The 127,733-nt window shown below is 46.6% G+C and overlaps 1 protein-coding gene and 1 pseudogene across 1 annotated transcript, besides 67 other annotated features; one reads left to right on the top strand and one right to left on the bottom strand.

Annotated features, from left to right (window-relative positions):
* Window positions 36,903–53,674: a promoter, noted in NCBI's record as "16 kb promoter; BamHI/EagI fragment". NCBI's record gives the evidence for it as "EXISTENCE:reporter gene assay evidence [ECO:0000049][PMID:8577713]".
* Window positions 36,903–54,009: a biological region, named in NCBI's record as "NOS2 5' regulatory region". NCBI's record gives its function as "regulatory_interactions: NOS2".
* Window positions 40,967–43,767: a DNaseI hypersensitive site, noted in NCBI's record as "-10.1 kb, -11.0 kb, -11.5 kb HS cluster (HS VIII, IX in A459 cells; HS VII, VIII, IX in AKN-1 cells); the nucleotide coordinates are approximate for this feature". NCBI's record gives the evidence for it as "EXISTENCE:in vivo cleavage assay evidence [ECO:0001075][PMID:11159021]".
* Window positions 43,310–45,355: an enhancer, noted in NCBI's record as "-10.7 kb to -8.7 kb; SmaI/SpeI fragment". NCBI's record gives its function as "cytokine-responsive enhancer" and the evidence as "EXISTENCE:reporter gene assay evidence [ECO:0000049][PMID:9227487]".
* Window positions 43,391–43,412: a protein binding site, noted in NCBI's record as "-10.2 Oct-1 site". NCBI's record gives its function as "positive regulation of transcription" and the evidence as "EXISTENCE:protein binding evidence [ECO:0000024][PMID:19467240]".
* Window positions 43,553–43,882: an enhancer, noted in NCBI's record as "active region_11913". NCBI's record gives its function as "activates an Ori minimal core promoter by ATAC-STARR-seq in GM12878 lymphoblastoid cells {active_cell/tissue: GM12878}" and the evidence as "EXISTENCE:reporter gene assay evidence [ECO:0000049][PMID:35858748]".
* Window positions 45,130–46,130: a DNaseI hypersensitive site, noted in NCBI's record as "-7.6 kb to -8.2 kb HS cluster (HS VI, VII in A459 cells; HS V, VII in AKN-1 cells); the nucleotide coordinates are approximate for this feature". NCBI's record gives the evidence for it as "EXISTENCE:in vivo cleavage assay evidence [ECO:0001075][PMID:11159021]".
* Window positions 45,271–45,433: a silencer, noted in NCBI's record as "fragment chr17:26135760-26135922 (GRCh37/hg19 assembly coordinates)". NCBI's record gives its function as "represses an EF-1alpha promoter that drives an FKBP-Casp9 reporter gene in an ReSE screen in K562 erythroleukemia cells {active_cell/tissue: K562}" and the evidence as "EXISTENCE:reporter gene assay evidence [ECO:0000049][PMID:32094911]".
* Window positions 45,350–53,805: a promoter, noted in NCBI's record as "-8296/+168 promoter fragment". NCBI's record gives its function as "drives expression in lung, intestine, spleen, kidney, liver" and the evidence as "EXISTENCE:reporter gene assay evidence [ECO:0000049][PMID:9704020]" and "EXISTENCE:transgenic organism evidence [ECO:0001131][PMID:15507544]".
* Window positions 45,359–45,376: a protein binding site, noted in NCBI's record as "NF-kBu". NCBI's record gives the evidence for it as "EXISTENCE:protein binding evidence [ECO:0000024][PMID:9712833]".
* Window positions 45,969–46,088: an enhancer, noted in NCBI's record as "active region_11912". NCBI's record gives its function as "activates an Ori minimal core promoter by ATAC-STARR-seq in GM12878 lymphoblastoid cells {active_cell/tissue: GM12878}" and the evidence as "EXISTENCE:reporter gene assay evidence [ECO:0000049][PMID:35858748]".
* Window positions 46,895–46,905: a protein binding site, noted in NCBI's record as "-6.7 NRE". NCBI's record gives its function as "negative regulation of transcription" and the evidence as "EXISTENCE:protein binding evidence [ECO:0000024][PMID:12381793]".
* Window positions 47,498–47,517: a protein binding site, noted in NCBI's record as "TBE2". NCBI's record gives the evidence for it as "EXISTENCE:protein binding evidence [ECO:0000024][PMID:16849547]".
* Window positions 47,635–48,682: an enhancer, noted in NCBI's record as "-5 kb to -6 kb enhancer; -4556 Eco47III site to -6006". NCBI's record gives the evidence for it as "EXISTENCE:reporter gene assay evidence [ECO:0000049][PMID:17158780]".
* Window positions 47,770–48,009: an enhancer, noted in NCBI's record as "active region_11911". NCBI's record gives its function as "activates an Ori minimal core promoter by ATAC-STARR-seq in GM12878 lymphoblastoid cells {active_cell/tissue: GM12878}" and the evidence as "EXISTENCE:reporter gene assay evidence [ECO:0000049][PMID:35858748]".
* Window positions 47,834–47,853: an enhancer, noted in NCBI's record as "-5.8 STAT1 site". NCBI's record gives its function as "enhancer when multimerized" and the evidence as "EXISTENCE:reporter gene assay evidence [ECO:0000049][PMID:17158780]".
* Window positions 47,834–47,853: a protein binding site, noted in NCBI's record as "-5.8 NF-kB site". NCBI's record gives the evidence for it as "EXISTENCE:protein binding evidence [ECO:0000024][PMID:11438703]".
* Window positions 47,834–47,853: a protein binding site, noted in NCBI's record as "-5.8 NF-kB site". NCBI's record gives the evidence for it as "EXISTENCE:protein binding evidence [ECO:0000024][PMID:9614127, PMID:11438703]".
* Window positions 48,040–48,099: an enhancer, noted in NCBI's record as "active region_11910". NCBI's record gives its function as "activates an Ori minimal core promoter by ATAC-STARR-seq in GM12878 lymphoblastoid cells {active_cell/tissue: GM12878}" and the evidence as "EXISTENCE:reporter gene assay evidence [ECO:0000049][PMID:35858748]".
* Window positions 48,227–48,827: a DNaseI hypersensitive site, noted in NCBI's record as "-5.0 kb to -5.3 kb HS cluster (HS II, III, IV, V in A459 cells): the nucleotide coordinates are approximate for this feature". NCBI's record gives the evidence for it as "EXISTENCE:in vivo cleavage assay evidence [ECO:0001075][PMID:11159021]".
* Window positions 48,340–48,357: a protein binding site, noted in NCBI's record as "AP-1u-GAS". NCBI's record gives the evidence for it as "EXISTENCE:protein binding evidence [ECO:0000024][PMID:9712833, PMID:12788789]".
* Window positions 48,410–48,704: an enhancer, noted in NCBI's record as "tiled region #4166; K562 Activating DNase matched - State 4:PromP, and HepG2 Activating DNase unmatched - State 4:PromP". NCBI's record gives its function as "activates a minimal TATA promoter and a strong SV40 promoter by Sharpr-MPRA in K562 cells, with weaker activity in HepG2 cells {active_cell/tissue: K562 | HepG2}" and the evidence as "EXISTENCE:reporter gene assay evidence [ECO:0000049][PMID:27701403]".
* Window positions 48,423–48,443: an enhancer, noted in NCBI's record as "-5.2 NF-kB/STAT1 site". NCBI's record gives its function as "enhancer when multimerized" and the evidence as "EXISTENCE:reporter gene assay evidence [ECO:0000049][PMID:17158780]".
* Window positions 48,423–48,443: a protein binding site, noted in NCBI's record as "-5.2 NF-kB/STAT1 site". NCBI's record gives the evidence for it as "EXISTENCE:protein binding evidence [ECO:0000024][PMID:11438703, PMID:12788789]".
* Window positions 48,425–48,445: a protein binding site, noted in NCBI's record as "GAS site". NCBI's record gives the evidence for it as "EXISTENCE:protein binding evidence [ECO:0000024][PMID:12788789]".
* Window positions 48,526–48,543: a protein binding site, noted in NCBI's record as "AP-1d". NCBI's record gives the evidence for it as "EXISTENCE:protein binding evidence [ECO:0000024][PMID:9712833]".
* Window positions 49,717–49,742: a protein binding site, noted in NCBI's record as "NF-kB site 4". NCBI's record gives its function as "mediates induction of transcription by histamine" and the evidence as "EXISTENCE:protein binding evidence [ECO:0000024][PMID:17478759]".
* Window positions 49,800–49,819: a protein binding site, noted in NCBI's record as "TBE1". NCBI's record gives the evidence for it as "EXISTENCE:protein binding evidence [ECO:0000024][PMID:16849547]".
* Window positions 50,072–50,101: a protein binding site, noted in NCBI's record as "HMGA1 site 1". NCBI's record gives the evidence for it as "EXISTENCE:protein binding evidence [ECO:0000024][PMID:18279675]".
* Window positions 50,141–50,280: a transcriptional cis regulatory region, noted in NCBI's record as "-3506 to -3375 regulatory region". NCBI's record gives its function as "postive regulation of promoter activity by Hmga1" and the evidence as "EXISTENCE:deletion mutation evidence [ECO:0005510][PMID:18279675]".
* Window positions 50,142–50,178: a protein binding site, noted in NCBI's record as "HMGA1 site 2". NCBI's record gives the evidence for it as "EXISTENCE:protein binding evidence [ECO:0000024][PMID:18279675]".
* Window positions 50,180–50,208: a protein binding site, noted in NCBI's record as "HMGA1 site 3". NCBI's record gives the evidence for it as "EXISTENCE:protein binding evidence [ECO:0000024][PMID:18279675]".
* Window positions 50,212–50,236: a protein binding site, noted in NCBI's record as "HMGA1 site 4". NCBI's record gives the evidence for it as "EXISTENCE:protein binding evidence [ECO:0000024][PMID:18279675]".
* Window positions 50,239–50,263: a protein binding site, noted in NCBI's record as "HMGA1 site 5". NCBI's record gives the evidence for it as "EXISTENCE:protein binding evidence [ECO:0000024][PMID:18279675]".
* Window positions 50,265–50,289: a protein binding site, noted in NCBI's record as "HMGA1 site 6". NCBI's record gives the evidence for it as "EXISTENCE:protein binding evidence [ECO:0000024][PMID:18279675]".
* Window positions 50,939–51,074: a transcriptional cis regulatory region, noted in NCBI's record as "CCTTT microsatellite region". NCBI's record gives its function as "length of microsatellite is correlated with promoter activity" and the evidence as "EXISTENCE:reporter gene assay evidence [ECO:0000049][PMID:10506586]".
* Window positions 50,939–51,074: a tandem repeat, noted in NCBI's record as "CCTTT microsatellite region". NCBI's record gives the evidence for it as "COORDINATES:sequence alignment evidence [ECO:0000200][PMID:9434180]".
* Window positions 52,097–52,117: a protein binding site, noted in NCBI's record as "-1532 FKHRL1 site". NCBI's record gives the evidence for it as "EXISTENCE:protein binding evidence [ECO:0000024][PMID:16687394]".
* Window positions 52,118–52,135: a protein binding site, noted in NCBI's record as "DR4". NCBI's record gives the evidence for it as "EXISTENCE:protein binding evidence [ECO:0000024][PMID:11891851]".
* Window positions 52,118–52,135: a protein binding site, noted in NCBI's record as "DR4". NCBI's record gives the evidence for it as "EXISTENCE:protein binding evidence [ECO:0000024][PMID:11891851]".
* Window positions 52,118–52,135: a protein binding site, noted in NCBI's record as "DR4". NCBI's record gives the evidence for it as "EXISTENCE:protein binding evidence [ECO:0000024][PMID:11891851]".
* Window positions 52,118–52,135: a protein binding site, noted in NCBI's record as "DR4". NCBI's record gives the evidence for it as "EXISTENCE:protein binding evidence [ECO:0000024][PMID:11891851]".
* Window positions 52,606–52,621: a protein binding site, noted in NCBI's record as "-1026C/A AP1 site". NCBI's record gives the evidence for it as "EXISTENCE:protein binding evidence [ECO:0000024][PMID:20430007]".
* Window positions 52,606–52,621: a protein binding site, noted in NCBI's record as "-1026 YY1 site; binding is increased with C allele at rs2779249". NCBI's record gives the evidence for it as "EXISTENCE:protein binding evidence [ECO:0000024][PMID:19402223]".
* Window positions 52,606–52,621: a protein binding site, noted in NCBI's record as "-1026C/A NFI site". NCBI's record gives the evidence for it as "EXISTENCE:protein binding evidence [ECO:0000024][PMID:20430007]".
* Window positions 52,608–53,725: a promoter, noted in NCBI's record as "-1034/+88 promoter". NCBI's record gives the evidence for it as "EXISTENCE:reporter gene assay evidence [ECO:0000049][PMID:8607810]".
* Window positions 52,675–52,698: a protein binding site, noted in NCBI's record as "rs1800482 Ku70 site". NCBI's record gives the evidence for it as "EXISTENCE:protein binding evidence [ECO:0000024][PMID:16105645]".
* Window positions 53,101–53,123: a transcriptional cis regulatory region, noted in NCBI's record as "AP-1 site". NCBI's record gives its function as "negative regulation of promoter activity" and the evidence as "EXISTENCE:site-directed mutagenesis evidence [ECO:0005528][PMID:11919177]".
* Window positions 53,209–54,009: a DNaseI hypersensitive site, noted in NCBI's record as "HS I; the nucleotide coordinates are approximate for this feature". NCBI's record gives the evidence for it as "EXISTENCE:in vivo cleavage assay evidence [ECO:0001075][PMID:11159021]".
* Window positions 53,298–53,328: a protein binding site, noted in NCBI's record as "TCF11/MafG site". NCBI's record gives the evidence for it as "EXISTENCE:protein binding evidence [ECO:0000024][PMID:17928287]".
* Window positions 53,366–53,387: a protein binding site, noted in NCBI's record as "KLF distal site". NCBI's record gives the evidence for it as "EXISTENCE:protein binding evidence [ECO:0000024][PMID:12590140]".
* Window positions 53,433–53,725: a promoter, noted in NCBI's record as "-205/+88 core promoter". NCBI's record gives the evidence for it as "EXISTENCE:reporter gene assay evidence [ECO:0000049][PMID:8607810]".
* Window positions 53,436–53,464: an enhancer, noted in NCBI's record as "AABS". NCBI's record gives its function as "enhancer when multimerized" and the evidence as "EXISTENCE:reporter gene assay evidence [ECO:0000049][PMID:12958187]".
* Window positions 53,437–53,464: a protein binding site, noted in NCBI's record as "XBE". NCBI's record gives the evidence for it as "EXISTENCE:protein binding evidence [ECO:0000024][PMID:20637858]".
* Window positions 53,441–53,461: a protein binding site, noted in NCBI's record as "C/EBP site 4; AABS". NCBI's record gives the evidence for it as "EXISTENCE:protein binding evidence [ECO:0000024][PMID:9685183, PMID:11474579]".
* Window positions 53,458–53,486: a protein binding site, noted in NCBI's record as "RARE". NCBI's record gives the evidence for it as "EXISTENCE:protein binding evidence [ECO:0000024][PMID:17306764]".
* Window positions 53,461–53,481: a protein binding site, noted in NCBI's record as "KLF proximal site". NCBI's record gives the evidence for it as "EXISTENCE:protein binding evidence [ECO:0000024][PMID:12590140]".
* Window positions 53,490–53,514: a protein binding site, noted in NCBI's record as "STAT site NOS-1". NCBI's record gives the evidence for it as "EXISTENCE:protein binding evidence [ECO:0000024][PMID:15950906]".
* Window positions 53,519–53,536: a protein binding site, noted in NCBI's record as "NF-kBd". NCBI's record gives the evidence for it as "EXISTENCE:protein binding evidence [ECO:0000024][PMID:9712833]".
* Window positions 53,560–53,586: a protein binding site, noted in NCBI's record as "STAT site NOS-2". NCBI's record gives the evidence for it as "EXISTENCE:protein binding evidence [ECO:0000024][PMID:15950906]".
* Window positions 53,573–53,580: a protein binding site, noted in NCBI's record as "P-Oct". NCBI's record gives the evidence for it as "EXISTENCE:protein binding evidence [ECO:0000024][PMID:22349263]".
* Window positions 53,573–53,580: a protein binding site, noted in NCBI's record as "P-Oct". NCBI's record gives the evidence for it as "EXISTENCE:protein binding evidence [ECO:0000024][PMID:26271992]".
* Window positions 53,608–53,613: a TATA box. NCBI's record gives the evidence for it as "COORDINATES:motif similarity evidence [ECO:0000028][PMID:22349263]".
* Window positions 53,638–97,401, top strand: NOS2 (nitric oxide synthase 2). Its single transcript, NM_000625.4, has 27 exons — window positions 53,638–53,828; window positions 55,285–55,467; window positions 64,479–64,563; window positions 65,236–65,358; window positions 66,341–66,489; window positions 71,061–71,223; window positions 72,061–72,152; window positions 72,990–73,131; window positions 73,261–73,400; window positions 75,111–75,285; window positions 75,376–75,477; window positions 79,716–79,910; window positions 80,924–81,006; window positions 81,715–81,859; window positions 83,150–83,254; window positions 84,583–84,632; window positions 85,016–85,190; window positions 86,330–86,462; window positions 87,579–87,657; window positions 88,451–88,632; window positions 90,023–90,186; window positions 91,162–91,369; window positions 92,936–93,023; window positions 93,423–93,544; window positions 93,989–94,137; window positions 95,092–95,286; window positions 96,814–97,401. Exons 2-27 carry the CDS (start codon window positions 55,358–55,360, stop codon window positions 96,919–96,921), a joined length of 3,462 nt encoding a protein of 1,153 aa, NP_000616.3. The 5' UTR covers window positions 53,638–53,828; window positions 55,285–55,357; the 3' UTR covers window positions 96,922–97,401.
* Window positions 70,661–71,160: an enhancer, noted in NCBI's record as "H3K4me1 hESC enhancer chr17:26110033-26110532 (GRCh37/hg19 assembly coordinates)". NCBI's record gives its function as "activates a minimal SCP1, AML or CMV promoter by ChIP-STARR-seq in naive H9 embryonic stem cells {active_cell/tissue: H9 hESC(naive)}" and the evidence as "EXISTENCE:reporter gene assay evidence [ECO:0000049][PMID:30033119]".
* Window positions 97,751–98,251: an enhancer, noted in NCBI's record as "H3K4me1 hESC enhancer chr17:26082942-26083442 (GRCh37/hg19 assembly coordinates)". NCBI's record gives its function as "activates a minimal SCP1, AML or CMV promoter by ChIP-STARR-seq in primed H9 embryonic stem cells {active_cell/tissue: H9 hESC(primed)}" and the evidence as "EXISTENCE:reporter gene assay evidence [ECO:0000049][PMID:30033119]".
* On the bottom strand, window positions 98,888–108,127 carry LGALS9DP (galectin 9D, pseudogene; annotated as a pseudogene).
* Window positions 107,641–108,184: an enhancer, noted in NCBI's record as "H3K27ac-H3K4me1 hESC enhancer chr17:26073009-26073552 (GRCh37/hg19 assembly coordinates)". NCBI's record gives its function as "activates a minimal SCP1, AML or CMV promoter by ChIP-STARR-seq in primed H9 embryonic stem cells {active_cell/tissue: H9 hESC(primed)}" and the evidence as "EXISTENCE:reporter gene assay evidence [ECO:0000049][PMID:30033119]".
* Window positions 108,185–108,728: an enhancer, noted in NCBI's record as "H3K27ac-H3K4me1 hESC enhancer chr17:26072465-26073008 (GRCh37/hg19 assembly coordinates)". NCBI's record gives its function as "activates a minimal SCP1, AML or CMV promoter by ChIP-STARR-seq in primed H9 embryonic stem cells {active_cell/tissue: H9 hESC(primed)}" and the evidence as "EXISTENCE:reporter gene assay evidence [ECO:0000049][PMID:30033119]".

Here is a 127,733-nt window from a genome sequence, read left to right as displayed (position 1 = left end):
AACACTGTTCTGAGAATGGAAAGACATAAATAATTGCAAGTTACATAACTGATAAATGACATGTGTCTTAGAATATACAAAGTGCTCTCAAAATCCAACAATCAGAAAGCAAGCACATTTAAAAAGGGCAAAAGCACTCACAAAAGACAAATACTGTACGATTCCACTTATATGAGGTATACTTAGAGTAGTCAAAATCACAGAGACAGTAGAAGGGTGGCTGCCAGGGGCGAGGGGGATGGGGAAATGGGGAGTTATTGTTCAACGGGTGCAGAGCTTTAGTTTCACAAGAGGGAAAGAGTTATGAAGATGGATAGTGGGGATAGTTTCACAATATCATGAATATATTTAGAACCACTAAACTGTAAACTTAAAAACATTAAGATGATAAATCTTTTGGTATGTGTGTTTTAACACAGTAAAAAATTTTGAGGGAAAAAAGGGCAAAAGACATGAACAGATGTTTCACCACAGAAGATATATGGATGACCAAGAGGCACATGAAAAGATGCTCAGCATCATTGGTAATTAGTAAAATGCAAGTTAAAACCACTATGATATATCACTATACATCTCTTAGAATGCCTAAAATAACAAATATTGACAATACCAAATGATAACTAGGGTGCAAAGTAGCCAGCACTCTTATACATCTCTGGTGGGATTGCAAAAAGACTACAAACACTTTACAAACCACTTGGTAGTTTCTTGTAAAGTTAGCATACATCTACCATATGGCCCAGCAATTTCACTCCTGGAGAAATGAAAGCTATGGTCATGCAAAACCTGTACATGAATGTTTATAGTTATTTATAGTCTATAGTTATAGTTTATAGTTACTTGTAATTGCCCAAACTGGAAGCTACCCAAATCTCTGTTAGTTGAGGAATGTATAAACAAACTGTGGCACACCCAAACAATGAAATACTACCTAGCGGTAGAAAGAAATCGACCATGGATACACACAAAAACATGGGTTGTTTTCAAATGCCTTCCGCTAAGTGAAAGAAGCAAAAATACCTACAGAAGTAATAGGCTACATACTGTGTGATTCCATTTATTTGACATTCCAGAAAAGGCAAACCTAGAGGGGCAGAAAATAGATCAGTGGCACCAAATATACCTGAGATTAAAGTCAGCCACATGATCTCTTTGAATTTCTGTTTCTTGATCTATAAAATGGGAATAATTTTACCTACCTAAGGGAATTGTGAGCACTCAGTGCCAAAATATATAAAAAATCTAGAAAATTGTGCTCAGAAAATGTTAGTTTTCTCCCCTTTCCTTTCTGCCTCATCAGGCAGATCACTTCTACAGATGGCCAGTTTCATCTATGAAGTGTTCACTTGTATGGGTTTTCCTCTGACAGGGGAGCCTTATCTTTAGATTCTGGATGCACCTTGCTTGTCCTGTAGGTGCCGACTGCTGCCACTGGTGTATCTGCTGTGACTTGAGGGGTGATCTCAGCTTGAATCCAACCCAAGGCTCAGGCATGTCTGGAAAACCGATGGGATGGCTTTCCAGACCTGATTTGTATTAATGGTGGAACCTCCCCTCAGAGAACTCATTCTAAGCAAAGAAGGAGCCACGGTTGATGAATGGACAAGAAGGGGCCCTTCAGAATGACTGAGGCAGGGAAAGAGGGCAGCGACTCTGATGACCTCTCACTCAAATTCACACACCTACCCAGCTTCCGTGGACTGTTCAGGGATCCCCTCTCTTCCACTTTGCACCAGAAAGCCCTGCAGCTTTGCTATTTCAAGGGCCCCAGGGTCAGGATATGATGGAAGATGGTGGTATCTGGTGGCCATGGGGTGCTCTGTGCCAAGTCCCTAGAGAAACCAGGGTTCAGCAGGAGAGGACTCAAGCACAGGCATACATGAAATACCTCCAGGGAACTCACAGAAGTACGAGCATGTGGGACACAGCTCAGGGCATTTTGAGTTATTATTGTTAATGGGGAAGCCTCTGTGTCCCCAGTCTGGTGATGGTGGGGGTGTCCCCAGTCCTCCCTTTTCCTTCTGAGGATTGTCATGTAATGTCTACAGAAGGCTGTGATCCTTCCAGTGTGGCGAGGTGTTTGAAGATAAGCCCAGAGCATGTAGCATCTACTGAGGACACGCCATCCACACAACCCTGCTATGTTCTAACAGGAGGCTCTGACCCTGTCCCTGAGGAGCTTCCCTTATTTGGGGAGGTCAAACATACATAAAACAGCTTTGGAATAATTACAATATAATAATGAAATTTGCTGAGAGAATATATCTCCGGAAACACACACACACGGGTAACTATGTGAAGTGAGGGATGTGTTAATTAGCTTCATAGTGGTAATCATTTCACAATGTATACGTACATCAAAACATCACACCGTACATCTTAAATATGTACAACTTGTATTTGTCAAGTAAACCTCAATAAAGCTGGAAAAGATATCCAAGGTGGGGATAACACATTCTTTCTCGTATGGGGCACTATGGCAATAGACTCTAGGTTTAGGGGTGGCCTGCCCCTTGCTAACCCACATTATCTGCAATTATTTATCCCTGGCTACACACTAGAATCACCTGGGAGAGGGGCTTTAAGAGCTGATGCCAGGTCCCACCCAACACCAATTAAATCAGAATCTGTAAGTATAGCTTTGGTACTGATTTTTTTTTTAAAGTTCCTCAGTGATTTTTTTCTTACCTCTTATTTTCATTAGCATTTTCCAGATATTTAAGACAATAGATACTAAACAGGACACAGGCAGATTGAAGAACACTCAGCATTGTTAAACGGCTTTTGCTGTGCCACCTGCTAGTCAAAATCGGGCCCACTGATAGTTGATGCCACAGGGGTATTCTGAGGCCAGCCCACACTGGCACCCCTAGAGCAGATTGTTCAATATTCAGGAACTTTGCAAGCAGATTGTTAAACCATTGGTAGCTTGAAATCTCCCATAGTGAGAGTATTCACCATGGAAATCAATAAATGCTACAAATCAGGGCACCCCAGATCACAAGGTTAGGAGTTCGAGACCATCCTGACCAACATAGTGAAATCCTGTCTCTACTAAAAATACAAAAGTTAGTTGGGTGTGGTGGCACGTGCCTGTAATCTCAGCTACTCAGGAGGCTAAGGCAGGAGAATCGCTTGAACCCGAGAGGCAGAGGTTGTAGTGAGCTGAGATCACGCCACTGCACTCCAGCCTCAACGACAGTGCAAGACTCTGTCTCAAAAAACAAAACAAAACAACCAGGGTACCCCGTTCCCACCACAGCCAGTTTACCTGCACACAGCTGTCTGAGACAATATTTGTGATTTTGCCCATAGCAGTTCCTCCCAACCCCAACCTGCCAAACACCTCGCTTGGGCACACATCAAGCTGTGCTTTTACGGCCATGACACTGAGCCTATGGCAGGTGCACATGACTGAGGCCCCAGCATCACTCTCCTTCCACAGCTGTTTACCTGCAAGTGCTAACTTGCTAACTTGCTCTAGTCCTTGAAAGATACCTGGGGGGCTCTATTAAGAGAGTTTCCTTGATAACAGATATGCGCATTTACTTTGAGCATGATTCTTTTTTCAGGATTATTTAATATGTTTTTATATATATTACCCTATGTTTCCTCACAATGAGTGAGCAGAAGATGTATTGAGTACTTATATTGTAGATTCAGGTAGGGAAAAGACATATAAACAGAGAGACTGCCTTATGAGAGTCTCTAAGTTCCACCAATGAGGCTCACAGAGGTACAAAGAGTTCCATATTTCCAACAGAAAAATGACAAAGTCTGTGTTCTATTTTTTTTCTTTTTTTCTTTTCTTTTTTTTTTTCTGAGACAGGGTCTCACTCTGTCACCCAGCTTTGAGTGCAGTAGCATGACCTCGGTTCACTGCAACCCTCGCCTCTCAGGCTCAAGTGATCCTCTCACCTCAGCCTCCCGAGTAGCTGGGACTACAGGTGTGTGCCCCCACGCCTGGCTAATTTTTTATATTTTTGGTAGAGACAGGGTTTCGTCATGTTGCTCAGGCTGGTCTTGAACTCCTGAGCTCAGATGATCCACCTGCCCCAGCCTCCCAAAGTGCTGGGATTACAGGCATGAGTCACTGGCACCTGCCTCTATTGGTTTTCTTTTTCCGAGTAAGAAGAGCACTACTTGCCTGAGATCCGCATTTGAATGATGTCTCCAGTGAATAACCTTGTGATCTTGCCAACCTACTCGGCTTCTCAGTTCCCTCCACTGCAGTGTTGCAGAGACCAGGAGGATAATGAACCACAGCCACGGTTCTCAAGCTTTGGTGCACACACCATCACCTGGGGGGCTCCTGGAAAAAGACTGCTGGGTTCCAGCCCCAGGGTCTCTGATACAGTCGGTGTGAGGTGGAACCTGGTCATTTGCATGCCTAACAAGTTCCCAGGTGACGCTGCTGGCCCAGGGGCAACACTTTGAGAACCATTAAAACAATATTTAGACATAATAATAATTGCGTAATTCTTTGTCTCTTCTGTTGCCTTGACTGACAGATTAAGAAAGGGAAACAGCATTTATTGAGTATCAATAATTATGCAAGTCATCTCATTTTATTTAATACTTACCCTTAAAGTACTTATCACGTTATGGATGAGAACATTGAAGCTAAAAAAGTTAAATGACTTACCCAGAATTTTACAATGAGGAAATGGTGAATCTGGGATTCAAATACAAGTTTGTCCAACTCCGGAATCTATATTCTATTTGTTACACCTTGCTGCTTGCCAACAGTGTTTGGCCGTGGTAATTGCATAAGTTTAGGGGTTTAACTTTATTCTACTTCTTTCTATATGATAGTTTGTCTTCTACTTTGTCTTTCTATATTTTTTCCAGGTATTCTGTTTTACAGAGTTCAGTCCACTGGTCTAAAACAAGTTATTTGGGCTCTTCGAGCCTCATTTTCCTCAAATGTAAACTGAGGAAACATCCACCTTGCAGTGTTGTGGTGAGAGCTACAGACAATATGCATAAACCACCTGGCAATGTGCCCAGCCAGTGTTAGGCACATAACACTCAACAGCTGCTGTTATTCAATAGTCCCTTGCTCCCCTTCCTTAAACACCATCCCTGATTTCCAAATGAATCAGACAGTGTGTTCTTCTCTTGTGCTGCCACATTAACCAGAACTTATTCTGACCATGTGCTTGAATTGTCTCATCAGCATGTCCCCTACTGGCACCTATTGTATCGAAGAGCGTTGTGAATATTAAAAAAGAGAACATGTAAGATGCAATGAATCAGCCAGTCAACAAGCAAACATTGAGCACCTTGTATGTGCCAGGCATGGGGTTATAGTTGTGAAACAGAGAGTCCTGTTACAGAACTGAAGTGGGGTCCGCTTGCCTGGTGCAGTAAAGTCAAACATTCACACTGAGGTTTGCAGTGGAAGAAAGGAGGGTGTTAATTTTCAGGGAACCAAGTAAGCGGAATCAGGCAGCTCATGCTTAAGACCTGACCTCCCCGATGGCTTGCAAGTAAGGGGGTTTAAAGATGAGAAGGCAGAGGTTATAGGCAAACTCGTGAATCAATACACATAGACTACACATTGGTTTGATCTAAAAAGGTGGGACATCTCAAACCAGGGGCTTACAGGTCATAGGTAGATGCAAAGATTTTCTGATTTGCAGTTGGCTACGGAAGCAAAGCTTTGTCTAAAAATTTAGGATCAGCTGAAAAAAATGTTAGCCCTGGCTTTTTCGCATGGCTTCCTCCAGGATTCTCAGGAAGAACTTTAGAACTAAGAATGGCAGTCAGAATTCAGTCCTCAATTCCCCCTTATCTGAGGTCTATGCTCCAGTGGATCCATTTGGTGGGGGTTTCTGAAAAACAACTCAGGGACATATGTTAAGAAGTTATCTTTAGATTCTACAAGGAACATCTTGTGACTCTAACTTCCTTGGCTATGGTTTTAAGCTACTATTACCTTCTTGCTTATCAAGTTGCTCATTTACTTCTCAGAGCTAGCTAGGTGCCTGGAATTTCCCTTGAAGGAACTCAAGATTTTCCTTTATTTCCATGCTTTGGAGGGGGTGGGGAGGAGATCCCTGCAGGACCCTTAGAGGGGTCCTGCTCGGTCTCAATTCCTCCTGTCTTTTGTCACTTCTCAGTCCTGGGGGGTACAGGAACGCAGACGGCTGTGGCTACTTTCTGCTGAATGGGGACAAAGATTAGGGACCAGGAAATGAGGAGATAAATTTCTAGCATGTAGCTCAAGATATTCACGTGCCCCAGGCATGGCACCATGGTGCAGAATTATCATTATATTATTTGCTTTCATCACTGCTTTATTACAACATTTTAATTTGGCTACGATAGAAAGCATAAGCAAAATTAGCAAGACGGACATGCCTAACTTTAGCAATCCAGAAAATATGGACTGTATTCCATGAGGAATCCAAGAAAACAAAGAAAGCCAGTCCTTGCGGACAGTTGGGGAGACCTGTTGTAACAAAATGTCGTGTTCTCTAATTCTTTCTAATGAGTTTCTACCTGCCCAGATCCATTTATATAAGTACAGCACATGGTATTTGCAATTATACATATTTTTCTCTATTCAGCTAAGATGCAATCTAAGACTATCCTATTATCTAAAACAACCTGAGCCAATGAATTAATTCCTCTTGGCTGGGTGGCTGTTGTATGCAGTTTTAGCAGCAAGAATTTTGAAAGTGAGGAAGAAATTTCTAATTGTGTGCTCATGGGATGCCACTCCCCACCAAGGTAACAACATCTGCCCAAAGAAGTAGTCAGCTCCATCTTTTTGGAACTCAGGCAAATATGGGTTTGTGGATCCCCAGAGTATGTGGACTATTTAGTTCCAATGAGTTGTTTAATTTGCTGGGAGCTAATGAGAGGTGAAGCCAGCTGGGCTTCCTGGGTGGAGGGGGGTACTTGGAGACCTTTTCTGTCTAGCTAAAGGATTGTAAACACACCAATCAGCGCTCTGTGTCTAGCTAAAGGTTTGTAAACGCACCAATCAGCACTCTGAAAAAATGCACCAATCAGCACTCTGTGTCTAGCTAAAGGTTTGTAAATGCACCAATCAGCACTCTGTAAAAATGCACCAGTCAGCACTCTGTGTCTAGCTAAAGGTTTGTAAATGCACCAACCAGCACTCTGTAAAAACGGACCAATCAGCACTCTGTAAAATGGACCAATCAGCAGGACGTGGACAGGGCCGAGTAGGGGAATAAAAGCTGGCCACTGGAGCCAGCAGCTGCAACGTGCTCCGGTCCACTTCTGCACTGCGGGAAGTTTGTTCTTTCGCTTTTCATAATAAATCTTGCTGCTGCTCACTCTTTGGGTCCGCAGGACCTTTAAGAGCTGTAACATGGCCAGGCGCGGTGGCTCACGCCTGTAATCCCAGCACTTTGGGAGGCCGAGGCGGGCAGATCACGAGGTCAGGCGATCCAGACCATCCTGGCTAACACGGTGAAACCTCATCTCTGCTAAAAATACAAAAAGTTAGCTGGGTGCGGTGGCAGGCGCCTGTGGTCCCAGCTACTCGGGAGGCTGAGGCTGGAGAATGGCGTGAACCCGGGAGGCGGAGCTTACAGTCAGCGGAGATCGCGCCACCGCACTCTGGCCTGGGCGAAAGAGCGAGACTGTCTCAGAAAAAAACAAAAAACAAAGCCAAAAAAAAAAAAACTGTAACACTCACTGCAAAAGTCTGCGGCTTCACTCCTGAAGTCAGCAAGACCACGAACCCACAGGGAAGAACAAACGACTCCAGAGGCGCCACCTTTAAGAGCTGTAACATTAACTGCGAAGGTCTGTGGCTTCCTTCCTGAAGTCAGCGAGACTGCGAACCCACCGGAAGGAAGAAACTCCGGACACATCTGAACATCTGAAGGAACAAACTCGAGACACACAATCTTTAAGAACTTAACACTCACTGCGAGGGTCCGTGGCTTCATTCTTGAAGTCAGTGAGACCAAGAACTCACTGGAAGGAACCAATTCTGGACACACTAAGATAGGGACTTCCAATGTGTTCAGAGAGCAGGCCTCTAAGGAGGTATATTTGAGGGCCGGGCTCATCTGAAGAGGCAAAATCAAAGCAGACTTTATAATGAGGCAACCAAAAGAGGAGAATACTAAAATAATAAATTGTCAGATTATGACAATATAGTGAACTGTTGTACTGTTAGTCTATTAGCCAGGTCAGATAACGTATCTCCAGATTATTTGTCTTTGCCAGTGTTCGAGAAATCCAAGTTACGTAATTATCCTTTTAATCTAGGGGGCTCAAAGTCCACAGGGAAACGTAACAAAAAGGTAATCATGTTTATGGTTCAATATGAGCACTTGAAGTAATTAAGACCCTAGGGCAGCACACAGAATCTGCTTAGCCAGTAGTTGATAGACAAAATAAATGATGACAAAGAATGGTTTATGTCTGTATCTCTTATTGTTTATTGTTAGGCGTCTGTCTTCTGAACAGCAACGTGAGATCTGTCAGGGTTCACTAGTCCACCTGCAGAAGTCAGTCTTCGGGGCGTGCCAGCATTCCAAATTTAGACGACCAGGACCGTGATGTTTTTAAGGTGTGGTTCCTGTTTTCTGTCACATTCTGATGGATAGGGTTAGGAAACTCTTGGGGAACCAGGTTTGCCCAGGAATAGTGGATCTACAGTTTGACTCTTCTTAATTTTACTGAGGAATGAGTCATCAACAGCACATCATATGGTCCTGTCCATCGAGGATGAAACTGACCTTAAACCAGCTGTCTTACAGTCCGGAGGGCAGTCAGTTGGGTCATCTAGATATTAGGCTCAAAACATCACAAGGCATGAATTTCAGCTCGAGAAAAAGGTAGTAGCAATTTCATTGAGTCCAAGTCAGGAAAATGGAAGAAATTTTTCTCTCTCTATCCCCCATTTCTATCAAAGACAAACCACAGCAGGACCAACTTATTTGTAAAATAAGTTTTAGTCTTCTTATTTTTGGCCTGATTATTTGCATAATGTGCAGTGAAAATAGTTATTGACTATATAAGCTCTTTTAAAGTTGGCTTTGCTGGAATATTTTTTCATAAGGAATATCAGATTAGACTTTTTAAAAGCCTCTAAAGCCAAGTCAAGGATTTATCTGTGCCTGCAGATACCTGTATGAATTGCATTAATTCCCCTCTTCTTGAGGTCCCAAAATATCCTGAGGTTCTTGGGCTGTCAGAAAGTTACATACTTTACTTACCACAGGGTCAGAAACTTTGTGAGGGAATTGTGCAGACAGTTTTTCCCAAGGACTTTTTGTTGGCTCTACAAAATTAACTTCAGTTCCTCAAAGCAGTCTGGTCATATGTGAAAATATGCATTTCCAATCAAAGCCTTGGTAAAATAGTCAGTGTCTCCAATTGTGTCCTGTTACAAAAGAAAACTTCTTATTTTTATTTTTATTTTTTTTCAGACGGAGTTCTCGCTCTGTCGCCCGGGCTAGAATGCAGTGGTGTGATCTCCGCTCACTGCAAGCTCCGCCTCCCGGGTTCACGCCATTCTCCTGCCTCAGCCTCCAGAGTAGCTGGGACTACACGCGCCAGCCACCACGCCCGGCTAATTTTTTTTGTATTTTTTAGTAGAGACGGGGTTTCACTGTGTTAGCCAGGATGGTCTTGATCTCCTGACCTCATGGTCCGCCTGCCTCGGCCTCCCAAAATGCTGGGATTACAGGCGTGAGCCACCGTGCCCCGCCCAGATTCCTATTAAACTTATGCAAATAACTATATTGCTATAAACTAAGAATACTCACTAACGGTTTCCAAATTTTGGAAAAATTAGGTAGAGAGAAACATGCTTGAAGTTTTGCTTACAAGAGTTTACTTTAATCAATTGTTCAAAGCTACAAATAGCTCAAAAGAAAAAGTTTTCTTGACTCAAGAAAATAAAACAAAAAAAACAGCAGTGTTTCAAACAATAAAGTAAAAAAATGCTTCCAGTTATCTATTAGTTTAGCTCCATATAATTAACTCTTGTTCTGTTTGATGTTGAGCTAGCAATCCTCATGAATACATCAGCTTTTTAATTAGAGTTCTGGAGGTTTTTCCTTTGTTTTTGTTTTTGTTTTTTCCTAGTCAATGGTACCATTTCCAAAGTTATCAGAAACCTGTATTCAAGAGTATTTGTTAGAATCCTTTCCATGAACTTCTTCAAAGGAGAAATCACTTTTTGAGAAGTTATAGATAGCAAGTCATGGAAAAGCTATGATTAAAGATGCAATTGACAAGAGTCTGTGACATACAAGAATTTAACATAATAATTATAATCATTGCTGATAACATATTAAGGCATCAGAATTTTAAGAATCTCATATAATTTTGGAACACATATTAATAACACATTTATGCAAATACAACCCAAACAAAGTTAAATACCATTTTATATTTCACAATGTTTCCTGTATGATTTTAAGATACCAAGTAAACCCAATATGTCTTTCCTGGACTTCCAGGGGTCCTAATATAAAAAAATTAGTTTGAGGTCAAAAAGACTGAATCAAGAATTTGAAATTTAATTTTGGAATGTTTGTCAGATATTAGAGGTTTAAAACACTTGATATCACAAAATAGGATCACAGGTAACTATAAAGCAATAGTCATTCATTTAGCCAAAGTGATAATTCCAGGATTTTGAAAAGCAAAATTTACTATTTCATAGGGAGGAGACTCAGTTTTCCGAATAATCATAAGACCTAATAAAGACAGCATAATGCCAGCTGAATGTGTCTCTTTCTCTTTTGCTTGTTTTATTTTTGGAGCTTATTCTAAGGGTAAACATAATCTGTTATTATGTCTTATTAATATTATATGAAAATCTTATTAAAAGAGAAAGCCAAGTTTTACCTTTTCATTAGCATATTATTAATGCTAAAGATAATTTTAATAAAACCTTATAAACAAATCCATCCAATTTCAGTTAATTTTAACCACACAAGGTAAGATTTTTATTACCCTTTTATAACCTTTTATAATTGTTTATTAAAGAGAAGTTCAATGCTCCAAGAAAACTTTGCCATTCTGACATGGAGGCCCAGACTCTGACCCTGCATTAGTGTGCTTTTCATATTAATGTTTAATTTTTGAAAAAATTAAATCATCCCCTTTTAATTTTAGTCAATTTGATCATACACAAAGCTCCTTTCACATGATTAATCTTTCATAAATCTTTTTCTACAACTTGCTTAAACCTTCAGTTTTGTCCTATCATTTTACCTTAGGACAAAAATTTACTTTCTTTTCTCTATCATCATTTTGACCACACAAAGTTGTATCTCATGTAAAAGAAAAATTACTTTGTCTCTTAAACTTTCTTTCCATTTTACTTTCCCTTTAACAAAAACCACATTCCTACACCTTTTATAACCAAATAAAAAACAATCATATAGCCAGGTGCAGTGGCTCACGCCTGTAATCCCAGCACTTTGGGAGGCTGAGGCAGGAGGATCCCTTGAGCTCAGGAGTTCAAGACCAGCCTGGGAAATATAGTGAGACCCCCATCTCTATGAAAAAATTTAAAAAGTAGCTGGGCATGGTGGTGCACACCTGTGGTCCCAGCTACTTGGGAGGCTGAAGTGGGAGGATCACTTGAACCCAAGAGGTTGAGGCTACAGTGAGCCATGATTGCACCACTGCACTCCAGGCTTGCTGACAGAGTGAGACCTTGTCTCAAAAAACAAAACAAAACACCCCTCACATCCTTTTTTAAAAAAAATCCTTTGCATATAGAATTGCTTTTCTCATCTCTAGTAGTCTTCACTGCGTATATTAATTACAATGTTAATTCTTAATAACCCTTATTTTCAATGAAAAGCACAGGAAATAAGCAATTTTAATGTTTCAGATGTAGACCCCAGGACAAAGGACTTTTCCTGGATCTAGGCCTCATCATGGCCCGAAGGCTCAAATCTAAAGACATACATAAGCTTATAGACAAGTGAAGCAAGTATCGAAAGGACTACAGAAGCAATAGTTTTATGACCTTAAAACACCTAGCAGAGACAGTATCTGATCAATAGATCTGGGCAGAAATGTCTACATTAAATTCTGAAAACACTTTTATTTTGTTTTACCAACAATTTCGAAACTATCTTTATTTACTAAAGATTATTAAAATCATGGGAACCTGAAAAGCATTTGGACTTATTCATTTAATTTATAAGTACTCCTTTATTTACAAGCCAATTTGGTATCATAGGCAACATACAAGGTCATACACATGCACATAATAAAGATCCAAACAGGCATAAACAAAGACACTACAGTCTTGATTTTAAAACTCTGGCCATGAGACTGGCTAAAGTTAAAAGGATAGCTGGATTCAATTTATGTTGCTGTAAGTGGAACGAATGAAAATCCATTTGTCCCACATGGTTCAAGTCATCATGGAGCCCCAGTGGAAGCAAGGTGTAGCCATCCATGTCTCAAAAGATAGAGAGAGCAAGAATTTATTCAACTTTAAGAAGGAGTTTAGGCTGTGCTGCAGGAAAACTAAAAATGGATATCAAGCAACATAAAATTGCAGGAATTTACCACAGGATCTTATAAGGGAATTTTTTTCATAATATAGAGTAATTTCTGGCACCTCAAAAACCAACAGATAAGGTAATAGAATACAAAAGAGAACAGAATTTTAGGTCTGGGAGGCGAGGCCTCTGTATATTTACAACTCTTGGGATTCCCTGAGGAAAAACAGAGGTTCCTCTCAAAAGAGTAGTTCATGGCATCTTTTCTGTTTTCCTTAAGGGATCTCAGGCTGTTAGAACGTATTTTTCTGGTCCTCTCATGTGGCATCAAGGATGGCAAGAGGAAGGAGGGGCCAACAGAAGTGAATGGAGAGACAGACAGACGGAGTGCATAAGGCTAGCAGGAGTTCAAGACAAAATGAATTTAGTTGATGGAGAAATTTTTATAGAGAGAGAACAGAGGTCTTAAAATACACACACACACACACACACACACACACACACACACACACACACACATAAATAGCCTAAATTCTGTATTCTGTTTTAATTATGTTGACTTCTGATTATAAAGCTCTTTTAAAAAAATTTCACATCTCTTATTACCAGATTTTAGTGGGGTGAACCACTGATATTTCTGGTTTTTGAAATTTTTTCCAAAGATAGCCTTCCCTGTGAAACTAATAGGCCTTAACCAGGGTTATGACTGTTAAAGCAAACTAAATATGGTCTGAGAGGACTCCGTACTTCTCTATTTGAGTCCTTGTGGAAATTGGGAATGAGGTAAAAAAACAGTTGGATTGGTTACAGGTTGGTGTTTACCTTATTTGAACACAGTTTGAACACTTGAGTGGTTGCAGTATGGCTGTTGGGATTGGCCAAGACTCAGCTACTGTTACAGGTGCATATTCCTAAGTTAGGTTTTCAATCTTGTCTGCCTATTAAAATAGGTTACAGGTTTTTTTATTAATGTTACTACCTGGATGGCTGGGGGAGCCTAGAGAATTTCTGCAGAGATATCTGGCTCCCTTGTAGGTGGTTTAGCCAAGTGGTACCCATTTCTGAGAAGCATATTTTTTCTAGAGTCAAGTCAAGACTTAGAGCCAAGTGCCAAGAAAGAAAATTAGCCAGAGGGCTGAATCACTTGACTCACCTGGACAGGGAAAGCCCCACATCTGCTATGCTCAGACCTGCACAGGGTGCCGCAGAATGCACCAGTTTAATAAACTGGGGAAATTGGGGAGCTTGTTTCCTGTCCTTTGACTTGACTTTGGCAGCAAGGGGACAGCCCCAGCCCTTGCTTCCCAAAGCCAACTCATGCCCTTCCATTGACCACAAAAGAGCACACTGTCCTAGAGACAAGACTGTTACTCACCACCGCTGCCATTCACCTGGCACCCTAAGAAGGAATCTGTGCCTTCCAAAAGACACACAGCTAAAAAGAATCAATCACTGAGCTGTCCCCACAAGTGGAAACTTTCTCATTAAGAAGGCTGGAAGCAGGAGATGGAGTGTCTGCATTTAATTCTGTACCCTTTCCTTGTGGGAAGCATTGGTTGTCAATCCAGAGAAGCTGGAATCTTCCCTGGGAATCGCCGACAAGAGTGATAGGGGTCACTGTGATTCTAAACACTCCCTACAGGCATTTGCAATGCAGTTCTCACAGCTGGTTGCAAAAGTACCAGAAGAGAGAAGGCAAGAAAACAAGGTAATTGAATTCCCCGGCAAATGTGAATTAAGAAAAGTTGCCTTTGTATACAAGGTTAAACACTGGAACTGGGCCAGCTTGTCAGCTGGTTCAGGAGGGCAAGCCCAGGGCCAGGACATTTGCCTTTGAGCACAGGCCACTTGTACAGGTCTGGCTGTTTGCCACCATCCCAGCAGGACCACATTCCAGGTGGAAATTGCCAAAATGTGCACACTGAGAATTTCCAACAGCTGAAGCTCCTCTTCAGGCCATGAAGTCAGTGCTAGTCCTTGTGGCAACTCTAGCCAAGATCACCCTGGTTTTTTTACTTTCTCTCTTGAGAGCAGCACATAGAGGTAAATACAGTATTGAGCAACTAGTGGAAATAGAAGGCATGGGGGTTTTCTGGTGGCTGACTCAAGCTGGCTTGTTTGTGTTACCTGTATCAGCCGTGACTCTCAAATCCATCTTTCTGAAACTCAAGTCATTGTGAGCAACCACCTCTCATCCCTGAACCAAAGTCAAAAATAAAAGTGACATGGGATCAGGCGTGGACGCGGGAGCTTAATTATAAATTGACTGCTCTCCCGAGAAGAAACGTCACTGATTCGAGCTTTCATGATTTCATGGTGAGACCTAAACCATTTTTGCTTCTGCAAAACCGCAGTCAAAGACATCTCTGAACAAGTTACCCCAAGTCTCTTACATGAGGATCTACGAAATCTAATTTTCCAGAAATGTAATGCCAAGTGAATGTTTGCTTCTCCAAACAAAAATGCTGCTTGTCAACAAGCAAACAAACAAAATGCTGATGCTGCTACTTCTTGGTTTTGTTCTTACTCTTCCTTGAAAATCAGGTGATTAAATTTACATGGTCCACCATTTCTCTTTTTGCCTTGAGTGCTAGGAAGCTCAGAGTCAAATTTCATGCTCAAACTATTTGTCCACATTCCTGATAGAATATTTCCCACTTTGCCATTATGAGGCTTCCAGTCTCTTTTTAAATGCTTCATGGTCACCGTATTTTAAGTTGTAAAACCCCTCATGTCCTTTTTAAATAAAGAGGCAGAATAAAATTAATTACTTAACTGGTTTAATCACTTAAACCTGACTTGGGGTTAAGCTCCAACCATGCTACTTAAAATAGAATTGAGCGCCTAATGCTCCTGAGACCTTGGTAACAGCTATTGTTCAGAAAGAATTGGCTCTGGGTAGGGTTTGGGTTACTGATTTGAATCTGTTTTCTTGGAACTGATTTGAATTGATTGGTGAGGCTGAGGGACGGTCACTTCCTACACTCCTTTATTTGAAAGGATTATGTTTTTGTATTATAGCCAGGGAGGCAGGCAGGTGCAGTGACTCAAAATAATCTTCCTTGCTCTCAGCAAAGCACTTCACACGGCTACATACATCCATGTTCTTATCTTTCAGCCGAATTGTTACAACAAATACCAGCCCTGCAAAAATCTCAACAGAACAAAAGATCCCCAAGTCCTGGGAATTAAAAGAGATCCACTTATTAGAACAACTGTTCTCCTGCTTTGTTAACTAACAAAGCAGCAGAACAATTACAATACTTGGATTGCACTCAGGATTGGTTAAAACAGGTTTACACCTGGTTTATGAAATAAGTAAACATGGGTCGTGTTCACAATGTTATGTTAGGGCCCACTATTTGCAAAATCAATCAATTGCCATCTATTCAGTTAGAACCCTGGATTAGTTGGAATTGTGCAAGTTGCTGGTACCAAAATGGAGTCTCTTATGTCAAAACTCTAATAAAATGGAGTTGGGGGCATGAAAGAAGGAGCTCTCATATGCATATCTGTACCCTGTCTTATCACAAGAAATTCCTACACACCCCACATGCCCCACTTGTCCCACATAGCATACATGCCCTGCATGTACCCTATAACAGCTTATCAGAAGAACTTTCTCAATATTGCAGTATTTTAGGTGAGCTGGCTACACCAGGACACTTAGCTGGCAATGGCTGTCACCACCAATGAACAAATGCCAACTCTTGTCATGAGCTTCTGTGATCTATGGACTTTGTTTCAAAGCAATTTATGTGGACTTCCTTTTGTCTTTCAAAGACTCTCCTTTGCAAATTTCTGTATGTCACTTCCCTCCTTTTTGGTCTATGAATTTGTTCTGACCATGAGGCATCCCTGGAGTCTCTTTGAATCTGGTGTGATTCTGGGGACTGCCCAATTTGCGAATCATTCATTGCTCAATTAAACTCCTTTAAATTTAATTCGGCTAAAGTTTTTCTTTTAACATGACTCAACCAAGAGTTGCATGAGGTCTCCGAAGAGGTGAAAATCAGTGCTCACAAGATCCAGAATCACCCTCAAGACAGCTCAAAGAAAGAAAAATTTTGCTAGCTACAAATGGAGTACAAGCCACATTTCTGTTTGGCCATATTCTCTAGAATCTCAGCTGAGAATCTAAACACGAAGACCCCCAAAGTCCATATGCCTCTAAGATGGAAGAGGGCAGGAAATCAAAAGCGGTTCCTGGAAAGGAAAAGAATCAGTAAGTTGCAAAAGTCACATGAATATCAAATCAATAAGACTTGTTCTGTAATTTTCCATTGGGTTCTTCCTGCCCACTGCACAAATAAAGACCACAGCATTGCAGCAAAGAAAGAGTTTAATTGACATGAGGCTGGCCATGCCATGCAGGAGATTGAGTTAGCACTCAAATCAATCTCATCTCAGGCTAGTAGGTTAGGGGATTTTCAAAGGCTCTTGAGCTGAGTTGCTTCTGGGTGGGGCCACAGGAATGGAGTTGGCAGGTCTAGGTGGAGCCATGGATAGAAGACATGCAAAAAGCCTGAAAAGATATATAAAAAGGCCAATCTTAGGTTCTACAATAGTGATGCTATTTGCAGGACCCCTGGAATAATGGCTGACAGTCATTTATGTCTATGCCTTAGCAGAATTTGGGCTTCTCTCCTCCCCCTAGACTGAGGGTCTCTTATTAGCTTTACAAAGGTGGTTGAACTCTGGGGAAGGCCTATAACCTAAGTGTCTTCCAAAGTTAGCTAGGCCTAAACCCAGGAATGATTAAAGGAAATGAAAGAGGAGGGTGGGTTAGATCAGATCTCTTTCACTGTCATAATTTTCTCATTGATATAATTTTTGCAAAGGTGGTTTCAGTTCCCTGACTGAACCCAAGCTGCTGTAGTGAAATGGTGGAACTTTAGCTGCTAGACTACAGTATGGAATGGTCTTTGCTGTTATTCCTGGAGAAGATCTAAGTCATGTAGTTTTTAGCTTGCAATATTTTTTAACTTTGTTTTAGGTTATATTTTTGTTCTTTAATTTAGTCAAGAGAATTCTTAAGGCTAGCCATGACGCTATTGCATTTCCTTTTTAAAATTTGATTTTCCCATCAACTGTTTAGAAAAAGAGATCTCTAAAATTATTTTTTGAATTTAGGAGTCCAATTTAAAGGACCCCTTTTCAGGCCATTTTCCTCCAGAGTCTAAAGAATATTGCAGCCAAGCAGTACTACAATTAAAAAAAAAAAAAACTTTTTCTTTTTCATGGGCTGAAAGCTAAAAATGGCCCAGTTCTGCAGAATACACCCTAATGGGCTGCAAGGTAGAATAGAGCTTGTGTTTCCCATTTTAGATGACAAAACCATAGGTGATGAAAACCTTGCTGCCTCAGCCAGGCTTCAGATAGAGTTTCAAGCAAGTCTGTTTTCAGCAAGTCAAAACCAAATATGGTTTCTCAAGTTCTGGATCCCTTCAGCTCTCTAGTGAGTATCCCCAATCAAACCAAATACTCTAAGAAAGCAGGGCCCAGGGCCTTGCCAAAGCAAAGTCAGTTGTCCTGCCAAAGCAGAACCCAGTGTCCAAAGAAAAAAATACCTTGGGGCTGTTGCCCACAAACCTACCACTTACGAAGGACATCTTCCAAGCCCAGTGCCTTATTTTTAATGCTACAAAAGTAAAAATGCCATGGCCCATGACACCTGGTCAAGCATAAAATGCATGGATCCATCCCTGAGCAAAATAATTCAGCCAACTGCCGGACAGGGTCCAAGGGTGGCTGCAGCCAGGGGCTGGTGTGCCATGGGCAAGGCCACCGGTTGGGACTTTCGCCCCTTTGTAGTTGCCAACTAATTGTTACTGAATCCACTTGGGATCCACTGACCACTCACCTGGCACAGTAAGTCCAAACATCTACACCAAGGTTTGCAGTGGGAGAAAGGAGGATGTTTATTTGCGAGTGCCCAGCAAGGAGAATCCAGCAGCTCATGCTTAAGACCTGGCTTCCCCGATGGCTTGTTAAGGGTTTTTTAAGGCAGGGAGGCAGAGGTTACAGGCACAACTACATATTAATACATGGAGGCTATATATTGCTTTGACCTAAAAAGGGGGGATGTCTCAAAGCATTCAAAGATTCAAAGATTTTCTGATTTGCAATTGGTTAAGGAAGCAAAGCTTTGTCTAAAAATTTGGGGTCAGTAGAAAAGAATGTAAGCTCTGGTTTGTGGGTATGATTTCCTCCAGGTCCCTCAGGAAGAACTTCAGAAGAAAGAGGAGTGGTCAGAGTTCAATCCGCAGTTCCCCCTTATCTGAGGCCTGTGTGCTAGTGGATCCATTTGGTAGGGGTCCAGGTACCTGAAAAACAACTCAGAGAAACGTATGTTAAGACGTTATCGTTAGGGATAAAGGGATAAATATAATGTTCTACAGGGAACATCTTGTGACTCTAACTTCCTTGGTTATAGTTTTAAGCTACTATTACCTTCTTAATGATCAGGTCACTCATTTTCTTCTCAGGGCTAGCTAGGTGCCTGGAGTTTCCCTTGAAGAAACTCTTTTCCTTTATTTCCATGTTGCAGGGAGGGGCCTACAGGCTCCTATGAGGGGTCCCTGCTCTATCTCAGTCCTTGCCCTAAAGAATCTTACATAATTGTTCTTATTGCTTCTTTTTGGAGGTGGCAGGGATTATATCTCTGAATCTCACAAAAGCACTGGTGCTGCTTTTCCAATAGCACTTTGCTTTGCTTCTGAGCTGTTTCGATTTGTTTGTTGTTGGTTTTCATTATGTATTCTGGGAGCCAATGACTTGGCTGGGCACTTGAAATCCTACATTTGAACTTCTGGCAGCTCCCTGTCTGTTTTCACACAAATGGACTTGCTGGGATCAGTAGGGAGACACCTCTGGTCTTAATACCTGCAGCGTTGCAGGTCTGGGTGTGGTCATAGCCATCTTGGCATCCAAGTGCAATGCATTACTCATGTTTGTGGTGATGCTGGTGTAGACAAACCTACCGTGCTGCAGTTGTACAAAAATATCTCACAGACAGTTATGTAAGGTATATAATACTTGATAATGATAATACAATGACTATGTTACTGGTTTGTGTATTTCCTATACATATGTAAACAAATAACTATCATTTTTATTGACTATGTGAATATGACAATATACTTTTTACTGTTATTTCAGAGTATACTCCTTGTACTTATTTTTTTAAGTGAACTATAAAATAGCCTCAGGCAGGTCCTTCAGGAGGTATTCCAGAGGAAGGTATGTTATCACAGGAGATGACAGCTCCATGCACATTGTTCCCCCAAAGACCTTCCAGTGGGACAAGATGTGGAGATGGAAGGCAGTTGTGATATTGATGATCCTGACACTGTGTAGGCCTAAGCTAATGTGTGGTGTGCCTTAGTTTCTAATAAAACAGTTTAAAAAGTAAAAAAAAAAACAAGAATTAACAAGAAAAGCTTATAAGAATAGAGACAAAATATTTTTGTATAGCTGTGCAATGTATTTGTGTTTTAAGCTGTGTTATTATGAGTCAAAAAGTTTTTTAAAAATTAAAAAGTTTATAAAGTAAAAAAGTTATAGTAAGCCAAGGTTAATTTATTATTGAAGAAAGGAATTCTAAATGAATTTAGTGTCATCTAAATGTACAGTAAATCTACAGTAGTGTACAATAATGTCCTAGGCCTTCATCTTCACTCACCACTCACCTACCGATTCACTCAGAGCAACTTCCAGTCCTGCAAGCTCCATTCATGGTACGTGCCCTCTACAGGTATACCTTTGAAAAAAACTTTTGTACTGTATTTTTTTACTGTGCCTTTTCTATGTTTAGATATGCAAATGCTTACCATTGTGTTACAGTTACTTACAGTATTCAGTACAGTCACATGCTGTACAGGTTTGTAGCCTAGGAGCAATAGGCTGTACCATATAGCCAAGGTATGCTGTAGGCTATACCATCTAGGTTTATGTAAGTACACTCAATGATATTTGCACAATAATGAAATCACCTCATGATGCATTTCTCAGAACATATCTGATATGGTTTGGCTGTGTCCCCACCCAAGTCCCATCTTGAATTGTAGCTCCCGTAAGCCCCACATGTTGCGGGAGAAAACCAGTGGGAGGTAACTGAATCATGGGGTAGGTTTTTTCCATGCTGTTCCCCTTATAGTGAATAGTCTCACAAGATCTGATGGTTTTATAAAGGGCAGTTCCCCTGCACATGCTCTCTTGCCTGCTGCCATGTAAGATGTGCCTTTGCTCCTCCTTCACTTTCTGCTATGACTGTGAGGCCTCCCCAGCCATGTGGAACTGTGAGTTCATTAAGCCTCTTTTTCTTTATAAATTACCCAGTCTGGGGTATAACTTCATTATCAGTGTGAGAATGGACGAATACAATATCCCTGCCATTAAGTGACCCATGATTGTACATAGTTCCTTTTTAGCTTAAGAGAGAAGGCCAAACAAACAAGAAGTTCTTACAATGCTTCAAATGCACAAATAATTTAAACAAGTTCTTGTAAATGTTTTTCTCCTGAATCAAAGGAATTTACAGAGAAAAGGAATTTATGGTGGGTTTAAATAACTTTAACTTTGCTCTGATTTCAGCTTTTAAAAATCTTGCTAAGGGAAGATTTTTAGACAAAGCTGGAATTTCCCTTGAAGGAACTCTTTCCCTTTATTTCCACATTGTGGGGTGGGGCCTGCATGCTCCTATGAGGGATCTGCTAAGGGAGTCTCTAATGTTAGCCATTATACTCCTTTGTATCCTTTTTTTTTTTTTTCCAATTAGTCACTTAAATTTTTTATTTGCTGTCTGTAAGAAGTCTTTTTAAAGAGACAATAAAAAATTTTGAAATCTTCTTAGAAGCTTCTGCACATCAATAGACACCTCTAGATAGCCTAATTTGGGAGCCCTAATTTTTAAATGTACTTCTTAAAGTGTGTTGTTGTTCATATGGAACATTCTAGATGATAGCCATTATATTTTAAAACTATCTTTGCTGTAATTTGCCTATTGGCTTAAAAATGTGCATGAGAAAGGGCCACAATGTTTGAACATGTAGTCAGCTGGAGTCCCTAAAGAAGGACTATCTCTTCAAGCTTTAGAATTTGGGGATTCCATTCTCCTTCTTATTAATTTCCCAAGAGCAAAAGGAAAAACTTTATAAATATACTCACCACAAATGTGGTGCAATCCACATTTCTGTCCAGCCATTTTCTTGGGGGCTGCCAACCTTTTGATCGGGCACCTGCAGAGGCAGGCCTAATAAGCTGTATGCCCTGGTAGATAGAAAGCCAAAACAGTGTTGACCTGTGCCCCTGATTATGTTATTTTGCCCTTGGAAGATGTTCAGAAATAAGAAAAATCTAACTCACCAAAACTGTAAGCCAGACATGCAGGTCAAACCAGAAGGATGATGACCTTTAGGCTTTTATAGAACCAGATATTGAATAAAGTTAACCGAAATTCAGGAGCAACCAAAATTCAAGAGGAGACTGACCAGGGCAAAGCGACAACTCATGGAAGTGGGGCGTGCAAGTGGCTTGGTGGGTACAGCACATAGTCCTGGGGGCCACCAATCTGTCTGAGGTGAAGCTTGCTTTGGATTCCACTTTTGACATCATTGTATATAAACCTAAAATTAAACTCAAAGGGATAGGCTCTCCAGAACAAATGTGTTTATTTGCGAATAGTGAGGGGTTGCAAGCTCAGGATATGTGGGCTATGATTGATCATAAACATATCCAGGAGTATTGGGGCAAAGGAGAGTCTTTGAAAGACAAAAAGAAGTCCACATAAATTGCTTTGAAACAAAGTCCATAGATCACAGAAGCTCATGACAGAGTTGGCATTTGTTCATTGGTGGTGACAGCCATTGTCAGCTAAGTGTCCTGGTGTAGCCAGCTCACCTAAAATACTGCAATATTGAGAAAGTTCTTCTGATAAGCTGTTATAGGGTACATGCAGGGCATGTATGCTATGTGGGACAAGTGGGGCATGTGGGGTGTGTAGGAATTTCTTGTGATAAGACAGGGTACAGATATGCATATGAGAGCTCCTTCTTTCATGCCCCCAACTCCATTTTATTAGAGTTTTGACATAAGAGACTCCATTTTGGTACCAGCAACTTGCACAATTCCAACTAATCCAGGGTTCTAACTGAATAGATGGCAATTGATTGATTTTGCAAATAGTGGGCCCTAACATAACATTGTGAACACGACCCATGTTTACTTATTTCATAAACCAGGTGTAAACCTGTTTTAACCAATCCTGAGTGCAATCCAAGTATTGTAATTGTTCTGCTGCTTTGTTAGTTAACAAAGCAGGAGAACAGTTGTTCTAATAAGTGGATCTCTTTTAATTCCCAGGACTTGGGGATCTTTTGTTCTGTTGAGATTTTTGCAGGGCTGGTATTTGTTGTAACAATTCGGCTGAAAGATAAGAACATGGATGTATGTAGCCGTGTGAAGTGCTTTGCTGAGAGCAAGGAAGATTATTTTGAGTCACTGCACCTGCCTGCCTCCCTGGCTATAATACAAAAACATAATCCTTTCAAATAAAGGAGTGTAGGAAGTGACCGTCCCTCAGCCTCACCAATCAATTCAAATTAGTTCCAAGAAAACAGATTCAAATCAGTAACCCAAACCCTACCCAGAGCCAATTCTTTCTGAACAATAGCTGTTACCAAGGTCTCAGGAGCATTAGGTGCTCAATTCTATTTTAAGTAGCATGGTTGGAGCTTAACCCCAAGTCAGGTTTAAGTGATTAAACCAGTTAAGTAATTAATTTTATTCTGCCTCTTTATTTAAAAAGGACATGAGGGGTTTTACAACTTAAAATACGGTGACCATGAAGCATTTAAAAAGAGACTGGAAGCCTCATAATGGCAAAGTGGGAAATATTCTATCAGGAATGTGGACAAATAGTTTGAGCATGAAATTTGACTCTGAGCTTCCTAGCACTCAAGGCAAAAAGAGAAATGGTGGACCATGTAAATTTAATCACCTGATTTTCAAGGAAGAGTAAGAACAAAACCAAGAAGTAGCAGCATCAGCATTTTGTTTGTTTGCTTGTTGACAAGCAGCATTTTTGTTTGGAGAAGCAAACATTCACTTGGCATTACATTTCTGGAAAATTAGATTTCGTAGATCCTCATGTAAGAGACTTGGGGTAACTTGTTCAGAGATGTCTTTGACTGCGGTTTTGCAGAAGCAAAAATGGTTTAGGTCTCACCATGAAATCATGAAAGCTCGAATCAGTGACGTTTCTTCTCGGGAGAGCAGTCAATTTATAATTAAGCTCCCGCGTCCACGCCTGATCCCATGTCACATTTATTTTTGACTTTGGTTCAGGGATGAGAGGTGGTTGCTCACAATGACTTGAGTTTCAGAAAGATGGATTTGAGAGTCACGGCTGATACAGGTAACACAAACAAGCCAGCTTGAGTCAGCCACCAGAAAACCCCCATGCCTTCTATTTCCACTAGTTGCTCAATACTGTATTTACCTCTATGTGCTGCTCTCAAGAGAGAAAGTAAAAAAACCAGGGTGATCTTGGCTAGAGTTGCCACAAGGACTAGCACTGACTTCACGGCCTGAAGAGGAGCTTCAGCTGTTGGAAATTCTCAGTGTGCACATTTTGGCATTTCCACCTGGAATGTGGTCCTGCTGGGATGGTGGCAAACAGCCAGACCTGTACAAGTGGCCTGTGCTCAAAGGCAAATGTCCTGGCCCTGGGCTTGCCCTCCTGAACCAGCTGACAAGCTGGCCCAGTTCCAGTGTTTAACCTTGTATACAAAGGCAACTTTTCTTAAATCACATTTGCCGGGGAATTCAATTACCTTGTTTTCTTGCCTTCTCTCTTCTGGTACTTTTGCAACCAGCTGTGAGAACTGCATTGCAAATGCCTGTAGGGAGTGTTTAGAATCACAGTGACCCCTATCACTCTTGTCGGCGATTCCCAGGGAAGATTCCAGCTTCTCTGGATTGACAACCAATGCTTCCCACAAGGAAAGGGTACAGAATTAAATGCAGACACTCCATCTCCTGCTTCCAGCCTTCTTAATGAGAAAGTTTCCACTTGTGGGGACAGCTCAGTGATTGATTCTTTTTAGCTGTGTGTCTTTTGGAAGGCACAGATTCCTTCTTAGGGTGCCAGGTGAATGGCAGCGGTGGTGAGTAACAGTCTTGTCTCTAGGACAGTGTGCTCTTTTGTGGTCAATGGAAGGGCATGAGTTGGCTTTGGGAAGCAAGGGCTGGGGCTGTCCCCTTGCTGCCAAAGTCAAGTCAAAGGACAGGAAACAAGCTCCCCAATTTCCCCAGTTTATTAAACTGGTGCATTCTGCGGCACCCTGTGCAGGTCTGAGCATAGCAGATGTGGGGCTTTCCCTGTCCAGGTGAGTCAAGTGATTCAGCCCTCTGGCTAATTTTCTTTCTTGGCACTTGGCTCTAAGTCTTGACTTGACTCTAGAAAAAATATGCTTCTCAGAAATGGGTACCACTTGGCTAAATCACCTACAAGGGAGCCAGATATCTCTGCAGAAATTCTCTAGGCTCCCCCAGCCATCCAGGGAGTAATGTTAATAAAAAATTAATAATAGCTGCTATTCTGTATATAGTACTTACTATGTTTCAGTCTGTGTTGTAGGCATTTTCCATATCCTTATTCATTTGATATTCATAAAAGCCCTATGATGTGGGTGATGTTGTTATCCTCATCTACAGATGAGGAAACTTGGGAACAGAGAGATTCAGTAACTTGCCCAAGGTCACACAGTGGTGGAAAAAATGTCTGTGAAACCTGCAACTTTGTTCTGCTCTTTCGAGTTGTTTTGACTATTCAGGGTCCTTTGGGATTTCATATGAATTTTATAATAAATTTTTCTATTTCTACAAAAAATATCATTTGGGATTTTGATAGGAATTGCATTGATCTTAACTGCATTAGTCTTCCAATCCAGTGAAAAGACACTGAATGTCTTTTCATTTAATCGTGTCTTCTTTAATTTTTTAGCTATATTTTGGTAGTTTTCAGTGTATAAGTCTTTCACTCCCTCAGTTAATTCCTAAGTATTTTATTCTTTTTGGTGCTATTGTAAATGGAATTGTTTTCTTAATTTTCTTTTCCAATTGTTCATTTTTAGTGTATAGAAATGCAGCTGATTTTTCTGTGTTATTTTGTGTCCTGGAATTTTGCCAAATCCTTTGTTAATTCTAACAGTTTTTTTTGTGGACTCTTTGGGGTTTTCTACATATACAATTATGCCATTTGTGAACAGACAATTTTACTTTTTACTTCCGAATTTAGATACCTTTAATTTCTTTTTCTTGCCTAATTACTCTGGATCATTCTTTCAATATAATCTTTTAAATATGATGTTAAATCCAGTTTGCTAATATTTTGTTAAGAACTTTTGTGTCAATATTCATCAGGGGTATTGGTCTGCAGTTTTCTTGTAATGCCTGTGTCTGTGGTATTAGGGCTCCATGCAATAAGTTAGGAAGTGTTTCCTTCTCTTCAATTTTTTGGAAGAGTTGGAGAAGGATTGGTGTTAATTCTCCTTCAATTGTTTGGTAGAATTCATCAATGAAGACATAAGGCCCTGAGCTTTTATTTGTTGGGAGTTATTTTGATTACTTATTCCATCTCCTTATTAAAACTATAGGTCTATTTAGATTTTCTGGTTTCTTCATGATTCAATCTTGGTAGCATGTATTTCTAGGATTTGTCCGTTTCATCTAGGTTATCCAGTTTGTTGGTTTAGGATTGTTCAAAGCACTGTCATAATCTTTTGATTTCTGTAAAATTAGTACTAATGTTTCATTTCTCATTTTAGTTATTTGAGTCTTCTCTCTTTTTTCCTCCTAGTTGATCTAGCTTGTCTCTGTGTATTTGACTATGCTAGATACCTTATGTAAGTGGAAAAAGTCCTTTTGTGTCTGGCTTATTTCACTTAGAATAATGTTTTCAAGATTCATCCATGTTGTGGTATCACATTTTTAAAAAAAGGTGCATTTACTTGGAACTTAGATATGCAGAAGGGATCTTAAGCATTATCTAGTTATTTTCAAAGATGATGAAACTAAGAAGCAGAGTGGTTAATTGACTTATTCAAGGTCCCTAGGTAGTTAGAGGCAGGGGTAAGGGCCAGAACTCAGGTCTCTTAGTAAAGTATTGAATAGAACTGCTGATAGTAGAATTTTTTTTTTTTTTTTTTTTTGAGACAGAGTCTTGCTCTGTCAACAGGCTGGAGTGCAGAGCCACCACTGTGTCTCACTGCAGCCTTGACCTCCAGGCAAGAGTGATTCTCCCACCTCAGCCTCCTGAGTAGCTGGCACTACAGGTGCACTCCAACACACCTGGCTAATTTCTATTTTATTTAGTTATTTATTTTGCAGAGACAGGGTTTTGCTATGTTGTCTAGGCTGATCTTGAACTCCTGGGCTCAAGCAATCCACCTGTCTCAGCCTCTTGAAGTGCTGGGATTACAGGCATGAGTCACCCGCACTCAGACAGTAGTAGATATTTTTGTCTTGTTTTCAAACTCAGAAGAAAATTATTCAATAGTTTACCACTAAATTGGATGTTAGCATAAGTATTTTGTAGACATTATGATAAAAGGTAGCAACAAAATGTCTGCAAAACCCTAATGTCTATCAAATAAATTTACATAGCAATGAAAAAGAAGAAATTAATAATACATTCAGCAGTATGGTACCTCTCTTGGCTGTAACAATAAGCTAAGAAAGCCAGACACAAGAGTACATTCTATGTGATTCCACTTTTATGAAGTTCAAGAACAGGCAAAATGAATCAGAATACTGGTTCCTGAAGCAGGGGATGGACAAGGAAGGAGCATGAATGAACTTTCATCAACTGGTGCATTCATGAAGGGGAGCTGGAGATGTGTTATATCTTGATCTGAATGGTAGGTATAGATGTGTATGTGTATGTGCATAAAAATTCACTGAGCTGGCCTGGTGCGGAGGCTTACGCCTGTTATCGCAGCACTTTGGAAGACTGAGCTGAGGCCAGGAGTTCAAGTCCAGCCTGGGTAACACAGCAAAACCTCACCTCTACAAAAAATACAAAAATTAGTCAGGTGTGATGGTGCATGCCTGTATTCCCAGCTGCTCGGGAGCCTGAGGTGGGAGGATCACCTGAGCTTGGGAGGTCAAGGCTGTAGTGAGCCGAGATTGTGCCACGGCACTCCAGCCTGGGTGAGAGAGTGAGACCCTGACTGAGAAAAAGAAATAAAAACTGAAAAAAAAAAAATCCACTGAGCAGCATACATACAACTAATGCACCTTAATAAAAACACTTAAAATTGTGCTTTAATAGAAAAGTCAAAATTCTATGTGTTTTACATGGAACTATAGCAGTGTTTCCACCAGTGGCAGCTGCTATTATTCTGCTACAGTACATCCATGGTTGTGCTTCTTAAACTTTTTATTTCTTATTGCCCATGCCCTATGCAATAATTAATTATTTCAGTTTTTAAAATATTTCTACAAGCCAAAGAGATTTTGTAGGCTTTACTTTCAGCAGTTTCTATTAGTAAAACTGTAGGCTCTTGGGCTATGCTTTTGTAAACTCCTTCTGAAAATTCTCATAGCTGTTGGGGCTGCCTGCCCACGTGGCTTGAGACTGATTGCTTCATCACGGCCCCCTGAAAAAATAATCCTTTTGAAAAAGGGGAAACTAAAGATGATCTGCAAAAGTGCAAATGACTTGTTTTTGGTGGATATGTGTTGACCCCTAGGGATCAAGGCACTTGCAGATCATCTATATACAATTGTCAGTCTAGAATTTTCCAGGCCTGGGCATTAAGCTCTCTGGTGGGGAGAATTCCCACCTGCTCTAAGGACACCACAAACTCTGATAAACCCCAACCTGGACGTTTGCTTACGTTGATAAATTCCCCCCGCTTTTTTTTTTTGTTTGAGCCAATTTAAGTTTGGCAATCTGCTATTTGCCACTGAAAACATCCTGACTGATACAAAAAGGAAACTGACCCTGAGAAACTATCATGTGGCAATCACTTTGGGGCCACTGACATTTAAATCTTAAATCAACAAAATGAAGTAGATGCTAGTCTGCCAACCAATAGATGAGGAAATTGAGGTTCTGCGAAAGCAAATGCCTTCCCCTAGTTGGAGGAGTCAGAATTTGAATTCAGATCCCGCTGTTAGTACTCATGTTCTTTCCACAACTCATTATCTCCCTCTTAACCACCATGCCCAGGTATGTTCTACAGTCTACTTTGAAGACGTTCTCTTTGATGGAGACTGGCCTGAAAACAGATGATTTCCTCTAACCATGCCTGTCCTATACAGTAACATAGCACCTCCAAAGTTATTTTCTATATACAACCCTAATGTTCCTCTAGGTGTTAATAGTGTACTACAAAAAGAAAATTATTTAATGGTCGAATGACTTGGGAAATGCTACTCCATCTAAGAGCCACACATTCATTGGCACTGTAAAGGTTCTGATAAATTCTGCAGCAAATAACCTGCTTAATTTCACTTAAACCAGTGTTACCCAAACTTATTGGTCACAAAACCCTGTTTTGGAGTAGTATTTATTAAAATTTTGGTGGGATACTAAGGGTTCTCAAATAGGGTTTGAGAAATGCTGATGTCGTGGGCCAAACCCTGGGCTTGGTAGCAGAGACTCCGTTGGGTAGCCCTTATGAAGTCTATTTACCTAAGCTTCGGAGTATCAAAGTAACCTGCTTTACAAGGAGCTGTTAGAATTCAGATAAGATGCAATAGCCTGAGCAGCTAACATCTGCTGTGTGTTTGTTCTGCCAGGCCCTGCTTAAACATTGTATACATTAATGCACTTCATTCTCACCACAGCCCTATGTGGTAGATTCTGTTAGGTTCTCAGGGGAAATGATGCTCGGGAGGGTCTTACAGTCTGCAAGTAGAAAAGCCAGGATTTGATTCCAGATAGTCTGGGCCTAGAGCCTTTGCCACTGCCATCCTGCCTGTCAGGTCTTGGTGCTCTGACAGTGACCAGGAGGAGGCCGTTTGACAGCCCTTCATGTATTTTCCAAATTTCTGCACTTTCCACACTTCAGCCTTCTTGCTTCAACCTTGGCCATGTTAACACAAAGAAAACAATCTCTGAACTGTACTGTGCTAGAGAAGCTGCTGGAAATTCCACATTAGTACACCACGGCATTTCCACCCAGGGTGTGGGCATGACTTTAAGACAACACAGTCTTCCCACAGTCCATGGATGAAGTGATGGAGGAGGGAGCCCTGGCTTGGTGAACCAACTTGGCTTCCTGCCCATGGGCATCAGTGGTGGCCAGAGGAGTATCCTCCAGGGCCCGTGCTTGCTTCATGTGCTGGAACAGCTCTCAACTCTGCACTGGCTCTTCAGGAGCCAATACCCATCTAGGAATACTGTTTCCTCCTTCCTTCCCTTCCTCTTGTCCTTTTTTCCTTCTTTCCTCCCTCAATTTAAAATGTTTTAAATAGATAAAATTTATGTAGGGAAAAAAACAGCATCAAAGAATATAGAATAAAAGTTGGGCCGGGCACAGCGGCTCATGCCCCTGTGATCTCAGTGCTTTGGAAGGCCGAGGCGGGAGGATTGCTTGAGCCCAGGAGTTCAAGACCAACTAGGGCAATGTGGTGAGACCCCATCTCTACAAAAACTTTTTAAAAATTAGCTGGGTGTGCTGGTGCATGCTTGTAGTCCTAGCTACTAGGGAGGCTGAGGTGGGAGGATCAGTTGAGCCTGCAAGCTTGAGGTTGCAGTGAACTATAATGGCACTGCTGCCCTCCAGCCAGGAGGCCCCCAGCCAGGAGCTAGAATGAGACCCTGTTCCTTAAAAAGAATTGTCTTATTCCCAAGCTTGATTATCTTCCATGCCCAATTTCTCTTCTTGGAGCCCATCACTCTGCTAGTTTTCAATGTTTCTTCCTAAGACGTTTAATGTATAAAAACCTACAGATGCATCCCTCCCCCACTAATTGTTCAGAAATCATATTATACTAAAACACCTTGCTTTTTAAACTTAAATATCTACCTTGGAGGTTATAGCGTATCAGTCCCTAAAGACCTGCTGTTTGTCTGTAAGCTACAAAAGACGTCGTCAATTTCTTTAATGTAATTTATCTCATGCCCACTCTTTCATTCACAACACATCATCTGGCTTGGTTGGTCTTGCCCATAGGGGCCTGCTCAGGAATCTACATACACACCTACACATATATGTATCTGAATATGGGCTGAGGCAACTTTCAACCTGAACCAAATGAAGAAAACCAGAGGGTTGCCAGGTGCAGTGGCTCACACCTGTAATCCTAGCACTTTGGGAGGCCAAGGTGGGTGGATCATGAGGTCAGGAGTTCAAGACAAGCCTGGCCAATATGGTGAATTCCCGTCTCTACTAAAAATACAAAAATTAGCCAGGCGTGGTGGCACGCCTGTAATCCCAGCTACTTGGGAGGCTGAGGCAGGAGAATGGCTTGAACCCAGGAGGTGGAGGTTGCAGTGAGCCAAGATCGAGTCATCGTACTCCTGCCTGGGCAACAAAGTGAGACTCCATCTAAAAAAAAACCAAAAACCAGAAAACAAAAACAAAAAAAACAACAGAAGGTTTGATGGGAATGACTGAGCCCAAGTGCTGGGAGGAGGGTGATACTCATTTTCCTCTACAGTAATCAAATCCACATGTGACAGAACAGAACCTCTCTGGACAGCCTCTTTTTTCACCCTGTAAAGGTGGACTCAGCCCTTCAACACACCCTGCAAATGCCAACCTCATAGCATATTAATAAGAAACAGATGTTGTGGGAAGTCAGGGACCCTGAACAGAGGGACTGGCTGAAGCCATGGCAAAAGAACATAAATTGTGAAGATTTCATGGACATTTATTAGTTCCTCGAATTAATACTTTTATAATTTTTTACACCTGTCTTTACTGCAATCTCTGAACAAAAATTGCAAAGATTTCATGGACATTTATCACTTCCCCAATCAATACTCTTGTGATTTCCTATGCCTGTCTTTACTTTAATCTTTTAATCCCATCATCTTCGTAAGCTGAGGATGTATGTTGCCTCGGGACCCTGTGATGATTGCGTTAACTTCACAAATTGTTCATAAAGCATGTGTGTTTAAACAATATGAAATCTGGGCACCTTGAAAAAAGAACAGGATAACAGCGATGCTCAGGGAACAAGGGAGATAACCATTAGGTCTGACTGCCTGAGAGCCAGGCAGAACAGAGCCATATTTCTCTTCTTACAAAAGCGAATAGGAGAAATATCGCTGAATTCTTTTTCTCAGCAAGGAACAGCCCTGAGAAAGAGACACATTCCTAGGGGGAGGTCTCTAAAATGGCTGCTCTAGGAATGTCTGTCTTATACGGTTGTGGATAAGCGATGAAATAAGCCCCGGTCTCCCGTAGCGCTCCCAGGCCTATTAGGACGAGGAAATTCCTGCCTAGTAAATTTTAGTCAGACTGGTTGTCTGCTCTCAAGCGCTGTCTCCTGATAAGGTGTTATCAATGACAATGCGTGCCCAAAACTTCATTAGCAATTTAAATTTTGCCCTGGTCCTGTGATCTCGCTCTGCCCCCATTTGCCTTATGATATTTTATTGCCTTGTGAAGCATGTGATCTCTGTGACCCACACCCTATTCATACACTCCCTCCCCTTTGAAAATCACTAATAAAAACTTAATGGTTTTGCGGCCTGGGGGCCATCACAGAACCTGCCGACATGTGATGTCTCCCCTGGACACCCAGCTTTAAAATTTCTCTCTTTTGTACTCTTTCCCTTTATTTCTCAGACTGGCTGACACTTAGGGAAATAGAAGAGAACTTACGTTGAAATATTGGGGGTGGTTCCCTTGATAAACAGATATTTTACCAACTCTTTGGTGGAGAGGTAGGAAACAGGTTTTCCATGACACACCACATGGCCAGACTTCATCAAGGCCACCTCATCGCCTGCTCTCCCTCAGCCTCACTCACCTCCTCTTCCGCTACATCTTCCTCTTAGCTCTCTCCTGCTTCCCTTTCTGGTCAAGAGCAATTTCACCCTCTTGCCTTCTCCCCTTTGCCTCCTCATGCCCACTCCCTCAGCCTGCACAGAGCGTTTCTCCAGTGTAGTCTCTGGTCCATCTGCATCAAAATCACCTGCAGGACTTGCTGACAATGCAGTTTCCTGGATCCCACCCAGGACTCAAAAAAACTAGGAATTGGGAGAAGAGGGACCTGGAATCGGTGTTGCTAGCAAGCCCCCAGGTGGTTTGTAAGTGGACTAAAGTTTGAGGACCAGACATGGAAGGTTGGCTTTGGCACCATCAGCTGGATCCAGGAATTTGGAGCCAGGTTGATGGGGTCAAGTGGTATTATACGTGGTGGCCTGTGGGTAGGAAAGCCACCATCTGGGGGTGCTCTATTCAGAAAGGGACTGTGACATGGCCCTACTATTACTGCGTCCAATCTCTGGGGTGAAGGAGGAAACTGCATCACTCTGCTTTGCATGTGGCAGGCCCTGCTTGGAGGCCAGCAATTGATCCCCTTTTCAAAAATTAGGGTAGAAGTGATATGCAGTGCACAAAATCTAATTGTGCAGCTTGATTGATTTTGACATAATTATACTCCTGTTGAACCACTGCCCCCATCAAGATCTACAGCATAGGCTTCCTTGAGCCCCTTCCTCATACCTCCCTGCCACTACTGTAACTACTATTCTGACCTCTATCACCATGGATTAATTTTGTTTGTTTTTGGACTTTGTGTAAATGGAATCACACGGGCTGTACTCTTTTGTATTTGGCTTCTTATTTTTTGAGGCAGAGTCTCACTCTGTCTCCCAGGCTGGAGTGCAGTGGCACAATCTCAGCTCACTGCAACCTACACCTCCTGTGTTCAAGTGATTCTCCTGCCTTGGCCCCCCAAAATGCTGGGATGACAGGCACGAGCCACCATGCCCAACCATATTTGGCTTCTTTTACCCCACATTATGTCTGTGAGATCCATCCATGTTTTTGCACATAATAGAGAGTCTGTCTTTTTCATTGCTGTTTACCAGCGGTCAGCAAACTATTTCTGCAAAGAACCAGATAATAAATACCTTTGGTTATGAAAGCTATAGTCTCTGTCACAACTATTCAACCCTGCCATCATAGCTCAAATGCAGTAATAAGCAACACACAAACAAAAAGTAGGCTACAGTTTGGCCTGTGGGTCACAGTTCACCAATCTCTGCTGTACAATATTTTGTTATAAATAATCATGAATATACGACATGGAAGAATGAGTTATGATGAGAATTAGAAATAATTATGAATAAAGCACTATGTATTCAGTTACCCATTCTCCTGTTATGGGTATCTGGGTTATTTCCAGTCTGGGATGCAATGATTAGTGCTGCACTGTGTTTGGTGAACATATTATGCACACATTTTGTGCTATTGTCTTAGTAGTTACTGCCAAGCAGTTTCTCAAAGCAGTGGTACCAAAGCACACTCCACTAGTAAAGTTGCTTCACATTCTCAAGAACACTTGATACAGTCAAATTCTTTAGCTATAGCCATTTAGGTAGGTGCATCGTGGTATCTCATTGCAGATTTTAATCTGCATTTTCCTCAAGATGAATGATGTTGAGCACCTTTTCAAATGCTTGTTGGTCACTTGGATATTCTCCTTTGTGAAGTAAGAATTTTCTAGTATTTCTAAACATTGAATTATTTGTCGTTTTCTTGTCTTTTTCTTGTTGATTTATAGAAGTTTGATATATATTTTGGACACAAATGCTTTGTTAGATATCAGTCCACAGTTTGCCTTTTCACTTTTTTTTTTTTTTTTTTTTAAGACAGGAGACAGAGTCTTGCTCTGTTGCCAAGGCTGCAATACAGTGGCATGATCTTGGCTCAGCTCACTGCAACCTCAGCCTCCTGGGCTCAAGTGATCCTCCCATCTAAGCCTCCCAAGTAGCTGGGACTACAGGCATCCACCACCATGCTTGGTTATTATTACTTTTTTTTTTTGTAGAGATGTTGTCTCACCATGTTGCCCAGGCTGGTCTCGACCTCCCGGGCTCAAGCAACCCTCTTGCCTCAGCCTCCCAAAGTGCTAGGATTATAGGTGTGAGCCCCACACCTGGCCACTTTCTTAATAATATCTTTTAATGAAGGATGGTTTTTAATTTTAATGAGGTCCAATTTAACAATCTCTTCTTTATGGTTAGTGCTTTTTGTGTTCTGTTTAAGAAATCTTTGCCTGCCCAAAGGTCATGAAGATATTCTCCTGTTTTCCTCTAGAAGCTTTATTGCTTTACTTTTCACATCTAGGTTTATGATCTGTCTTAATTCCTTTTTCTGTTTGATTTGAGGTAGGAGTCAATGTTCATTATAGTTCATATAAAAATCCAATTGTTCCAGTACCATTTAGTGAAAAGACTATCTCTCCCCCATACATAGTGATAGGAAGGCTGCATTTAATGTCGAGCTCTAGTCTTTAAATGGAATCTGAACACCTGTAGTGTTTTCAAAGTCTCTAGACTATGGGTCAGGAGGAAGAAATGAAGGGGAGTGGGTCTAGATGCTCTAGGCATCTAGCGTCATCTGGCGTCATCAGCTCTAAAATGAAGGGCATCCAGGGAAAGGAGGTTGATTCTTTCCATCTGTGGAGTTCTCTGACTTTGTAACACAGAGTATCCATTAGGCCTCAATTTTTCAGCTGTTGCTGGAAAAACCAGAGATTTCCAAGAAGCTACCCTTGGGAAAAAGAACCCAGCTTTGCATTTTAAAATGTTTTCATTACTCTTCATATCGCTCAAGCCAAATTTTGCTTCCGGAGGAAAACAGGCTCTAAACCATGAAAGACTAAGTAAGCCAGTGCTAGCAGCAGCAGTAACTGGGGAAAGTCCTGTGTATTTCAAGACCAAGAACTGTTTATTTCTGTCAGTGAAAGAGAAAGGGTGACCTGGCTCAGGTTTTGAAGACATCAGACTGTGGGCTAATATTTTCCAGACAGATGACTACTGTCCAGTGCTTTCCTGGACCACTCCCCAGGGCCTGCTCTCTGGCTACGTGAGCCTGGGCAGCCACTCTGCATCTGCAAAAGGCAAAAAAGCAGCTTTTGTGTACATCACACTGATTTCTGGCACTGGATGTTGGTTTTTTTCCCCCACCATTTCCAGAGTGGGAACAACTTGTGTGGGTTTGGACTTGGCTGATGGGCACCGAGCCAGGGAGTGGGTGTGGAGGTAGGGCCTTGGCCCTCAGGTTGATGCTGGAGGAGTATTTCATTCCCTGACTCGGGGTTTATTCCTGAACACCCGGAGTCTGTGGGGAAGCTGCGCCTGGGAATAAGGCACCTTCGGATCTGTGGGCTGTACTATCCCGGGATTATCCTTGGAGTCTGCTCTCTTTGGAAAGCAATAGTAATTGCAATTAACAAAAATTTCTTCTCTGCCTTATTAATCAATGCATTTGTCCAACAGATATTTATTGAGGCAGGCACTATGCATAGCACTTATACATCCATAAGCAAAACAGACAAAAATCCCTGCTTTTGTGGGGCCTTCATTCTAGTGAGGAGAAACAATGAACAAATAGTAAGTAAATGATGTAAGGTGTGAGGTTGAGCTCTGGGGGAGATGCACAGAGCAAGGTGGGGGGGTCAGGAGGGTTGGGGGAAGGAGGGCTGTCATTTTAAATAGGGGTGGCAAGGCTGGCCTCAGTGAGGAGGTGACACATGAGCAAAGACTGGAAGTGCAGGGAAGTGAGTCATGTGTTATCTGGAGGAAAAGTTGTCCATGCAAAGGAAACCTCTGTGGAGGTCTCAAGGCTTTGTCTCACCCCAAGATTAGGCAAATTCTAAATCTGAAGCTTAAAGGAGTAAAGAAGAAACTCCCTCCTTCCTTCTGCACATATTGATTGAGTGCCTGCCACATACCAAACACTGTCACACTCTGTGGTTCTCCTCGAACAGAGAAACAAAGGACGGAGGACTCTCCAGGCCTCTCAAAACAGAATTTGGACATCTTCAGAAATGCCCCCAGTGTGGCAGGCCAGATAGGAATTTAGTGATAGATTAAGTCTCTCTCTAATATTAGAACCTCATAGATATCCCTGAAATGAAATGAAATTGTAATGTGTTCACTCCAACTATTTTTATTTCATCTCAACTAACCCCTATCTTCTGAGGTTTTGATGGGCATTTTAATTAAATCATGAAGAGCCCTTTGTCTCCCGAGAAGGGGGATTGAAGCCTCTCCATCCCTCCGCCTCTCTCCTACCCTGAGTGCTAAGGAATGTGCCTTGTTCTCAGCAGGGTGTTGGGGTGGCAGGACCCAGTTCTGGACACAGCCTTCACCCCAAATCCTACTCCCAAGATCAGAAGGAATCTTCCCAGGAGAGAAAGCAGCAGCCACTCCCAGATGGAGCAGCTGCTGGATCCTGGGTACTTGATAAACATCACTGAAAACAACTTGCCCCCATCCTGTGTGTCTATGCATCCTCTCTGCCCTGGCCTGTTGTAAGCAGCTGTGAACCTTCCCATCATTACACTTCAACTTATGGTTTCCTAACATGATGGGCCAGATCTGTCTGTTGCTGTGCTGAGAATAATCTTGCCTGATTAGTCCATGCTCACATTTCTATAAAGAAATACCTGAGACTAGGCCGGGTGCGGTGGCTCATGCCTGTAATCCCAACACTTTGGGACGCCAAGGCAAGTGGATTACCTGAGGTCAGGAGTTCAAAACCAGCCTGACTAATATAGCGAAACCCAGACTTTACTAAAAATACAAAAATTAGCCGGTGTGATGGCAGGCACCTGTAGTCGCAGCTACTCAGGAGGCTGAGGCAGGAGAATCGCTTGAACCCGGGAGGCGGAGGTTGCAGTGAGCCAAGATTGCACCACTGCACTCCAGCCTGGGCAACAGAGCAAGACCTTGCCAAAAAAAGAAAAGAAAAGAAGGAAATACCTGGGACTAGGTAATTTATAAAGAAAAGAGGTTTAATTGGCTCACAGTTCTGCAGGCTGTACAGGAACCATGATGCTGGCATTTGCTTCTGGGGAGGCTTCAGGAAGCTTTTATTCATTGCAGAAGGCAAAGCAGGCATCTTACATGGCAGGAGCAGGACTGACGGAGAAGGGGGAGGTGCTGCACACTTTTAAAACAGCTGGATCTCATGAGAACTCACTCACTATTACGAAAACAGACCAACAGGGAAATCCACCCCCACCATCCAATCACTTCCCACCAGGCCCACCTCCAACACTGAAGGTGACAATTTGACATGAGATTTGGGTGAGGACACAGATCCAAACCATATCATTGAGGATTTGTCTTTCATCAATTCATTCATGCACTTGTTCATTCTATAGTCATTTGTTCATTTCCATTTTCATGTCCCACAGGTCCTTTAACATTAACGCCTCCAAAATAGACTTCCTGATTTTATCCTTGTCCTAAATTAGTTCCTCGGCCTGCCTTTCCTATCTCAGTCAGGGGCATCCCTGCCCCCCAGTCTCAACAGCCAGAAACCCAGAAGTCACTGCTGTCACCTCTGCTCCCTTATCTTCCATATAAATTCATCTTCAAGTCCATCTCCAACATTTCTAGCCCTACTTCTTCCACTCATCCCCTGTGTGACCTTGGGTAAGCTGATGAACCTCTCTGTGCCTTTCCCCATAGTAACATGGTGATAATAATATCACTATCTCAGAGAATTTTTTCGATGGCTGTAGGAGTTACTGCACATAAAGAACAGTATCTAGCGCATAATAAGAACTAAATATATGCTAGCCTACAGAGATGATGGGAGTAGGTTTTTCTCATCCTGTAGCCAGATGGGAGTCCATGGTAATTCATAAGATTACATTTGTAATGTAATGCTTTAATTTGAATGCATGAAATATTACATTAAATTATAATAAAGGAAAAAACTTTATCTTAACAAAAAATGATACAGTAAAAGAATAATGGCATGGAAAACCAGTCACATATATTATTTATTAAGCAAAAACAATACCACATTACAAAACAGTGTATATGGAGTGATCTCATTTTTATAGAAAAATTACGTGTGTGTGTGTGTGTGTTTGTGTGTGAACAGAAGAACCAGCCAAAATGGTAATAGTGTAACTACCCTCTGGGTGGTAGAAGTATATAGAGTTTTAATCATATTTTCATTGATCTATATTTTTCTACAATAAATTATATATAATTTTTTTTTTTTTTGGAGAAAGAGTTTCACTCCTGTCATCTGGGCTGGAGTGCAGTGGTGTGATTTTGGCTCACCACAGCCTCAACTTCCCGGGCTCAAGTGTTCCGCCCACCTCAGCCTCCTGAGTAGCTGGCACTATAGGCATGCACCACCACACCTGCTAATTTTTTAACCAGCATTTTGCCCTGTAGAGACGGGGTTTCACCATATTTCTCAAGCTGGTCTCGAAATCCTGGGGTCAAGTGATCCACTCTCCTCAGCCTCCCAAAGTGCTGGGATTACAGGCATGAGCCACTGTGCCCAGCCACATATAATTCTTATAATAAAAAAGTTAACAAAAATAAAAGTGAGCAATTGCCGTACCCTTTGGTAGCTCTCTTACCTATAGGATGAGGGGCCCACACTCCTTGGCACAGCCCCCAAGAGCCTATGATCTGGTCCCTTCTATGATCCAGTCATTTCCCTTCCCCTCCCAGCCACACACATGCACAGATACACACATGGATGCACACACTAGAATCATAGTGTCCCCTCCAAATCTCATGCTGAAATGTGATCCCCAATGTTGGAGGTGGGCCCTGGTGGGGAGGTATTTGGGTCATGGGGCGGATTCCTCATAAATGGCTTGAGGCTATCCTCATGTTAATGAGTGAGTTCTCACTCTTGAGTTTATGCAAGATCTGGTTTTTAAAAAGAGTTGAGGACTGCCCTCCGACACCCATCTCTCTCTTGCTCCCTGTCACCATGTGATGTGCTGGCTCCCATTTGCCTTCTGCCATGATTGGAAGCTTCCTGAGGCCCTCACCAGAAGCAGATGCCAACACTATGCTTTGTGTACAGCCTGCAAAATGTGAGCCAAATAAACCTCTTTTCTTTGCAAATTACCCAGTCTCATGTATTCCTTTATAACAATGCATATCAACTAATACAGAAAATTGGTACTGAGGAGTATACCAATTTTGTAGTGTACCAATATTAAGTGTACAATATTGTAGTTCAACAATATTGAGCTACAGTTGACTCTTGAACAACAGGGGTTTGAACTGCATGGGCCCACTTATAAGTGGATTTTCTTCTGCCTCTGCCATCCCTGAGAGGAGACAGCAAAACCAACCACTCCTCTTCCTCAACCTACTCAACCTGAAGATGATGAGGATGAAGACCTTAATTGTGATCCACTTCCACTTAATGAATTGTAAATATATTTTCCCTTCTAATATATAAAAAAATATATATTTTTTGAGACAGGGTCTTGCTCTGTTGCCCAGGCTGGAGTACAGTGGTGCAATCATAGCTCACTGCACTCTTGAACTCCTGGGCTCAAGTGATCCTCCCACCTCAGTCTCCCAAGTAGCTGGGACTAGCTACTTGGCATCCACCATTGTGCTCGGTTAATTAAAAAAAAATTTTTTTTGTAAAGATGGGGTCTCACTTTGTTGCCCAGGCTAGTCTCAAACTTCTGACCTTAAGTGATCCTCTTGCCTCAACTTCCCAAAGTATTGGGATTACAGGTATAAGCCACCCTGCCCGGCCACTTATGATTGCCTTAATAACTTTTCTTCTCTAGCTTACTTTATTGTAAGAACACAGTATATAATACATATAAAAATATGTGTTAATTAACTATGTTATCGGTAAGATTTCTGGTCAATAGTAGACTATTAGTAAAGTTTTTGGGGAATCAAATGTTATACACGGATTTCAGACTGTGCAGGGGTCAGTTCCTCTAACCCCCCACATTGTTCGAGGGTCAACTGTACTTAGAATTCCCCAACCCCAGCCCACTTTTTCAGGCCTCCATTCCTTTGCATGTGCTGTTTGCTTTGCCTAGAACTCCCTTTCTTTCCTTGTCAGCTCAGTGAATACGTTCTTCAAACCCTTGTGCAGTGATCCACACAAAACAACATTGACAAGTTGTAGTTCAATAAAATTTAACACTTTTGCTTTGCAAGATACACTTTAAGAAACTGCAAAGACTGGGAGAAAATATTTGCAAACCCCATATCCAACAAAAGATTTGTACCCAGACTACAGAAAGAATCCACAAAACTCAACAGTAAGAAAATAAATAACACATTTAAAGACCGGGGCCAGGCATGGTAGAATCCTAGCACTTTGGGAGCCCGAGGCGGGTGGATCACTTGAGGTCAGGAGTTTGAGACCAGCCTGGCCAACATGGCAAAACCCTGTCTCTATTAAAAATACAAAAAGTAGCCAGGCATGGTGGCAGGCACCTGTAGTCTCAGCTACTCAGGAGGCGGAGGCAGGAGAATCGCTTGAATCTGGGAGGCAGAGGTTGCAGTGAGCCAAGATTGTGCCACTGCAATCCAGCCTAGGTGACAGAGCGAGGCTCCTTCTCAAAACAAAAACAAAAACAAATTTAAAGATTGAGCAAAGGTTTGAATAGACCCTTCACCAATGAAGATAAAGACATTTTACATGCTTTTTACAAGCATGTAAAAAGATGCTCAGGCCAGGTGCCGTGGCTCACACTTGTAATCCCAGCACTTTGGGATGCTGAGGTAGGTGGATCTCTTGAGCCCAGGAGTTTGAGATCATCCTGGGCAACAAATCTAGATCCCATCTCTACCAAAAAAAAAAAAAAAGTTAGCCAGGTTTTGGCATGCACCTGTAGTCCTAGCTACTCAGGAGGCCGAGGCAGGAGGATCACTTGAGCCCAGGAGGTCGAGGCTGCAGTGAGCTGTGACCACACTACTGTACTCCAGCCTGGGCAACAGAGTGAGACGCTGTCTTAAAACAAAAACAAAAACAAACCAAACCCTGTTTAGGTGCCACTTGTTCTGGGAATCCTCCCCCATCCTCCCGACACTCTGAGTTACATGGGGAAAAGCATATTCAGACAGACAGCAGCTTGGGTATGTGGAAGGTAGCAGGGGAGCTGAGGATCTTCCTGAAGGATTCCCTGAGTTAGACAGTAACTGCCACATAACGTTATGCGAGTGGTTCAACCTCTCTCGCCTCATGGAGAGAAAACCCAAGAGTCTTCATGTTCTACGTGGATTGATGGGTTCACCAAGAGATCATAAAAGCAGTGATTTGATAAAGTCATTAATAGGGCTGTAAAAAGGTTGATTGCCTTTCCAACAAAATTCGGCAAAGTTATTAGCTTCCTCAGAACCCTAGCCAATGCCGTATCAGGGTGCTTTCCAGGGTCGTCCCTTATCATAGTCCATACGCCTCTCCTTCCTCAATGCCTGCAAACTGCTGGCTCTCATTTGTGCCATAAAATAGCAGACTTCCTCAATTAACCAATAGTACCTGTGCCAGACTCTGTCATGGAGCTGCAAAAATGCAAGTTCCCTGAACAGGTTCTTCCAGAGAGCAAGAGGTTACGGTAAAACTCTGGGCAATAAGGAAGCTGGGCCACATGGCGGGAATCATGCAGCCTGGGGAGACTTTGGGACCCTGAAGGCAGTTCTCTCCAGGGCCTGGGTTCTCTCCACCCTGCCTGCCTGTGGCGTCCTGGTCTGGAGCTCAACCCCTCACTCCCTGCTCCTCCTGCAGCAACCTGCCCTGTACTCCCCACTGCAGGCTTCTTCTGCCTGCAGCTCCATCCGTCATCTCTCTGGGGGGCTTTTGGATACCAACTCTGCTATCAATCACCACTCTTCTGTCTCCAGTTCAAACCTGCAGGGCCTGAGGTCCATCAGGGTACCTCTGAGGCCACTGGCTGCTCCCTGGTGACATGCCCACCCTTGTCCAGGCAACTGGAGGGGTCACATGATACACATCAGGGAAACAGGCCAAGGAAACCCCTCAGAAGTGGGCCATGCCAGGGCAGATGGGCTAATGAGGAGTTCTTCCAGATAGGAGTTAAGTACTAAAGACAAAACAATTAATATGGAATTAAAGACACAACCAGGACCTGGAACAAAGTTGCAATCACAAAGCTGTCTGTGTTTCTTGCATTTTCTCCACCTCTTCCAACCCACTGCGGGCTTCAGTTTTCCCTTCTGTTAAGACTGAGAGCATGTATTTCCCACATTCCCTTCTTCATCCATGTGCATTAGATCATCCGGCAAGATAAACAGCAGCCCTGTGACATATATCCCCATTGTCCCCATGTTACGTATGAGGAAGGTGAGTCACATGGATGAGCCAAGAATCTTCCCTAAGTGGGCCTGGCTCACGGCGCTGCTGGCCTCTCGTAAGCAGCTAGTGGCAACCTCAGCTGAGCACTCCATAAATTAAGTGCTCAATGCTCACTGCAGGCTGGAGCCTCAAGTGAGCACCACTGCCGCCGCCAGTCCCCCGTTCCAGCAATTTATTTTAATCCCCTCTTCTTTTCCTCCTGACCTTTCAACTGCCCCAGGTAACAAACTATTTACATGGAAACTACCCAACAGACAGCTAATCTTGTACTGGTCTAGAACAGGGGCAGTAAATACAGGTCATTGGTCATCTGCCCAGGGCAGATGCGGGTGGCTACTTTTTCCTACTGAGCCTTAAAACTACAGAACTTTAACATTGATCTCACTGCAAGGCTCTGAGCAGCCATTCCTTGTCTATGAAGGTTGGCACAATGGATAAAATTCACTGGCCTTGGAATCTGATTCACCCTTCTGTGGGGTTTGCCTGGGGACCTGCAGTTGATCTCAGATCAGCACTAGTTAGATGCTGCCCTCTCTCCACACCCATCCAAAGGCCTAAATAGGAGGCTCAGGTCTTCCTGACAGTAAGAGTGGTGCTTGGGTATGCAAATGGCTGGGAGGATATCCTCTTCCGAAGCCTGTGACAATCCTCCCAGGGTTGCTCTGTGACTCCCACTCCCTCGATGACCTGCTGCAGCTTCCTGCCATATGTAAATCTCTTGCCTGGCTTTCCCCGTCCCCCCTCCTTTCCACTGCCCCACTTCTCAAGCTCTTTTCCAGTAGATAATTAGTGGAGTGGCATTTATATACACACTGGATGAGAAACAGACTGGAAAAACGAAACTCCTATTTATTGTGGACCTGCTATGTGCCACACCCTCTGCAGAAACTTGTGTGACTTTTCTCTTTCTCCTTCCATTTCACAGAAGAAGAAACTGAAACTGATGAGTAATAAAACTTGTGTCACCCAGAATGGGGCCCCCTCCAGGGCCTTCCACAGGCTTAGGGGAATCCAGGTCACCTGTGTGCTTAAGAGCCACCGAGGACGAAGGCAGATTGGACATCTGGAACCACGATGGTCAGGGGCAGGCTGCAGGTTGCTATGTCTCTACTTGATGCAGGTCCTCAGGGAAGCAGGCTGTCCCACCAAAATCAGAGCTCAGAACTCAGGGTCAGGTATCTACTCCCATATGTCCATCCATCCATCCATCCATCCATCCATCCATCCATCCGTTTGTCACTCACTCATTCGTCAATGGTCCATTGGCTACTTCACATCCACTAGAAGCTATATGACACAAAAAAGAAAGCCCATTACTGGTGTTGTCAAGGATGTGGACTGATTGGGACCCTCTTCCTATGCTGGTAGTGATATAAAATGGTGCAGCAGCCACTTCAGAAAATAGTCTGGCAGTACCCCAAAAAAGTTGAACATAAAGTTTCCCTATGACCCAACAATTCTATTCCAAGATAATTGAAAGTACATGTTCACACAAAAACCTGTACTCAAACATTTATATTTGGACAGCAATATTCACAGTGACCAAAAAATAGAAACAACCCAAATGGCCATCAATTGATGAATGGATGCATAAAATGTGGTATATCCATACAGTGGAATATTACTAAGCCATAAAAAGAATGAAGAACTTAAACATGCCACGTGAATGAACCCCAAAAACATTATAAGTGAAACAAGCTAGACACAAAGGGCCAAATATTATATGATTCCATTTGTATAAAACATCCAAAATAAGCAAATCTATAGTGAAAAAAAAGTAGATTTAGTGGTTTCTAAGAGTTGGGGGTAAGAAATAGGGAGTGACTGTTAATGGGTACAGGGTTTCTATTTGGGGTGACAAAAACGTTCTGGAATTAGATAGTGGTGATAGTTTCATAACTTTGTGAATATACTAAAAACCACTGAATTATACTCTTTAAATGGGGGAATTTAATGGCACGTGACTTTTTATCTCAACAAAACAAAATCCACTGAGCACCTAGTCTGGGCCAAGCATGCTGCTGGTGCTGCAGAGATGTGAGACATGACCTTGGCCTTGGGAAGCTTGTGTCTAGTAAAAGAGACAGAGCAGTGAGACCACAATTAAAACAGTGGGATCAGTGTTGAGGAGAGGGGAGCCTAAGGGATTTGGGGAACCCCAAGGGGCTTGAGGATGGAGGGTCAGGGGAGCCCCTAGAGGCAACAATGCCATGAAGTAAAGCAGAGTCTGAAGGGGATTCGAGTCAGGGCAAGGGTGGGCTAGGGAGCTGTCGGGAAGGACATTCCAGCAACAGGGAACAGTGTGTGCAAAGGCATGGCTTACTAGAGAGCTCCTGGAGTTGGGGGGAGCTCTGAAATGCAGGCCAGGATGAGACAGGCTAGACACAGGTATTGGAAGCAGAAGTTCAAGGTTCTTCCTTCCGGCATGGGAGCTTCCCTTGTAAGCTCAGCAGGAGGACAGCCTTTCCTCCTGTTGGGGACTGTCACCTCCTCTGAGAGTACTCCCCCAGGCTTCCCTGCCCAACCCCGCCCCCACCTGGCCTCTTGGGCCCTCCCGGGAGCCCCTGGGGAACTCCTGCATTGCTCAGTCCTTCCTCCAGGGCCCTGACAGCATCACAGATCATTTCATTGATTTTCCTGCCTCTTCCCCAGGAGCTGTCTTTGCCCTTTAAACAGTTGTTGTCTACAAGAGCTTGGTCTTGGGTGAGAGAGGGCTGCCTTGAGCCTCAGACCGGTGGTGTCCCTAAGATGCTCCTCCCAGAAGCATTTGGAATCAAATGGACCTGAATCTTGGTTCTGCAGCTTTAGCTGTATGATCTTGGGAAAAATTCTTTAATCTTCCTAAGCCTCAATTTTGTCATCTGTAAAATAGGGTTGACACAGCTCACCTCACAGTGTGGTGGTGTGGAATGCATGAGATAACACATTAAAAAGGCCCTGGCAGTCAGCTGGGCATTGTTTCTTGAGCTCCAGCATGTGCCAGGTGCTGGGAGAATAGCAGTAGGCAGAGCCAGCCAGCTCGGTGCTGCTGCTCTGCTAAAGCTACAGCTACGCTCCGGCTCTGGCAAGATAGGAGCGTGCTCAAGCTGAACTGCAGGGCAGGTGCTGCGTACATCCTCTCGCTACTCCTCCCCAAGGCTTGAGGAGGTGGGGACTCTGTGATTATCCACACTTTACAGATAAGCAAACTGAAACCAAAAGTAACCTCTCCAATGCCCACAGATGAATTTAGGTGGCAGGCCTGAGACTTGTCCCTGAGTCTGCCTGACAGTGGCCTCTGCCGTTATTAATAGCTTGCCCCCCACAGCCTCCCACTCAAATTGCTGGAGGAATTACCCTTCCTCCCTTCCTCCAATTCTTCCTTCACCCACCAAGAGCCAGACCCCACCTCTGTTTCAAGAGTGAGCCGCTCAGCTTTGGCCAACCGTCCTAGCATTTCGATGCACTTGGCCTGTCCCCCTGGTTTCCACTCTGTTTTTAAGGAGGCAGCCCCTGTCCCCCAAATGCACCGCCTCCAACAGGCTCTGGGACTCATCTTGCCATCTCTATTGGCAGCAGAGTGGGGAGGGAGAGAGACAGCCAGCTTGTCTGCCATCACTCACCACTGGATCCCCAGGGCCCAGCTTGGAAAACTCACGGACGATGCTCAGAAAACCGGTGTAACTCCTGCAGAACAGCCAGGGGCGTGGGCAGCCGCCCTCTCTGTGCCTCCTGTAATGAAAATGGGTGCTAGAGGCTCTTTTCCTTTGGGAAAGGTGAATTACTGGCACAGCCACACGTCTGAGATAGTATTTCAAAAAGTAAGGAGTCACTTTTTATATTATAAAACTAACATATGCACAGATAGCAAATACAGAGAAGGGTAAAGAAAAGATAACTATTGCCCATAATTCTACCACTTTTTAATATTTTAGTATTTTTTTCTCACATTTTTTCTGTCTTTATTTTACATGTTAGGGGTTATCATTTTTCTACTGATATCATGAACATTATTTCTTATCATAAAGACTCTTTTTTTTTTTTTTTAAGAGATCAGAGTCTCACTGTTGCCTAGGCTGGAGAGTGCAATGGTGCAATCATAGCTCACTGCGGTCTCTTAATTCCTCAGCTCAAGTGATCCTCCCACCTCAGTTAGTAGCTAGGTCTACAGGTGCTTGTCACGATGCCCAGCTAAATAAATCCTTTTTTTTGAAACAGGGTCTCACTTTGTTGCCCAGGCTGGGGTGCAATGGTACAATCACAGCTCACTGCAGCATCGACCTCCTGGTCTCAAGCGATCCTCCCACCCCAGCCTCTCGAGTAGCTGGGACTGCAGGTGTTCACCACCACACTTGGCTAATTTTTGTAATTTTTGTATTTTTTGTACAGACAGGGTTTTGCCATGTTGGCAAGGCTGGTCTCAAACTCCTGGGCTCAAGCAATCCTCCCATCTTAGCCTCCCAAAATGCTAGAATTTACAGGCATGAGCTACCACACCTGGCCAAAAAATTCTTAATACACTTTTTTTTTGGCCACGTAATGGTACACTATAAAGCTGGCCTGGTGTGCCTTTCTCTATGCTGATCACTTGGGTTGTTTCTGGCTCTCGTAGAGAGCGATGCTCCAGACATCTCTGTGCACACAGTGGTCAGGCTCTGCAGAAGTTGCCAGTCGTTGCTACATTCTGCCTTTCAGGGGCACTCTGGTGGGGAAGATAACTTTTCCAAGAGCATCAAAGACCAGATATGTATGAGGTGGGGAGACTCAGAAAGCCCAGATACCACAGCTGGAAAGGCCTCAGAGACCCTTAACTGAGGAAAGGGAGGCCCGGAGGGCTTATGTGGCCTAACCAAAGATGCAGCGCTTCTTAGGGAAGGATACAAGAGGGTGGGCTTAGCTGAAGCTCTTGGCATTTAGAACTTCTTGGATCAGCATCCAGCACCCTCAGAGGCTGTACCTGGGGAGGAGGTACCTCTCTTCCTCCATTTGACCCAATTCTAAACCCCCTGTAGCAGTGACGTCTGTCTTCGTCTCATTCCAGTGCACTTTGTGAATTCTAGAGGGCTTTCCCAGAACCAAGGAAGGCTGCTCTGCCCACAGCAGGCCTTGGGAATTTAACCTCCCTGGGAGCAGCCTCAATGAGTGATGCTCTGGAACTGCTGGGTCAGTAGCCCAGCCCCTGGCCCCTTGGATGGGATCATTTGAAGCCCTGTTTTCTGCACCATTTTTCAAGTTCCCTGGTGGGGCTGAGTCTGGTTGCAAATCGTGAAAGCTGCCCTATAGTACTTTTACCAGCTGCCTCCCTTTCTCTGTCTCACTTCCTCATTCCCCTCCTGATGTCCCCTGCACTTCCCAGATACACTACTTGCCCCTGAATCTTGCCCCTTGAACCATCACACCCTGGGACTACCCCAGGTGCCACTCTGTTTGTTGTTTCTCCGCCTAGAAGGACGGGCACCCAGGAAGCAAAACGGGAGGGCAGGGAAGGGAGGGTGTTCTGGGGAGGCTTGACAAGAAACGAGGCTTTTAAAAGAAACAGCAGCAAAGTGCCAGGCCTGCACCAGCCAGCTTGAGTCACACTCCAGGGACTCAGCAAAGCTTGTCCACCTTCCTGGTCCACCCTGGGCCTGTCCATCCTGGAGTGACCACCGGGCGTTTCCAGTAAAAATCCCTTCACTTCACTTCCGTCATCTCCGAGTCAGGCAAGGTGGTGGAAACCGGGGAAGACCTCAGCTTCGGAGCTGCTGGAATTTGTGTGACTCACGCCCTCCAGTGGTCACTTGACAAATGACATAGGGCTCACGGTCTGGGGACTTGAGCTTGTTAGGGCCTCAGAACCGGGAGGGTCCCAGGAATGCCTCTTCTCAATGCCTTCCTTTGACAGCTGAGTGGAGTGAAGGCCCCACAGGACACGTGACTCGCCACGGGACATGCACACACACAAATAGAGAGTAAGAGCCACGCCCCTGTGTTTCCTTCACGTCCCACCTTTATCATTTGTGTCACATCTGCATGCACCTATACTGTTATTTGCTTAAACATTTTACCTTAAACTGGCTCTCTTTAAACCTTAAATATATTTCTAAAATAAAATTTTTATCACTTTCTGTGAGGCGGGGCACACAGTAGGAACTCCGTCTCCTCCTTCCATGGCCTTGCACAGAGCTGGCACCAGACACTGACATGGAGGGGAGAACATTCAACCCCAGGTAATCCTCAGCTCCTACCTTGATCTCAGTTTCCCACTCTCTCATTGTCACCTCTCCTTGCCCCTGGGTGTACTCACCTGTAGCAAAATGGGTAAGCACACAGTGGGCGCACAAGTGGGGTCCAGTCAAGGTCTCAGACCTGGGTCAGTCCTCAGCTTTGCCACTTACAAACTGAGTGACATTGAGCTGGTCGCTCAAACTTTCTGTGTCTCGGTTTCCTTATTGGTGAATTGGGGATAGTATTATAATAGTACCTGCCACACAACGTTGTTGGAGGATTAACTGAGATAATAAATGGAAAGCCCAGGGCCTGGCTGTATTTATGGAGCAAGCACCAGAGCAAGTGCAAGCTGGGACTCCAGGGTTGTAGCCCTGCCACCACCTGACTGTGTGGTCTTGGACAAGTCATTTGGCTTTGCTTAGCCTCAATTTCCCCATCTATAAAATGGGGCTAGTGATCATTCCCACCCCATAGGACTGTTGTGTGGATTAAATGCTTGGTATGTTTAAGTGCCTTGCTCAGTAAACGTTAGCTCTGATCAATTGTTTTTGTAGAAAAGCCTTCAAAGTTGCTAACTTCCGAGGGCTAACTGGATCTGAACCATCTTCACAGCCTGGCATAGAAACAGATCAAATCAATCCAGTGGAAAATCAATTCCAGGATAATGAGCCCAAGACATTCCCGTGCTGATTGCTGTCAGCATGGTGCCTAGGACAGCCTGGGAAGGCAGGGAGGAGGGCATTTCTCCACAGCAGCCTCGGAACCTCTATCGCCACCCTCCGGGGGGCCCACCTGTCCCCCGCCTGCCCTTCAAGGTGCTCTTTGATTTCTCCCCAGCAGAATTCACCTGCTGCATCCATCATCAGAAGAGGCCAGGAATGCGGCCTGCTGGGTGGGCAGGGCCAAGAAGAAGGCAGCCGTGCAGGCCCAGGAAGCCGTAGGAGACTTGCCAACCTCCAGGAGGGGGCCAGCCCTGGACCCTGCAGACAGGCGCTCTGGGGAGGGTACCAGAAGCTCACTGTTTGTCCCGGCTTGAAGGCTGTTTGCTGTGTGACCTTGGTGAGTCTCCTAACCTCTGTGTATCATCACAATCATTATCACTATTTTTACTCTCCTCCTCTTCCTATTTGCCGGTTAAGAGAGGATTGGGATAGTGGTCATGGTTATACAACATTGTGAATATTCTAAAAACCATTGCATTTTACACTTTAAAATAGTTAATTGGTAATTTTATGTTATGTGAAATTTATTCCAATTAAAAATTAAAAATACATACATGAATTTAATGTTACAAAGGGAGAGAGAGGACCGGGAATTTAAAAGCAGGTGTTTGTGGTGGGACGGGGACCTGTCTGAGGAAGGATACTTCAGAAGGCAAGTCCTGGCATCCACTTGCTCTTTGTCAAAAGGGAAATTGTTACTCTCTGACTCCCAGCAAGGATAATAAATTCTTACTTGGCTGACTTTTTGCTCAATGGCTCAAAGCATTTTCTTGTATCTCGTTTATTTACTTTTATTTTTATCACCTTTTGTCACGAGAAAAGTCAGGCCCAGAGAGAAGTGGCTTTTCCAAGATCACATGGTAGGTCAGCAGTGAAGCTGTGCCTCGAACCTGGGACCTTTCAGGCTAAAGGAAACCAGAACATGCCACGCCCAGATATGCCGATATGGCATCCTGATTATCTCCAGCTGAAGGCATTTGAGAAAGAGCAGCTAGAGAGAGGGCTATCTGAACTGCCCTGTCCTGCCTGCAGCAAGCCATAAACATTCCTTGGAGAAAGATGCTTTCCCAGCATCAAGATGAGAAGATAACTTTTATCAGCTCAGAGATGGCACCAGAGCCATCTACAAATACAAACAAACCTTGCTATCCTACTCCTTAGCTCACTTCCACATGTTTACCTTCTCACAGCTTGCCACCCCTGGAAGCCTACAACTGCATTCGTCTTGTCACCTTTCTCTTCTTTCTTTCTTTCTCTCTTTCCTTTCCTTTCTTTTCCTTTCCTTTCCTTTCCTTTCCTTTCCTTTCCTTTCCTTTCCTTTCCTTTCCTTTCCTTTCCTCCTTTCCCTCTTTTTTTTCCTTTTTTTTCTGAGACAGGCTAGGGTGCAGTGGCGCGACCATAGCTCTCTGCAGCCTCTAACTCCCAGACTCAATTGATCCTCCCACCTGATCCTCCTGAGTAGCTAGGACTACAGTAGCTGGGCATGCCACCATACCCAGCTAATTTATTTTCAATTTTTCTGTAGAGATTGGATCTCACTATGTTGCCCAGGCTGGTCTCGAACTCCTGGCCTCAAGCAATCTGCCCACCTCAGCCTCCCAAATTGCTGGGATTCCAGGCATGAACCACCGTGCCCAGCCATCTTGTCACTTTCTAAAATGCATTGCTCTTCATGGCAGATGCTCCATAAGCCAGAGTTCTAAGCCGCAGCATTGAGTTACTTTCACTGAGGCTTCTCCTGCGTGGTGTGCATCACAGACATTAACAAACTTGCTTTTTTTTCTCTATTATTAATCTGTCTTTTGTTACAGTGTCTTTCCCAACAAATAACTTAAGATGATTGAGGAGAAATTATATTTCCTTCCCAGCTGGCTAATTCCAAATGTGTCCTCAAGCCTGGTGCTTGGACTCAAACCCTGCCACAGGTCAAGAATGCCACACCAAGCAGACGCTGTGTTAGAGGGGCACCTGAGGTGACATGTTTGACAGATCACATAACTGAATAACTGCATTTTCTGAAGGAAAATCAACGAAGTGCTTTGAGGCCAAGTAGATGGGATTCTTGAGGATTCCATGAATAGCAAATAGTAGTATCCCCCTCAGAGGCTCTTGGGTGGGGGCATTAAATGTGTTAATACATGTGTTTGCTGCAGGTATAGCCAGAATATGTGAAAGCAGCTACAGGGAATAGAGTGTAGCAAACTCCTAATCATCCCTCAAAACCCTGCCCTGGTGTCCTCTCCCTTGTAAACTTTCCTTGAACAAGGCAGAACCAGCTACATCAGCACCATACCATCCCTCCATCACTACAGATATCACTCTGTACTATAATTATCCATTTATTTTTCTAGGCCTTGCACTCCCTAAGGCCAGGATTCTGACTCTTTCCCTGAGTGCTGTTTACCTGAACTGAACCGGCATGAACCACCACGCCCGGCCATCTTGTCACTTTCTAAAATGCATTGCTCTTCGTGGCAGATGCTCCATAAGCCAGAGCTCTAAGCCGCAGCATTGAGCCGCAGCATTGAGCTGAAGCCTGAAGGGAAGATGGCTTTGATATGTTAAAACTCATTCCAGTTTACTCCTATTTTTCATTCATTCATCCACACATTCACTCAACAAAGATCCTTGAGCTCTGATATCCATGTCTTTTTTGTGGCTCTTAGTTTATCTTTGACAAAGTTAATATATTATGCTGAATTTAACTTGGGAAAGACAAGAAGGAAATGAGTGGACAGTGGTAGCAAAGTGTTGGGACGGTGAGATCAAGGGTGACTTTTTTTCCCTTTGCTTCTCAACTTCTCCCTAATGTAGTTGTTATTTTACTTTTATGATGGAAAAATGCATATGTATGGGAATACTGTATTTCAGGCATTATAAGGAATGAAATTATAGGCCGGGCATGGTGGCTAACCCTTGTAATCCTAGCACTTTGAGAGGCTGAAGTGGGCAGATCACTTGAGCTTCAGAGTTCGAGACCAGCATGGACAACATGGTGAAACCCAGTCTCTACCAAAAACACAAAAATATTAGCTGGGTGTGGTGGTGCATGCCTGTAGTCCCAGCTACTCAGGAGGCTGAGGTGGGAGGATCGCTTGAGCCTGGGAGGCAGAAGTTGCAATGAGCAGAGATCGTGCCACTCCGCTCCAGTCTTGGTGACAGAATGAGACTCCATCTCAAAAATAAATAAATAAATAAAATAAATGAAATGAAATTATAAGAAATTACCACTTTTTCATGTAAGAAGTGATCATTTCCATTATAAGGGAAGGAATTTAATCCTACCTGCCATTCCACCAAAGCTTACCTAGTGCTAAAGGATGAGGTGTTAGTAAGACCAACATCTCAGAGGCCTCTCTGTGCCAATAGCCTTCCTTCCTTTCCCTTCCAAAAACCTCAAGTGACTAGTTCAGAGGCCTGTCTGGAATAATGGCATCATCTAATATCACTGGCCTTCTGGAACCTGGGCATTTTCCAGTGTGTTCCATACTGTCAATATTCCCCCAGCTTCCTGGACTCCTGTCACAAGCTGGAAAAGTGAGAGGATGGACAGGGATTAACCAGAGAGCTCCCTGCTGAGGAAAAAATCTCCCAGATGCTGAAAGTGAGGCCATGTGGCTTGGCCAAATAAAACCTGGCTCCGTGGTGCCTCTATCTTAGCAGCCACCCTGCTGATGAACTGCCACCTTGGACTTGGGACCAGAAAGAGGTGGGTTGGGTGAAGAGGCACCACACAGAGTGATGTAACAGCAAGATCAGGTCACCCACAGGCCCTGGCAGTCACAGTCATAAATTAGCTAACTGTACACAAGCTGGGGACACTCCCTTTGGAAACCAAAAAAAAAAAAAAAAAAAAGAGACCTTTATGCAAAAACAACTCTCTGGATGGCATGGGGTGAGTATAAATACTTCTTGGCTGCCAGTGTGTTCATAACTTTGTAGCGAGTCGAAAACTGAGGCTCCGGCCGCAGAGAACTCAGCCTCATTCCTGCTTTAAAATCTCTCGGCCACCTTTGATGAGGGGACTGGGCAGTTCTAGACAGTCCCGAAGTTCTCAAGGCACAGGTCTCTTCCTGGTTTGACTGTCCTTACCCCGGGGAGGCAGTGCAGCCAGCTGCAAGGTGAGTTGCCTTCATTTCTGGGGAAGCGGCTGTTTTGAGAGGGTTTTGTTTCTTCCTCTTTGAGAAGGCTCAGAAAATTGTGGGAATTTTCTGCCTACAGAGAGAAGGTGTTGGAAAGTCTAGGTAAAAAAATGCCGACATGAGGTTTGGTCATTTGAACATGGCATCTTGGTCAGATTTCTTTTCTGCAAATATTAGCTGTGGTTGTTACATGACAAGGAAAAACTTTCTGAAAAGTTCAAAATGGGAGTTTGTATCTGCTAAGAATTTTTTTTAACAGAGATTATCTTATCAGTCCTTATAACATGTAACCTCCCCACAAATCCTGGTAAGATGGATATATTAAACCCATTTTATGGATGAATAAATGAGTTTCAGTTAAATAACTTGATCCAGGACACATAACTGGTAGAGCTAGGATTCCAGGATTTGAACCCAGGTCTATGGGGCTATAAGTTCTTTTCTTTCTTTCCCTCTTTCCTTCCTTTCCTTCCTGTCCTTTCCTCCCTTCCCCTCCCTTCCCTTCCCTTTCTTTCTTTTTTTTTTTTGGAAACAGCCTTGACTGCCCAGCCTCAAGCAATCCTTCTGCCTCAGCCTCCCGAGTAGCTGGGACTACAGGCACAAGACACCATGCCTGCCTGGCTAATTTTTCAATTTTTTGTAGTCAAGGTCTCCCTATGTTGCCCAGGCTGAACTCGAACTCTTGGACTCAAGCGATCCTCCTGCCTCGGTCTCCCGAAATGCTGGGATTACAGGCGTGAGCCACTGCACTTGGCCTAAAATTCTTACATGGACTATATTCACTACACTGTCTTCTAAAGACAGAGTTTTTGCCTCTTTGATCTTCCTCTTGTCTGTTTCAAAGGAGATGATCTCAGATTTCGAGGGATGAGTGCATTTTTCACAAATATTTCCTCCCCACATAATAAAAGAGGAGCAAGTAATAATGCTGAGTTAGAACAACAACTGCAAAATCTTTAAAAGAAAGGTAGCTACAGCTTGAGTGCTTTCCCCAGTAATAGACCTAAAACTACAGTTGATAATGAGAGCTGCTGGGAAGTGTCTTTCAGGGTCAGGCAAAGGCACCCCTGTTTCAACGACCTCCGGGCTCTTCCTCACCCTGCCTGTGGCCAGTGATGAAGCCTGGCTGGGTCTGGTGGGCCAGCAGGTCCCGCTAAGGAGGCTCATGGTGCATACAGTTTGTCCTTGTTAAGTGGCGATGGGGATGGGGGGGTTCATTGTTTTTCCTTAAGATTATTAGGTGGCTTTACAGAATTGAAGTCTGTGTCCGAAGGCTCCCCATTCCAACCCCGAAATAGAGACAGAGGTTGCAAAGCATTGATGAAGGGGCTCATGCTGGCGTTCATATCGATTCCCCAGTGAGCCAACCCCACTGAGAAGCCCTGTTCTGTAAACTCTTCTTCAACCTTCCCTCACCTCTGCTTCCCTTCTTCAGCCCCACAGTGAAGAACATCTGAGCTCAAATCCAGATAAGTGACATAAGTGACCTGCTTTGTAAAGCCATAGAGATGGCCTGTCCTTGGAAATTTCTGTTCAAGACCAAATTCCACCAGTATGCAATGAATGGGGAAAAAGACATCAACAACAATGTGGAGAAAGCCCCCTGTGCCACCTCCAGGTGAGTTTTCCCTGGGGGAACCTCCTGCTTGTCTCCTTGGGCACCCATGCCCTGTCGGCACCGATGACTCAGAATTCCTCTCTCTGCTCCTCCTCTCTCACCTGAGGTCTGATCTCCTCATTGCTTCTTGAAAGTCCCTGTTGGAATTCAATGCAGCCGCTGATTATTGGGCACCTCGCTGTGCCTGACGGTATGTGAAGAAGGAAGGGACATGGTGCGGGGCTGGCCCTGAAGAAGCTTGGAATCTTTGGGGAAGAATATGGGAAGGAGCTTGGCCTGAGAATGGGAGGCAGTAGAGCCTCGTGGTGGGCACCATGGCGGAGGGGTGGGGGTGGAGGGTCAGCATCCTGGCCTGCGTCCATTCCAATTCACCGCTTGCTAGATGCTTTGAATATCATCCTGGTGAAGGGCATCAGGATGTTAGACAAACTAGTTCCAAGCCCTGTGCTGGCCGCACTAGTTGCCGGGTGCTGCCTCTAGCCAGCTGTGTGACGCAGGGTAAGTTAACCTCTCTGAAACTTAGTGCTCACCTGTGGTATGAGGAACCCAAGGGGGCCCTCACCATAGTGTGCTGAGGATGAAATGAGATCTACAGCACTCAGCACTGTGCCCACACAGAACAGACACTTAGTCCACATCAGGGTTCATCACCATCTACTGAGTACCTGCCCTTGCCAGAGCTACACAGGCCACTTGACAGACTTTGCATCTCAACTGATCTCTGTGGCGGCTCTTTGAAGTTCATATGATTGACTCATTTCACAGATAAGGAAATAGAAGCTCTAATAGGATTATGACTTCCCCCAGCCTGAATGACCGGTAATTACAGAGTTTACAGAGTTGGAACTTGAGCCCAGATTTGGATTCTTCATGTCCCTCCTCCCCGGGCCCATCCTTCCTCCCAGGGCAGAACCAAGAGAATGAGTCAGTTAATGAACAAGTCAAGGGACAGGCTTGAGGCTCGCTCAGGTGGAAAGACAAAGCAATCTGCAATAACGCAATAGTGCAACTGAAACCAAAGCCCCCATCTACACAAGACCACCACATAGCCACACAACCCCACCGCCCCAGAGGAGCCTTTCCCATGGACTACAAAGGGTAGGGCGCCCCCTGGATGTGTACAGCATGACGGCCCTGAGTGTATCTGTCAGAGGCGGCAAAAAATGCCAGTGGCTAAGAGGATGGGCTTGGGGATGAGCAAGTGGCTTTGCCACTCAGTAGCCCTGTAACCTTTGGCAAGTCCCCTAGCCTCTGAGCCTCAATTTCCTCCTCTATAAGAAGAGGGTAACAATGGTGATTTCCTGGAGTTGGAGGAAGGAGTAAATGAGCTTTCCCATGTGAGCAACTTAGCACAGGGCCTGGCCTGGAGTAAGTGCTCAGCAAATGGCACTGTTGGCATTGCTATCATTAGCGGTGGTGTTGGCAGTTAGGAGGTGATGGAGCAAAATTGAACAGAGTTCCCTCTAGGGGCTTCACAGAAGTCAGGTGGACTCTGTGGCCTTTGAAGTATGGGTAGAATGTAGACAGGTGCAGAGGAGTAGCAAGGACATTCAGGAAGAGGGGAGAGGTGAGCAGAGGCTCAGAGGCAGAAATGAGCCTGACTGTGCTTGGCCAGGAGTGGGCTGGGGGCTGGGATAGGCAAAGCCAGGCCAGAGCACAAGGGCTTGAATGCAGGGTAGGAGATTTGGACTCGCTCTCCCTGGCAGTAGGGAGCCATTGTAGGTTCTTGAGCAGGACAGTCTAGCTGTGGTGTGGTAGGTGAATTGGAGGAGAGGACTTTGAAACCAGGCAGTCTGGGCTATGGCAACTGAGGTGGCTAAGAGACCAAGAGGTGAGAACACAGAGTTGATGGCCTCTAGATGTCCAGATTCTAAGGGCTGTAGAGGGGCAGTGGCTTCGCCCCTTCCTTCTCTTCATCTCATCATTGCAGCCGCTGCCAGCTGACCTCCCTGACTCCAGCTCCCCACACTGGCTCTGAGCTCTCTCTTGCCAACTGGACTTCTAGCAAGTCACGCCCCTATTCTAGAGCCTGCAGTGGCTCCCCATTGCCTGTCACCACATTAAAGCTTCCACAGAGTTCTGAGCGAGCACCCTACCCAAATGGAGAGCCCATCCCACCTGCCCATCCCAGCCTTCCTCAGCTCCCCAGTGCCTGTGCATAGCACATTCCTCCCTCAGCTCATCCAGACCCAACTCATCCCCTATTTTTTTCTTTTCTATTTTTATTTTTTATTATTATTATTTTTAGACAGGGTCTCACTCTGTTGCCCAGACTTCAGTGTAGTGGCTCCATTTCAGCTCACTGCACTGCAACCTCCACCTGCCAGGTTCAAGCGATTCTCCCACCTCAGCCTCCTGAGTAGCTGGGACTACAGGCATGTGCCACCACGCCTGGTTAATTTTTGTATTTTTAGTAGAGACGGTGTTTCACCATATTGGCCAGGCTGGTCTCGAACCCCTGACCTCAAGCAATTCTCCTGCCTTGGCCTCCCAAAGTGCTATTACAGGTGTGAGCCACCGCACCTAGGCTTCTTTTTTCTTTCCTTTTCTTTTCTCTCTTTCTCTCTCTCTTTTAAAGCTGAGAATCTTGCTCTGTTGTCCAGGCTGCCCTCGAACTCTGGGCCCTAGTGATCTATCTGCTGTCTTTCCGGATCACCCTGAATCTCCCAAAACCCTTACGGTGTTGGCTGCAGCCTTTAACCCTCATCCCCACACCCTCTAATAGCATTGCCAGTTATCCCTATGTCTTTGGGGGCTGACTTGTGTCTTTGGACCATTCAGGAAATATGAGTTCAGACTCCAGGGAGGGCCCTGAGCTGCAGTGGACATGTGACAAACCAGCTAACTTGACCATGTTTTTCCCCCTCCTCTTCATGCTGGGGTGGGCTGGCGGAAAGGATCCAGTCAGATAGAAGAGGGGATGAAGAAAAAAATATCACACATCAATTCATTCAACTCTCCCAACGATCCACAAGGAAGGAATTTTAGTTATCCCATTTTAAAGATGAGGACCCTGAAGCCCAGAAAGTTAAAGTAATTTTCAAGATCTCATAATTAGCAAATGACAGAGCTGGGATTCAGATCCAGGCAGTCCAGAGGGACCCCTGCATGGGGCTGCCACCTTTGTGTCCTGGGCATGTCACATTCCATTGACGAGTACATGCAGATGCCCACTCCCCTGGCTCTGTGCTGGGAGTTAAGATATCAATGAAACCCTTCTGCTCATCAGTGAATTGTTTGAGCCACTTATTACTTACATACACCACTGCTAAAAACAATAGATAACATTTATAAGGTCCTTAGTACTGTGTCAATAATGAGACAGGAACTATTATCCTTGTTTTACAAGATTGAGTGACTTACTGGAGGTCAATTCCTGGAAAATAGTGGAGCTAAGGTTTGAGTCAAGTCCAAACTCATAACATCTACACTATCTGTGCTCTCCCAGAGGGCCTACTGTGTGCTGCACTGTTCAAGAGACAGAGAAAAATGACCCAGTTCCTGCTGTCAGGAAGGAAACGGGGAAACGGATGTCTTCCTCGCTGGTTTGGGAGACGTACATGAAGAATGCGAGTTGGAGAAATTGTGTCAGGAGTAGGTGGGATGGAGTGTAGACAGGAGGTCGTAGTTGTGGGTGTACTGGGACCGTGCTAGAGGCCTCTGCTGGGGAGACTGCAGAGGTGCCTGGGCAGGCTGTAGTGTGGGGAGGAGTTGGGGGGAGGAGGTGGGTCCACCCAGAGTGCAACATCCACTCAGGTGAGGGAGGGGTGATGTTACTGGAAGAGGAAGCAGCCGTGCAAAGGGGATTTCATCCTGAAAGCAATGAGAGCCAATGAATATATTTTGATTTTAAAAAGTAATTTTCTAATCTGTTCAGGTGTCATGAAACCAAGAGCCTATTCTAAGTGACTGGTGATTCTATACCTTCGTAAACAATTAGGAAATGAGCATGGTGTGTGTGTGTGTGTGTGTGTGTGTGTGTGTGCGCGTGTGTGTGTACGCATGTGTGTATTTTAGGGACAAAGGCAAATGTGGGAGCATCTAGGTGAAGACACATGGAATTCAGAACCAAGTCGAGCTATGTGTTGCTTGCTGGGCTGCAGTTGGCTAGAAATAAATATGTGCCCTCTTTCATTCTGCTTTAACTGGGGTTCGGGATTTAATGTGCTTGCATACTGCCAGAAGGGCCCCCTGCATGTTGAGGTCCAGGGCTGCTGCCCCATCTGGGTCTGGACCCTACCTGTTATCTTGCTTGAGATAAGGAGCACCTTACAGGCGGAGCAAAGTCAGGAGGCTCTGCGCAGTCCAGGTAGCAAGGACAAGGGGCCTGCAAGGCACCGGAAGGGGCTTACGATCCCTCCTGCAATATTCCTACTAGAAGTCACCCCTAACCCAGTGCTTTCTTTGGTTTCTTTTCTGGAATCGCACAGAACATGCTGTATGTAACAAGTAATATAACACTTCCCGGGACAGCCTTGTGAGGTGGTGTGAGCTTAGGCTGGGCTGTGGTCCTGGGGCTGCTGTGTGGCCCTGGACAAGATCCTTAATCTCTCTGGCCCCAGCTAATGCCTCAATAAAGTGGAGATGACAACGTAGAGCTGTCTGCTTAACGAGACTGGACGAAATGACAGAAAGGAAATTTGCTCTGTAAACTAGAAAGCACCGCGCAATGGTGGTAATTATCATAAGCTTTATTGCGATTTTATGGGGAATAAACAAACACGAGGCCCAACACGACCCGGGCATCTTAGCCCAGACACAGTCCAGTGCCATCCAAACTCCGCGGCAGACGCCGGCTGCGGGCCCCTGGGTGCTTGGGTCCCGGGATCGCCGGGGAAGGCAGGGAAGGAGGGGCAGCTCGGCCCGGGACATCGCGTGGGTGAAGAGCCCCCGCCGCTGCTCGGCTCGCCCCGCCCCCGGGGCGGGGGCTGCAGGCTCCGAGCGATAAAGCGCGGGCGCTGGGAGGCGCGTGGAGCCAGCGGAGCTGCGCCTAAGGAGCCGGGCCATGCGCGAGGGGCTGGGCGCGGCGTGCGAGGCCGCCGGGCCCCGGCTGTGCAGGCTGCTCTGCAGGATCCTCCGGCCGAAGCCTGACTGCTGCCCGCGCAGAGCCAGGTACCCCGCGGGCCGAAGTCCGCCCTGGGAGGGAAGCGGTGGGCTCCGAGCCCGGGCGGGGCCCCATCTCTCTCTGGGAGAAATCGGAGGGCGGGGATGTGCGCTCTGTGGGATTCCTGAGGGTTTACTAAAAGCGTTTTCCTCTTTTAGAACGCTTGAGAGGTCGCAATTCAGGAGCCCAGGCGGCCCAGAGAAACCCCCCATGCACTATGAGAGGCGTCTATGCGGGTTCAGTTGCGCTGCGAATGTTTCAGCACTTGGGAGCTTTTGAAATTTTTCAGCACTGGGGTTGAAAGTTGCTACACTCTTTGGATCAAATATGGTTAAGAGAGCAAGGAGGTTCTTGTTTCACAAATGAGATCCATTTCCCAGGGCGCCATCCCCCCCACCCTCCCCATCTGTCCCCACCACCACTCTTGGTGTAAGGCGAGGTAAACAGGCAGGGAGGCGTCGGAACCGCAGGGGAATCTGGCCCCCAGGTCAGCCCAGGCAAGCCACAGTCTGCAGCTGTGACCGGCTCGGCTGGTCAAGGGCTTGTAGAAAGTTCTGGGTCTAAGCAAGCCACCACACTCACAGCACTCCCCACGCCCCCGACCCCTTTTTTTGATAGGGTCTCACTCTGTCACCCAGGCGACAGTGGCGCCGTCTCGGTTCACCGTAGCCTCCACCTCCAGGGCTCAGGTGATCCTCCCACCTTAGCCTCCTGAGTAGCTGGGACTACAGGCGCGCATCACCACACACTTGGCACCTTTTTTTTTTTTTTTTTTTTTTTGTAGAGATAGGGTTTCACCATGTTGCCCAGGCTGGTCTTGAACTCCTGGGCTCGAGTGATCCGCCCACCTCGGCCTTCCAAAGTGCTGAGATGACAGGTGTCAGCCACCGCGCCCAGCTGCCAGCACTCTCTTTGAATGCAGGTCCTTGAGGGTCCTCAGGACCCCGCACAGCTGTGGGTTTAGTCAAATTGCACGAGCGTCTGCGGGGTCAGAATCAACAATGTGATAATTTGGAAAGAAGTGTCCAGATTCTGAAGGTGCTCACCTGGAGTCTGGTCACCCTGTCACCCTGTCTCCCAGCAGCCAGCCAGAAGAAATGGTGTGGGAGGGGACTTGGGCAAAACTTTGTTTATTCATTTTTCAAATTTAAAGAATTGTCCAATTATGAAAGGAATTCATTGTCACTGTAAAAAGTTGGAAGATGTGGAAAAGTATAAGAAAAGTTAAATTGCCTATGATCTTATCACTTAATGCTAGTCACTGTTAACATTTACTAACATTCCCTCGAGGTGTTTTTCTGTGCTTGTACGCACACACACACACACAGCCAGCATCAGACTGTGTATACAGTTTAAGGCATTATTTATATGAGGGCAAAACTAGACACAGTCTAACATCCAGCCATGGACAATGGGACCAGGCTAATCGTGGCCCATCTGTAGAGTGGATTTTTAGCCAACTTTTAAAAGTGATACTTTTTAATATATGGGGTAAAATGATTATGTTAAATGTACAAAGACATTGCTTCTCAATCTAAACAGTACTGTAGATGTTTCTGGTCTGAAGCTTCTGAAATTGTCCAACTCTACTTCCAGAAGTAAGTGAGAGGAAGCAAGAATGGGTGCAGGGTGGGTGCTGGGGTGAGGGGGAATGGCAAAAGAGCAAGAGGGGCAGTTGTCCCCTGGGGACCCCATCCCCCATACATCTTCCTATTGAAGCAGCCCCATGGTGACTGCTCAGCCATGGCTTATCTGTTCTGAATATCCAGATTGCCATATATATATATATTTTTGTTTTGTTTTGTTTTGTTTTGTTTTGTTTTTTTCTGGCAGGCCACACCAGTCTAGACCAGGTGTGTTAAAGAAAAAAGTATTCAATGATACTTGTTAAAGAACAGTATGGAAGTCTTTATTTAGGACCATCTCAATAGGTACAGGGACCTACTGCAGTGGGGTCTGGCAGTGGAGGAGAGAGATTGGGCCCAAATCCAAATACAGCAGGAGCAAGTGGGAATTTATAGCCAAGGATCAGGGTGGGGTCTGTGGATGGAAAATTACCAAGAAAAACTTCAGGCATAGGGGGAATTCTGCCTCACCCAACCTAACAGGATTCTTGCTTAGGACAGGCTAAGGTGATCAGACATCGCCTGGGGGAGGATGGAGGATGAGGACCCTGATCAGATGGGGAGGACGACAAGCTATCAAGGATGGAGGGTTCTTGTTAAACTGACTAAGTAGGGATTCTTTTGCTAAAACTGCATTTTTACAAGGAAATGCTTGGATGGGCCCCGCAGAAGATTCAGAAGTCTGAGTAAAGTTTGGCTAAGCAAAGCATCTTTGCCAGTTGGCAATGGTTGGTCACATGGAAGGCCCTTTACAGGGTTGTGGAATCCCTTGATTCAGATATAAGTTGCTTTCTGATACATACTTACATCCTCTTTTAAGACAGTATCTCTTTATAGTAAAAAATCACTTACTGCTACTATGTAATGTATATAATTAATGATATAATGGTAACATATAGTCATTTTTTTCTATAATAAAAGCAATACATGGTCATTTATCGCATTTCAACATCATAGATACATATCAAGTAGAAAATGTGAGACCCTCATAATAGTCTCTAACCACCTCTCCCTCAGATGCACAAGCATGCATACCCTGGAAAATACTGCCAAGAACATGGAACACAATATGCTTTCAAACCAAGGTGCCCTGGTGGGATGATTCTTCCTAGGGGAGGCATGTGTGAGTGGTGACTATTCAGTTCGCCGGAATGAACCTGAAATCCCAAACCAGGACAAACGGTTTCTGACCGGTTTCAGAATACTGAATTTTTAAGTAATCTTTAATTTAAAAAATTACTTTAAGTAATGTTTAATTTAATTTGTAAGTAATCTGTAATTTAATGCTAATTTTTACAATACTTGTTTTTACCTTGGTGAAGGTAAGTTGACATCTTAGATTTGTTTTAAAATAATGATGGGGGCAGGGAAGGTATAGGTGAAACAAGATCGGCCGTGGATTGATCACTGTTGAATTGGGTTGAATCTGGGTGAAGGGCCCATGGAAGGTTATTAGACTATTCTCTCTACTTTTGTACACTTAACATTTTCTGTAATAGAAATGTAGAATAAGTAAATAAACCAAGATAAATCACGTGTTTTAAATAAAGCTTAAGTCATGAAAAACAAGTGGCTGGGGCTGGGCGCGGTGGCTCCTGCCTGTAATCCCAGCACTTTGGGAGGCTAAGGTGGGAGGATCACTTGAGGCCAGGAGTTTGAGGCCAGCCTGGGCAACATGGTGAAACCCCATCTCTACCAAAAATACAGAAATTAGCCAGGTGTGGTGGTGTGCGCCTGTAGTCCCAGCTACCCAAGAGGCTGAGGTGGGAGGTTCACTTGAACCTGAGAAGTGGAGGTTGCAGAGAGCTGAGATCATGCCACTGCACTCCAGCCTGGATGACAGTGCAAGGCTCTGTTTCAAAAAATATAAATCAATCAGTCAATCAGTCAACCAATCCAAGTGGCTGCTGGGCAGTGCTGCTAGTCTGGGAGGCAGAGTTGTTGGAGCCATTCTCTGCCCACCCAGCCCCTGTGCCACGTTTGTACTTGGCTTTTCCAGAGGGTGAAGGAGCATTTTCCAGATCCTCTATGGGCTGCTGTTTGGGCCAGTAGCTTTGGCTCAGCTCTGCTCATGCCCTTTTGGCTCTGCGGGAGGAAGAAGATAAGAGGAAGAGGGAAGATGGGGATGGGGAGGCAGTTGGTCAGACCGACCATGAACAATTCACTCCCACCCTCTGGACTCAGTTTCCCTATTTGTCAAATGAGGTTACTGGCAGAGGGAACTCCAAGATGCCCCTCCACCCTTGGATACCGCATCTCATGCTAGCTGTTTCCTTTCACAGTCCAGTGACACAGGATGACCTTCAGTATCACAACCTCAGCAAGCAGCAGAATGAGTCCCCGCAGCCCCTCGTGGAGACGGGAAAGGTCAGTGAGTCACATGGGTGTGGGAAGCCCCTTCCTCCCTGGTCCAGGCAGATGCAGACATAGCAGCCTGTTAGAGCTGGGCTGGAGAGGGCAGGAAGCCAGGGTTTGGATGGAGAGTGGAGAGTCCCAGACCCGGGGTGTTGGGGGGAACAGGTGGGAATGAGGAAGGGCTTTGGGAGAGTGAGACAACCCCCAGTGGTCGGGAGTGGTGGCCCCCAAGGTGCACTGACAGCTAGCTTCTATCTCCTGGGTTCCATACCATTCTAGAGAGGTGGGCAGAGAAATGGGTAGGAGTGGGAGAGAGGGTGGCTTATATGTCCTTACATGCTCCCAGGGAAGGAATGCAGTGGTGCCTTTCTGTTCTCAGTAGTATTGGCTCTGACAGTCATCCTTCTCACCTCCAACTTAGTCTTTAGTCCCTCCTACAGCAGTTCCTCTGAGGAAGCATTTGGCAAGGCCCTGGGTGAGGAGAGGACCCTGGCCAGTGGCCCAGGCACCTGGAGCTCTTAGCAGGCACTGGCCCAGGTCGCCCGGGGGCTGGAAACAGAGGAGGGACGTGGAGGGACACCCTGCCCTGTGTGGCCACCCATAGATCCTTCCCCACTCTAAGACAAGGCAGGGCCTGGGGTCTAGGAGAGACCTGAGAGAAAACCCTGTTTTTTCCCCTTGCAGAAGTCTCCAGAATCTCTGGTCAAGCTGGATGCAACCCCATTGTCCTCCCCACGGCATGTGAGGATCAAAAACTGGGGCAGCGGGATGACTTTCCAAGACACACTTCACCATAAGGCCAAAGGGGTAAGTCTGGGGCTTCAGGGAGAACCACCTTTGTCCCAAGCTGGTGAAGCTGCCAGGGCTTTGTGGATCAAACAGGTGTCCCCCTGGGCAAACCAAACAATCATCTGCTTGGGCAAAGGGGTCTAGGAACAGAGACATTCCTCACAGATTACAGTAGGAAGTAAATGATGCCAACTCCCTGTTAACCACCCCAGTAAATAATGGATAATCCAGAAGGTCAAATAAATGATTGCAGAAACAAATTCATATCTTTCTTAGCCGGATTTCAGGATAATGTCAGGGAGAATTTTCTAACAGAACTGCTCAGAGCTGGACTGTATTACATCAGGAGGTAGTGAGCTCCCTGTCACTGGAAGGATTTAAATGCAATTTGATAGATTGCAGAGGGGTTCAAGTATCCTGTGAGTGGTTGGACTAAATGTCTTTTCAGGCTTCTTTCTGTCATGTAAGTTTTTAATTCTAACTTCAGGATACATTCTATGGTTGTAAAGTGGGAAAGAATGGACAATTTCAGGACCATGAAAGCAAAATTATTTCCCACATGCCCCCAAACCACCACAGTTAACATTCGGGTGTACTTCATTCGTGTGTGTGTGTGTGTGTGTGTGTGTGCACGCGTGTGCCTTCCTATGTCTCATTTCAGTTTGTTTTGGCCAAATACCAATATCATGTTCCCATAGGAGCCATATTGGATTGACTTTGCTCTGGATCTGGAGCTGGCTGGGGAGCAGGGCCAGAGACTGAGTCCGGAGTAGGGAGAAAAACCTGACTCACACCCACTGGGGTTCAGCCAGTGGAAGAGAGGAGATCTAGGTGGGAGAAAGCCAGGTGGACCCCAAGGAGGAGGTGCCACAGGGGTGGAGAAGAGGTGCAGGGAGCCGGAGCAGCCAGAGAGGAGCCAGGTGGCCAGGAGAGCTGGCCCCAGAGGAGGGTGGCAAGAGGCCGAATGGCCCACCCTCACCACCTGCCTCTCTCTTTCCAGATTTTAACTTGCAGGTCCAAATCTTGCCTGGGGTCCATTATGACTCCCAAAAGTTTGACCAGAGGACCCAGGGACAAGCCTACCCCTCCAGATGAGCTTCTACCTCAAGCTATCGAATTTGTCAACCAATATTACGGCTCCTTCAAAGAGTAAGGCTTGCCTCCTGCAGGGTCGCTGCCTCCTGCCCTTCCTCCTGCTCTCCTGTCTCTACCCATCACCCTCTGATCCTAGCTAGATCCCTTTTCTTTCCAGATTTGTGGTGTTAAATCACTATGATTTTGCAGAGCGAAAATCACGGTTTTCTAGGGGAGAAGACCCTGGAGCAGGTTCTCATAATTGTGGGATAACGTTGTACATAGCAATACCAGTTAAAAGTGACTGAATTCGAACCCTGGCTCCCGCATTGTGTCTGAACGTCCTCATCATATTAATGGCAAAAACTGCAACTACTTTTGCACCAACCTAATATAAAATGGGGATAATAACAGAAGGTGGCTCATGAGATTTTTGTGAGGATTCAGTAAGTTCAGAACAGTGTCCTGGCATCCAGAGACCTTGATTGTGAATTAATATGGACCCTTTAATTATGAAATGTTTGAGACAGAAAGGATCTCTGAGACCACCTAGTCAGGCCCCTACTCCTACAGGTGTGAACATGGAAGCTGGTGACATACCTGAAGTCACCTCATTCCAGCTAGAAGCCAGGCCACCTGACTAGGAGAGGGCAGGCCATTGCTCTTTGCCCTGACCCTGGTGGGGTTCTACATTTCTGGAGTTCTCTTCTTTTTTCTACCCAGTGAGGCTTCCCTGAGGACCATGCTAGACATCCTTCATTTCTATGGCCAATTGGTCATTTGGTTGACAGACACACATCAGGCACTGAGTATGCCTCAGCCTTGTGTCAGACACTGGAATACAAAGATTTTTAATTGTCATTTGCCAATTTTATTGCCAACGTATACAATTTTAATCATCCAAAGAGAGGTTGTATAGCATTGTGGCCTTCCCAGGTTCAAATCCTAGCTGTGCCCCTTACGAGCTGAGTAACCCTGGGCAAGTTACTTTGTCTCTCTATGCCTTGATTTTCTTACCGAAAATGGTGATAATAATAGTACCCACCTTGCAGGAGGAGGGTAGTTGGCGGGAGTTTATAAAGATGAAAGGAGTTAAAGAATATAGAGCTAGGAACAATGCCTGGGCCACAGTAAGCACGACATAAGTATTAGCCATTTTCATGTTTTTAGAACACTGCGTTGTCCAAATAAAATATGTGGCTATGTAATTTAGGCCCCTTTAAAACTTTTAAAACAAAAATGCATGAAGAGATTGTAAGAAAGAATGTCTGAAAGAAATGGATTGTTTTCTTTTTGTTTGTTTGTTTGTTTTTATTTTTGTTTTTTGAGATGGAGTTTTGCTCTTGTTGCCCAGGCTGGAGTGCAGTGGCACGATCTTGGCTCACTTCAACCTCTGCCTCCCGGGTTTAAGCGATTCTCCTGCCTCGGCCTCCTGAGTAGCTGGGACTATAGGTGTGTGCCACTACACCTGGCTAATTTTTTTTTTTTATTTTTAGTTGAGATGGGGTTTCATCATGTTGGCCAGGCTGATCTCAATCCCCTGACCTTGTGATCCACCCACCTCAGCCTCCCAAAGTGCTGGGATTACAGGCGTGAGCCACCGAGCCCGGCCCAGAAATGGATTGTTTTCTAGGCTGGAAGGGGAGTGTTGCTATTAGGGGAGAGCCTCACACAGCACTGCACCACACAAAGTGAGCCACAGACATGTACCTGGGACTCCCTGGCGGAAAGAGTGGCTTCTGGTGGTACCACCTCCACTTTTCTTTGTCTTTTTTTTTTTTTTTTTTTTTTTTTTGAGACTCGGTCTTGCTCTGTCTCCCAGGCTGGAGTGCAGTGGCACAATCTCTGCTCACTGCAGCCTCGATCTCCTGGATCAAGTAATCCTCCCACCACAGCTTCCTGAGGAGCTGGGACCACAGGTGTGCACCACTATGCTTAGCTAATTTTTTAAATTTTTAGTAGAGACAGGGTCTCACTATGTTGCCCAGGCTGGTCTTGAACTCCTGAGCTCAAGCGATCCTCCTGCCTTGGCCTCCCAAAGTGCTGGGATTACAGGTGTGTGCCGCTGCACCTGGCCCACCTCCAGTTTTCTACAACCCTAGAATGTCTGAGCTGGGAGGGACCGTGAGTCTTCAGAAGAGGCCCTCATCTTCCAGGGTCGGTGGTCCTCAACCCTGGCTGCACAGTAGACTTACCTGGAAAGCCTGCAAAATTCTGATGGCAGGGTCCCTTGAGCCAAGGGCAGCAGAATCTGGGGAGATGGGGATGAGGCAGACATGTGTGTGCTTCAAAAGCTCCCCAGGTGATTCTAATGCACAGCCTGGATTGAGCAGCCTGTTAGGGGCTGCCTGCTTCCTGACTGCAAACTTCACAAGATCCTTGGCCTTTCAGCTCGGTTGTTAATTAATGAGCCTTTCGGGGTCCAGGGATTTTCCTGGATGGGTTTCATTGGGCCACAGTACTTATGTTATTTATTTATTTATTTAGCATAAAGCACGTGTGCACCATGACACTATGAGATTGGTATTATTGTTATCCTCATCTTACAGACAAGGCAACTGAAATCCACAGAAGAGATGTACCTTGCTCAAAGTCACACCCTTCGAAGCCCCAGAGTGGGGATTCGAACCTAGGCAGCTGGTGCCTGAGCCCTTGCTTTTCCCATCAATGCTCTAGTACCTAGCTGTGTGGCCTTGCAGGTTCCCAACTCTATTCTGGACGTGGGAGGCCTTGCTGTTGTGTGGAAGGCAATTGGGCGGGTGTTCAGAAGCCCAGCAGGGCTACAGGGCCATGCTTGGTGGTGTTGGAACCCATTTGCTTCTCCCAGAGGAAAATTGTATTTTTCCAAGTCACAAGTACATACCTTGAACCCCTGCTTCCCTGAGCAAGAGAACCTGGGGGTGTGAACGGGGAATGGCAGCCTCTCCTCACAGGGACCCTGGCAATCTAAGACATGACCAGCTGAGCAGGTTCAGTGGCCTTTTGTATCTGAAGAATCATAGCATATTTAGAGATTGTGACTTGCTGCATGTTACATTTAAATCTGTTCACTGATGATGAAAGCCACTCCTTTTTTTCAGAGCTCATAGACATCATAGCATTTCTAATGCCTTAGAAAATGACTATATGAAAATGGCTATCACATCTAAAACTCTGAAGGAATTGGATGTGAATGTAAAAAATAATCCTTTCTTGCATATGCACGTGCTGACCACCATGTGTGTTGGTGGTGTGGGTGTTATGGTGATCATTACTGTTGTCATGCTCAGGTGCAGAGGGGGGAATATTGCTGGAAGCTTTGTTTGGGGAGGGAGGTCTCCCAGCAGTGGGGTGGTTCCCACCTCACCCAGCAGCTCCTTATGGCAGGGGTGTCCTTGGGGATAAATATCATCAGTGTTTTGTCTTTGTGCTTTTTTTCTCTAATCAAGGAAAAGTTGTCGAGACACTCTTCATCCACAGAAAGGCCATTTTGTTCAGAGTTACCCACTCTCCTTAATCAGGAGTTCATTCTTTAAATAGTTTTGATGCTGTTTCAAAAGGCTTTGGTGCTGACTGGAAATCTCAAGGTTGTTGTTGTTGGTGGTGGTGGTAGTGTGTGTGTGTGTGTGTGTGTGTGTGTTTCAAAGCCTTTCTGACTGAGTCCCTCCCTCCCTTTGGGATATTTTTGAAGTCTGGGAGGGGAGGAGAGAAGCAAGTTTAGAATTGCATATGGAGTGACTGAATGAGCAATTCTGAGGCTGAGGAACAGCACGGTTTAGAGAGACTATGACGTGGGCAGCTCTTTTCTGGCCAGGCCCTGGGACCCTGCAGACTGAGCTCCGATAGCCAGGTCCCAGTCCTGGCTTGACCAGGCTCCTGAGAAGGGTGGGCAGGCCCTCAACATCTTTGGGCTTACTGTCCCCGTAGGGTGGAAGATGGAAGGTCACGTTGCTGACAGTTAAGAACCTGGGCTTGGCATCAGGGCGACCTGGGTCTGAGTCCTGACTTTGCTCTTTCCTGTACTTATGTTCCTGGGCCTGGTGCTTAACCTCCTAGAGCCTTGAGATCCTTGGCTATAAAATAGATGCAAAAATACCTCCCTCCCAGACTCAGTGAGACCCTGCCTGTGGGTTGCTTCACCCAGTGCCTGGCTCATGTGGGTACCCAGTACACCGGAGCTGCCACGGAGGGACTGGCTCATCTCTCAGTCATGGCAAGGAAGGAGGGCACTCTACTAACTAATGGAGAGGCAGGACATTGCTATGGCTGGATGGGACACTCCTCCCAGGCTTGCAAGTGTCTGAGAAGGATTGCACCCCTTACTGAGATGAATATGATTAAAGAAAAAGCACCTGAAAATAAGCAGTGTTCCCATGGGCTCAGGACTGGCTAGGTAGTATTTATAGGACTCAATGTAAAAATGAAAATGTGGGCTCTTTATTTTAAAATGATTAAGAATTTCAAGATGGGGACAGCAGAGCATTGAGCGTGGGGTGCTTCTAGGCTAAGTGTGAGGTCCCCAAAGCCAGCCCTGGAGGGAGCTGTCTCTGGTGAGAGGCATCTTGCCCTTCTGATGTCCTATTTCAGTTCCTGCTTCTGTGGATTGAATTAATCCCCATGTAAGGCCATCTCATTGTTGATCTTCCTGCTGTCTTCCTGTCCCCCAGGGCAAAAATAGAGGAACATCTGGCCAGGGTGGAAGCGGTAACAAAGGAGATAGAAACAACAGGAACCTACCAACTGACGGGAGATGAGCTCATCTTCGCCACCAAGCAGGCCTGGCGCAATGCCCCACGCTGCATTGGGAGGATCCAGTGGTCCAACCTGCAGGTGAACTTCCTTAGACTTGAGCGGGAGAGAGCTGGAGGCGGCCAGGCCCTGAGCAGATGGCTTGGAACAGCCACACAGAGCTGTGCCCAGGCCTCCTGGGACTGAAGCCATGGCCCTGGATCCTCTCTTACATTCCCAAATGTTGAGATGGGGCACCTAGGGTCCCTCTCTAGAAGCCTTGAATCCTGTTTCAGCACCAGGGTTTCTAGCTGCCCATTCTCTATTGTGTTAAATTCAGGAGACTAAATGCCATCATTAGAGTAAACCACGACCTTGTTTTTATTACACTTGAGGCCGTGGTGCTGCAAGATGTGTTGTTTTCCTCCAATGCTTGAATTCTTGGCTCCAAGAGAACATTTTATTTAGCCTAGCCTCCTAGGCCATCTTTTTGTTGGGGAGTCATTTGTTGCAGGATAATATCAAAAGCACTTGGACAGAGAAATCGATTAGAACTGCCAGTGAAACCAACTCTGGCTGTGTAGTATGTGCTGGTGTGGGAAAGGACCTAGCCTGGGGCTGTGGCAATCCCGATTCATGGTGCTTTCAAGTCAGGTTTTCTTGGAATTCTGGGTTTGCTGGGGTCTTCTGAGTGGGGTTGCCTGTGCTCCCCTAGAGGGCAGCCATGAAATGGGAGCGGTGGTGCAGATGGGAGGCTGAATTCTTCTGCATGGTGTTGAGTGGCAGGTGCAGATTGGAGGCTGCACTCTTCGGCATGGTGTTGAGTGTTTGTGTGTTGAGTGTTTCGGCTGCACTATTGATTCCCAGTGACTTCTGATCAGCCTCAAAGCCTCTGTCTACCCAGTCTTTGATGGGCATGGTCTGGATGGGCTGTTGCAGGTCTTCGATGCCCGCAGCTGTTCCACTGCCCGGGAAATGTTTGAACACATCTGCAGACACGTGCGTTACTCCACCAACAATGGCAACATCAGGTCGGTGCACATTTCCCAGGGCTGCAGAGGGGCTTGCCTTGCCTGAGAATCTTAGCCAAAAGATGCAGCACTTGGGTCTAGGGGAGGCATCTCCAGCTCCAGGAGAAACCAGGGAGAAAGAAAAAAGAGAAAGACTCAGGCTTCTTCGGGGACTTCCAGTAGTGAGCCCAGCCCCTGTGAGCTCAGCTCCCATCGGCAACCCATGCCCTTGGTTTCCTTCTGATGTGGAGCCACTTGGAGGGGATGGAGGATCTTTAAGAAGTAACTGCTTCACTATTCAGGGTTGGGGCTCCCATTTTTTAGAAGGCATGGGACATTAAGAGGTTACCTTCCTCTCCCAACCAACGAGGTCAAAGCTAATAGGACTGAACAGCTCATTTGGTCATTCATTCATCTTTTTGTTCAGCAAACACTCAGTGCCTACCTAATGCAACTCAACACAGGACAAGGCTGGGAGAGCAGGGGGAAGATGGGGTATGGGGGGGTAGGAGGAAGAGTGACTAGGACCCTAAGATGCTGCTCCAGCTGGTGTGAGCCTATGACCTGCACTAGACAGGCAACCAGCTAACTCAACTGCAAGGACGGAGACATAGGCAGTGAGGGAAAGACTGGCAGATCAGCTAACCCTGCCTGATGGATGGGAAGGCCCCCTTGAGGGGGTGGACCCTGGGTCTTGAGGGAGGGCAGCAGGAGAAGGCATGTCAGGAGGCTGGCTCAGTCAGCTTGGGATCAGGGGCTGCAGAGCAGGTAGGGTGGAGAGGGAGGTAGGGCCAGTGCAGGATGGCTGGGCCCCCACCAGGGCTAGGTGGTAAACAGTACTGTTCCTGTCCTGGGAAGGTCGGCCATCACCGTGTTCCCCCAGCGGAGTGATGGCAAGCACGACTTCCGGGTGTGGAATGCTCAGCTCATCCGCTATGCTGGCTACCAGATGCCAGATGGCAGCATCAGAGGGGACCCTGCCAACGTGGAATTCACTCAGGTACCCGGCCCAGCCTCAGCCACCGGCCATTGGGGCGGGGAGCCCCGTGGTGAGCGAGTGACAGAGTGGAGCCCAGAGGAGACACGCAGCCCGGGCTTACAGACTCACAGGGCCCGTCTTGTTCCCCAGCTGTGCATCGACCTGGGCTGGAAGCCCAAGTACGGCCGCTTCGATGTGGTCCCCCTGGTCCTGCAGGCCAATGGCCGTGACCCTGAGCTCTTCGAAATCCCACCTGACCTTGTGCTTGAGGTGGCCATGGAACATCCCAAGTAAGTAGGCTGAGGGTGCTGGGGGCAAGGGCGAGTCAACACACAGCCCTTCTCCTTTCCTAAGTGCGGCTCCAGCCTTCCCCATACCTTCCCTAAAGCCCAGCCAGCAGCAGGTGACACTCAGGGGGCTGGCCTTCAAGGACTCTTTTGTCACTGTTGCATTCTGCAGCCATTCTGCACTGGCACCTCGGGCCTCAGACAGGTGGATGTGTTGATGCTGAGGGGAAGCAGAGGCTTAGGCGGATGGGGCCCCAGGAGCTTGAGAAGCAGTGACTGCAGGAGAGGAATGCATTGAGATTCTAGAAAGGAGCAGCCCAGGCCTCTTCTGCCCTCCTGCCAATGCTCTTAGCTGTCCCTCTCCTGTCGGGATCATATAGGGCTGCAGTGACTTCAAGAGTCCTACTGGCCCAGCCCCTGCTCTAGGCAGTTCTCATAATTGCAAAAATACCTCTGCGTATTGAGATTTACTCTGTAGCAGACATTGGGCTGGGCTCTTCTTCCTGGCCGTTGAATGAACCAAATTCAGTCCTGACTCACAGCCTTTGTACTCCCTGTTCCCTTTGCATGACATGCCTTTTCCTCAGAATTTTTCTAGGCTCATTTCTTCTTGTCAAAAGGTATTTCCTATAATGTCACCTCCTCTGAGAAGGCTCTCTGACCACTCAAGCTAGAGGAGGCCCCCTTACCCTCAGTCTAACACATCATCTTGTTTTTATTTCTTATATATTTGTTTACCCATTTATAATCTAGAGTCTAGACATTAGACTACAAGTTCCTTGAGGGTGGAGATCTTTTCTTTTCTGTTCACAATGTATACCCAACAGCTAGCAGAGTGCCTGGCACATAGTAGGTGCTCAGTTATAAATATTTGTGGAATAACTGAATATACAAGTGAATGATATTACTAGCTTTATAATAATTCCATGAATTTGATGCTATGTTTCTATTCTGATAATGGGGATGTTGAGGCTCAGAGAGGCTAAAAAACATCCCAAGTTCACACTGCTAGTCAGAGGCAGAACTTGAACCCCAGCTTCTGACACTGGAGTCCTTAATTGCTCTGTTGTGTTGCATTCTCAGCATTTAGCACAGAGCCTGGCACATACTTGAAGCTTAATATAGGTTTGCATGAATGAATGAGTGCATGAATGCATAATTTAATAAATGGCATCCTATGTGTCCAATACGTCTCTCTGGCTGGGATTAACTCAGAATCAACTCTTGGAAAGGAGTTTTCTTGTTTGACTCTTTCTGAAGCTTTTTTCTTGGTGGGCAGGTGGGGGGTCAGTGGGAGGCCAAAGGTGCAAAAGTGAAGCCCCCAGCGCCAGACAAGGTAGTTCACACCTGTAATTCCAGCACTTTGGGAGGCTGAGGCAGGAGGATTACTTGAGGCCAGTAGTTCGAGACCAGCCTGGGCAACATAGTGAGACTCTATAAAATAATAATAATAATAATAATAATAATAATAATAATAATAAGGAAAAAAATTAGCTGAGCAAGATGGCACATGCCTGCAGTCCTAGCTACTTGGGAGGCTGAGGCAGGAGGATCGCTTGGGCCCAGGAGTTAAAGGCTGCAGTGAGTTATGATTGTGCCACTGCACTGCACTCCAGCATGAGCAACAGAGCAAGACCAAGTCACTAAAAAAAAAATAATAATAAAATAAAAATAAGGAAGGCCCCAGTTAAATTGTGTCTACCTTTTTGCCAGATACGAGTGGTTTCGGGAACTGGAGCTAAAGTGGTACGCCCTGCCTGCAGTGGCCAACATGCTGCTTGAGGTGGGCGGCCTGGAGTTCCCAGGGTGCCCCTTCAATGGCTGGTACATGGGCACAGAGATCGGAGTCCGGGACTTCTGTGACGTCCAGCGCTACAACATCCTGGAGGTAACCCAGCCAGCCCAGCTGGCCAGATGAAGGTGTGGGCCTGGGGGTGGCTTCAGGGACCGACTCGCCGCTATCACTCTGCCTCTGTAGGAAGTGGGCAGGAGAATGGGCCTGGAAACGCACAAGCTGGCCTCGCTCTGGAAAGACCAGGCTGTCGTTGAGATCAACATTGCTGTGCTCCATAGTTTCCAGGTATGTCTGGAGTTTTGTGAGTCTGAAGACTTTTTGGTGAGAAGCTTAACTGATCCAGTGACTTATGTGATGCTTAATTTATAAGTAAGCCCCCTTGCTCACTCTAGAGGTCCAGCAACAGGCAGCTCCTCACCTCCCAAGACTGTTCAATCCCTGTACTTGAGCACTGAATTCTGTCCTCTCTCAATCGCTCAAGGACTTTACTCCCAAAAATTTTCCTCTTCTCTCTCTGTATCATCAATGTCTCTCTCTCTGCTGAGTCATTCCCAGCAGTGTACAGACAGGCTCTCTTAGCCCCATTTCAAAGAAAGAAATGAATAGCTAACCACATAACTCCTGCCAAACCTCAGGCTCCCTCCAGCCACTGCCTCACCCTTCTGCTCCTTTCTACAGCAAAACTATGGAGAGATCTCATTGTGCTTCCTCATCCCCCAACTGCTTCAGCCTGGCTGGGCGACAGAGCAAGACTCCGCTCAAAAAAAAAAGAAGGCCTCCCTGACCGTGCCATGTAAAATGACGCCCTCACCCCACTGCCAACCTGTCTCTCTGTGTTAGTCCTTTAACCATTTTATTTTTCTTCAAAATACTTCCTCATACAGTTCCTGGCATTATATAGGACATCGACTTTCTTCTTTCTTTTCCTTTTTTTTTTTTTGAGACATCATCTCACTCGGTCACCCAGGCTGGAATGCAGTGGCATGATCACTGCAGCCTTGACCTCCTGGGCTCAAGTGATCCTCCCACCTTAGCCTGCCGAGTAGCTGGGACTACAGGTGCATACCACGCTTGCCTAATTTTTATATTTTTAGTAGAGATGGTGTTTTTCCATGTTGCCCAGGTTGGTTCCGAACTCCTGGCCTCAAGTGATCCGCTTGCCTCAGCCTCCCAAAGCGCTGGGATTATAGGCATAAGCCACGGTGCCGGGCCAGCTTTCTTTATTGTTTGGTTTCCCCCACTAGAATGTAAGCTCCATGGGGCAGGGACCTTGTCTGTCTGTTTGCTGCTGCACCTCTGGCCTAGAAGAGTGTCTGGCACATGGTAGATGCTAAAATAATTTGTCTTTGAAGAATGAATGATGAGGGCCACATCCGCGATCTGGCCTGGCACAAACTGGGTCTTCAGTCCTTGTCTGACGTGTGCATGAATGAGTGATGCTGGGAGGGGACCTGTGAGCTGTGGCTGCTCTTGCTTGCTGTGCGAGGATAACAACCTCCACCTCCTCTTAAGCCCACACACAGCCGCTGGGCTCCTGTGTAGGGCTAAGCCCTCAGGCCCATCCGCTGCTCTTACTCATAGAAACACTTCCCTTCCCTGTGGGAAGGAGGCCTGAGATGTAGGAAGATACTACTTTAGAAGCCACAGCCATTGCCACAAAGCTGACAGATGCCCTGGAGACCCCACCACTGGTCAGTCATTCATTCATTCAGCAGTGTTTTACTCAGCATTTGCCTGGTGCTGGGCACTAGGCTGGGCCAAGGATGTGAGTGGTGAACAGAGTACAGATGAGCACACACTGTTCCCCATGACTGGGTCACCCCATAGGCAGATCAGGCCTGTGCTTGACGGGGGAGGGGAAGATGGAACAGGAAGAGCCCCCCGGTGTTTGGGGAAGGGCTGGCTTTGCACCACACATCCTGACTCCTGGGGACTCCCAGCACCAGCCCTGATGCTGGCAGGATGTGGATACGTCCCAGAAAATCTGTGAGCCTCTGCTGTCTCCTCACCGTGGCTGACTGTGTCCTTCCACTGCCTGAGCGTCTCCAGGACTTCCTCACCACCCTCCTTCAGGGTAAACTTCAAAAGATGGGCCCTTGTTTCCTCCTCTGTAAAATGGGGATAATAGTGCCTCCCTCATCTGAGGATTATAAGAGTTAAGTAAAAATGCATGCAAAATGTTTAGCTGCACTGCCTGGCCCATAGACAACACTCAGTAAGCAATGATTTTCTTACTGTTTATTATGTTGTCATCATGATCGTGGCTACCACTGAGTTTTTTTTTTTTTTTTTTTTTTCCTTTGGAGATGAACTCTCCCTCCATTGCCTAGGCTGGAGTGCATGGTGTGATCTCGGCTCACTGCAACCTCCGCCTCCTGGGTTCAAGCAATTCTCCTGCCTCAGCCTCCCAAGTAGCTGGGATTACAGGATTGCACCACCATACCCGGCTAATTTTTGTAATTTTAGTAGAGATAGGGTTTCACCATGTTGGCCAGGCTGGTCTCAAACTCCTGGCCTCAAGTGATCCACCTGTCTCTGCCTCCCAAAGTGCTGGGATTACAGGTGTGAGCCACTGCACCCATCCTGTAGCTACCACTGAGCTTAGAACTGATCTGGCTCCCAGGAGTTGCTGTGTCTTGGAAGAATAAGTGAATGAGAGCCCACGTCCACAAGAGTGGTGGCCGGACTTTTATATACACATATATAACTTATGTATGTCTATTGAATTTACAAGGCATGGCTGGCCTTCCCAGGCCTGACACCAGCTGGATCCTCTCATGCCTCCCTGCCTTGACTCATGCAGTGCCCCACTCAACTAACTTGCACCCCTCTCACAAGTCTCCCTTCCTCTCAGGAGCTGCTCCCGAAATTCGCCAACTCACCCTGGGCCTCTGTCTGGCGTTGTATCCTCTCTTCTGCCCTTCCCCAGCACCTTTGCCTGCCTCCATCAGAGTTTCTATCAGGCCGTGTGAAAATGACTGATTTTCCTTGGCTTCCCCACCCAGTTAGACTAGACTCTAATGCAGAGAAAGGGCTGTGTCTTTCCCTTCTATAACGCCGATGCCTTATGCAGTGCCTGGCAGATGGAGATTATAAGAGCAGCTAATATTTATTAAGCACTTACTATGCTTTGCTTATTCCAGCTTATTGCATCCTTTCAACAACCTCATGATGTAAGAACTTTTTTTTTGGAGACAAGGTCTTGTTTTGTCACCCAGACTGGAGTGCAGTGGCCCAATCATGGCTCACTGCAGCCTTGACCTCCTGGGCTCAAGCAATGCTCTTACCACATCAGCCTCCCACATATCTGAGAACACTGGCATGTGCCACCAAACCTGGCTAATTTTTAAATTTTTTTGTTTTTGTTTTTTTTAAGACAGAGTCTCGCTCTGTCACCCAGGCTGGAGTGCAGTGGTGCGATCTCGGCTCACTGCAACCTCCGCCTCCCGGGTTCAAGCGATTGTCCTTCTTTAGCCTTCTGAGTAGCTGGGATTACAGGTGTGTGCCTCCACCATGCCTGGCTAATTATTATATTTTTTAGTAGAGACGGGGTTTCACCATGTTGGTCAGGCTGGTCTCAAACTCCCGACCTCAGGTGATCTCCCCGTCTCGCCCTCCCAAAGTGCTGGGATTATAGGTGTAAGCCCCGACAGCTGGCCTACTAATTTTTAAATTTTTATAGAGACAGGGTCTCACCATGTTTCCTAGGCTGATTTCAAACTCCTGGGCTCAAGCAGTCCTCCCACCTCGGCCTCCCAAAGTGCTAGGATTACAGGCATGAGCCACTGCACCTGGCCATTATAGGAATTCATATCACTCCCATTTCACAGATGAGAAAACTTAAAGAACTAATTGCTCAAGGTCACATGGCAAATAAAAAGCCAGAGTTTGAACCACTGTGTTAAACAAATGTCTCTTGACTGAATGGGTTGCCACAGACATAGAGGCCAGTGGCTGCCTTGCTGGACCATTCCATGGGGTCAGACCCCACAGCCCGTAATTTCAGACTGTGAGTGATTCGTCTCCCATACACTACAGTTCTCCCAATGCTTCAGACCTCCCCACGGAGGGGTCTGGCTCCTTCTTGGCTGAGGAGGCTACAACCCCATGGAAGTGACTCTTAGAACTCTCCACCATAAATGGCTGGGATGGTATTTCCTTTACCTGCCAAAAGGTGCTGTGGTTTAAGTTATGCAGATCCAGAGAGAGCCATTTGCTGGGAGTCTGGGGAGACCTGTGGGCATGAGAGGCTGGATATTGCCCTCAAAGACTTAAGGGAGGCCCCCATGGGACCTGTGGGCTGACCCTGACTAATGTGCTTTCTTGGGCTCTGTCAGAGGCTCCACAAGCGCCTTCCATTTGGGTGTTTATTTTCAGCAGGCAAGGAGAGGGCCAGGAGTTGCTCTCCCGTGTTACAGATTGCCAGGCCTTCCCAGGCACTCTCTGGGAGCCCTGCGGCCAACCGGCCCCTCTCCTGATTCCCCCACCCTTATCTCCACTCCCTATCTTGCCTTCTGATACAGAAGCAGAATGTGACCATCATGGACCACCACTCGGCTGCAGAATCCTTCATGAAGTACATGCAGAATGAATACCGGTCCCGTGGGGGCTGCCCGGCAGACTGGATTTGGCTGGTCCCTCCCATGTCTGGGAGCATCACCCCCGTGTTTCACCAGGAGATGCTGAACTACGTCCTGTCCCCTTTCTACTACTATCAGGTTAGGGGCCTTCCTCTTCTCTCCTTCCTGGGGGCTCAGATGTGGCTGTATGTGTGTGTGTGTGTGTGCACCTCATTGTTACACATGTAGGGCACGACGGGAAGCAGGAGTATGTTGTTAGAGCTTTCCAGGCCCCACTCAAGGATGCTGAGCAGCCTTTGTGCATTTCCACGGAGAGTGGCACTGAAGGAAGTGGCTTCCACTGCACCGCTAGTGGCCTGTGGCTCAGATGGGGGGTCTGTCATTACACCTGCTTCCACGGGAGGGCCCGGCAACAGTCACTCAGCAGAGTGTTGAGGGGATTGGCCCCTGAGTCAGACGCTATTGATTCTGCCACTTCCTAGCAATAGGGTCTTGGGTGGGTCCTTTCACCTTTCTGAGCCCTGATCTTCTCATCTCTAAAAGGGATGGGCTTCACTCCACGACGGGGGGTTGTGTGGATCACAAAGCTGGTGTATGGAACAGCTCAGCCCAGTGCCCAATGCAGAATGCATTCAGTAACCATGAGCTATTGAGAAGAGTTCATTTTGTGCCAAAAAGGACTTGGGTTGGATTTTAAGAGCTTCCTTCATCTAAAGGAAGAGCTTCCTCCATCTACAGGACCTCACATGCAGGGTGACGGCATGTCCTGGAGTCTTGCCTGTTGTAGTAGCAGCTCTTCTTGCTCTCAAAGGTGTCTCGGTTGGGACTGTACATTATGTCATCTGCCTGCTGATAAGATGCTAAAAGCAAAAGGAGTGCAGCCTGTTCCTTCCAGGAGGACACTAATGAGAATAAGGGTTAGCCGCCCCCCCTCGATGTGCAGGCTCCATGCCGGGCAGTGGAGAGGCAACTCTGGGGGAGAGGCAGCCACGGCCCTCCCTTGTGGGAGTTCAGTGACAGGGGTGGGGCGCAGGCCAGCCTTCTCTCCCAGGCTCATGATGGGTGTGAAGGGTCCTCTACCACTCCAGCATCCGCGAGCTGAGCCAAGCCAGGACCCCGCCCTGCCCTCACATCTCCTTTCTTTTCTGAAGGTAGAGGCCTGGAAAACCCATGTCTGGCAGGACGAGAAGCGGAGACCCAAGAGAAGAGAGATTCCATTGAAAGTCTTGGTCAAGTGAGTGGCAGTGGCAGTGGCTAGTAGTGATGTGTGAACTATATCTCTCCCTTCTAGTCAGCCTCTGCCTCCAGTCCTTGAAGGGCAAGAACACAAGGAATGGTTATGCTTTTTGCTTTTGTTTTTGAGACAGGGTCTTACTCTGTCACCCAGGCTGGGGTGTAGTGGTGCCATCACAGCTCACTGCAGCCTCTGCTTCCCGAGCTCAAGTGATCCTCCCACCTGAGCCTCCCAAGTAGCTGGGACCACAGGTACAAACCCACGCCTGACTAATTTTGTTTGTTTTTTTTGTAGAGACGGGGTCTCGCAGTGTTGCCCAGGTTGGTCTTGAACTCCTGGGCTCAAGCGATCTTCCTGCTCAGCCTCCCAAAGTGCTGGGATTACAGATGTGAGCCACGGCACCCAGCCTGGGAATGTATATTCTTCGTGGAATTTGGCTCCCAGAGGTCCAGTCGCCAATTCCAAGGGTCCCCTGCTGCCATTGTTCCAACCTTCTCTCTCCTCCCTTTTCCCAAAGGGGCCTATAGTAGTGGGTGAGGGGAGGAAAAGGGTGAGTTGTCACGGTACATGGCTGGTGAGAAACGTAGCTTGCTTTTCCCTCAACCTGCCCCACATTAAACGCTGTCCCCTCCCATTCCCCTGGTCCCCCATTTTCTTCTGGAAGGCTGACTCAGCACACAGCGCCTGCCTGTCTGTCTGTCCCCACAGAGCTGTGCTCTTTGCCTGTATGCTGATGCGCAAGACAATGGCGTCCCGAGTCAGAGTCACCATCCTCTTTGCGACAGAGACAGGAAAATCAGAGGCGCTGGCCTGGGACCTGGGGGCCTTATTCAGCTGTGCCTTCAACCCCAAGGTACTGGCTCAGTGGGATGGCTGTTGTTTTTTCTGCTTGTGTGCAGGGGAGTCTAGGAAAAGTTAAAACGGTTTCCCCACTCCTGGATGTCTCAGAGTCTTGGATGTGGTAATGTGCATCATTAATCTGGAAGAGAAGGAAAGACTTGTGTGCAGGGATTCCAAAACTTACACAGTAGATGAGTTTTTCATGGTGTTCTGGAGAACACAGTTTGAGAAACACTTTCACAATGAATCCAGGCCTCAACATACATCAGCTGCTCTGGCTGAACTTTATTCAGGCTCACTGAACACCTGCTCTGCAGGATGCAGTGCTGCATGTGAAAGGGGGAAGAGATGAGTAAGCTTCAGATAAACAAAAAAAGGCCGCAGAGGGTCTGTCTAAGCTCTATCCCCTGCCTTCAGCACTGATGGATAAAATCCAACTCTTAGGGAATGGTGGCCACGTGCTGGACCAGCCCCGGGCTCTGAGGATCTGACAGTGGGTGGCGCAGAGCCAGGCCTTGCCCTTGGGGAGCTCTCCAGCATACACCCCACCCTCCCCTCCCAGCGCCCTGCAAAGCAGGCGTCAATGCCATTGTTAATGCACAGAGGAGGAACCTGACTGTTAGACAGGTTGATGGGTTTTCCAGGGTCGCACGGCTTCTGGGAGATGGATGTGACTCTGAGGACAGGGCACAGGCCAGTGTAATGCCACGATGGGATGAGCTGTGGTCTGTGCCACGTAGAGGCTTAGGCCAAGGGGGCACTGACTGATGACCAGGTCGGCCAGGTTGCTGAAAACACCTCTTGGGTCCAAGCCTCACCTGCTGGCTCCCAGGAGTCTGGAACTGCCAGGAGAGTGGTGGCAGGTCCCCCATCCTCCGCTGGGTGGGCCTGGATAGAACAGCAAGATGAGGGCACATTTCCCCGGCCATTCCCTCCAGGCACAGCTGTGACCTGCTCATTCCAATTTTGTGGAAATATTTCCACACACACAAAATTGCAAATAGTAGTGGACATGGTGAGAGGCATTTAGACATGGGAAAGGCAGTATTTTTGGGACAGATCTTCCAGGGCTTGCCAATGTGTTAACCATAGGGCTTAAGCGGGGAAGGAGAACAGAGGATGATGTGTTCAAATTGGTTCATTCACGTCCTCTGTGCCACGCCTGTGCCGGGCCCTGGGAGAGACAGATGAGCACAGGAGCCGCAGCCTGGGGGCAGTGTGGGAGGAAGCCCAGGGTGTCTGCGCAGGGTAGGGAGGGCCCTACTGGGAGCCGAGGGCTGATGTCCACTTGGGTGCCATCCAGGTTGTCTGCATGGATAAGTACAGGCTGAGCTGCCTGGAGGAGGAACGGCTGCTGTTGGTGGTGACCAGTACGTTTGGCAATGGAGACTGCCCTGGCAATGGAGAGGTGGGTGGCTTGAGGTCTGGCTGGTCTAGGGGGTGGTAGGGCACGGGAGGACCCAGGAAAGGGTCTGGGGGATGCGGCAGGTCCTACGGAGGACATTTGGGAGTCAGTGCTCAGGCCACTCCGGGTCACTCAGGTCATTTGCCGGCCTCCATTGTAATTATTGCCATATGGGAGTGCCACCTTTCCTATGACATATTTAATATATTTCTGTGAATGGCCTACCTGTTTGTATTTACAAATTCATATTTAAAGGAAACTTGTATCACTCTCACAAATGGAAAGCAGCAAAACATAAATTCAATGAAAACAAAATGAAGTTAATGAATTTTAGCTAGATACTATTCCCTGGCCAAGGCCTGCTCTTTGTTTGTTTTGTTTGTTTTTTGGTTTTTGGTGTTTGTTTGTTTATTTATTTATTTATTTACTTAGGTGGAGTTTTGCTTTTGTTGCCCAGGGTAGAGTGCAATGGTGCGATCTCAGCTCACTGCAAACTCTGCCTCCCTGGTTCAAGTGATTCTTCTGCCTCAGCCTCCCGAGTAGCTGCGATTACAGGCACGCGCCACCATGCCTGGCCAATTTTGTATTCTTTTTTTTAAGTAGAGATGGGGTTTCTCCATGTTGGTCAGGCTGGTCTTGAACTCCCAACCTCAGGTGATCCGCCCGCCTCAGCCTCCCAAAGTGCTGGGATTATAGGCGTGAGCCACCGTGCTCAGCTATCTTTGTTTTTAAAAAAGACTAATAGGCAATGAGAGAGGTATTAAAGGTCTATTAGCACCAATATGAGACTGTCTCTCCAGTGCTCCGAAGAATGAAAATGTAATTGAAGGGGAATAACTAAAAAATAAATTATGAAAAGGGAGTAAATACTCACCATGGGATTTGACGCTAGTTCTGCTGGGTCACATACCTCCTGGAATCATCTTGGCTTCCTGGAAAGCCAGCCTTATTTCAGAGACTGTAGGACCAATTGTTGTTGCTTCTACCGGGTTCCAAACAGAATCACGGCGCATTCGGAGCCCCTCTGGAGAAGGCATGCTACCAGGCAGGCCCCTCTGCCAGGGCTGGATGGGTGGGGGCCCAGCTGTTCCAGGTCCCCCATTAAGAGGCAGGGCCTACACAAGTTGCTACAGTTTAGTTGGAGTGAGAGACAAGCTAAACTTGTCAGCTGACAACCAGGTCCTTGGCCAGGTAGCCCCATATGTAAACCAACTTCCGTGGTGGGCTGTGAGCCTTCTCCTGCAAGCTGTGGCCAGGTTTCCAGAAGAAAGGAAAAAACAGTGTTTTTATTCATCCTGGCTTGAGAACTCTGTCATTCCCTCTCTTTCTAGAAACTGAAGAAATCGCTCTTCATGCTGAAAGAGCTCAACAACAAATTCAGGTAAAGCTTTTTCCGTTGTCCTACTCCTAGCCCTGCCCTGTGGACCCAAAGTCTGGGTTCAGGGGATGGAACTGGGTGTGCACAGGGGGTCTTCTCAGAACCGTGCAGGCACAGAGACCTGGGTCTAAGGTCTGTACTCAGAATGTGTCGAGGGTCAAACCACAGAAACCAAGTCCCTCTCACAGGTCTGCAGGCCAAGCATGGGGTGGTCATGGGAGTTGGTGACAAGGCTGGGGGATGGAGAGGACCAGAAGGGGGTCCAGCTCCATTCTCCAGCTGGAGGGGGAGAGTCTGGGGCTGGCTCTCCAGGCTGTTGGTGCTGGGTGCTGGGTGCCAGGTGCTGCTTGCATGGGACATGTGTCTCTGTGTGTGTCCTCGGGCAGGTACGCTGTGTTTGGCCTCGGCTCCAGCATGTACCCTCGGTTCTGCGCCTTTGCTCATGACATTGATCAGAAGCTGTCCCACCTGGGGGCCTCTCAGCTCACCCCGATGGGAGAAGGGGATGAGCTCAGTGGGCAGGAGGACGCCTTCCGCAGCTGGGCCGTGCAAACCTTCAAGGTCAGTTCCCAGCCAGAGCTGCCCCACAGCAGGGACATGACAGGGTGCATTCATGCCTAGGACATCTGTGCTGGGCGTCCCAGGTGGCATGACCTCTGCCTGTGGTCCTGTAGATGTGGTCCCAGGCATGGGCCAGGGCCACAAACCTGAGGGCTTAGGTCACTGCTGCTCTCCCTCAGCCCCCTAGAAGAGCTCCACCTTGTGCACACAACTCTGGGGGAGAAGGTGGCACAGATACCCCCCTGCCCTTAGGGAGCTTCTAGTTTAAGGTCTTTCCTCCAGTGACTACCTAGGTCACCTCTTAACTACTGTGTCTGTTTCAGTCTCACAGCCATAGAGAGCCTGGGGACAGGCACCACACAATGGCGGATCCACTTTGGATCCACTCAGTATCTCCATAGCTCTTTATTGCTGTGATTGCCCCAGTCATTTAGGGAACTCGTCACTCATGCAGAGCGTCACTCAGCGGTGGTGCTTAGGAGCATCAGCTTGCATCGGGGCAGGCTTGGTTCCAAAGCCCAGGCCTCCTCCATGTGGCTCCACACCAGGAACATAAGAGCAATCAGACCTCTTCCAGTGTGGGCATGAGGATACAACAAGATCATGTCAATATTGGCATTCATAGTGGTCGGGCACAGTGGAGCATGCCTGCAATCCAAGCACTTTAGGAGGCTGAGGTGGGCAGATTGCTTGAGCCCAGGAGCTTGAAACTAGCCTGAGTAACATGTGAAACCTGCCTCTACCGAAAATACAGAAAATTGGCTGGGCTTGGTTGTGCGTACCTGTAGTCTCAGCTACAGGTACGGGACTGAGGCGGGAGGATTGCTTGAGCCCAGGTGGTTGGGGCTTCAGTGAGCTATGATGGCACCACTGTACTCCAGCCTGGGCGACTGAGTGAGACCCTGTCTCAAAACAAAAACAAAGCAATATTTATAATAGTAGCAATAGCTACTATGTGCCAAGCCCAGACACCTCTTTGAGTCCTTGCTGTCACCCTATCAGGTAAGTGTGCTTCGAAGTTACACGAAACACACGGCTCAGTGTTTGGCCCATGGTAAGGGCCTAAAAAGTGGTAGCCCCAGTGGTGGGGATGCTGCTGCTGCTGACCATTAACCGCAGTCTGCTCCACCTTCTTCCAGGCAGCCTGTGAGACGTTTGATGTCCGAGGCAAACAGCACATTCAGATCCCCAAGCTCTACACCTCCAATGTGACCTGGGACCCGCACCACTACAGGCTCGTGCAGGACTCACAGCCTTTGGACCTCAGCAAAGGTACCTGCTTCTCTGCAGCACATGGGGCTTGTTTGTGTTGGGGTCTGAGCCCTAAGCCCATGGTCAAGGAGACCCCCAGGTCTTTCTGAACAGAGACAGCTGGCCTCGGGGCCTCCCTCTCACTGCATGCAAGAGCCTGTTAGGGCATAATACTCAAGGTGCTGAGGGAGGCTGTTTCAGGAGGGAGCCCCAGGAGGGTGGTGGAGACAGAAGGGATCAGCATCCGCCAAGGGCCTACTGTGTGTCAGACACTGTGCGGGGCTCCTGGCCCACATGGGCTAAGTGAGCCTGGACACTCCTCCTGGGAGAAAGGCACAGATGGAGAAATTGCAGTTCAAGGAGGTGAAGCAAGCTGCTAGCCTGTGGCCATGTTGGGGTCTGAGCCCCAGCCTTCCAGCTGCGAAGGCAGCCAAGTGTCGTAGAGAAGGTGTCACAGAGGCGATTCCAGGCTGTAGTGGTGAACTCTCCACTCTGCACCCCCAGGTGCTGTGCCCTGTGCCCTGTCTAAGATAGTCCTGAAGGTTTCTGCATATTTAAGATATCCCCAATGTCAACAATGCTCTCCTGTGGATCCCAAGCCATGGAGATGTCCCGGGACTTTCCATTTTTAGGTTCCTAAATTGAATTTCCCAACACCTAGAAGCAACACTTAGAAGCTGCCCTGTATCAGATCAAGGAGCTTTTTTTTTTTTTTTTTTTTTTTTGAGACGGAGTCTCGGTCTGTCGTCCAGGCTGGAGTGCAGTGGCGCGATTCCCGCTTACTGCAACCTCCGTCTCCTGGCTTCAAGTGATTCTCGTGTAGCTGGGACTATTGGCACTACCACCATGCCTGGTTTCAGTATGTTGGCCAGTCTGGTCTCAAACTCTTGACCTCCAGTAATCCACCCACCGCGGCCTCCAAAAGTGCTGGGATTACAGGCATGAGCCACCATGCCCGGCCTGGACCAAGGATCTTTATTTGTGGAATAAAAGGAAGAAAAAGAAAAACCCAACGGCCACCTCAGCAGGATGCCCCAAGGGTGGTGTTCAGATGTCACTGACTCAGACATCTGGGGGCTTCCCCTACCTACGCTCAAGAACCACTTTGCCATTTCACCGTCTCTGTGTCCTCCACAGCCCTCAGCAGCATGCATGCCAAGAACGTGTTCACCATGAGGCTCAAATCTCGGCAGAATCTACAAAGTCCGACATCCAGGTAAGGGAAAGTGCAGGGCTTCGTGGGTGATACTCTGTCGATTTTATTTTAACGAATGAAAGATCAGAAGAAGTCAGTCTTTGAAGGGAGAGGAGAAGAGCATATGCTGGCATTAGCAGCCACACTGTCGGTAGGACCGGCCCACCTGGTAACCTGCGGCCACCTGTGCTTTTACGTCTACTCTTGGTTAACCACGAGCCACTTTTCCAGCTTGGACTCTAAGCATCTGCTCCACTTCCTCTCCTTCCTCATTGAACTCTTTCACTAAAAGGAGAGTGCAAGAGAGACTTAAACTGTTTGATTCATTCTTAAGAACTTTCAGGAAAAGTGTTGGCAGGGAAGGAAATTTCCCAGCTCTGGGAAAGAGCCTTGTGGATTATCTGCAGGTTTCATTGATCTGTGCTGTCCTCCCCGCATGCATTAGGAAAACTGGCCTTGGTTCTAATAAGAACAGGGTTTGTCCTGGCAACAAGGAAAGGTTTCTTCTGATATCCATGTATGTCCAAGGCGGATGCTTTCTTTAGGCAGAGGCTGTAGCCAAGCCCTCGGGGGGCTCCAAGGGCTGCTGGGAAGGGGTGGGCCCCCCTCCTCCCCAGAGGGAAGCTCCTGGGGCCCTCTTAAGCACCCCTGCCTGTGGGGATGCCTCATCCCAAGCTCAGGGTGGTGGCCTAGCTTGTGGAACCAGCCAGGAAAATGAAAGGAGGGCACATTTCCTGGGGAATCTCGCCTGCCCATCAAGGAGCCCTGGAGGAAATCCTGCAATGTCACCTGAGGCTTCATTTTCCTTCCCCAGCCGTGCCACCATCCTGGTGGAACTCTCCTGTGAGGATGGCCAAGGCCTGAACTACCTGCCGGGGGAGCACCTTGGGGTTTGCCCAGGCAACCAGCCGGCCCTGGTCCAAGGTATCCTGGAGCGAGTGGTGGATGGCCCCACACCCCACCAGACAGTGCGCCTGGAGGCCCTGGATGAGAGTGGTGAGCCCCGGGCTAGAAAGCCAGTGCTGCCTGGCACCCTCTGGCCGCCCCACCTGGCTGAGGGGCTGAGCCTGGGCCTGCCGGTGACAGCCATCCCTGTCCTTCCTGCTGAGAGGGCGGGCCACCAAAGCTTATGTGAAAGCAGCTGTGGAAACAGTCCCAGCCCATAAGGCATGGCCCCCTGGCCTTAGTTTCCCTAATGATAACATCCCCCTCAATGCAGTGGCCAAAGTCAGAAAGTGGGATGAGCTGGGTGTGGTGGCTCACGCCTGTAATCTCAGCACTTTGGGAGGCCGTGGTGGGTGGATCACTTGAGGTCAGGAGTCTGAGACAATCCTGGCCAACATGGCAAAACCCCGTCTCTACTAAAAATACAAAAATAATTAGACAGGAATGGTGGTACATGCCTGTTATCCCAATCCCAGCCACTCGGGAGGCTGAGGCACAAGAATCGCTTGAAGCCAGGAGGTGGAGGTTGCAGTGATATGAGATCTCGCCACTACACTCCAGCCTGGGTGACAGAGACTCCATCTCAAAAAAATAAAAAAGAAAGTGGGATCAGAGAAACAGAGCCTGGCAGTGACCCCCACTGTCCAGGAGAAAGTGAGAGAACCTGAGACGTGGGGACGACAAGACAGTTGCCCTTGTGACTGTAGGGTGAAGGATGTGGTTCATCAGGACTCTGTTCCAGAGGAGAGAATGTCAGGCTCTTATTTTTACCCAGTGTTTACAAAGCATCTGTGTACCAGGCACGGCACCAACTATTATGGCACAATTTCATTCAGTGCTCATGCCAACCCAGCAAGATAGGTTGTGCTATCAGATCTGTTTCACAGGGAGGGAAGCCAAGGCCCAGAGGCTTCAGTCACCTCAGAAGTGGGGAGCCAGGGTTTGAACCCGTGTCTTCTGGCACCAGGGTCTGTGCTGTGACTGCCCTGCATGCTGCTCCCTGGGACTTCCCTTTGGGCTCATCTGCTCACCCAGCACATCTTGGTACAGCACCCAGGGGACTGCAGTCATGGGCTTCTCTCTAAGTGAACAACTGGCCTGTGAGGTATCCATTAGTCTTTGGTGGATTTAGTCATTGTGAGTCTGTAGATCACCAGTGAGTGTCTTGCTAAAGTTCAGGTCTGGGCCAGAGAAGGACGTGGTTAGTTTATCAGGACCACGCCAACTTACTGCCCCTTTGGGGGCTGGTGATCAGCCTTCCCTGGCAGTCCTTTCTCCATGCGCCACCTTCTTCCTGCCTTTTGCTCTTAGAGCCAGGTCTTTAGAGCCTCCTTTCCCCTGCAGCTGGAGAATAGAGGGTGTCTGCCTGGGGGCCTCGCTACCTGCTGAGAATCCTGAATGGGGCCTCTTTTCCATCCTGACACCTTCCTTCCCCATCCAGGCAGCTACTGGGTCAGTGACAAGAGGCTGCCCCCCTGCTCACTCAGCCAGGCCCTCACCTACTTCCTGGACATCACCACACCCCCAACCCAGCTGCTGCTCCAAAAGCTGGCCCAGGTGGCCACAGAAGAGCCTGAGAGACAGAGGCTGGAGGCCCTGTGCCAGGTGAAGATCAGGGCTGGTGGGCAGTGGGGGTATGTGGGGGGTCCCAGCATGTGGGGAGCCAGAGTCCAGAGCTGGTTTTAACTTTCAAGAGGGATCCACACCAGGTTCCCAAAGTGAGACTTGTCAAAGGCTGGTGGGAAGCCAGGCATCGTCCGCTGGCCCATGTCTAGGACACAGTTGTGTTGAGTGAACTGAATTTTTCCAAGTGTCTGCAGGATGCAACCAGAGTGCACTGCCTTGAACATTAGCTAGAAAGGGGAGCCGCCCTTATCCGTCTTTGCTTTCCCCAAAACTGGAATAAACTTGTCACTTAAGATGTATTGGGGGATGGATGATGTGGATGAATGGATAAATGGGCATAATGGGCAGAGTGACAGATGGAGAGCTGAATTAATAAGTTAATGAGAGAATGCGTTAACTCACCTGCAACTGTCTGGTTCCAAGTCTTTGCAAAAGGCACTGGTTGTCATTATTATCATCATCATTATAGCTAATTATCTCAATTTAAGCTACCTCCACCGCCATTATTTTGTGGCTGCAATGTACTAACTTGGCACATGCTTTCTCATTTAATTCCCATAACATCCCCACAAGACAGGCAATACTGTCCTTGTTTCACAAAGGGTAATTGGGACAAGATTCCACAGCTAGTGAGGACACCCAGCCAAGATTTGAACCCAGGTCTGATTGGTTCCAAAGCCTTGCCCCAAATAAATTACAATAAAGATTTGACCCCTGCCCATGAGTTGCCGACAGTGGAGGTAACACAAGTTAGATAAATGTACTGGACTGAGTTCCTCCAGGACAGGCACTTATTTTGTCTCAAGTTTGGTCGTCTCAGCACCATGGACAGTGCCTGGCACATGGACTTGTTTGTTGAGTGAGTGAATGAATGAATGAATACTGGGTTGTGACAGTCTTTTCCCCAAAGCGGGACAGGCGCCCTGAGTCACTGACATCACCCTTGGCTTTTAGCCCTCAGAGTACAGCAAGTGGAAGTTCACCAACAGCCCCACATTCCTGGAGGTGCTAGAGGAGTTCCCGTCCCTGCGGGTGTCTGCTGGCTTCCTGCTTTCCCAGCTCCCCATTCTGAAGCCCAGGTTCTACTCCATCAGCTCCTCCCGGGATCACACGCCCACAGAGATCCACCTGACTGTGGCCGTGGTCACCTACCACACCCGAGGTGAGCCAGGGGCAGAGGCTCTGGAACAGCCCCGCTCCGCCCATTATTGGACATCTGTTCATCAACTCAGATTCAGCTCCCTCATCAGTTCAAGGAGGGAGGGAACACCCACAGCCCAGAGTTGTTAACAGTATTAGGAGGTGTGTGGGAGAGATCTCTAGGAACCAGGCACTAAACCAAGCCTTCTGTATGTATATGATCAGTTACATTGTGGGGTAGGCACTGTGTGCATTTTACAGGTGGCACAGAAAGTCACACTGTTAGTAAGTGGAGAGCTGAGATTCAGACCTGGATAGTCTAACTGCTGAGTCCAAGTCCTCCACCACTCCACTGTCCCACTACTCTTGGGACAATTTAATGAGATCAGATGTGAAGAGCACTCAACCCTTGGTAGGAGGCCAGTGGTTCTTAGTCTTCCCAATCATGCAGCCTGAACGCAGGGGAGATTCTGCATTGATTATTCATTCACTCACTCAGCTATTCAGTGGGTGCCTGGCACTGGGGTGGGTATGGAAATACAACAGAGATCAGCCCTGCCCTCAGGGAGCATCTAGAGGCGGCAGTGGAGAGATAGGCATAGAAATAATTAGATGATTTTCATTGTGCTGAAGCCAAGAAGGAAAGGTCAGGGTCACTGAGGGAAGCAGAGCAGGGGGTGACGCTGCCATAGAGCGGGAGGCCAACATCTCGTCCAGGTGGTCTCGGCTCCACCACTGGCCGCTGCCCCCTGCCCTGCCCTCTGTAACTGAGCATTGCCTGGGTTGGCAAAGCTGGGAGCTGCCCACACTTCCGAGCCCTCTGTCCTCAAGAAGCAAAAACACAGTTTCTAAAACCTTGGCAGAGACTCTATTTGCCCTGCTAGAGAACAGCCACCCAGACCAGGAGAGGAGAGGCAGACGTGTCCTGTGAGATCAAAGTTTAATCCCGAGGAAAACCAGGGGGACCTCTGCAGTTGGTTGGAGGCCTTCCTCAAGTGCTGGGCCATTGTAAAGGGAACACAACCCAGAGAGACCTCCTGGGTTTCTACAAGCCCAGGAGGGCCCACTGAGGAGGAAAGCAAGGTGCCAGAGCAGGCTGAAATGCGCGGAACTCATCCACCACCCAGGGTTGCTACCAGCAAGGGCCACGCTCATGAGCACGCACAGCAGTAGCCACCCTGAGGGGCCACTTCATGCTGCTGTCAGTGGAGCTCAGTGGTGAGCTGGGAGTGTTCCCGGAGAAAGTCTTTGGAAGGAGCACTGGAGTAGGAGTCAGGGAAGCTGAGCTGTCCACCTGATTCCACCACGACCTGAGTGACCTTTTTCAAGTCACTTTTCCTCTCCCCGTCTCAGTTTCTGCTTGGGCAGAAGGAGCAACTTGCAGCCTCTCTAAGTCCCTTTCAACGTTCCTCAGCTCCGCGCTTACAGAGGGTGGATCTCAGAACCAGGAGGACAAACAGCTGCTCATTGAGTCCTGAGAGTGCCTGAGTGGGGGCGTCCAAGGAGGGCCGTGGTGTGGGCGGAGCAGCTGGTACAGTTTGCGCATGGGCAGTGGGGGGACGTTGGTCACTTTGTGGTATCGTTGCAGATGGCCAGGGTCCCCTGCACCACGGCGTCTGCAGCACATGGCTCAACAGCCTGAAGCCCCAAGACCCAGTGCCCTGCTTTGTGCGGAAGTAAGCACCCCTTCCACTCTGTCCCCTGTGGGGCCGCCGACCCCTGGGAGTTCCGGGAGGAAAGGGAGGGATCTGGGGTTTAGGAGACGCTCGGAGCCCCTTGGCCCATAAAGAAGGCACTGGGGTCACACTGGTGTGGCTGCCTGTAGCAGGGACAGCGATGACAGGTGGGTCTCAAGAGTCCAGTGAGCTTGGCCCTTTTACAGAAGGACCTGGGGGAGGTGCTGGTGCCTGGACAGAAGTGAAGCAGCCTGCAGGACGTGGGAAATCAAATAGGAGCTTCTTGTCCTCTCCACCCCCTCACGACCGCCTCCCACAGGCCCAGCTCCCCAGCCATCCTGTGTGTGCGTGGGCCTGGGGTGTCTGAGGACTGGCCCCCTCTTCTCCTGTCCTCTTCAGTGCCAGCGGCTTCCACCTCCCCGAGGATCCCTCCCATCCTTGCATCCTCATCGGGCCTGGCACAGGCATCGCGCCCTTCCGCAGTTTCTGGCAGCAACGGCTCCATGACTCCCAGCACAAGGGTAAGGCTGGAGGCTTCCCAGGTGGGAGGGGCACCAGGGGGCCAGCGCCTGCCTAGGAGCAGAACTGCAGCCCCACAAACGGTTCCTGACCTCTCTCGAGGGAAGGCCTCCCAAGTTTGCTTCCCTGTGCGGGCCTCTGCGGGTTAGAATGGCTGCCTTTCCGTCTCCCGCATAGTAGCCAGGGCTCCCTCTCCTGGGAGTGGAGGTAACAGGAAAGTCCCTGCTTTTGATCTCCGATTGGCTGAGGGAATTCTGCATCCGCACTTTCAGTTCTGTGACTATGGATGAGTGATCTGAATGCGCTGGGCCTCAGTTTCCTCATCTGTAAAGTGGGGATAATGCTATTAAATAGCTAGTGGGAGTGAAGTGAGAATTCCAGTTGGGCTTGGAGCCCTGGCGCCCTCTGGTGGCCAACATGGTAACAACAGCCCGGGACTCCTGCAGGAGTGCGGGGAGGCCGCATGACCTTGGTGTTTGGGTGCCGCCGCCCAGATGAGGACCACATCTACCAGGAGGAGATGCTGGAGATGGCCCAGAAGGGGGTGCTGCATGCGGTGCACACAGCCTATTCCCGCCTGCCTGGCAAGCCCAAGGTAAATGCAGCCTCAAAGCAGGTGAAGCATTACACACACAAGCTCCACTGTGAGCCCTGGGTCCCCACAGGCCCCTCGCCTCCCCGAGCCTTCACCTCCTGAGCTCGAAAATGCTGGTAATTCACAACCATCAGAGTGATGCTGTGAAGAGCATTACACCCTCTCATACAGCAGAAGCGACAGACCTGGAGAGGTTCAGGACTAACCTAGGTCACACGCGGGTTAACCCCAGAGCCCAGCCTGCTGAAGGTCCCCAGCAGGCCCCCTGGGACACGCGACTGCCCGGGGAGAGGTGGTCCAGGCTGGCTACGCTCAAGCCTTGCAAGGCTGGAGGGCGGCCGATGCTTCCACCACGGCCATCAGAGGGGCTCTTCTGTCCCCAGGGCCGCGTTACCCCCTGAGCCTGGGGTGTCAGAATAGACTCTCGGCCTTCACACATTTGTCCCATCAGGGCACCTCTTGGGCCCAGTGCTCTGTGCCCAGTGCTGGGGCCACTGGGCATCCTGTGTGGAGCAGGAGCAGAGAGTCCCTGACTGACTCCTGGACCTTGTATCTGGGGAGCCCGGGATCCATACCCTGCAGAGACCTAATGGGTAGACTGCATTGAGAGGCTCCCTTTTCTGGGGTGTAGGCAGAGCCCTGGGCAGGGGGACTGCCTTCATTGATGCCTTTTTGAAGCATGGCAAATTCAGAGACAGTCTGGGATCCCCACTGGATGGTCAGCCCCTCGAGGGCAGGACTGTGTCCAGCATTTATCTCTCTAATCCCAGCCGAGCCCCAGGGGCATCCATGCACCTCATCCTGAGCCTGGCCCCTTGCAAGGTCCTGGCTGGAAGGGGACTCACTCCTCACCCCTTAGTGCCCCTCTCCCCGCCTCCTTGAGGCCAGCAGGCCTGCCTGCAAGCCTTGTCCTGAGCAGCTGAGGACTGAACCCACTGTTTCCTCTGGTTTCAGGTCTATGTTCAGGACATCCTGCGGCAGCAGCTGGCCAGCGAGGTGCTCCGTGTGCTCCACAAGGAGCCAGGCCACCTCTATGTTTGCGGGGATGTGCGCATGGCCCGGGACGTGGCCCACACCCTGAAGCAGCTGGTGGCTGCCAAGCTGAAATTGAATGAGGAGCAGGTCGAGGACTATTTCTTTCAGCTCAAGGTATAGTAGTGGGTGTGTGGGCTGAAGGTGCCGGCCAAGGGCACAGGCCGTTGGAGCCAGGACCAGGGGTGGCAGGTAGACCCAGGGGAATCAGGCCCAGAAAGGTTCTGGACCCCAAGAGAATCTTAGCAGTGGCTGAGATCTGAGCTGGGTGGGCTGTCAGATGGCCTTACTGCACATCCTGGACCAGTTGGCAGCTTTGAGAAGTCGGGTGAATGTGTTCCATTTTTCCATCTGTAGAATGGGGGCAGGAGAGTCTCCCTGGCCTCTCCCCAAACCCCCCTTTCAGAAAGTATCTGTGTGGCCAAAGCAAGGCTGTGAACACAGGGGAGAGCAAGGCTGCCCCCCGTCAGCCTCGTGTGAACCTCACACTTCTTATTTACACCCAGGCTGGTGTCTGCTCACCCTCATCCCCCCAGCAGGAAGGGCTTGCATTTTATTGATGAAGATAATAGTGATATTTATCAAGGGCTTACACTGGGCATACTGCTTGCCAAGGATTCTCATGTGACATTTCATTCAGTCCTGCCGAGGACTTTATGAGGGAGGCACCCCCTTTTACAGAGGGAAGGGGGCCTACGGGGACCACAGCAGTAAATGTGAGAGCCTAGAGTTCAGTCTGCCTCTCTCTGGTTCCAAAGCCTGTGATTGTCACTTCCATACTCTCCCTAAGACACATTCATACGTTCAACTGAACATTTATTGAGCACCTACTATGTGCTAGGGATAGAGCAGTAAATGAATCAGGCAAAAATTCTTTACATTCTACTGGGGCTGACAAACCCAGACAAGAAAGAGGTGTAGTGCTTCAGAGAAAAACAGCAGGAAACAGCCCAGGGAACGCTGGGGAGTGTAATTTTAAATAGGGTGGCCAGGGAAGGCAGAGCTGGAAGGTGGCATCTGAGAATAAACCTGAGATGGTGAGGAGGAGCCCTGTGGATACTGAAGGAAACACTCTGGGCTGTTCTGGAGGGGCAGCAGGTACAAAGGCCCCGGGGGTGGGAGTTAAGCTGGCGTGTTTGAAGAACAGTGAGGAGATAACAGGCATTTCCCCAAATGTGTTCAGTGGGTCGGTAGACAGTTGGCATCAAAAAGATTCCAAGGTCGAATAGCCTGGGACATGCTTAGTTAAGGCAAGGCAAACACGTTGCTTTACTACAAGACTTCTGGGAGCCTTCAGTATGCTGCTGTTCATCAGGACCCTTCAAGGCTGGAAGGAAAGAAAGGACGTAGCATTTCCCAAACATATTTATCTCAGAGCTCACACTTCCTGGAGTATCTTGGGTGGGGGATGAACGCTGGGCAGGAAATGGGTATGCTAAGTAAAGCTTTGGAGATGGTTAGAGGGCCCGCACCAGAGCAGGTGCTGAGCAGGGTTAGGGTCTAAACCAGATTCAAGCACAATCTAAGTATAACAGTTGGGAAGACAGATGGCTCATGAAGGTCCATGTGATAGGGAAGCTGGGCAACCCCAGGGGCTCATCCCAGCCTGGACTTGACACGTTGCTCTCTGTTTTTACCTAAAAGAGCCAGAAGCGCTATCACGAAGATATCTTTGGTGCTGTATTTCCTTACGAGGCGAAGAAGGACAGGGTGGCGGTGCAGCCCAGCAGCCTGGAGATGTCAGCGCTCTGAGGGCCTACAGGAGGGGTTAAAGCTGCCGGCACAGAACTTAAGGATGGAGCCAGCTCTGCATTATCTGAGGTCACAGGGCCTGGGGAGATGGAGGAAAGTGATATCCCCCAGCCTCAAGTCTTATTTCCTCAACGTTGCTCCCCATCAAGCCCTTTACTTGACCTCCTAACAAGTAGCACCCTGGATTGATCGGAGCCTCCTCTCTCAAACTGGGGCCTCCCTGGTCCCTTGGAGACAAAATCTTAAATGCCAGGCCTGGCAAGTGGGTGAAAGATGGAACTTGCTGCTGAGTGCACCACTTCAAGTGACCACCAGGAGGTGCTATCGCACCACTGTGTATTTAACTGCCTTGTGTACAGTTATTTATGCCTCTGTATTTAAAAAACTAACACCCAGTCTGTTCCCCATGGCCACTTGGGTCTTCCCTGTATGATTCCTTGATGGAGATATTTACATGAATTGCATTTTACTTTAATCACACTGTATGCGTGTGTGGGTGTTTTGTAGGGAAAGCTCTTCTCAGAGTGGGGAGCTGGTGGGTGTCACAGCCTGGACAGATCCCCGACAGAGGGACACCCCAGCCAGTCCATGGCTCCTCTGAAATGGCTGCCAGGTGTGCCAGCAGCAGATGGAGCTTCGTGCTGGTCCAAAGACCTGTGGTAGGGCAGGGGGCGCAGGCCTGCCTCCCACACAAAGTATCTGAAACGGGGTCTGGTGAGGGTGGGATTGTCGCATAAGGCCAGTGTTTCGAGGAAGGCCTTGAGCTTCTTCTTGGACACTGTCTTAGAAAGCGTTTTGCTCTGGGGCCACCAGTCTCATGCGAGACTGTGCCTTGGCCAGTACGGATGTGGTCCCTGGGAAGGCAGCGTGTCGAGGCGAGTGTGGGCCACAGCATCCTCGCCTGAGGGACTGGGGACCCTCTTGGGTTTGGAGCAGGCCAAGGAAGCCTTCTTAGGAGAGTGGGCCCCGTTTCCTTCTCCTGGTCAGAACCAAAAAAGGAGCTCAGCGGCGGCCACTGGGGTCCTGGCAACACACGGCTCCCAGCTTAGGTTTGGCCTCTGCCTCCTGGGTGCCCTGGCCGACTTCACCCCCTTGCCCGCCACCTTCCCCTTCTAGCAGTAGCATCTCAGGGGCAGGAGAAGGGGCAGTGCCAACCTCAGGCTCCAGGAAAGCTCCATGCCCTGCGCGACAGCCGTGCATCTCAGCAACAAGGCCAGGAGTCCGCTCCCGGACCAGGGCTTTCCAGCTTTAATGTGCGCACCTCGTCTGGGGTCCTGTGAAAACAGAGACTCTGACCTCGCAGGTCGGGTGGGGCGCGGGATGCTGCGTTTCCAACAAACTCCCGGATGCAGCTGGTGCCACTGCTCTGAGGACTACTATGGGGCCTGAGGAACTGGATTCTTACTGGGCTGAGCAGGATGTGTTGGCATCACCTGGATGCAGAGTCGGGCTTCCTGGCAGTGGCCCAGTGGCTGGCAGAACCCCACACATGAACACTGAGCCACTTTTCCTATGCAAGCCCTAACCCCTAATGCCGGAGAGACCCACAATGGAACACACACCCAGACGGTGCTTCGGGTTGGCTTCTCCTGACCCCCCTCCCCAAGCCACCTCCTCCCACTGGGACGCCAGGTCTGAGGAGGCAGCTCTGACCCTGCTGTGGCCCTCACAGGCTCTGCCCCAGCCCCTCTCCCATCTCGGAGGCATGGGGCTGTTTCCTGGTGTCCCCCATTACCACCTTCCTGTGTCCGAGACTCCTGCCCAAAAGGCTAGAGCCCCAGCCTGCTTTCTCCAACACCCTCGTGGGATTTGTGAGGGACCCTCTGGGAGGAGGTGTGAGGTCAGGACCCCCTGCCCAAAGGGAGTCCATGCTTTCCCATCCCACTCCTCTCAGCAGCACCGCCGCCCGATTCCACAGACTCCAAAATGTCTCCAAATGAATTAAAGAAGCCACGGTCAACCCACATGAATGTGCCAACAAGCATTTTCATTTCTTTATTTTAAGGACACTGGGAAAGGAGCCAGTCCCCTGAAGAGAACACTCTGGTCAGTTGGTGGAGGCCAGTGGGATGCCATCAGGCTGGCTTTCCAGGAGGGGGTGAAGGGTTGATGCAGGGTGCAAGGTGAGAGTTAGGTTAAAGGTCAGAGGGGAGGGACTGAGGACGTCACCTCCCACCAGGAGTGGACAGCTGGTGGCTTGAGACTGGGGTGGAGCTGCGTGGGGGATGGGAGGGGACTGAGCATGGGGCTTCATCTTCACTGCCCACTCCCCACCTCTCCCCAGCTGTGCCCCTCTCATCAGACCCCTAAGAGTTGTTGATCTGGGTGTTGTGGACCACAGCGTTCTCATCAAAACGGGGATTGAGGTGGAAGGCGATGTGGTTCCCAGAGTGCGGGTTGATGTGGAACCTGGGGTGGGCAGCCCACCTGGACCTTTGTCCACTGAGTTCTGGGCCTTATTTCCTCCCCGTCATCCACAGCCTGCCCAAAGCCAGGGGAATGGCTGGAATCACCTTGAAGGGCTCTCTCTTCCCAGAGGTCAACTGGAGCCCTTAGCTTACCTCTGAGCACTGGGCAGGACAGTGCCCAACAGGATGATGGACTTGGATGGGTACAGCCCTCCCGGAATGATGGTGACAAAAGGCGTCGGCTTTCAGAAGGAGAGGCATGGGTCAGCCAGTGGCAGCCAGGGCAGCCCACCACACAAAAGGGAAGATTGTACCAGGTCCCATGAATTTGGGCTGTCAGCTAAGAAGAAACCAACGATATCTGTACTTGGTTCCATAAAAGCCAAAGGAAAACTTTCCAGTGCTCCTCATATTAATGGGCTTAGATTAGTGTCATGAAAGGAACTTTGGCCAAACACAAAAAGACTCATCTCGTGGGGTGAAAAGGGAGAGCCATGCAATGCGCTCGTATTGACACGACAGTTTTAAGGTTGAAAGCTCCTCTCCACAGTCTTCTAATTCGCTGGGAAGCTTTGAAGCCCTTCAGCTTACCATTTTGAAAGCCCTTCGCTTTTCATTTTGCAAGGCTAGTGGATACCCCCGAAGTGGCCCTTCACCCCCAGCCTGCCCACCACAAACAGAACCTCCGCCCTCCCTGAGAAATCACTTACATAGGTGGGGTGGGGGTACATCATAGGTGGGTTGGCGGGAGTCTGCTGAAAAGAAACCAGGAAATTCAATGGGAGAGCGCATGTGTGCGCGAGCACTCACCCACGCGCACCCATGCATTCTAGAGGGGCTCCACTGTGAGGCTGACCTCATGAGCCTTTGGCCCTTGGACTCCCCCATCCACCTCCCTTTTCATGTTAGCCTTCCTGGAACTTCCTGCCGTGTTCCCGGACTCCACCACGGTCACCTGTCCCTCAACCCCTCTGCAGGCAGCCCCACTAACGCTAAACTTCCGGCCTGATTTGCACCAGCAGGAGAAGAGCTTAAGCCTATGATCGGTAGTGACATCCTGGGGACCCAGGATGCAGGGCCAGGAACCTCACATCCGGGTGCTGGGGCCACTGCACTCCCCACTTGGTGACAGACAGACCAGTTTCCCTCCCGGTCTCTAGGGGGCTTGCCTCTTCCACCACTGGATAAATCCTGCTTCTTCCAGAATCTCTGCTGTCCCAAGGACAGCTTTAGCCACATGTCACCTGAGCCAAGCACTCAGCCCCTAGTGTCCCCATCCTCCTTGCTAAACCGCTTTCTTCCCAACTCTAGCGCTCTAGGGAATTTAGTTCTTGGTGAAGGAGGACACTGTGCAGCTGTGAACTGACCAGAACTTGTAGACTTACAGAGAACATCTGTCCAGGGGCGCTCTGCACTGTGTGGATGACTGTCTGGGTCTGGAAGAAAGAAACCAGGTCTCACCCAGGCTCTCACGTGTGAAAACCACCAGCTCCCACCAGAGGGCGCCACACGGCAGGCACCCTCCAGGGGGCGTAACAAGCCCAATGGCCCCACAGACCCCACAGAGGGTGGGCCCAGGTGTCTCTTCTCTCAAGGGGATGAGCGAGGGGCAAAGGTTAGAACCCTGGAGAAGACAGATGGGGACGCTGGTGGCTCTGGCCCATCTTTCCTCTCGGGGAAACGTCTCTCAGCCTAGCCTCCCTTTGCAGGTGACAGAAGTGAATGTGGGGCATGGTCTTCCGTGGCTGCCCACGGGGTGGCAACTCAGGTTGTTTCATCACGGCCAGCCAACCACATCCAACCCCCAACCTCACCAGGCCGGGCAGATGGTCAAGGGCCTGGCCTGTGCCCTCCCCACTCCCAATGGGAGAGGCCCAATGCCTGGCCCTGCCTCCTCCATGAGCCCAGAAAAGCCAAAATGAGGACGATCCAAAAAGAAAGCAAGAGACTTACAATGGGAGCCGGGTTGGCAGGCCACACGCCGGGAGGCTGGAGGGGTGAGGAGAGTCAGAATAGTGGTTATCGCGGGCACCACAGAATGGGAGGAGATGGTGGCAAAACTCCAGGGAGGCTCTTGTGCTCAGAAATGCCTCCCCGGACACACCCACCTCCCTCTTGCTCCCAAGAAAGCCTTCCTGAGCCCGTGGCACCCAGATTTTTACCCCCAGGTGCACAGGGCTTTGGGGTTGGGGGGTAGGGTATCCCCATTGGTTCCTCTTGAGAGAGAGGAGGCTGGGTTTGATAGAGACCTCATTGCTCTCTGTAGCTCCCACAGCCAAGAGCATTACTTCCAGTGCCATATTTTACCACTAAGGTGAGAAGTGGTATTTGTTGAAGGCCTACTGTGGGCTGATTCCTGGGTTTCACTGCTTTCCAATGAGGGAAGCAGCCTCAGCTCCTGTGTCCCTGGTGAGGTAATGAGGCTTAGAAAGATTAAGCAACTTGCCCAAGCTCGCCCAGGTGGAAGGCATCAAATCCAAAGTGGCAGCCAGTTCTGTCTGACTGTATCCAGCACACTTTCTATCCTCCCCAGGGCCAGGGCCAAATTTGGGCTGCGCTGCAAATGTTCCCTGGGGCTCGACCAGTCCTGAAGTCAGCGTGGCAGGAGGCAGGTGCCCTGTCTGTACCGTGATGAGCCGTAAGAAGACTGCATAGACAAAGCGCCCCTCCTCCCAGTCCCCACTACTGGAGTGGCCAGAGGAAGGGCTGCTCACCTCCTTGTCCTGGATCCTGCCCCACCCAGTAGACTGTTCTTGCCCTGGCTGGTATCCCATTCTCCCTGGCTGTGTGAACCACATTCCACATTCATTCACTGAGTGCAAATGAACAAGGCACAGTCCCGGCCCTCTGAAGCCTCATGGGCATAGGGAGATGGGGGTGGAGTGACGGGGACAGACAACGCAAACACAGTTACAATGGGGTGCTTTGAACTGGCATGGCACAGATACGTACAGACTCTGTGGGGTCATGGGGGAGCGTCCAACAATATTCCAGGCGGGGAGGACTCCCAGAGGAGCGACATTTAGGCAGAGCATGGAAGGGCAATTAGGCGTGTGCTGGGGGCAGGCTGGCAGAGGATGCTTCCGGGACCAGGGACAGCATATGCAAAAACATGGTGGCCCGAGAGGGCCTTGAGTGAGCTGCAGAGGCTGCGTGAGCTTTGTGGTTTAGGGGTGAGGCAGCGAGGTTGATTGGGGTCAGACTGGGAGGAATTTGTATGCCCTGCTGGGGAATTTGGGCTTTATTTGAAGGGCTGGGGGCTGTGAAGATTTTTAAGCAGGGAGAGGGTGTGATCAGATTTGCTTATAAGAAGCACTTATAAGAACTTAAGTGCTTATAAGAACCACTGTGACAGTGGTTGGGTGTGGGGGGTGGGGAACTGGACCCCTGTCGTCATGGTGAGGAATCCCGGAGGCCTGGGCCATGTCGGTGGCTTCGGGCCTCTTGGTGCCTTGGAGAGACGTAAAGAAGGGGGAATGAAGAATTCAGGGAGACCCCCAGGTCCCCAGCTCTGGGTGCCCGGCAGACAGACAGGGAACTCTTGAGTGGGCAAGATGGGGCCTGTAGGCCCTGAGTGGCCTGCTGGCTGGGGCCAGCCTCTCAGACCCTCGGTCCTTCCTACTGTCTGCTCGGCCACCCAGGGCCTCTGTGTTGAACTCACTTTTTGTCTGCGCCCCCTGGGCCTGGGTGGGAAACAGACAGACTGGGAGAATGGCACCGTGGAGAAGGCAGGCTGAACAGGGACTGTGCGGGGGTTCTGTTAAAACAAAAGGCACCGGGCAGTGAGGAGAAGCATTAATAGAGCCAAGGAGAAGCCGAAAGGCAGAGGCAAGGGCAAGAGGGAGAGACCAGGCAGGCAGGGGGATGAGGCAAGGGGGTTAGGGCCCTGCCAAGATGGGATGGGAAAGAGCCAGGCTCTGGTGAGCAGTGCAGGGGTGCGGTCTCCCTCCAGCTCTTCCCTCCCCATTCACCCACAGGGGAGGGAGTCAGGGAAAGAGGGACCAAAGTCAGAGATGAGGACCAAAGGGCGAGAAGCCCAGATTTGCTGAGGGCCTACTGTGTGCTTCGCTGATCTCAGGGAGCAGCCTCGAATGCCAAAAGGGTAATAGTAGCTCCCACCCAGCTGCTGGTGCCCTGTGGGAATGTGGGCCCAGCATACCCTAATCTTCCCATTTTTCACGTGGTATTGGTATCTCCTGACCTTCTTTAGTTTTATTTGTTTTATTTTATTTTATTATTTAAACAAAGTTTTTTGGAGACAGGGTCTTGCTATGTTGCCCAGGCAGAACTCTAATTCCTGGGCTCAAGCAATTCTCCCGCCTCAGCCTCTTGAGTAGCCAGGACTGCAGACCTCCACCACCATACCTGACTCTCCTGACCTTTTAGATGTTGGCAACACATTCAAAGTTGTTAAAACACAGAGGTCAAACAGACCCTGGTGTGGGCCCAGGGGGGCCACTGTGTGACCTCTGATATCTGTCTCCTCACTGAACCACACAACCACCCATGGGGGGCAGGCAATGACCATTCTACAGATGAAGAAACCTAGGCTGAGAGAGGTGAAGTTGCTTGTCTAAGATCCCACAGAGGATGAATGGCAGAGCTTGGAATTTGAACTGGATTCAGTTTGGTTCCTTAGCCTGTGTTCTTTCTAGAACAATATGGCCTCCTAACCAGGGTGGAAATCAAGGGGTGAGGAGAAAGGGGCAGCTGAGGAGTCTGGGAGACCAAGGCAGGTGTTCCGGACAGGGACAGTAACACAGAAGGAGGGGCAGAGTGACAGAGGAGAAGGGGCGGGCAGGTACTGGGACAGGGAAGCAGAGGTTGTCCCCAGAGTGACCTGGGTAGGAGATTGGCTTGGGCCCACCCAGCTGGGCCTAGACACAGCTATGCTGGGCCCTGCATCCCAGCCCCTGGGACCGGTGCCAGGTGCACAGTCTGACCTGGAAGCTGATGTAGGACAGCTGCACAGAGCCATTGACGGAGATGGTGTCCACACGGTGGAAGGGCACGCGGTGGAAGTACTGCACGAAGAGGATCCCGTTCACCATCACCTGCCAGAGGAGAGCACGTGTTCCGGGGGAGGCATCCCAGGCTGGGATGGGGACCACCCCTGAGCTCCTGGACCCTCTTTCTAGAAAATGAAGACCTGAGTCTGGTCTTCAGTGTGGGGCCAGTTACAGGAACGTGTGTGTGACCCGAAGTGCATCAACCCGAGTCTCTACGGGGCTCCAGTTGGACTTTTCATTCTTCTGGTTGTTTCCTGCAGTAGGTTTGTCTTTCTAGTCTTAGCTCACCTGGGGTTTCATTTATTTATTATTTATTTTTCCTTGAACAATTTTTTTTTGAGATGGAATGTCAGTCTGTCGCCCAGGCTGGAGTGCAGTGGTTCAAGTGATTCTTATGCCTCAGCCTCCTGAGTAGCTGGGATTACAGGTGCCCACCACCACACTCAGCTAATTTTTGTATTTTTAGTAGAGATGGGGTTTCACCATGTTGGCCAGGCTGGTCTTGAACTCCTGACCTGAAGTCATCTGCCCTCCTCAGCCTCCCAAAGTGCTGGGATTATAGGCATGACCCACTGTGCCCATCCCCTTCAACTTTGATTTTAAGTTCCAGGGTATGAGTACAGGATGTGCAGGTTTGTTAACGAGGTAAACGGGTGCCATGGTGGTTTGCTGCAGAGATCAACCCATCACCTTGGTATCAAGCCCAGCATCTGTTAGCTAATCTTCGTGATGCTCTCCCTCCCCCACCAGGCCCAAGGGTGTGTTGTTTCCCCCCTTGTGTCCATGTGTTCTCATCGTTCAGCTCCTACTTATAAGTGAGAACATGTGGTGTTTGGTTTTCTGCTCCTGTGTTTGTTGAGGATAAAGGCTTCCAGCTCCATCCATGTTCCTGCAAAGGACATGATCTCGTTCCTTTTTATGGCTGCAGGGGTATTATTTATATATGCATAAAATGCTCATGGGGAGCAGAGGAGAGGTGACCTCAGGTTGCATACTGAGTGGATGGGGACATCCTTATCTCAGATAAGCATACTCGGACTGACTTACCCACAGGCTTCTGAAGCCCAGAGACCTACTCTGCTTGCAAAGGTAATTTGCAATTTGCTTACAAAACTATACCCTTAATAGACCCTGGATGAAGGCTGGAACAATGTCGCTGAATAATAAATGTTACCAGACACCTGGAGAGGAGGTGTGGTGATAGCAGAGGAATGGCATGAGCTTGGAATTCAAAGACACACACCACCAAACAGCAACGTGATGACTCCTCTAGTTCTTATTTTCAGAGTAAAAGAAGCAGCAGGTGCACCTGTAGATTCAGATAAAGGTGCATAAGATGACTAGGCAGCCATGAATAACACCTTACAAGGAAATGATTGTGTTATCTGTATAGTAGCATCACTCTGGCTGAATGTCAATCAAGGTGATTACTTAAAGCCCATTCGCCTGATAGAGCTGGGGGACCCGGGGGTGAGAGGTGGGGAGGGGTTTCCTGCTCACCTTGAAATCTGAGCTCTGTAGCAGGAAGCAGAGGTCAAAGGGCATCCCCTGCTGGAGGGAATGTGCATCTTCCTTTCCTCAGGCCCCCATCTTCCTTTCTGCCTCGTGTTGTACACCATGTACCCTCCCTCTTCAAACAGAAGGTTGAAGTGGAAGGCAATGCCATTTCCACTGAAGCCGGTCTGAAAGCGCACAGCAAACCTAGGCCCAGGGAAAGCAAATAGTCTTCTGTGGCATGGGTTATTGCCAGTGACAGGCACAGGAGGGCTTCGGTGCCTCTGCCTCGCATTTGTCTGGGATCTTGCATACAACTTGCGTCGCAGAGACTGCTTGGTTGGCATCTTTTTGTTTCTCTAATTTGGATCTAATGTGTTTTTGTGCAATTATTGGATTTTGCCTTTACAGTATGATTTTCTAAAAATAAGTAGAAAATGCTTAAGGAAAAGTGCTGATATTAGCAAACAAGAAGCATAGGTCTTGGAAAGTGATTACCAATTGTTACCAAAGATGGAAGTTGTTAAGCACACCTAGAAGAGAGAGCCTTCCATGCCAGTGGACACTTGTTGGAGGCTAGCACAAGCCTGATTAAGTGGGAAAGAAGAGAACAAATGTAAAGAGCATGTGAAATTGGGGCCGGGCGCAGTGGCTCACGCCTGTAATCACAGCACCTTGGGACGCCAAGGCAGGTGGGTCACTTGAGCCCAGGAGTTGAAGACCAGCCTGAGCAACAGCGAGATCTCATCTCTACTTTAAAAAAAATTAATTAGCTTGGCATCACAGTGCACTCCTGTAGTCCCAACTGCTCCAGAGGCTGAGATGGGAGGATTGCTCGAGCCCAGGAATTGGAGGCTGCAGTGAGCTATGATCGTACCACTGCACTCCAGCCTGGGTCAAAGAAAAAAGTCCCTGTCTCAAAAGAAAAAAAATAATTAATTAAATGAATAAATGAATAAATGGAGATGAGTACATTTGAAATACCTCTGAATGTATTTTTTTCTTTTGGAGCCCTTCAGCTTCATCCCTGTAGTCCTTTGGAAATTCCTGCCCCAAGGAAGGGAGAGACAGAAAGCTCCCGAGAGGAGAGGGCCCTCTGAGGTAGGATCTGTCTCTATTCGACAGGATGGGAGTCGGAAGCCTTCCTGGTGCTGGGAGGTAGGGGAGGCCAAGGGAGAGGAAGAGAGGAAGGGGAGGAAGATCAGGGGTGTGGTCCTGATTCCCCTGGTTGGAGGGTTCAGGGGGATCAGGGCCTCCCTGCCCTTGGCATCTCCTGGGGGAGGTCAGCAAGAATCTAGTGGCCGAACTGATGTTGAGTTGGGATCTGCAAGGCCCAGAAGGTCTTAAGGAGAGGACCCCTGGGACTGAGGCAGAGAGGCTTCTGTGGGAGAACCATGAGTCCAGAGGCTCTTCTGTGGGCCCCGCAGACTTCAGCAAGCCACCCTGTGGTCTCCCACCCAACCAGGAGAGAGCTGCACACCTCTGTGTCACCCAATCAGGGTGCCTCGGCAGGGGTCAGCCAGGCCTGCGTGAGGGTCTAGAGCCCTCCCAGCCACTGAGAAGCCATGTGAGCTCTTCTCTGTTCCCAGACAGCCCACCTTGGGAGGGAGGAGGGGGTGGGAAACAGCCCTGATACAATGTTAGTATGTTGAATTGACTTAGTAGTTTCCAGAAAAGGCCTTGAAACTGAAAGAGACCAAATTACTTTGAATGTCAATTTTCAATATTTTCACATCAGCAGAAGGAGAGCTTCAGAGTGGATGAGAGCAGTTACGGGAAATAGAGGAAGTTTGATTTTTGCAACTCTTAGTCACAGTGTGCAAGGTTCAACCCAGAACATAATCATCCAACTCTGACCATCCCACGCCCTCCTTAGACCGTCAGCTCCCAGGGCCCCATTCATCCTGGAGTCCAGGTTAATGGCACCCCTGGGTGCAGGTTGTGCCTGTGGAGTGCTGCCCTGTGGCATGGGTTAGGGACGCATTGGGCCTCCCCTGAGCCAGGCACGTGAGCTTGGATGTTGCTGTTTGAACTAACCCAGGCTCACAGGCACAGTGGTTTACTAAGGGACGAGGCTGGAGTGAAACGTTTCCATCCATATACACACACACCTGGTTCCACTGGAGCTGAGAACGGTCCCATTGACAGTGATCTGAAGTCCGTCCTGGAGACCTCCTTGAATAGTCCCAGAAAAGGGGACAGCCTGCAGGGAGAAGGTGTGGGAACATCAGTCAGGTGGCCGGCCTCCCGTTTGCTCCCCTCCAGCGCTAGTCAGTGGCCAGCCTGGGTTTGACAGCGCCATGCAAGGGGATAGGGTGCGGCTGTGACCAGTACAGAGGGAGTCGCAGCCCCACGGGTCTTAGGGTCCTGTGTGGAGGCAAACACAAATCCAATTAGTTACTCAGACAGTCTAAGCTTGTGATAAAGAGAAGCCTGGCCCTGAGAGGACGCGACAGGGAGCTGAGCTTGTGTGAGAGTCTAAGAGGCAGTGGAGGCTGCAGCAGGAACGCACCAGGCAGAAGGCCTTCCTTCCAGGCAGGGAAGTAGCAGGCAGACACCCTGGGCTGCTAAGGAATTAGGTAGCAATGGGGGCTGCTGGACCTTATGTCAAGCTCCCAGCAAAGCGCCCAGGGCCCTGGCTGGGGACTCAGGATGTCCAAGGGACATAAGGGACCCATCAAGGGTCTGGAGGGTAAACCTTCGACTCACCCGAGAAAGTTAAGAAGAAGCCATCCCCCTCTCCCCACCACCACCATATAACAATGGCCACTGTGACCTTTGCCCTCCTGGCCACCTTCAGCAAAGTGTCTTCCCAGATGCCTTCTGTAGCCGTGGGGCAGCCCCCTCCTCTACTTCTGCGCCCGGGCTCCCCATTCCTTCCCTCAGGCCCTCAGCAGCCCAGAGCCCTAGCGTAGTTTCCCCACCCATCCCAGGCCCCACGGGCAACCACTTTGTCAAATTCTCTCTTCTGGTGCTCTTTAAAGGAGCAATGCGCCATGGTGAGGCATGCATCGTTTTAGAGTCAGGCCAACTCCAGGTCTGAATCCTAGCTCTGCTGCTCATATGACCTGAGTGACCTCGGGAAGCCTATTTCACCTCTCTGTGCCTCAGTTTTCTCATCCGTAAAATACAAAGGTGTTTCTCCTACTGCATATGATTGATGATTTTGTGAGAAACAGCCTGTGGTAAAAGAGACTGGCACATAGGAGATGCTTCACCACTGTCACCCACCCCCCACCTTCATCTCTCTGAGCAAAATTCACAAACTGGTACTTCCAATTTTCAAAGTTTATTCCCAAAATGCTTCATATCCAGTGTGGTTCTATAACCCTCATTAAAGCACAGTTCTATCTCCTGGCTGATTTTCACATTCTTCAAGTTTTTAATGTCTTCTCTAATATCTCCTTTAGGTCAATTTCCTACACAAATTAAATGCCTAAAGGAGCCAGGCAGGTGATGTGTATGGGTGAGATGGCCAGGTGGGGGAGTGGTGGGGACTGTGGCAAAGTAGACGTCACACCCCTCATCTGAAAAGTCAACATCTACTCAGTGCTAATCAGTGATTGCCATCTGGGCCCAGTATTGGCAGAGCTTCCAAATTTTTAAGAGAAGACAGAAGTCTGGATTTTTATTTTTCTGTAAAATTTTCTAATTTCTTAGAGGAAAATTTTTGTCAAAAAGGATTATGTTAAAGTTCCTGGCTGGGCACAGTGGCTCACATCTATAATTGCAGGACATTGGGAGGCCGAGGCAAAACAATCACTTGAGACCAGGAGTTTGAGGCCAGCCAGCCTGGGCAACATAGTGGGACCCCCATCTCTACAAAAAAATAAAAAAATTAGCCAGATGTGGCACACACCTTTAATCCCAGCTATTTGGGAGGCTGAGGTGGGAGGATCACTTGAGCCTGGGAGGTTGAGGCCACAATCACGCCACTGCACTCCAGCCTGGGCAACCAAGTGAGATCCTGTCTCAAATGAAATTCCCCAAATTCCCATATTATAGAGATACAAAATGAAATATTTGCAATGGAATGGTATCTCTGGATTTGCTTCCACATATTTGAGGGTGGGAAGGGAAGCAAGCGAGGGAGGGTATAGGATGAAGCAAGATAGGCCTGAATTGATCATTGTTGGAGCAGAGTGATGGGTGTGTGTTGTTGATGGTACAATTCTCTCTGCATGTTTGAATTTCCTATAATAACAAGTTAAACACTGTGCAGACCAAACAGAAAACACCCACCAGCCAAATTCAGCCTACTCGCCACTGCTTTCTGGTCTGTATTGTTGAGTTGTGTGACCACAAAGAACCCTGGGAAACCCATCCTAGCTCAGTGTACACACCTGGCATCGTGAAAGCCCCAGAAAATCTGGGATCTGATTCAGATAGACTCTGCTCCCCATGGATTTGAGGGGGGTGTCTTTTGTTGCCCCTCAGGTCAGGTCTGAACTCTGCCATTAAGTACTTTAGTGACCTCAAGCAAATCACAGCTTCTTTGTGTCTCTGACTTCTCTTTCTTGTCCCTGTCTACACCAGCGGTGTCGGGGAGGGAGAGTCAGCCTGATCCAGTTATGGACCAGCACGACCTAGGATTGGGAAGCCTGTTGTCCCTGAAACATGTCTGTGGAACATTTTTCCGCTTGCCTGTTTGTGGAGGCCTGTGATTCCCTCCAGAGCCTTTCATACTATCATGAGAGACAACACTGAAAATACACACCTTCCTGGAAAGCATGCGGCCTCCACTCAAGCGTATTCACAGCACAGCATCCAGAATTGAAGGCAGAGCGTGATGGACATGGGCTCGCAAGTACACACAAGGCTTAATTAAGGAAGCCAGGAGGGAGAAACAGGAAGTACAGATCATGGGGGTGGGACAGGACAGGCTAATCTCCAAGGCAACAAGTTCCCCAAAAAAGTTCTGTGAAGTGTCAAAATGTCTTAAATGGCACCCTCAAATTCTGAAAAACAAGATTATTTTATTTTAGTTTGAGATTGGTTCTCACTCTGTTGCCCAGGCTGCAGTGCAGTGAGGGGTGTGATCCTGGTTCATTGCAGCCACCACCTCCTGGGCTCAAGTGAGCCTCCCACGTCAGCCTCCCGAATAGCTGGGACCAAATAGGTACATGCCACCATGCCTCACTAATTTTTAAGTTTTTTGAAAAGACAGGTTCTTGATATGTTGCCAGAGCTGGTCATGAACACCTGGGCTGAAGTGATCCTTCTGTCTCAGCCTCCCAAAGGGCTAGGATTTCAGGTATGAACCACCATGCCTGGCCTGAAAAATGAGATTTTAAATAGAAAGTTATCCTACAAACAAGGTTATAGGATTATATAGGTTGCAGCATTATAATACAAAAGATTATAAAGCAAAGCATTGGAAAGAGCTTAAAAGTCTTCCAACAGGAAAAAAGTGAAATAAATTAGGGTATTTCCATATAATAGGTTCTGTGTAACCTTAAAAAGAAAAGAAAAAGAGGAAGATGGAACTGAGCACTGATATGGAATGATGCCACTTGTATAAAAAGTGGGTGGGGGGAGGCTATGGACTTGCATTTATTTATTTATAGATAAAATATCTCTGGAAGGATTTTCAAGAAACTTATAACACTGGTTATCAGTGGGCCACCCCCCAGAAACATCCACATTCAAATCCCCAGAAACTGTGAATACGTTGTAGAAGGGACTTTGTAGATGTGATTAAATCAATAATTTTGGCATGGGGAGATTGTCCTGGATTATACAGGTGGTCCCAATGTGATCACAAGGATCCTATAAAAGGGAGGCGGGAGAATGAGTCCTGCAGATGTGACAACAGAAGCAAGAAGAAGCTGGTTTTGGTTTTTTGTTTGTTTGTTTTGTGTTTTTTTTTTTTTTTTTTTGAGACAGGATCTCACTCTGTCACCCAAGCTGGAGTGCAGTGGTGTGATCTCAGCTCTCTGCAGCCTCCACTTCCCCAGGCTCACGTGATTCCCCCCACCTCAGCCTCCCAAGTAGCTGGGACTACAGGCATGCACCACTATGCTCGTCTAATTTTTTTCTATTTTTTTGTAGAGACACGGTCTCACTTTCTTGCCCAGACTGGTCTCCAACTCCTGGACTAAAGAGATCCTCCTGTCTTGGCTTCCCAAAGTGCTTGGATTACAGGCATGAGTCAATGTGCCTGGACAAAGCTGACAGTTTTAAAGATGGCAGGAGGGCCCATAAGCCAAGGCATGCATGTAGCTTCTAGAAGCTGCAAAAGGAAAGGAAACAGATTCTTTCCCCTGGAGCCTCCAGAAGGAAACAAACTTGCTGACACATTGACCTTTTAACATCTGACCTCCAGAATCATTAAGAGTATAAATTTGTTGTTTTAAGATTGGCCAGCCAAGGCTGCTGTGAAATTCAGATCTGTGTGTCCAGGAAACCCAGGAAAACAACTGGACTCACTTTTGCTCCGTAGGGTTCAGGAGGACGGATTTTTGCACTGGATTTATGGCCCCATGGGCTCCCCTCCCAGCTCCGTACACTAGCAATTCAGACATTGGCCAAGTTGCTTGACCTGCCTGTGCCCCACTTCCCTCCTCTGAACGGCAGGATGGTAACACTACGTGGCAGAGTTCTGGAGAGGACTGGGTGCGATGCCGTGTGCTGAGTCCCTGGCTCGTGTCAGCCTTGGCAGTGCAGCTCTTTGCATGGAATGAATCAATCCCTCTGCTGAGTCAGAACTTGCTCTCTGTTCTTGGTTGTGCCCAGAGACTGGGAACTTTCCCTCTTCTTCCTATTTGGAAGTCTAGAAAGCAGAGCTGAGCCCTGCGGACCAGAATGTGGGCAGCCTTGTTCTGGACTCAGCATCACCAGAGGACACCCAGGCTTGCCCCGACAGTGGGGAGCTCAGCCTGGCTGGCCAAGACTGCCTGCCAGCCAGAGCCAGTATGTGGCTCTTAGCCAAAGTGTCCCACTGCCTCAGAGGCTCCACGGTCCTGCTGGCCACCTTCCATGACACTTTGATTTTAGCCTTCTGACCTCCAACACTATAAGAACAAATGTGTTGTTTTAAGGTTGGCCAGCTAAGGCTGCTGTGGCATCTGGATCCATGTGTGTCCATGAGAGTGCACGACACTGCACTCCAGCCTGGGCAATAGAGCAAGACTCTGGCTAAAAAAAATTTAAAAATTAAAAAAAATAAGAAAAACTGCTTGGTGAGTTTTAATACAGTCAAATATCTACTTCTATTGGCTGGCTTTTCTACTTCTAAAAAATTACCCAAGAGAAAGGAAAACATATGTGCCTGTTTTTAACAGCTTTACTCATCATTGTCCCAGGCTGGAAACAGTGCAAATGTTCACCAAAGGAGAAGGGAGAATGAATTGTGGTTTTCATACAACTGAGTGGCCCTCAGCAATAAAAAGGAGCTAGGCCACAGGAAACATCAATGGGCCTCGCAACTGAGCAGAAGAAGCCAGATCCAAACAGACACATGCTGTGAAAATTCCATTCAAGTCAAGTTGAACAACAGGCCAGAATGGCATTACCCTTGGGGGTCTCTGACTGGGACGGGCACGAAGGAGTCTTCGAGAGCCTGGAAATGTTCTGGATCTGGTTCTGGGTGGTGGTCACACAGGTGTTTACATCCATTAACAACAGGCTGAGGCTGGGTGCAGCAGCTGACACCTGTAATTGAGCACTTTGGGAGACTGAGGCAGGAGAATTGCTTGAGCCCAGGAGTTCGAGACCAGCCTGGGCAGCATAATGAGACATCATCCCTACTAAAAATCAAAAAAATTAGTGGGGCATGGTGGTGCATGCCTGTAGTCCCAGCTACAGGGAGACTGAGGCAGGAAGATTGCTTCAGCCTGGGAGGTTGAGGCCATAGTGAGCTATGATTGTACCAGTGCACTCCAGGTTGGGTGACAGAGCAAGACCCTGCCTCATAACAAAACAAAACTCAACAGAAAACCAGGATCTGTACATTTTACTCTACCTAGACAATATCTCCATAAAATACTGCTAAAAGAAAAAAATCTCCCAGGGCCCAAGGAGACACAGGCACAGCTCAGAGTTCTAGCAAATCAACACGTTAGCATTAACTTGAGCCTTGGAGGTGAGTCACAGGTAAGCAGCCCACTAGTGAGTCCAGCCCATAAAGGAGGGCCCTCTGCTCCACACCCTGCCTGGATGGGCCCCAGTCATACTCACTGGCCATCAAAAGTTCAATGGCTAAACAGTATGTACAAAATACATAAAATAGGCTGGGAGCAGTGGCTCACACCTGTAATCCCATCACTTCGGGAGACCGAGGCATGTGGATCAGCTGAGGTCAGGAGTTCAAGACCAGCCTGGCCCATCTCTACTAAAAATACAAAAATTAGCTAGGCGCAGCGGCACATGCCTGTAATTCCAGCTACTCAGGAGGCTGAGGCAGGAGAATCACTTGAACCCGGGAGGCGGAGGTTGCAGTGAGCCGAGATTGCGCCATCACACTCCAGCATGGGTGACAGAGCGAGACTCTGTCTCAAGCTCTGATCCATGCTTTAACATGGATGAAACCTTGAAAACATTATGCTAAGTGAAATAAAGACAGCCACAAAAGGACGAATGTTGTATGATCCCACTTACATGAGGTATCTAGAATGGGCAAATTCTTAGGGACAAAGTAAAATAGAGGTTAGTAGCAGCTAGGGAGAGGGGAAGTGAAGAGTTACTGTTTAATGGCTATAGTTTGTTTTTGTGTGGGGCGAAGAAAAGATTTTCAAATAAATAGTGGTGGTGAGTACACAACATTGTCAATGTACTTGGTGCCGCTGAATTGTACACTTCAAAATGGTTATAAAGATAAATTTTATGTTAATGTATATTTTATATCACAACTTTTTTTTTTTTTGAGACAGTCTTGCTATGTTGCCCAGGCTGGAGTGCAGCAGCACAGTCTTGACTCACTGCAATGTCTGCCTCCAGGGTTCGAGCAATTCTGGTGCCTCAGCCTCCTGAGTAGGTGGGATTACAGGCACCTGCCACCAGGCCTGGCTAAGTTTTATATTTTTCTTAGTAGAGACAGGGTTTCACCATGTTGGCTAGGCTGGTTTCAAACTCCTGAACTCAGGTGATCCGGCTGCCTCAGCCTGCCAAAGTGCATGAGCCACTGTGCCAGACCTTATCACAATTTTTTTTTTTTTTTTTTAGAGATGGAGTCTCGCTCTGTCTCCCAGGCTGGGGTGCAGTGGCGCGATCCTGGTTTACTGCAACCTCTGCCTCCCAGATTCAAGCTATTCTTTTACCTCAGCCTCCTGATCAGCTGGAACTACATGTGCATGCCCCCACACCTCGCTAATTTTTTTTGTATTTTAATAGAGAAGGGGTTTCACCATGTTGCACAGGCTGGTCTCGAACTCCTTAACTCAGGCAATCCGCCCGCCTCGGCCTCCCATAGTGCTAGGATTACAAGCATGAGCCACCGCACCCAGCCTATCACAACTTTTTAAAAGTGAAAAGTTATGTACATATAAATATTCCTCACATTTGTATCTACATTATTAAAAACCACAAACCAGCTGAAGTATAAATGGGGGAACAGCTTAACACACATCAGTAAGACTGAAACTTGTTTATGCTAAGACAGAAAATACAAAATAATGATTGCTAGGAGAATAACTATTAAATACATGTCAATTGGCCCAGTGTGGTGGCTCATGCCCTGTAATGCCAGCACTTTGGGAGGCCAAGGCAGGTGGATCACATGAGATCAAGTGTTCGAGACCAGCCTGGCCAACATGGTGAAACCCTGTCTCTACTAAAAATACAAAAATTAGCTGGGCATGGTATTGGGTGCCTGTAGTCCTAGCTACTGGGGAGGCTGAGGCAGGAGAATTGCTTGAACTCGGGAGGTGGAGGTTGCAGTGAGGTGAGATGGTGCCACTGCACTCCAGCCTGGGCAACAGAGAGACACTCCATCTCAAAAAAAAAAAAAAAAAATCTATTGCAGATCAACAAACTAATTTTGTGCCAACTGCTTTAATGAAGACAAAATAAATGAAAAAAACTACTAAATTAAGTGTGAAGGAGCAGAAAATCTATTAATTTGGTAATTTTCTTAAGAATGATGATAGCTAATATTCATGGAGAGCTTGTTATAAGCCACATCCTATCCTAAATGTGTTGCTTGTTTTAACTTCATCCTCCCAACACTTCTATGAGATTGATTCTAAAATTCTCTTCACTTAGAAAAAACTGGGGCCTAGAGAAGAGATTTCTCTATAACAAGTGATGCTGTTTGGTAGCATTTTGCCCCCAGTAGAGCTTCTTTCAGAATTGGGGTCAATCTTCTCAAACCCCTCTGCTGCTTTATCAACTAAGTTTCTACACAATTCTGAATCCTTTGTTGTCATTTCAACAATGTTTACAGCGTCTTCACCAGTAGAATCCATCTCAAGAAACCACTTCCTTTGCTTATCTATTAAAATCAACTCCTCACCTGTTCACATTTTATCATGGATTGCTGCAATTTGGTCACATCTTCAGGCTCCACTTCTAATTCTAGTTCTCTTGCGAGTTCTGCCACATCTGCTGTTACTTTCTCCATTGAAGGCTTGAACCCCTTAAAGTCATCCTGGGTGGTTGGAATCAATTCTTCCAAACTCCTGTTAATGTTGCTATTCTGACCTGCTCATGAATGTTCTTAATGGCATCTAGAATGGTGACTCCTTTCCACAAGGCTCTCAATTTACTTTGCACAGATCCATCACAAGAATCACTATCTATGGCAGCTTTAGCCTTACAAAATGTATTTCTTAACTAATAAGTCTTGAAAGTCAAAATCCCTCCTTGAACCATGGGCTTCAGAATGCATGTTGTGTTGGCAGGCGTGAAAACAATGTTCCTCTCCTTGTACATCTCCATCAGAGCTCTTGAGGAACCAGGTGCATTGTCAAAAAGAAGTAATATTTTGAAATAATTATTTTTTCTGAGCAGTAGGTTTCCACAGTGGACTTAAAATATTCAGTAAATTATACTGTAAACAGATATCTTCCAGGCTTTGTTGTTAAATTTACAGAGCACAGGCAGAGTAGATTGAACATAATTCTTAAGGGCCCTAGCATTTCTGGGATGGTAAACAAACAATGGCTTCAATTTAAAGTCACCAGCTATCCTAGCCCCTAAGAAGACAGTCAGCTGTCCTTTGAAGCTTTGAAGCCAGGCACTGACTTCTGCTCTCTAGGAGGAAAGTCCTAAATGGCATCTTCTTCCATCAAAAGGCTGTTTCTTCTACATTGAACATCTGTTGCTTAGTGGACCTGCCTTTATCAATGATCTTAGCTAGATCTTCTGAATAACTTGCTGCAGCTTCTACATCAGCACTTGCTGCTTCAAACTTGCACTTTTTATTTATTCATTTATTTATTTATTTTGAGGCAGAGTCTCGCTCTGTCACCAAGGCTGGAATGCAATGGCACAATCTTGGCTCACTGCAAACTCTGCCTCCCAGGCTCAAACGATTCTTCTGCCTCAGCCTCCCAAGTAGCTGGGATTACAGGCACATGCCACTGCACCCAGCTAATTTTTGTATTTTTAGTAGAGATGGTGTTTCACCGTGTTGCCCAGGCTGGTCTTAAACTCCTGACCTCAGGTGATCCACCCGCCTCAGCCTCCCAAAGTGCTGAGATTACAGGCATGAGCCACTTTGCCTGGTCTAATTTTTGTATTTTTAGTAGAGACGGAGTTTCACCATGTTGGCCAGGCTGGTCTTGAACTCCTGACCTCATGATCCCCCCACCTCAGCCTCCCAAAGTGCTGTAATTGCAGACGTGAGCCACCACGCCCAGCCAACCTCACAATTTTATATTATAGAAATGACTTCTTTCCTTAAACCCCATGAACCAACCTCTGTTAGCTTCAAACTTTTCTTCAGTGGCTTCCTCACCTCTCTCAGCTTTCATAGCACTGAAGCGAGCTAGGGCCTTGCCCTGGATTAGGCTTTGCCTTAAGGGAATGTTGTGGGTGGTTTGATCTTCTATCCAGACTGCTAAAACTTTCTCTGTATCAGCAATAAGTCTGTTTTGCTTTTTCATCATTTGTGTATTCACTGAAGTGGCACTTTGAATTTCCTTCAAGAACTTTCCCTTTGTTTTCACAGCTTGGCTAACGGGCACAAGAGGCCTAGCTTTCAGCTTAGGTCGGCTTTCGGTATGCTTTCTTCACTGAAGGTAGTCGTTTCTGCCTTTTGATCGAAAGTGAGAATCATGCAATTATTCCTTTCACTTGAACACTCACAGGCTACTGCAAGGTTATTAATTAGCCTAATTTCAATACTGTTCTGTGTCAGGTAATAGAGAGGCCTGAGGAGAATGAGCGAGCTGAGAATGGATGGTGAATGACACAGTGAGAACACACACAACTGGGAAGGTGCGGTGGCTCATGCCTGTAATCCCAACACTTTTGGGAGGCCGAGGTGGGAGGATTGCTTGAGTCCAGGAGTTGGAGACTAGCTTGGGCATATAATGAGACCTCTTCTCTACAAAAAATTTAAAAATTAGCTGAGTGTGGTGGCATGCACTTGCTGTCCCAGTTATTCAGGAGGCTGAGGTGGGAGGATCGCTTGAGCCGGGAAGGTGGTGGTTGCAGTGAGCTGAGATTATGCTACTGCACTCCAGCCTGGGTGACAGAGAAAGACCCTGTCTCAAAAACAAAACAAAACAAAACAAAACAAAACAAAACAAAAGAATACAAAACAAAAAGACACATACACAAAAATTTTCTATCAGCGAGGTTGTAAACAATTACAATAGTAACATCAACAATCACTGATCGCTATATAACAGATATGATAATAATGAAAACATCTAAAACACTGTTACCGAAATGTAGCACAGAGACACGAAGTGAGCATATGCTGTTAGAAAAACAGCACTGCAAGACTTGCTTGACACGGCGTTGCCACCAACCTTCAGTTTGTAAAAAATAATATCTGCAAAGCGCAATAAAGCAAAACACAATAAAATTTAGTAGACCCGTACATGAGATTTTTTTGTATTATTTGTTTTTCTTTGTACAGATGGGGTCTCACTGTCACCCAGGCTGGAGTGCAGTGGGACCATCACAGCTCACTGCATCTTTGAACTCCTGGGCTTCAAGGGATCCTCCTGCCTCATCTTCCCAGGTAACTGGAATCACAGGCATGAGCTACCACACCTGGCGTCTCTCTATTATTTCTTACAACTACATGCAAATCTATAATTAACTCAAAACAAAAAGTTAAACATTTATAAAGTGTTGACCAATGTACCAAATGACAATAACACAAAAACCCAATTCCAATTTAGATTAAGTATAAAGCTACATACCTTAAGTAGTATACAACTGTGAAGCAGCATGTAAAAATCAGATAAGCAGTCTGTGGAAATACGTTTCTACATAAATAAACTCAAGGCATCAGACTACAAAGAAATGTAAAATTACAAAGCCAAGCATTTCACACAAATTGTCAGAAAGCCAGCCAGGTACACTTCATCATTTCCGCTATCTGTTTTCTATAAGATCTGAAGATATAATAGCATTTCTGTTGTATCTGTTCTCAACCATAGAGGTCAGAACTAAACTAGCTAATAAACTAGCCTGACTACTCTACTTTAGTTAGAAAATAAACCCATTATAATTTGTACTCAAAGACAATATTCCTGAGGAACCGTAGTTGAGATGAACGCTAAGGAAAAACTTCCTATGTCATTACATACAAAGAAAATTCCTTGAAGTTGTTTGTGGCACACAGATAGAATCCTTGTTCTATGTAATGAGTGCTGGCTTAAAAGGTATGCTTTTCTGAAAATGACATTTTGACCAATTTAAATCATATTTTACATGTAATAAAACCATTTTCTATTTACATGAATCAAATCAAGTCTTGTAGAGCAAACAGTTATGCCTCCATTTATTTCCCACTTTTTGCACAAAATTGGATTTTCATAGAATAGATTTTCTTAAAAGGATAAATGCTCGCTGACATTGGTCATTTTATATATTTGAGATTGACAACGTATCCTCATATTATGGTAATTTTATAGCAATATTGTCAAAGTAAATAGTGTTTTCTGGATTCACTTGAAAATGAAACCAAGCTAAAGAAAACAAAAATTATAATCCCAAATATGCTACCCTATAGAGGAAGGGGTTTTTCTTCCCCTTGAGTCCCCTTGTACATTAGTCATCTTTCTTTTATTAAAAGTCTTAAAATATCCTCTAAAGCAGATTTCAAAATACAACATCTGCAGTTCTGCTCACAGAAGGGATCTGTAATTTATAGGAAGACGATGCTGACACTAGCTTAACCATGCATTTAGCACACTACAGTTACAGTGAATCACACAGGAATTCCACACATCTTCTCTACCCCGTCATCGTTAGTTTACATAGTGGCATCAACAGAGAAAAGCCAGTGATTCCTAAATGTCTTCTCAAATTTCCCAGTCTCCAGGTCCTTGCTCATTTGGCTAAGACCAAATAAACAAACACTATTCATTAAAATGCATCCTGGCCAGTATGGACACAATGACAGAGTGACTCCATACAGATGGCATCATCTGGTTAAAATTAAATTTAAACTTATTTTCCTTTGGGGTATAAAATATATAATCAAATGGAGTTATCCTTCGTATGTAAGTACTTGATAACAGCCCTGAGGTGTTCTATAAAGTCATCTAGAGCCTGTAATTAAGAAACAAATATCTGTTTGTCTCAAGACCAATGTAAACTAGCTGAAAACAATAAGCTACATTTCATCACCAGTTATCGTGCTAAGGAATCACTAAAGCCATATCTAAATAATTCTCTTTTTAAAAAATAACTCATTTCCCATCAAAAAATAACTCATTTCCCCCAACACACACACTGCAAATGGCACACATTTGAAGAGTAAACATGTGATTTCAAACATATATCTTAAAGTAATTTAAACCAACAAAATGTAAGAACTCGGCCTAATCACTTAGATAATATCTAATTAGAATCCTCTTTTAAAGCAATAGGAAAGTGAGTAAATAATAAGCAAATAAGAAAGCAAGTAAATGAGAAAACAAATAAGCAAGTATATAATTAATAAGTAAAAATTTAAAAATCAATCCCTTTGCAAGCTGCAATAATTGATGATGTTGTCACTCACCAATCAGACCGTTTACATCAAGCATTGTGGTGAGATAGTCTTTCACTTACAGTTAACCAGAGAGATCCTTAAGATCTATGTCTTACTTATTTCTACATTTCTTATTTAATCTCTTCAATTATGTTAACTGAATACAATTAAGCTGCAGTGGAATACATATATACTGTTTTAGTGCTAAGAGCTTTTTATTTTACAGAGAACATTTGGAAAATACAGGAAAACAAAGATGAAAGGAGAAACCAGCTGTAATCTCTCTTCCATTAACATTGATGTGGTGGCATATTTCCTTTCAGTCTGGGTAGATGAAGGAATATCTTTATTTGCTTTGTTCATGGGTTGTTTAGCACAAACATTTTCATAATCACAGCAAGTTACTGGGAGACAGAAAGTGAAGCAACTGACAGACTCAGATTCCTACTCAGTTCAAGGAAAGAATAAAAAAAAAGGCTAAGCCATTAGCAGTGAGATACTGGAAAATCACTTTTTACTTTTTTAAAAACAAAAATAATTATTTTTGGAACAGTTTTAGTCACATAGAAATATTCAGTAGAAGGTACACACTGTATACCCCTTCTCCTTCACCTGTGATTACCTCTTGCCTTAGTGTGGCACATGTGTTACAACTGATCACCCAGTACCCATAAATTACTAACTAAATGCCATGCTTTAGAGTTGACTCTTTGCATTGCACGATGGTGGGGGTTTTGTCATGGATCCATCCTTGCAGTATCATACAGAAGAGTTTTACTGCCCTAAGTAGCCTGTGATTCACCTATTCGTTTTTCCTCCCTTTCCCATCCTCAACCCAAGAATTGCTGATCTTTTTTCTGTCTCTATAGTTTTTTCTTTTCCAGAATGTCATATAGTTAAAATTATACAACATGTAGCCTTCATAGACTGGCTGCTTTTATGCATTTAAAGTGTCCCCACATCTTTTCTGGGCTTGATAGCTTATTTCTTAGTATGGCTGAATAATATTCCACTGCATGGATGTACCACCATTTGTTTATCCATTCACTTATTTAAGGACATCTTGATTGCTTCCAACTTTTGGCAATTATGAATGAAGCTTCTGTAAAGTGTTAATATACAGGTTTTTGTGTAGACATAAGTTTTCAACTCATTTAGGAAAATCACTAGGAGCATGACTGCTAGAATGTATGGTAAGACCATATTTAGTTTTTTTGTTTGTTTGTTTTGTTTTGTTTTGTTTTCTTGAGATGGAGTCTCACCCTGTCACCCAGGCTGGTGTATAGTGGTGTAATCTTGGCTCACTGAAACCTCCACCTCCAGGGTTCAAACATTTCTCCTGCCTCAGCCTCCTGCGTAGCTGGGATTACAGGTGCTGGCCACCATGCCCAGCTAATTTATGTATTTTTAGTAGAGATGAGTTTCACCATGTTGGCCAGGCTGGTCTTGAACTCCTGACCTTGTGATCTGCCCACCTTGGCCTCCCAAAGTGTTGGGATTACAGGTGTGAGCCACCGTGCCCACCTGTCTGTTCATTCTTAACAGTGTCACTGGCACAGCAGACATGTTTTACTTTAATGAAGTCAATCTTGTCCATTTTCTCTTTTGTAGATGGTGTTTTTGTGTTGTATCTAAAATCTCATTGCCAAACCCAAGGTCACCTAGATTTTCCCCTATGTTATTAAACTCCTAGAAATTTTCTAGTTTTTTGTTTTTCATTTAAGTCTATGACCTGTTTTGAGTTAATTATTGGGAAAGGTGTAAGGTCAGTGTCTATATTCATTATTCCACATGTGGTTGTCTAGTTGTTCCAGCACCATTTGTTGAAAAGACAATTTTTTCTCCATTAAATTGCCTTTGCTCCTCTGCCAAAGATCAGCTGACTCTATTTGTATAGGTCTATTTCTGGGGTGCCTATTCTGTTCCATTGATCTATTTACCTGGTCTTTCACCAATACTTCACTGTCTTAATACATACAGAAGACAATATACACAAAATAGGAAGTCAACTATAAATGAGAAAAAAGTTCTTTATTTTTCTCCCCAAAGTATTTTAACCAAACATTTTGGTGTAAAAAATAAAAATGTCAACAAATGTGCTCAACTATAACAGAAAAAGAAAGCTTACAAGAGAATGTAGAGCTCAGAGTTACTACTTACTGTTCATTAGATAAATGGTTTAAATGGTTTAAATCCTGAAAAACTGCTTGAATCTTAAATAATCTATGAAATATTATGGAAGCATTTTCTAACTTGTTTCTGAAACCTCTGGAAAAAAACTCCTCATGTATTAATACAAGCTAAACTTCTTTAGAGAAATAAAAAGAAAACTATACATTTCATGACATGTATACATTTTTCTTTCACATACTTGTAACTCAAAAAACCATGCTTTCACAAATATAATAATAGAAATACAATAATATTAGCAATCATAACATCCATGAAACTGTAAAGAATAAACTGGCCAGATGCTGTCTCTTACACCTGAGAACCCAGGTTCTGGTCAAGGCTTCTCTTGGTTGTATGAACTCACCTCATGGACCTGTCATAAGGCTCAAAAGAGATACTGTAAACAAAAGCATCCTGTAAACTGTAAAAGCCTATAGATACGTGGTTCATCTAAATCCAGGCAGTTTAACGACTGATAGCTGCCCCCGCAGAACCTCCTTTCTCGATTCTTAAACAAATTATATTTCCAAGTCCAGTTCAAAAGTTATATTCTTGGAAATCTCCACATCCCACCTGTCCACCAAGGCAGAACAAATCCATCTACTACACTCTAGTATTATGCTCTCATAACTCTTGGCTCTTTACCAGTTCATTTAAAGGTATAATGAGCATTTAAAAATATGTCAGGCATCATGCTATCCACTGGAGAAAAGAATCTTAAATGTGTAAGGCTTACAAAGTTTTTTTCACATACATTATCTCATTTCATACTTTAAAAATATCCCATAGGATCATAATTATTTGTTTATAATTTCTCTAACCAGAATGAATTCCCAGTGGTTAGAGACTAAGTGTGATTCATCTTTGACTCCCCAGAGTCTAGTGCAGTGCCTAGCACACAGAAGACACTCATTAAGTGCTTGATAAATTAATGAATAAAGGAGTAACAGACACTTGTTTGATTAGTAAAATATCAGTCAGGGTTAACACTGAAATAATCTTTCCATAAAGTTTTCACAGGGGAAAGGGGAAAAATACATTCTATTATACAAACACATCAGGGGAGTGAAAATTCTTCCATATAGCAGAGCATCCTCAACTCAAGTTTCTGTTTAACAAAGCCACGTAGCAACTGAAAATGGATTTGATTTCACTCTGGACTAACAAGCTCTAAGTGAAGAACAATGAGTTTTGCATAAAAGCTCCTATGTAAAACATTCTGCTTGGTAAAACTGGACATTATTACACAAATATTAAAACAAACAAACTAAAGTGCTTCTGCACAGCCAAAGAAACTATCATCAGGGTGAACAGGCAACCTACAGAATGGGAGAAAATTTTTGCAATTTATCCATCTGACAAAGGTCTAATATCCAGAATCTACAAGGAACTTAAACAAATTTACAAGAAAAAAAAACCATCAAAAATTGGGCAAAGGATATGAACAGACACTTCTCAAAAGAAGACATTTATGTGGCAAACAAACATGAAAAAAAGCTCATCATAACTGGTCATTAGAGGAATGCAAATCAAAACCACAATGAGATTCCATCTCATGCCAGTTAGAATGGCAATCATTAAAAAGGAAACAACAGATGCTGGAGAGGATGTGGAGAAATAGGAATGCTTTTATACTGTTGGTGGGAGTGTAAATTAGTTCAACCATTGTGGAAGACAGTGTGGTGATTCCTCAAGGATCTAAAATCAGAAATACCATTTGACCCAGCAATCCCATTACTGGGTATATACCCACAGAATTATAAATCATTCTACTGTAAAGACACATGCACATGTATGTTTATTGCAGCACTATTTACAACAGCAAAGACTTGGAACGAACTCAAATGCCCATCAGTGATAGACTGGATAAAGAAAACGTGGCACATATACACCATGGAATACAATGCAGACATAAAAAAGAATGAGTTCATGTTCTTTTCAGGGACGTGGATGAAGCTGGAAACCATCATTCTCAGCAAACTAACACAGGAATAGAAATCCAAACACCACATGTTCTCACTCATAAGTGGGAGGTGAACAATGAGAACACATGGACACAGGGAGGGAAACATCACACACCAGGGCCTGTTGGGGGGTTGTGGGCAAGGGGAGGGATAGCATTAGGACAAAAACCTAATGCATGCAGGGCTTAAAACCTAGATGACAGGTTGCTAGGTGCAGCAAACCACCATGGCACAGTTATACCTATGTAACAACCATGCACGTTCTGCACATGTATCCCAGAACTTAATGTATAATTAAAAATAAATAATAGGCTGGGCTCATGCCTGTAATGCCAGCACTTTGGGAGGCCAAGGTGGGTGGATCACCTGAGGTCAGAAGTTCGAGACGAGCCTGGTCAATTGGCTCACTGCAATGTCCACCTCCCGGGTTCAAGCAATTCTCCTGCCTCAGCTTCCCTAGTAGCTGGGATTACAGGCACTGAGCATGGGGCTTGGCTAATTTTTTTTTTTTTAGTAGAGATGGGGTTTCCCATCTTGGCCAGGCTGGTCTTGAATTCCCGTTCTCAGGTGATCCACCCACCTCGGCCTCCCAAAATGTTGAGATTACAGGCGTGAGCCACTGTGCCCAGCCTATTATCCCAGTTTATATATATATATATATATATATATATATATATATATATATATATATTTAATTATTTTGAACAGTGTCTTGCTCTGTTGCCCAGGCTAGAGTGCAGTGGTGCGATCTCAGCTCACTGCAACCTTCCTCTCCTGGGTTCAGGTGATTCTTCTACCTCTGTCTCTTGAGTAGCTGGAATTACAGGTGCGCACCACCATGCCCACCTAATTTTTTTTTTCTTTTGAGATAGAGTTTCACACTTGTTGCCCAGGCTGGAGTGCAATGGCATGATCTTGGCTCACCACAACCTCTGCCTCCCAGGTTCAAGTGATTCTCCTGCCTCTTGAGCTTTCTGAGTAGCTGGGATTACAGGTATGCACCACTACAACTGGCTAATTTTGTATTTTTAGTAGAGACAGGGTCTCTCCATGTTGGTCAGGCTGGTCTAAACTTCCGACCTTAGATGATCTGCCCACCTCAGCCTCCCAAAGTGCTGGGATTACAGGCATGAGCCACTGCACCTTGCCAATTTTTGTATTTTTTAGTAGAGATGGGGTTTCACCTTGTTGGCCAGGCTGGTCTCAAACTTCCCACCTCAAATGGTCCACCCACCTTGGCCTGTCAAAGTGCTGGGATTACAGGCATGAGCCACCATGCCCGGCCTTATTTTTATTTTTTTTAGAAACAGGATCACCTTCTGTCACCCCAGGCTGGAGTGCGGTGGCATGGTCATAGCTCACTGCAACCTTCAACTCCTGGGCTCAAAAGATGTTTCCACCTCAGCCTCCCAAGTAGCTGGGACCACAACCATGTACAGATTATTATTTCATTTTAAACATTTTTTAAAAAGACAGAGTAACTGATCTTTCAGTTCTCAATAACATTATGCCATGGTGGTTATACAATGAAAATAAAACACAAATATAATGAAGTACAAATTCAATGAAAGCAAAATACAATGCCAATCAATATTTAAAGAAGAAAATCACAGAGAAGGCTGGTGATGTGGGAATTGGTTAGGAAATATGCATTTAGTGAGGGCTCTACTACTAAATAGTTATGAGACCTTGGCCTACCTCTACTCTCTCTGAATCTTGTTTCTCAACAAGAGATGCTTGCCAAATACTTTGATTACATACAACATAAAAATTTGATTAAAAGGAATTTCATCTGGAATTTATTTTGCAAAGCAAAAAATAATTGTTTATATTAATATCCACTTTAGTCTTCAAAATCAGATTTCATACATACATTTAACATCTGGACCAATACCTTGTACACAGCATGTTAATTTGCTAATTGATATTTGTACTAGCGTTAGGTAAGACACTGACATTGGGAAAGGTGGATGAGGCATATGTGAAAAATCTGTTTTTTTTTTTTTTACAATTATTGTGCCTAAAATTTGAAATTAAAAGATAAAACAATCAACAATAAACAGGTTTCAGCAAAAACAAAACAAAACAAAGGGAAAAGTTCTTCCTCAAACTGATTAAGACCATGTACAAAAATCTTACAGTTAATATCAAGTTTATTGGTAAAATATTAAATGCTTTCCTGCTAAGACACAAAACAAGGCAAGAATGTTTTGCATTCACCACTTTTGTTCAGTATTGTGTTAGAGGCCATGGCCAGTGCAATAAGGGAGGAGGAGTGAGGGAGAGGATAAAGGGAAACAGATTGGAAAGAAAAGAAATAAAAGTGCGTTTTTAAATAACATGATTGGATACATAGAAAATCCTAAGGGATTTACCAAGAAGCTATTAAAACTATTAGGTTGGTGTGAAAATAATTATGGTTTTTGCCATTGCTTAAAAAAAAAAAAAAAAAAAAAAAAAAAGCAAAAAAACGCAATTACTTTTGCACCAACCTAATGCTAAGTAAATTTGGCAAGGTCTCATGATAAAAAATTACACACAGGTGTGTCCGGAATTGGTTCCTTCTGGTGAATTCTTGGTGTTGTTGACTTCAAGAATGAAGCTGCGGACCCTCGTGGTGAGTGTTACAGTTCTTAAAGACGGTGTGTCTGGAGTTTGTTCCTTCAGA

The sequence above is a fragment of the Homo sapiens genome, chromosome 17 (assembly GCF_000001405.40).
Source record: "Homo sapiens chromosome 17, GRCh38.p14 Primary Assembly".
NCBI lineage: Eukaryota > Metazoa > Chordata > Mammalia > Primates > Hominidae > Homo > Homo sapiens.
This window is presented reverse-complemented; position numbering and strand designations above follow the sequence as displayed.

Bases quoted from the DNA above. Each gene is read 5' to 3' on its own strand.
- NOS2 (NM_000625.4), top strand. From the start codon at position 55,358: ATGGCCTGTCCTTGGAAATTTCTGTTCAAGACCAAATTCCACCAGTAT. The intron at 66,490-71,060 runs GTAAGGCTTGCC...CCTGTCCCCCAG, and splicing joins TATTACGGCTCCTTCAAAGA to GGCAAAAATAGAGGAACATC. The intron at 71,224-72,060 runs GTGAACTTCCTT...GGGCTGTTGCAG, and splicing joins TCCAGTGGTCCAACCTGCAG to GTCTTCGATGCCCGCAGCTG.